Source organism: Microcebus murinus, chromosome 9 (assembly GCF_040939455.1).
Source record: "Microcebus murinus isolate Inina chromosome 9, M.murinus_Inina_mat1.0, whole genome shotgun sequence".
Classification (NCBI taxonomy): domain Eukaryota; kingdom Metazoa; phylum Chordata; class Mammalia; order Primates; family Cheirogaleidae; genus Microcebus; species Microcebus murinus.
The window spans coordinates 30,164,821-30,308,999 of record NC_134112.1 but is presented as its reverse complement, the minus strand read 5'-3'; positions in this window follow the sequence as shown (position 1 = coordinate 30,308,999).

The following is a 144,179-nucleotide window of genomic DNA, read 5'->3' as shown; positions in this document are numbered from 1 at the left end:
AAGTCTGTTAAAATAAGATTATGAACTCATATCTTTTAATCTTCAGTAACATAAAAAGAAGCTATTGAAATACTTTAAGATTATTATCAGAGATGGTGGCCTAACTAGAAGTTTTGGATCTGAATAAAAATACCAGACAAGGCTCATGCTACTTAGCTTTTGTTATTTTCTCAATAAATCAGCCAGCATTCCTCTGTACCACCTGTTTAGGAAGTTGCCATAATTTTTTCAGAGAGAAAAACAAGGCTGCTGATTGAGAGTGTCTCCCTTGTTTGTGTTTTTGCCATAACCTCCCTGGAGACCCCCGTCGCATAATTAATTTCTGTTAATAAGGGAAGACACGAAATAACATTTTTAGCAAGAAAGTGACTAATCATGAGTTTTGTTTTGTTTTGTTTTTATGACACCTCCAACCTCTCTCTTTCTCCATCCCTCCTACCTTTCTCTTAAAAAGACCCTTGTGATTATAATGAATCTACCTGGATATTCCAGGTTAATCTTCCCTTTCAAGATCCTTAATTTAATCACATTTGCACAGTTCTTTTTGCCACATAAGGTAACATATTGATAGGTCCTGGGGATTATATCTTTGGGAGGCTATTATCCTGACTACCACGACATCTATTAATAATATGGAAAAGACATAATAGAAATTCTCCCTGTCCTTCAAGGCTCCAATTAATTCCTTTGAAAGTTGGCTATCCTATGGCTTGGACCTATCTGGCTAGTTCTTCCACAAGATCCTCACCCTTCTGCCTAGAACTCGCTCTTTGCAGATCTTCCTGTGGCTTCTTGTTATTCAGGTCTCGCTGCAAATATCACCTCCTGGGAGATACCTTCCCTGAGCACCTCCCTGATGGTACCTCTTTCTTGCTATTGCCAGTCCCTGGTGTCTTCTCGGTACTCCTGTTCCAGGCATTGACTCGCGTCCTTTCCCAGCCAGACTGGAAGCTGCATGAGGGCAGGCCCTGGCCCATCTTGTTCTGCCTCTGTCCCCCAGTGCCTGAAATGGGTCTGGCACGCAGCAGGTGCTTGGTAAGTATTTGGGATGAATGAATTAGTGCAAGGTTTATAGCAGCGTTCCCCAAGTGTTTTGGCATCAGGGACCGGTTTCATGGAAGATAATTTTTCCATGATTGGACAGGGTGGAGGGGAGGCAGACCTCGGGCGGTGATATGAGCGATGGGAAGTGGCTGTAAATAACAGCTTCGCTTGACAGCTGCTGCTCATCTCCTGCTGTGCAGCCCCATCTCCCACCTCCACAGTTCATGGAAGACAATTTTTCCATGAGGGCTACCAGGCGGGGAGGGGAGAGGCGGCAGAGCTCTGCAGCCTGGTCCCTAATAGGCGGTGGACAGTGGACAGTGGACACATCCACAGCCCTGGGGTTGGGGACCGCAGGTTTATAGCATATTTGAGGTTCATTTTGAGGTTTCTTGTTTGACTGATTCTGCAGGTCAAATTTGTTAAATTATTAATAACAACACTCTTCAAACAGTATTAGCTCCTACACAGGCAGCCCCGCACTTAGAAATGGTTTCTCTTCTGAAAGGCTATCTCTAAATTAGTTGCTTACTGCTCAAAGTGAATTTTCCCATGAAATCGCTGTTTCATAGGTGGTTCTGGGGGCAGCTGGCATAGCCTTGTTGCACGGAATGTTTCCAGAATGACCACTGACCATGATCTTGAGCCCCAGGTCCCCACCTGAGTCCAGGCTGCTGAGTTTAAGTTGTATGTGAACTAAAGAGCAGGCTCTGGGGCCTGAACCCTGAGTTTTCCCACAGCGCTTTCCTTTATCAAGCTGCAAGACTGTCTGAGCTTTGGAAGGGCCAGAGAGGGCACAGCAGGGAACGGGAGGCCGGGTGGAGGCTCTGAGGCTGACCAGGCAGCAGAGGGGACAACTGGCAGCATCAGAGGAGGAAAGGGGAAGAGCAGTCTGGAACAGGCATGGGCAGAGTTAGACCTGTGGTTGCTCCCCTGGAAGGCTTGGTAATGGGACAGGAGGCCAGAGGAGGACCCTAGTACACGAAGGGCTTGCTGGTAGCAGATGACTGGAAGGAGGCCAGTATCTAGCAGGCAAGAGAGGGCTCCAAATTATGAACGATCAGGCACTAAGCATGTTCCAGGTACTTTGCATACGCTGCCTCAGTTCACCCTCAAAACAATAGTTTCAGGTAGGTATTTTCTGGCCCATTTTACAGATGAGGAAAGCTGGAGATCAGAGAAGTTAAGTAATATGCTCAAGACTGCTAAATCCATTCAGAGCTAGGTAAGCCTATTCTCTCAACACCTTGTTGTTCAGATAGTATGGAGGATGGATCTCGAGGCAAAACCAAACAGCAGTAAAACAAAGTTCTATTGATTTGGGGAACCAGTTACATGTGCTGTATCCTTTAAATTTTATTATTGTTGTCTCTCAGGTTGATCTTTTTAAAAACAATTTTTCTATTTATTTTTTTTTGTTTTCTCATTCTCTCACCCATTCGCCTCTTGTACGTGCAGGTTTGAGGAAGGTGGGATGGAACGTCCAACAGGTATGATGGGGGGAGATCAGGTGGGTGCTTTGCCTATCTCCTTTCCACTGCCCCCCTGCTCCTGTCTTTGCTTAGGCCTTGTGCTTGATGTAGGTGGTATCCTTGAGAAATTTACAAACATAGGCAAAATGATACTTATGGGCTCATTTCCATTCAATAGATAACTCCACCAAACATCCTAAAGAAACTGTGAGTGTACAGTGGTGCCTCAATCAGCTCAGGCTGTTATAACAAAGTATCAGCCTGGGTGGCTTAAACAATAGACGTTTATTTCTCACAGTTCTGTAAGCAGTGAAGTCCAACATCACTCAATGTTCTGCAATTTATTTTTTCCTTTGCTGTATTTATATGTTAAATTTCTTTTCTTGTCAGTACACATCAATCTACTTAGTTCTTTTTATTGGCTGTAAAATATTCTAATATATAGTTGCAATATAATTCGAACATTTCTCTATTGATGAGCATTTACATTGTTTCTATGTTTGCAAGTACTAGAGATGATCCAGTGAACATCCATGTACGTGCCTTTATGTACAAGTATATGTCTATGGGATAGATGTTGAAGCAAGATTGCTATGGGTAATTAAAAAGGTTTTCTGGAGACTGATGAACTGCCTTCCACAAAAGGTCAGAATAATTTAACCAGGATTAAGTCTTGTTGGGAGGATATGGATCTTGAGAGATGATTGGGATTTCTATAAGCACAATTGGGAAAGGAAGGTTGGATGAAGGGAACAGCATGAGGAAAGGAACAGAGGCAGTGAAGCCTACAACAGACACTTGGAGGATAAGGTGTGTAAAAAGGAGTAGAGAGAGATGAGCCTGGAAAGCATGTTTTGCTAACGAGTCTAAACATATGCTTCAGACTGTTGGAAAAAAAATTGTGTTTTGTTGTTGTAGTAGTTTGTTCCATAATTAGATCTACTCTTTGCCTTTTAGCCAAGAGCCATGAAGATACTACGAGCATAAGTCACTTCTCGGCTAGCTGCAACCATCATACTGATTTTGAAATGTGGCCCTTTTGTTCATTTTTATACCTTTTTGCCATCCAAAACAAAAATAAGCATTTTTCTTTTTACTACCTGGAAGGTATAGACCCAATGCACCATTTGGTACTAGTAAAAGTTAAAACAACTTTATCTTCATTTGTGTTATATTTTGTTATATTTCAAGCTTCTAAATCATACCAATTTCTCCTATGGTGATTGGTTTATTTATTTATGGAGACAAAGAAAATTTCTGAAACAATACTTTATTATTCCCACAATATTTAAGATTAAATGAGTGTACTTTTATATAGTGGAATGAAGTGGAATGGAGCAAATTCCTTCAATGTGGCAATCCCTTGTTTGTTCTTGTAGCTCTTAGATAAGGGAGAAAGGAGGTTTATACCTAGAGCTTAACATATCCACCCTGCAAGCCCTTTGCAAAGATACACTCAGACCCTGCAGTGATTTCTCTGCTATAAGGAATCCCAAGCACCCAATAGTCTTTATCTGAACATTTCAAAAGATAGGAGAATCTGGGGACATAGTTCATATCCAAATAGTTGAGACAATTTGGAGAAATCCTAAGGATGATTTCTTTAGGTTATACTTGGCTTGAGTTACATTCTTTTGCCTTTGAGAGCCTCTACAGCTGTAAACAGGGCTGGGTAGAGCTGGAAAACTCTTGCTATAACCATGAGAGATGGAGGGAGGAGAGGATTAGATTTTTTTTGCAATGATTTAACTAAACACCCACCTTCAGACAGCATTATTACATTTTTACTTAATGGTATAGTTATTTGTATAACAAAACAGTCCTCATGTTAGATGGGAAACTTTTTGAGTGCAGGCTGTGTGCAGAATTTGTCTTTGTGGCTCCCAAACACCCTGGCACTGTTAGGTTTCTTCTACATATAGAAGAAATTCAATAAATATTTGTTGAATGGATGATTGAATGAATAAGCTAATGAACGGAATTAAAACTATACTGTTATTCTCATCTATTCCATCAATCTATATGCTATCACATTCATTTCCCCTCTAAGGTAATTTCTTTCTTGGGAAATGGAAGAATCTCAGGAGTAGCTAAGAGACAAGTATAGTGCTTAAAGAGATGAGCTTTTCCACTGTTGTTGTTGTTGTTGTTTTGGTTTAACAAAGCACACTGCACCTTAATGAGGTGAGTGCCAAGGTATTTACCTCTGACGCTTTGGAAAACAATGTACCTGATACTGCACTCGCCATTTAAGTAAATGTATGCACGTAAACTTAGAAAAGTATAACTTCATTAAATTAAATCTATTTCATCACAATCAAATGATTGGGGTAATAAAGGGGCAAAGAAAGATAATCTTGAATTTTAATGGCTAAAACCTGTGGGTAGAGCATTATCTTGCTGCTGCTGTTATAAGGACCAGTAATTGCCGTAGTCTAGACACAGGAACAGATGCAAAGTAGAGCTTTATTATATCAGACATTTGCCCTACTACGATACAGTCTAATTGCCCAGAAAATACATTTCTACATGAATTATTCTTAATTTGATTCGAAATAGGCCAACTGTTGTATTTTGCGGAACTTTATCAAATGACAACATGGAGCACTAAATTTAAAAACAGTTTCTTTTCAATGCTAGCACTTTTGAAAAAGCCAATGAAATCCTCAAAGATTGAAATTATATAAACTTTTCAAGTGAGTAGGACATTTGCTTGGCAATGTCATTAGAATTATGGTCATCATTATTACTAGATTTCTAAGTTTGCAAAGTGACTACTTCTAGTCTTCGCTCTGTCTGAATATGTCTTCTTTAAAACTAAAGAGAAAATCATGTTCCTTTATGGAACTATGAGGTTCATTGAAAGCAAACTTTGTTTTTTTTTTAATAGTGGCTCTCTTTAGAGTCATTAAAAGTGGTTGATAAAGATAAACCCTTTCCCATTTCAATTCTAAAAGATTTTTTAAAACTTTCCTAAGCATTACATGTGAATGATTTTTTTTTTTTAAGGAAACGTGACCTGTATAACCAGTTCTCTTTCTCTAATTTTTTAAGGTCCATTAGAAGTGAGTGATTCTGTGTCTGTAACTTTATGCCAGTATTTTTAAGAATTTCAATTCAATTTTTTTTTCCCTGCTGGCAGTGAATTTTAAAAGTCTTAAACATGCCCAAACATCTCAGGGGATTTAAAGAAAATTATAATAGTAACTAGTTTCTCCCCCCTCCCTAAAAAAAAAAAAAAAAATAGAGCACACTACTGAAATTATTTAAATTGACTGAGCCTTTTAAGCAAGTAAACACATTTTAACTAGGTTTTTTTCCCAATCCCTCCATTCATGCCAACTATAGAAATTAGCCTTCACTCTTCCTTCACTTACACATGGATACACACACTTGCATGGACACAAGAAAAATTTCTTTTCTCCTGTCAGCATTCCTCCCCAACAATGGTTAGATTAGTGGCATGAAGGCGGCCGCAGAGAAAGGACATTCAGGCCAGAAGGCTCCCCACAGGCACAGCTGGTAGGGGTTAATGGCGGCTGAACCTCCCAGCCAGGGCCTTTTCTCTATTGTGTGTTCAACTCCTGGGAAGGAGGGACACTTGTGACAGCCTCCGGGGCGCAGCGGATCAGAGGTATAGCAACTGGGTCACAGAAGGAGTGTTCCAGGGGAAGGCGAGTTTAGGACTGCAGGAAAATCGCACTCGGAAATACAAATGGTGGCGTCTCAAACTGTCCACAACTGCTGCGGGAAGATGCAAAGCAGTTGTTTAGTGACATGGCTGATAGCCTCTTAATTCATGTCGTCATGGCGTATCCTTACAGGAACAATTGAGCAGGGCTGTTGGGAAGTTGGTTGCAATTTGAGTCAAAACCATACACGTATGGCCAATGTATGTTATTAAAATTTGTGTGCTAATGTCTGGGAGTTCTGTTTTCCACGTGGCACAAAAACTCTGGCACTCAGACACAATGGTCAGAGGGGGAAAAACTGGGGGCCTCTTGATAAATAGCAGGCTGAAATTTAAGTGGAGACTGGTTAATATGTGTACGTGTCGCAGATAAAGTAGGTGGGCTTTAACATGCACCATGGAATGGGGAAAGGCACGGAAGTAGATCTGGGCTTCTAATTTATCTTTTGATCTAAAAATCAGACAAAGCAATAACAACAATAGCAACGCCAAAACCGTTTTAGACATCTGATCTCTTTAATAGATCTTTATATTTAACTGGATAAATGGAGTTTCCTAGGCAAAAAAATATCTTTTACGGAAAGGCCAGATTTTTTGAAGAAAGAGCTATACCACTTTGAGGAACACTTATTTGTTAGTGTCATGGAGGTGAGTTTTGTTAAAAGAAATGATCCTACAGATCCTATTTATTGAGGGTCCTCAATAAATATTTATTAAATAAATAAAGACCCCACAGCCACAAAAATGGGCTCTGCTATTCATTTTTAGTGTAAAAGGTCCACTTGTTTGGAAATCAGAATAAGACCCAAAGAGGATGCTTTTTATACTAGTGAAGTGAATTTGTTTCTTTTCAAAATAGCTGAACATCTCTACCAAAGGGTATTAAAATAATTCACTTCCAAATTAACATTGGCCTAATTTCTTTTCAATGAACCCAACCTTAAGAGCTGTCTAATTGGAGACCCGGTTTGGGCCACATCGAGGCATTGAATGCTAGAGGCATCCTTATTCTAATGCTTTTGGCTTGGTTTATCTAATTTGAAATTTTAATGTCACTTGACTAAAATTTGCCCTGTGTTTGAGTTTGTTTTGACTTATTACTCTGGGAAAAGGAAGCACGGGGAGAGAGAACAAATTAGGGCCCTTGGATTTTACCTGCAGCATAAACATTTAATACTTCCTCCCTCAAGTCACAATAGTTTTTTGGGAAACAACACAGCCCAATGAGCTCATTAAAGCTGTTCTCTTTAGGTTGTAACAGGGGAGGGGAAGCAAATGAGTCCAAGCCTGGAGAGTTGCTACAGTACTTCCAGGCCAATGGAGGAGGCTCTGCTTTGCTGCACCTTGATGCGTCTTCCTGGACGGGATTTGATGATCTGAGTGCTCAATCCTCCCCTGGACTCCTAGCCGTGAACGGTAGAGGGTGACTGGCTTGTTATCAAGCATCATCATTAATGCCTGGAGCCTGCTAGAGGATATATACTCATGCACTCATTTGGAGTCGTTGGAGTTCAGTTGACAGATGGGAGTAACCCAACTATTGCAATATGCCAAAATAGGCTTCTATGGGGAGACAGTATTACAGGTCAGTGCTATTTACAAAATTCACAGGTGTAATATATAAGACATTATTTTATTCACCAATATTCATTTTATTTCTGCCATTTCATCATCAGCTTTGAGGATTATCCCAACATGTGATTTTTAAAATATACAACAATGAAAATAGAGAAGATTTTCACGTTGCACAGTAAGTCAGTGGGAAGACAAGAGAGCATCTCTGAATGCACGCATGCTCTGCTAGAAAAAGCTCCTTTTTCTCCAGAAAGCACTTCCTTTTCTTTTCTTTCATCTTCTTTTATTTGGAGGTGAGGGGTGTGGCAAGCAAAAGTGATCACAGGATGGTACACTTGTATTATTACTCTGAACACTGAGGATGGTAAAGGGTTAAAGTGCATTTTCTTTCTTTAAAACTCTAGGCTGCTTGACCCTGAACTTGAAAGTTTGTGTGTGTGTGTGTGTGTGTGTGTGTCTATACTGTTGAATTTCTTTTTAATTTGAGAAAGTAAAAACAAGTCACACCTGGACAGAGACTTTTTCATTCCTGCCAAGTTTCAACTCACATTGCGTTTTTATGACTGTGTTATTATACATCCCAGAAAATAAAGCTAACACAAGCTCCTCGCAGTGGAGCTCGCAGGTGCTGGCGTAATAAGATACATTTGCATTCCCTGCTTTTTTGAATAAAAGAGAAGGTGAGACTAGGGGAGTTTGTTGACCTTATTGCCGTGGTATGTGTATTAGGTGTACAAAGATACAAAGAAATATTAAATTAAGAACTCAGAAAGAATCGATTCAAATGACAGCCTCACACGTTACATAGTTTTTGCATTTAATAAACTCCTGATCTCCCTGGGAGCAATTGATTCGAAGCAATTGATTCGAATAGTTTGTTGTCACATTTTTTAAAATGCAGGTAATTCCATTTTCAAAAACAAATTTAACAGAAGATGTTGTTTACAAAATCACAATGCTGTTTTTAAGTGACTCGCTCCAAGATCGTGTGATACAACTAAACCACACAGGACACGCTAGGGAAAGGGTTAAGCTTTTCTGACTTTCAGATACAATGAAATTATGACAGGAAGAAAATTGTGCCATTTTAGCATGAAAATGCTTGTACAAATACTGTCGTTCCTTCCTTCTTACTTTCTTTATAATGCCTCGGCAATAGCTAAGATGACAGACATTTGACAGGTATCTGTAAGCATACGGCCCAGGCAGCTCATTAAAGTTTTTCTTTCTATGCATCAGCTTTCACAAAGGCAAAAACCCATTAGCATTGACTATTTTGCAGATTAGAAGAATTAAGGGCTTCAAACGTTGGCTTATACCAAGCAATGTCATTTGTGAAGTGATGTTTGCTTTATTATTTCTCTTTCTCTCCCTCTGAAACCAGACTGACATGACTTTAGCTCAACGTAGGGCGTAATGTGCAAACCAAAGGACTGGCTCATCGATGAAAAGAAACACATTCCCTTTTATACATGACTGGAATGGCAAAAAGGGGAGACTTTACATGTACTATTTAGGCTCATTAGAGGACTGATTATGATAGTTCTCTGGTGTAATCTTTAATCGACTTTGACACTAGATTTGCCCCGTTACAAATCCTGTCATGCAAATTAAGTCATTTGTGTTGTTTGATATGGAAAGATCTGCTATGAAATGAAAGATTAGCTCGCAGATGAGGCACAAGAGACCACTGCCCTTGTGCACTGTGCAACTGATTACAGGGATGAGAGCGTCCATTTCCACACTGCTGCTAACATTTAGGGAAGGAGATTAAATTAACGTGGCTCTAGGTTTTCCTGCATGAGGATATTCAAAATAGATGCTCATGTTTTCATGGATATTATTCTTGGACTCTACCAAACAGGTGCTCTAAAGGCAGGGCCCTAACGTCCAGTTATTTTAACTCGTTTTCCGTCGAGTGGGATTGTATTGTGTACACTCAGGGATGAAATTCTTTTTCTATACAGGTGATCAGTGTTGATTGACTAATGGGCAGCTGGGTAAACCAGGTGGGAGCTCCAGTTGCCCCAGCAAACTATAATTTAATTTGGGCTTTCTATTCCCATCTCACCTTCTATTTTAAATGTTGGATGACCACACTCTCAGGTTTTGCACTGATTGATTATTTAAAAAAAAAAAAAGTAGTGATTTGTAAGACTTAAGGAGAGTTTTCCCAAAAATATTCATGGGGAAAGCTATTTTATCTGATAATTAAAAGGATAACATTAATATTAATGCTATTTAATGACTTTGGAAATTATGATCTTGTCATTTCTATTAATATAATATAGTTATATACATATTAAGTATAATAAGTATATTTTGGAATATAATTTAGTTTTGCTTTGCTGGACATCTTGGGCCCTGAAAATGCAAGTCATTGTTAGCAGAAGATGAGGGAGAAAATACTAGATTTAATTAAAACTACTTTATCCAACCAGGACATATCAGAATATACTAGTCTGGGGCATTTTTCCTTTCACAAAGCTCTTCTGACTTATAACAAGAAGTCCACTGTTTTGTTGTTATACTGTATTTTTTAATTTATATTATTTTTTATTTTTGTGTTGTTACTTTTTATTTTTTCCCCTGAATATTTTTGATCCATGATTCGGACATAGAGCCCACAGGTCCAGAAGGTCCATTGTACTTCAGGTTACACCAGATCTTTGGGAGTAGGAAAGTAGCTATACAAAGGAGAAGTTTTTTAAAACCACTTTTTAAAATGTTAGTGGTATTTAGTATGTTGCCCCACTGTTAAAAAAAAAAAAGCCATACATTTAAAATGGAAATGAAAAGTTCCTAGGCATAATTTCGCTTCACTGAAAAAAAAATAATGATGACATGATCAAGAGGCTCAAACCAGTTGTCCTTACCTTCAGTTATTTCTTATTTATAATCTATGGCTTGCATCCTATTTCTTTTCACAAAGAGTTTGTTAAAAAAAAAAGTGACAAAATATGATTATAGACTTGCCATTAAATGAAAGGTCAAATGCAATCCAGCAGTCAGCTGGCTGGAAAGCCTGTGGGTGCTTTGCAACTCAGGAACTGGATAAATATTCCCTGTAATGCGGGGGCTGTCATAGAAGGTGCCTTTGATTGAATACTAGCGTAAATAGTCATTTAAAATCCCTTTTAAATGATCATAACACAAGTTAGAGTGGTCTCCAGCAGGCTTATCCATGTGTCTTCTTTTGGAACATTTTTAATAGGCATGCTTTGTCTTTCCAATGAGTCACACACCTCTGTTTTGATTAACTTTGATCAAATTTGAGGATTTCATTTCCCTTGTAGCTAAGGTAGAGAATTAGCCATTTAGATATCACGAAAAGGAATTTTAATGAATGAAATAACATGGAGATTTTCCTTGGCAATCCCCAGGGGAAAATTAATCTATAATAGAGTTTAACTAAAGATTTGGGAAAGTTTTCGCAATTTCCCATGCCGACCTCACCAAAGAACAGGAAAATGTCCACGAAAATTTCATTCCATCTGATATTCGTGAAAGACCTAGGTGTGTTTTCATTAATGCGAGTTTGTATGGAATTATGAAAAAATGGGGAGGACCCCAAAAATAGATAAAAGAAGAAAAATGAAAATATGAGTTTTGCAATATAAAAGAGGTTGAAAAAATTTGCCCGGTAAGAATGGATTAAACACTGTTGCTTTTGTTATTAATACTATTACACTGACATTTATGTGACTGAGAGTTCCTGCAGTTTATGTAGTATTTCATTCATAAGACATAATCCTTGCTATTAATGTAGTACTTTAAATTTAATTTTATAGCACAGCAAGCTAAATTGTTGCCATTCCTCAGCCATCCACCTGGCTTGGGGACCTAGACTAGCATATATATTGTTTCAGGCCACTGATAGGCCAGTTAACAACATATCAAAGGGCGCACTGGTACTTTCAGACTATTTTTGGTGGTTCACAAACATAAGCCCGGATTAGAATCACCTGGAGGGCTTGTTAAAACACACATTGCTGGGCCCCAACTTCAGACTCTATCCTTCACTTGTCATAGATAAGATTTTGCATTTCCAGCAAGTTGGTTGATGCTGATGATACTGGTCTAGGAGCCACCCTTGGAGAACCACCAAGATAGAGTATCATAGAGATTCCTGAGGGCTATGAGACTTCCACATAGGAAAATCTCTAAGTACTAGGAACAGAAGGGAAATAAGTCGCCAACTAACTTCTTTTTTTAAATTTTATTTTAGCGTATTATGGGGGTACAAGTGTTAAGGTTACATATATTGCCCATGCCCTCCTTCCCCCTCGAGTAAGAGCTTCAAGCGTGTCCATCCCCCAAATGTTGCACATCTTACTCATTGTGGTTGTATACACCCATCCCCTCCTCCCCTCTCCCACCCTCTTGATACCCCATAAATATTACTTCTATATGTCCACTTAGGTGTTGATCCGTTAATACCAATTTGCTGGTGAGTACATGTGGTGCTGGTTTTTCCATTCTTGGGATACTTCACTTAGTAGAATGGGTTCCAGCTGTATCCAGGAATATACAAGAGGTGCTATATCACCATTGTTTCTTAAAGCTGAGTAGTATTCCATGGTATATATATACCACATTTTATTAATCCACTCATGAATTGATGGGCACTTGGGTTGTTTCCACAGCTTTGCAATTGTGAATTGTGCTGCTATAAACATTCGAGTGCAGGTGTCTTTTTCATAAAGTGACTTTTGATCTTTTGGGTAGATGCTCAGTAGTGGAATTGCTGGATCAAATGGTAGATCTACTTGTATCACTTTGAGGTATCTCTATATTGCTTTCCACAGAGGTTGAACTAGTTTGCAGTCCCACCAGCAATGTAGGAGTGTTTCTCTCTCTCCACATCCATGCCAGCATTTATTGTTTGGAGACTTTTTGATAAAGGCCATTCTCACTGGAGTTAAGCAATATCTCATTGCGGTTTTGATTTGCATTTCCCTGATAATTAGAGATGTTGAACATTTTTTCATATGTTTGTTGGCCATTATTCTGTCTTCTTTTGAGAAGTTTCTGTTCATGTCCTTTGCCCATTTTTTGATAGGGTAGTTTGATTTTTTCTTGCTGATTTTCATGAGTTCTAAAAGGTATCAATTTACCAGACTTCAAACTATACTACAAGGCTATAGTCATTAAAACAGCTTTTTATTGGCACAAGAACAGGGACATTGACCAGTGGAACAGAACAGAGAACCCAGATATAAAACCATCCTCATATAGCCAACTAATCTTCAACAAAGCAGACAAAAACATGCACTGGGGAAAAGAATCCTTATTCAATAAATGGTGCTGGGAAAACTGGATAGTCACATGTAGAAGACTGAAACAAGACCCACACCTTTCACCTCTCACAAAAATCAACTCACGCTGGGTAACAGCCTTGAACCTTAGGTGTGAAACTATTAGAATGCTAGAGGAAAATGTTGGAAATACTCTTCTAGACATTGGCCTAGGCAAAGAATGTATGAAGAAGACCCCAAAGGCAATCACAGCAGCAACAAAAATAAACAAATGGGACCTGATGAAATTAAAAAGCTTCTGCACAGCCAAAGACACTGTCAAGAGAGCAAACAGACAACCCACAGAACAGGAGAAAATTTTTGCAAGCTACACATCTGATAAAGGGCTGATAACTAGAATCGATTTAGAACTCAGGAAAATCAGCCAACTAACTTCTTTTGATGTTCTTTCTCTTTTTCCTTTTAATGTAGGCAATATCCGACCTTAGTTCTCAGAATCTATTTTTCAATTTTGAAGTTCAAATTTTTTTTTCCATAGAAGAAGGATATAATATCTAGGACATAATAAGTTGTTAATAAATATTTGTTAACTGTATGTAGTTCTCAGGCTAAACAAAATATTTGTCACATAATGTTTCTAATACACAGGATTGTGTGCTGCTAATGGTTAAGAAGATTTTAGTTTTGACACTTAATCCCCATCATTCTGTTGCAAAATATATTCTGAACCCTGATGAGCAGTAGAACATCTGCATATTGAATAAACTCTCTGTGTGTGAGGTGAGCAAAGAGAATGGGGTTGGGGCTGGTTTATGGAGAGAAGCAGAAATTCCTAGATATTGAGAATGTCAATTTCTAATTATGAGCCTTTCAGCAATATTTTGAAAGCCCTGAGTATATGCCAGGTCCAGGGTTAAGGATTGGTTGGGGGGGATAATGAGATGAGCTCCCCAATTTCAGGGGACTACAATCTTATTTGTTCTCTGTACCTGCTTAGATTAGGCAAGAACTAGCTCCAGATGAGAAATGGATCCACGTGGGTCCCAGCCTGGTACTCAGATAATCTTGGGTTAGTGATCAAACCTCTTTGAGTCTGTTTACTCCTCTGGAATGTCTATCACATGGTATTTTCATGCTTTAGACAACGACCTATGCATTGTACCCATTTCACAGTTCCAGTGATTTTTCTAAAATAGTAATAATGAGGCCTATCCTGTACTTCACAGAATACTTCTGAGGGTCAAAGAGATGATTAATGGGTAAGAGCTTTGCAAGTTGGGAAAGTGTTATGTAAATGTGAACAATCATTCTTCACTACACATAAACACGTTTGTAAGAAGGATCTACCCTCAGATGTTCTTATGGAAGAAAAAAAAAAGCATTTGCCTCTCTCTATGAAGCTGGAGCTCCAGGACCCCTTGTCCCTTCTCTTGGTTTCTGTGTCCAGACACTTTCTAAATTGAGTGCCTCTACAACAGGGCGGCCTGAATTCTCTGCTTATGCCTGAGCTTCTGGCTGATTCACAGTGTTGTCCTGGTTGCACAATGGCCAAGCAAAGTGTTCTTCTGGCAGGTATCATCATACAACCTCGCAGACAGATAGCACGGCTGGCACAGCAGCAGGTGGAAGTGGTGGTGGACACTTAGCTTCCAGCAGGGGCTACCGAGGTATCGTGGTGAAGAGAAAAAACTCAGAGCCAGGCATACTTAGGCTGGAATATTGTCTTAGTGACATCCATTGATGTGACTTTGGGGACACAACTCTAAATTCTTTTAGCCTCAGTTTGCTCATTGGTAAGTTGGAGTAAAAACAGTACCTTTGAGTTTAGTGAAAGTCAAATAGATTATTTGAATGTGGAATGCTTAGTAATAATGTACCTGACATGGAACAAGTGCTTTATAAAAGTTGGCTTCTATTGTTATGAAGATGGGAACACTGGGAACTTGTGAGAGCACACTCATTTAGCCTATAAGTGTCCTTAAATGCTAAGCTTAAGTTCAGCAAGTTGATCCAGAACCCATTTCTGTAGAGAGAGCAGCCCTGTTGGCATTTCAGGATAGAAACTCCAGCCATGGTGCACCTGCTGTCTTGTCCCTGTTGCTACTTATAGCTTAAGCCTCTTGTCCCTCCTTTCCCTGGCCTTTGTCTCGGAGAAAGTTCATTCTCATGGCTGCCAGTGGATGCCAGCTGTCATCTGGAAGTTCAGCTTGATTGGAGCCCCCACACATGGCTTCTCTACATGGCTTGGGCTTCTCACAGAGTGGCAGCTGGACTTTGAGAGAGCTACACGGCTTCTGTGAGCTGGCTTCAAAAGCCCCAGAGTGGCCCTTCTGTTGCAATCTGCCCAGATTCAAGGAGAGAGGTGCTAGACCCTACTTCTCCATGGGAGGATTGTCAAAGTATATGTGGCCATATTTAATTTGCCACAGTCACTGTGAAAATGGAAAGTGGGCAATACCTTGAAGTACCTTGCTCATTAAATGGAGGGGAAGATAGCCATACAGGACTTGATCTAAGATCACTAAAATATATTAAGCCCAATTATCAGGGAAAAGAGGTGCTCCTATGTCACCTGCTCTTGCCTTAGCCTGACACCTACTCCATGTGTTGTAGGTGCTGTGTATTTTCCTCCGTCCACATTTATTTTCCCTGAAAGCAAAGACTGGAACTGGATTATTCTTTTTGAATCTCCAGTGCCCAACTCAGATTCTGGCATATAATAGTAATTCAAAAAATGTTAGTTGAACAAATGCATAGCCGAGTCATTATCATAAATAGGTAAGTAGAAGGAATAGCTGATTTGATAGAAAAGATCATCTTTGCCATTAGCTATATTGAGGCTTAAGAGGCCAAGGACATCTGGAAATTGCCAGCCATTTCTGAGAATATGAAACTGGAGTTCAGAAAGGTGCAAGTAATGAGATGGATTTGCAAATCATCTGTACGGAGCTGATCCTTGTCAGGCTGCATGGGTTCTCCAAGGGGGAGATGTAGAAGAGGAAGATGAAGGTTATAGACTTAGCCAGAGCTTTTATTGCAGGAATAGGAGGAAGAATAGTTAGGCATTGAATGCGAATGGTGAATTCCCACCTCCAAAGGTGAGGAGGGCCTCCTGAGCAAGGTCGTAATCCTGTGAGAAGACAATATTTGTCACCTTTGACCTTTGAATCTTGTTCATTGATTCCCCTCTACAAATACTCATACATTTCCTTGCAGAATGACCTTCAACAAAGTAATATTCTCCAGAGAAGTCAAGAAAGATAAAGAATAGGAGAAGCCAGGGAATGTAACACACAGGCAGATAAAAAGTCAAATATTTTAACTAATATTTTTATCAAAAATATTTGGATGTGGAACTTATTTCTTCCTGAAATGTTTTATTCAAAACATTGCTAAATGTCATTTTGTTAACACGGAAAGTTAACTTTGCAAAACATGTCTTTCACCTCACCCATCACTGCTTGTCTAATCCATCCTTGATTTCCAGAGTTCAAGATACAAAATAATTCTAGATCAGTGAGTAGGAATCCCCAAACTCTTGTTCCTACTTTTCCACCCTGACCTTGGGTGGGTGGGGTCCCAGAGCTTTGATGGGGCTTAAGTTTTGGGTTTTTTTTTTCCAAGACAGAGTCTTAGTCTGTCACCCTGGATAGAGTGCAGTGGCATCATCACAGCTCACTGCAACCTCAAATTCCTGTTCTCAAGCAATCCTCCTTCCTCAGCCTCTTTAGTAGCAGGACTACAGGTGCACACAGGCACACGCCATCACACCCGGCCAATTTTTTCTTTTTTTGGTAGAGAAAGGGGTGTCACTCTTGCTCAGTCTGGTCTTGAACTCCTGACCTCAGGTGATCCTCCCATCTCAGCCTCCCAGAGTGCTAGGATTACAGACGTGAGCCTCTGCACCCGGCCAGCTTTAAGTCTTATCTATAAAATGATGAGAGGTGCTAGGAATTTCTTAAGTCCTTTCTGATGCAAATTTTTTTAATTTCATGATTTTGAAGTCAACAGTTTGAAGTTTTCAATTTGATTTTTGTGTAGTCAGGAGAAGAAAAATTTTCCAGAAGTGTATTCTTGGTAGAGTCATCAGTCATGAGAGCAGGATTTGGGTTATTTTCTTTGCGGTGATTGCAAATGAAATATTCTTGGTAATAATCATTGGGTATTTTTCCAGCACCAGTTGATTAAAATCACTTTTTTCCAGTTACTTCCTCCTCAAATACTGACCACACCAGGGCAGGCCAAGACACTTTCCTCAAACATCTGGCTATGGGTCTTGATGTTCAGTAACCTAAGGCTAGTGCTCAGGGAGGACTTTGACTCCAATGAGTCATCATTTCAAATCTCCAAGGAAGGTGACATTGCAATGCCAAGAACAATGTATGAAGGTACAAGTCAAATAAAGAAGTGAAGAATAAATTAAACAATAACAGAACATGAAATATGACCAAAGATTTACTTCTCAGCTATCTAAAACTTTCTGGAACATGTTAGAGTATCTGACCATTTTAGCATCATCAGAATGTTACAAAAAAGTGATTTTACAAAAAACAGATGAGTGTCTTCAAAACCAACCGTTTACTACCCAAGTACCCTTGGATGTCTTAGGAGGTTATAATTCTGAGCCACTGTGGCAACAATACGCAAATACATATCTAGAAAGGCAAAATGCATGTTTGGAAAATTAACATATCCCAGGGTACTATAATAGCATAGACAAATAGAAGTGGCATGATTAAATTTTCCCTGGACTCTAATTTAATATAAAATCTAAGAGGAACAAAAATTGATATATAGTTTTTATTTCATTTTAGAATAATTCTATAATGATAGTGATGGTGATGATGGTATGATAAGCACATATTACAACAGATTTAGGAGGCCTAAGTGGAGAGTCCTGGCATATTGTGCCTGGAACATAGCAATGAATATTTATTATTGTATTGGCAAAAAATGATATTTGAAAGAATGAACTCTAAAGGTAATTTTGTCTACTTGGCATTCAATAAACTACATGTTGGCACACTTAGGGCAATCTAGACCTTAGAATATACTGATTGCTTTTTCTGGAAACATTTGGAAAGGATGTATTCAATTTTTAAAGTTTAATTGAATTAAAATAGCATAATTTAGTTGAAATTCAGCTTAACAAATAAAAAGTAACCTACATTAGTATATTATATATAGATAGTTTTTAAAAACCTATGAAGAATTAATTAATGAGTATCATAAATATTAAACACAAGTAACTCACAAATATAAAATACTATCAGCTAAACATTGAATGATTCTCATTATGTACTGTGTGTATGCTAAGTTCTCTATTTGCAGACATTATTTCAATCAATTCCTATAACAGTCCTTTGAGGTAGGAACTATTACTTCTATTAGAAGACTCAGTGGAATGAGAAAACTGGGTCTTACAGACTTGCTTCTAACCACAGAACTAAGGTCATCATTTGAACCCCATACCTGCCTGATCCCAAGGCTCATGATCTCAACTACCATGCCCCTAGTGTGCATAAAATAAACACTAATAAACAGATCATGGAGATAAGGACTGATAATAGCTATTTTTATTTGTGTAAGAAAATAGTATCATAAAGTATAATTGAATCATCTTTCATAAAGAAATGAATATAATCTAAAGAAAATCATGCACATAGTATGTCTCATTTGCTATGCAAAATTAGCTTTCATGGTTAGTGAATGAAGATGAATCCTCACAGTAAAAAGTTGTGCTTGATAAAAATTAAAAGTTACATTTAGTGAAAAATGCAACTAGGAAGCCAGTAGCTGCTATGCCTTTCAGTCAAATGCCTTTTTCTAAAGGACATGAGGTTTGGAAGTGGCCCTGTCTTCTCATATTGGTGCATTCTTATACGCAGTTAATTTATGCACATAAGTTATATCCCTTCCTGTCCCCCTTTCATCACTGAGATCCTGGCCCCGTCTTCCAAGCAAGAGGCAGTGGAGGGTTAGCAAGAAGCATCTTGCATCAAAGTCTCCTTTAAATCTCTCCTATAAATTTACACCTCCCTGCAAGTATGTTAAAAAGAGTATGGGAGAAGAGGGGAACGTGCCATCCCATCCAAAGCATCCCAAGAAGAAGAGCATCCAGAATTGTAAAATTATTAAAATGGCACCAGCTTGTTTGGTTCCATAAAAAAATTGCATGAAAAGAATGAAAGCCCAGAATTATTTTATGCCCCTTTAAAAAAATATAGCTTGCATTGTCTTTATCTCTTCTTTCCAGGGTATGCTTCTGCCTTGCGACTTGGGGACTATGTGACAAGAAACACAGACAGAAGGCTTTTAATATGGAGTGACTCATTTATATGGCTTGCCAGTCCTGTGACTGCCGGCCTCCCTGGCATTGCAAATCAGGCCGCTGTGGCTGCTGCCTCTGCCCACTACCTGACTCACAGGCCTGCACGTTGGCTGGCTCGACCCTCCTGGAAGCTTGTCTCCTATGTTTCCCCCTTCACTAGCCATCTTTTATAGACTCCTCCCTAGAACTGTGCCAAAAGTTTCTCAATTGGGGAAGCCCAGTGAATCTCTAGAGACTGCCCTCTAATTTGGAAAATCCAGTCCTGTAGGTACAGTGCTTTAAGCTGAGTCTCCAAGGAAACCATCAGAATTTGTGACTCTGGAACTCAAGAAGCAATGCTTACCTGCTTTAGCAAGACTGGCAGTTTCATGACAGCTTCCACAGGCTGTTGTTTCCACTACGAGAGATTCTGTAAATCGATTATTAATGAAGCACTGCCATATTTTAAGTGACTCTGTGCTTTTGAGAAAGCATGTTTATATTTAATTATTGAAATGTGAGCCATGCAATGGCACGGCAGCACAAAAGTCAGCTATTATCCCCCAAAAAACAGTTCAAAAATCAATCTTCATTCCAAAACCCATAATAAAAAAATAAAAAATAGCAATTTATCGAAAAAAAACTAAAGACATCCTGTGTCAGAAAAGCTATCATTAGTTGTGCTGAAACTAATATGTACATATTTTTAAAGAGAGATATGCGTAATTATGCAAAAGAATTTTAAGTACTTAGTGAATGGAGGACACACTGAATTGTCACTATCATTGGTAGTTTGACATTTGCCCTGCTTCTGCCTATCACACCAACTATGGAGGCAGCTGTTATTAGCGATGTGTATGAATGGTTAAAAAAATATCTATCCCAGGGTTGCCACGCCCCCACCCTTTCCGGAGTGTGATCAGTTTTTTCTAACAAAATTTTAACCTCTTCTAAATCAAGAACTTTGCCTATACAACTGCTTCTGAAATTCTATGATGATAGGGGAATATTGAGTAGAGAGTAGGAGAATAGGACAGGAAAACCTTCTGAGTTGACGGCAGTGGCCTTAGCATTCTTCTGTAAAAGGAAATGGGGCAGCAATCTGAATAGAGGATGGGTGGGGGACATAAAGTGGCATTCACATAGCATTTTACTCAAAGACAAAAAACACTGATTATCCTTGTAAAAGAAAGGATGGGCACTGTTGAAGATTATGGAGAGGCTAAAAGCCTCCAAGCCACACATCATATTGTCGCTAGTTCTTCAGTACTTAGTTCCGATGCTGTAGTAAAATGGTGGGGCCACTCAGGCCTTGTGAGTGGTGTGCGATGTGATCAGCTCTGTGTTTTATAGAGATACCTCTGAGACCAAGCAGGAGGAGACATATCACTGTTGCCCAGGAAAGAGAGCCGTTACACAAACCATTACTGATTTGGACTTGGGTACAGTGGGAAGAAGAGAGGGCAAAGTCTATAACAATAGCCAAAACTGTCACTTACTATGAGAAGCATTTTAAATGCTTTTCAGAATAACAGTGCGTGATAGTAAAATTGTGCCCATTCTACAGAATTTTAGAGATGTGCAGTTAGTAATACAGTGACGTAGCTCATTGATGGTGGGGCTGCAATTTGAACTGAGATGCACTTGAGTTTAAAGCCATGATGTTTCAAGAGTTAAGAGCAGCACTAGACAAGTAGGCAGTTGTTAGCATGAAATGGAGGAGTAATCCAGGTTGATTCTGAGGTTTCCAGCTTTGTTTATGGGTGAATAATGATATTATTTAGAGACAGAGAGAAAACAAGAGGAACAACAGATTTGGAAGGGAAGATAATGAGTTTGTTCAGTAGGTACTCACATTTAAGTAAATGTGAAAAGGGCCTCCTCGGGTCCTTCCTGAGAATGCACACAGCTCTCGCCATGCTCCTAGTCCCGTGCATGTGCATGATTTCCTAGATTCCCAGGCAATGGGAGATATTTTCATATATCCCAAGTTCATCTCATTTCCCAGATTTTCCTTTTAAGTTTTCTAGCTAGCTTGTTATCATTTTCTCAGGCCACTGTGATGTTAAACAATTACCATTGGTTGGTTTCGAGAAATGCCACCAGGGAAAAGTCAGTTTGTACTAGGTGAACTCTGAATCAAGACAAATGAAAACAAGTGGAGCTGCCAGACAGATCGGAGAATGACAGTTCTCAGGGGATGGGATGGGGGAGAGACCCACCCTATTCTTCCCCTTCCTGTGGCTGTTAGGCTGTTAGTTTTCACCATGATTGTCAGTCTTTGGTTTTTAAGGCTATCACAGTGCTAGGTGAATGGGAACAGTGCTAGTTAAAATGCCATAAAGCTCCCAGTTCTTACCAAGATTCCACTGTTTTTCTTGAACAAATGTTCCCCAGATTGAAATTAAGCCTTTGGTTAATTGTGAGGTCTGAAAATGTTTATTTTGGCATTTTTTCCAAGTATTCTAGTTGCTTTTATGGAGAAAAAGATTTTCAGAGATCTTTATGCCATCTTTTCTGCTGATGTCACTCTCTTATGACCTTGGGCAATTTGTATAACCTCTTTAAGACACAGAACTCCAAATTAAATATTTTGGAGTAAGTTAAAGATGGTAAAGTGCCTGCGACATAGGAGAAGCTTAACAAGTGATGTTTCATGAGTGAGTTGTTGAAGGGGAAGGAAAGCTGATGTTCACGTTGTAGAGAGGTCAGTGAATGTGCCTGAATCCATCTACCCCAAACTTTATTCTCCTGTATGGTCTTGGGAAAGGAGAGATGAGCCGGCCTAGCCAGGGCAAGCCAGACCCATGTTTACTGTGGAAAATCCTAGGACTTGAGATGTAAAACTGTTAAACTGATGTTAAACTGTGCCATGAAGTATTCGATTAGCAAAAAGGCTAAAATCAAGATCTCCATGCAGGTTGGGTGGGACTTATGGGAAGATTTTTGTTTTTCACCTGCTGTTTCAATCTTTCAATTAAAAAAAGGGACTTTTCATATATTCTCTGTGTATTTCAAAATAGAATGTTAAAAATAAGTGGAAGTAAATATTTTTAAAAGTTAGCATGTGATGGTTGGGGTGGCAGGTGTGTGGGTGTTTGCTATAGCATCCATTGCACATCTCAATATTCATGGCCAGCAGCCATTGCAACCAAAGGCATTAGACTAGAAGCTTGAGTCCCAAACCAGTGGTTTTGAAAGTCTATCTGAAGAGATTCTGGCCTGAGATCCTCTAAATCCAGAGTTTAAAAAGTATCCTGAGTGGATTCAGATATGCAGCCAAATTTGAAAACTCCTGGATAGGAGGATGATGAAGCCCTCCTCCTAAACATAAAGTAACAAGGTGCCCTAGAATCCACATGTAGGACTTGATTTTGACTCAGCCAAAGTTGCAATTCTCCTGGGATAGAGTGTGTGAAGTATCTGTGACCACTCTGGCCTTATTTGTTTTCCTCTCCTGCTCATGTGTGTGACTCAGCCATGACTTCGCAGCTTATTTGCACGTGGTGCACTTACTGCTCCCTTGGGACAAACGCACTATAATCCTTTCCTATTTTTCTTTCCCGATACTTTCACTATAAGGTGTGTACTGCCGGGTGACTCTCTGTAATTCATAGTTAACATTTTGATGATTAAACATTTACATTTTATGACTTAATTTACATCTGTCATTAGTAAGAAAACATGTTCTAATTCAAAAGTCTTCATTAATTTTGTAGGTTACTCTAGCAGACGATGGTTTTGAAACCTTTCACAAATCAGTTGGGTTATTCTAAAGGACTCTTGAGTTGAAGCTACTGTTTGTTTGATTTGGAATGTGGTTGCTTGGATAAGAACCTCACAGGCAGTGGGGAGGGATCAGGACCTGGACTACTCTTTACTGGAAGATGGGGCAATAACTCAGGCTTGTGCTCAGCCATTGGAGAAGTCCATAGTGCTCACATTTTATATTTCATCACCATGTCTTCCTTCTTCTTTATTGGGACTTCTCTGTCCCTTTCCCTTTTGCTTCATAAACCCAATATTTGTTCGATTTGGGCTTTCATCTGTCTACCAAGTAGATTTTGATAAGGTCTTGACCTAAGGTGATAACTGACAATGTTGAAGGCATGACTCCATCCCGAGGTATCTGCATGCTAATGGGATGCCATTTTGGCCTGCTCCCAAGATGGAGGAGGGAGAGGGAATATCTGCCTTGATTACCATGGCCGCCTTTCCTGTTTTTGCTCTGCTACTGGGATTGTAAAGGTCAGGAATGTTTGAGCCATGGTAACCTCTAAGAAGTGGCCTCTAACATCCTTACATCTATTCCTTTGATTTGAAAGTGAATACATTTATAAGAGGTATTCTTTCAGAAATGTTGAGAATGACTGAAACCACAGCATGGAATAAGAATTATATTCATTTTTCATACTGTTAACAAAAAACACAATTTTATTCAACAAGCTGCAAAAGCTATTCAGTGGGATTTCCTGTATCAGTGCTAAGGATTTAATAGAAACCCCTTAACAGTATGAGTGGGAGAATAGCTTTGGTCTAGTTCAGTCCATAATCATCTTTTATCCCATTTTTGAAATAATGCTGATCCTTTTCTGTGTGTCCAGTGCCTTTCTTGCTCCCTGACAGTCTCTTGGGATGTTATTTTTGGTCCCTGCTCCCTTATTCTTCTCAACCTTAAAAATAACTCACAGTTATTTTTCAAGTACTGCTTATACATGGTCTCATTTAACCCTTAAGCAACCCAAATGAAGTTGTTTTATACATTTAATTTATACTTGCATATATTTTATAGATGTTGATGTACAGAACATTTAAGTAATATATTCAAAGTAAGAGAAGGAGGCAAGCACTTAATCAGAGTTTTCAATATAAGAGATAAAAGCTATGATAGAGTCACAAATGGTTGGTAATAGTATTATTGTAAGAATGCTTTAACTCTCAATTCTGTAACCTGACATGTTCAATTGTTTTATTAATCTATATCATTTGTAGTGATGAACAACTGGACACAGCTATGGGAGCGGTATTAATTTCTTATTGCTGCTATAACAAATTATTAATACTATGAATTTAGTGGCGTATAGCAACACAGATTTATTGCTTTATAGGTCTAGAGGTCATAACTCCAAAATGGGTTTCACTGGGCCAAAATCAATTTGTTAGCACAGCTACAGAGGCACTAAGGTAGAATTTGTTTTCTTGCCTTTTCTAGCTTCTAGAAGTCCCCTGCATGAGACTCATGCTCATGCACCTGCCTCTATCTTCAAAGCCAGTAGCACAGCATCAGATTTGTCTCGCTGTACCTGCTTCTATTGTCACAACTCTTTCCCTGGCTCCCCTGTTGCCCTCTTTTTCTTACAATGGTCCTTGTGATTACTTTGGACCTGCCCAGTTAGTTCAGCACAATCTCACCATCTCAAAATCATTAATCAAATCTACAAAGTCCCTTTTGCCATGTACCTTATTAATAACATATTCACAGATTCTGGGAATTAGGATGTGGAGATCTTTAGGGACCATTATTTTCCCTACCACATTAGCATTTTAAAAAACCCCAAACTTAGCCTTAATTTTACAAGATTTTGTTTCAAACCCTTTCTATAACACTTATGGCATTACCTTGGGTGAGCCATTTAACATCAATCACATCCTCATTTTACCCATCTAGATGTGTGCTTATGATGAAAAGTGAGACTATCTGCAGAGACATGGAATGGATGTTTTCATCAGTACCCCTTTGTTTACTGGATGTAAACAGCCCAGAAATTCCCTTTTGCACTCCTAGTGTCATTATTCTCTTTCATTTTCTATTTCACTTTCCTCTGTTTTTCTGGATATTTGCTTGTTTTGACTTGCTTGACATGCACAACCATCAGTGGATCATAGACAATCAATGTTTCTACCTGCTGTTCTTTCCTTATCATGTTTCATTCAGTTCCAGCCATCAAGATCCAAAGTAGCAAGCTTTTTAAGTGATTAAACTTATTTTTTTTCCATTTACTATGGTGCCAGATTTCTAACTTCTTTATAAAAACAAGCTCAGTCACGTGGCAGTTTTACCTAGAGATTCCAGATACAGATCATTTTCTCTACCATAAATTTTCTCAGTCTTACTCAGAGTTTGAACCATAAAGATGGCAGAAAACTATGTTTTTGTAACTTGTCCCATTATAGTGGCCTGTAAAATAAAAAGATTGAAAAAAAAAAGCCTAGTGATTTTTATTCTTGGTATACAGGCAAATAATATAGTTTTCTTCACAAACTGCATATTTGCATAGCACTAAATAAATTTTCTATCTGCTTTTTTCTGTGTCTGTTAATCTTCAGAATCCCAGGCCAGATTTCCAAGAGGGACAATCTGTGGAACTCTTTTTCATTTTTTCTGAATGTTTTTCCTCATGTTCAAGTACTCATTTTTTTAATTTTAAAATCCAATTCTGTTTATAATTATTGGATTTTAATATACTAAGAAAAAACTGGCACTAAATGCATCTGCTTAAAGAAAAATGGCTCATTTATAAATAGGATGATAATTTGATATTTATGAAGTGCCAGCTTTACCTATTAAATGAGAATTCCATAATTATTACTTAACAGTTCTTTGAAATTTTAGAAAATAACAAAAAAGGGGGCTACTAAATTTCACAATTAAAGTTTAAGAATGAAAAATCATTTTGCATAAATAATTATTCACATACATGTTTCTCTATATTGACAAAAGTACTGGAATTATGGTCCTTCACTTTCAAACAAAATATCCTGTTCAAATATCAAACTATCAAGCAATGAATATTTTGATATAGACTACTACATACAGTAGACACTCTATTTATTGAATAAATGAAGTTGTGTAATCAGATGGAAGATACTTTGAAAAGGAAACAAAGAAATTGGATAAACATTAAGGAAGTGGTTTTACATTATCTATGTTAAGGAAAATATGAGACAATGTAGAGAAAATGACATTAATGCCTTCTCATTTGTTCTGGTTCCTACTACTGCATAATAAAGTGCCCTAAAACATAATGTTTTTAAAAAATAACCATTTATTTTGCTCACAAATTTGCAATTTGAGTGAGGAGAGCTCCTCTCTTCTCCATACAGTATAAAGTAGGTGTCTCTTCTGGGGGCTACAGGATTTACTCTCAAGAGAGCTCTCTCAGAAGGCTGACACGTTTGTGCTGGCCATTGGCTTCCACATGGGCCTCACTCTGCAGACTACCCATGGGCTCCTTGGTCTTCCTCACAACATGGTGACTTGGTTTCACAGACACAAAGTAGACATTGCAAATTTCTTAAAGCCTGAGCCCAGAAATTCACATAGCATCACTTCTACATTCTGTTGGCTACCTGTTGCAACTTCTCGACTCTGCTGTTAAAGTGAGAAAACAACCACCACAATATGTAAACAAATGGGCATGTCCGTGTTCCAATAAAATCTTATTTACCAAAGCGTGTGTCAGCCCAGACTCACCTCCCAGCCTGCAGTGTGCAACCCCTACTGTAAATGACCTGCTTCCCTCTTACTTTACTTTTCTCTCCTCTCCACTGAGTACTAAGCTCCAATCGTTGCAGCTTCCTGTCAATCCCTCCAAGATAAAAGGCTTGGTTTCTCTTGGGGCCTGTGCATACCCTATTCCTAATAGCATTTGTCTTAGCTTAAATGTCACTTCCGCAGCAAGGTCTTCACTAACTGTACTTTATAGATCTCCCCTTGCTACTCTTCACGACAATGTTCTATTTCCTTAGTAGCTCCTTGCATCTTATAATTAACACATTTCTTTGTTTTCTTCAGTATTCCACCACCGTTTGAGGGTCTACTGTGATCCAGGTGTATTTTAGACACTAGGGGGAAATTGATAATCATGCCTTACAAGACTCCTGTGCACAGACAATAAACAAGGAGGTGAAAAAACAAGAAAATATCTGATAGACATTAGCACTATCAAGAAAATAAGACAGGACTATGTGGGACAGCTCAAGGAAGGCCTCAGTGGCAAAGTAATATTTGCTGAACACTAAACTATTAATATAAGGAACCAGCCAACCAAAAATTTGTCATGCAAAAAGAGAAGCTTATGGGGCCTGTGGGCTCAGTGGAGGACTTGGCATGACGGAGGAAGCAGAGACGAGACAGTATGGCTGCAGCAAATCACGTGAAGGGAAAGATGCTAAGAGGTAAGACCAGAATGGCAAGAGTTTCAGGGTCCTTCAGACCAAAATAAGGAATTTTGATTTTATTCTGTGAGTCAGCTTGCCTTAATCTTCAGCCCATACTTACAGAGCATGTGCATTGTGCTGGGCCCTGTGTTAAGTCTTAAGACAGAAGAGTGAACACGTGTCTCCCGTTAGAGTGAACATGTGTCTCCCGTTAAACTACATGCTCCACAAGGGCAGCATTTGGTTCTGTTTTCTTCAATATTCTTAAGGCCTGGCACTTAAGAGGCACTTCATAAATATTTAGTGAAGAAAAGAATGAATGAATGAATGGCAATATTGTAGTTTACATCAGTGGTCCCCAACCTTTTTGGCACCAGGGACCCTTTCCATGGAAGATAATTTTTTATGGACCAAGGAGAGGGGGGATGGTTTGGGGGATGATTCAAGCACATTACATTTATTGTGCACTTTATTGTTATTACATTGTAATATATAATGAAATTATTATTATACAACTCACCATAGGTTGGGGACCCCTGGCCTACATGATGTCTATTTTAGGCTGGGTTCCAGAGAAGCAGATTCTGACATAATGATCCTTGTCAAAGTAATATATTAGGAATGTCTCCAAAAGTAGGAAGATGTGGAAGGGAAGAAAGTCACAGAAAGGTGCAATGTTGAGAACAATCCTAGAAAGAGTAATTTTGGTTCAACTTTACAGAGGAGACCTAGAGTCAGAGAGATTAGACCTCAGAGTTGTTTCTATCCAGAGCCAGGGAGCTGGGACATTTATACTTTCTCACTAGTCAGTCCCAAGAAAACATAATTTTCAGGAAACTCTGGTTCCCTGCCTGCCACACGAGACATAAGGACAGTCCTCCTCCATCAAAGAGTCAAGATTTCTGGCTACGAGGAGCTAGCATGTACCAAATGGCAGAGCCTGAGAACATTTCCTACAGTACCATAAGGTTTCCTGTATAAATGTTAACTATATTAATACAAGAAGTACTTCAAGAAAATGTCTTGTGTTCTCAATATGTAGGCTAGGGAGAATTCTTACAAAGAGCTTCCAGCCAACAAGCTTTGTCCTACATAAATAATATTCCCACTTATGTTCTATTTATTCTTAAAATGTATGTAGATACTATTGTGCTTGATAAAATGCAAGTGAATTTACAAAGTGTTATTGAATTAATAATAGCTTTTTGTATTATTTTAGAAACTAGCCATATAAAAGGCATAAATACTACCATTTGGAAGACCTTGACTTTTTTTTTTTTGGCATTGTAAAGCTACCTTCAAGCTCAGAAATGTGGGAGTCCTAATGTAAATCTTCATAAATTGTTTATCACTAAACTATAACTTTTTTTCACAACTGAGATGGGAAAAAAATGAAATGAAGGAAGCAATATAATATTTTTTAGAGCAAATGGTTATTCAAGTTGGACAAAGCATAGTGGGAAATTTTCTTGGGTCTTGAGACAAGAGCCCTGGCTCTGAACAAGTCACACCCTCAATTTCTATGTATTTCTTGAATAACATATTATTTTCCTGCTTTGAGCCATGGATACCAGGGAAAAGGCAGCTGTAAGACGTTTTAGTGGACATAATACACTGTCACTATAAAAAGTGTTTGCTGTTATAAAACATTGTTTCTCACTTCATTTCACATAATCATAACCCATTAGGCATCTCTGTCTTTGACCTTCAATAAATATCTGAGGACACAAAGAAAGCTACACATGATATAATGGATTTCTCCACTTCCAATTTGTTGGAGGAAAAAAAAAACTTCCCTTAGGTTCTTTGATTCTCATTTCCATTTCTTTCTTTCTCATGTGGTTACTCTTTTCAAGAACACACTATTTTTGTATCTGCAGTCTAATTATGTCAGGTCCAATGTAAATGATTATATTAATACAAGTATGGTATTTAACACATGATTTCTTAGCAACTAGCCAAATTGCCAGCATTTCATGGAACTTTTCCTTTTCCCTGTGCATGATGCTAGGGAGATCATTCCACAAACGCTTTCAACCCTCTCTAAAACACTCAGCATTCCAAAACTTATAATCTTTTACATTTGAACTGATTCATTTTTTCCTTTTTCTGCAAATAAAGGTAGGTTTGCCATCTTTAATGTCATGACTTTTATTAACATATTTCTTATGGGCTTGATCAGAAGTTTTCAGCCAAGGATGATTTTGCCTTTCAGGAGACATTTGATGATCACAACTGAGGGGTGGGGTAGGACACTAGCATCTAGAGGGTGGGGGCCAAGGATGCTGCTAAGCATCCTACAACGCACAGGACAGCCCCTCACAACAAAGAATTACCCAGCCCCAAGTGACGATAGTGCCAAGCCTGAGACATCCTGACCTACAGGAAGATGTTTGCCTCCATGTTTTTCAATCGATGGATGCTGGCAATAGCTTATAAGCTGTAGAAGCTCAGTAATTAAAATCAGCCTTTAGGTTTCCACTCAGTGAGAAGGATATAAGATCAAAACAAACCCGTAGGACTTGGCTTCCTCACCCCTCTATCATGTGGAAGTCAGATACCTGTCCTTGAGCTTATGAGAAGCAGCCTAAATACCAGGGTTCTGTATGCTTAACACCCTGTGTCACTAGTCGGGTCACAATAAGGTGACTGAGCCTCTCATCACTTCCTCCAGGAGATGATTAATTATGAAGAAAGGTCTCTGCATGAACTCAAAATTTCAGCTGTCTCCCAAAGTAAGTTATCCATGTTCAGGAAACATCTCTTTTGATTCAAGCTACCAGAAACTGATTATGCTGAAACCACATATGCTGTTTGCAGAGCAAGCCTTCCCAGGCAGATAAAAGCCATGAAATTTCATAAGCACTGTAGAGTGCTAAAAATTTGGATGGCAAATGCACGAATGCTGCCATCAATATCCTCGGGCTTAGCGCTGCTATTAACATCAGGCATACATACTATGACTTTATTTCCTCAACTACATAGATAGTGCTTAAATGTATGGATTTATTATCACATTTGGCATATTTTATTTATAGCATAAGAAAGGTGAAACATTCTGCAGCATTGCATGTTAAGATTAGGATTTATTGTCCAGGAATCCTTGAACAATTTTATCAAAAGCCCATTTCTAGGTGGTGTTTTTCTGCAATAAATCATACAGCAAGAATCTATCAGTGGACACCAGGAAGAGATAAATGAGTGTAGAGGAAAGAGGGTCATCACAGATTTTTTTCTGTATCATGACCTGTCATTGGCAGAAATCCATTTGTTATGGTTCACAGATGATTTTTTTTACCTACTTGCTGTGTTTTCCGTTCGGGGTGTTAGCTAAGATAAAATGAAAACCGGGCTAAATGTGAGCCATCGAAATCCATGAAGATAGACATGCCTTAAAGATCACGAGGCACAAAGTATATCAATTTTTTTCTCTTCCTAGTTAGCTCCAAATTTTTTTGAAATGTATTTTTTGAATGTAAATATTTTAATTTTTAAAGTAACAGTTCCACCCAGGTAGGTGAGAGGACAGTTAATAGAAAAGCAGATTCTGTTGCAGACTAGAACTTTGTCCCAGAATGTTCTTTTAGCAGAAAAGCAGAAGGAGTATCTAATAGTTGTTGAGTGGCTGTCAAGCACCCTTTCAGTAAGGTCTCTGTTCTTCTCTTACATGCTTCATCTCATTTAATCTGTAATCAGGACCCTAGAATTTGGAACAAGACCAAGTACATAAAGGAATACATGCAAAAAAAAAAAAAAAAGAAATACATGCTAAATGCCAGGCTAAATATCAGAATAATCTTTATGCACCATTACAACTGAATTTATATTTAATTGAAAGAACTCATTAAAATTTAATATTTCAAGTTTCTTCTTTATTATATTTATTTTTGTTCTACCTTTCCCCTCACAAGTTGTTTAGGCAAAGAAAAAAACTTGAGAAATGAGTTTCTGGCTTCTTAAAATGACACACTAGCAAGGGTACATTGAACGAATGCTGTATTTTCACAAGAATTTTCAAAGGTTTTTTTTTTTTTGTTTTTTTGAAGGGAAGCCTGGGGGCACCCATCTCTGCACACTCTGGGATGGAGATCCATCAACTTGAGATACTGCTTCATGACACCCTAGAGAGTCACTCTTTCTTCACTAACCTCCACAATCTTAAAGAGTCCTCAAATGCACATTTGGTTTAAACATAGTATAGATGAGCAATAGAGAAAAAAATAGCTGGACAATATTTCTTTCCTAATGTGCGATTGCATAGACTTTTTTTTTTTTGTCACAGGTAAAGGACAAGGGACTAGAGGAGGCAAGTAAGGTACTTGCCTGGGGTATAAACTTTAAGAGGGAGTGGGAGGTACCCAAAAGCTCAGTAATCTAAATAAATACTATTTTAATGACATGTTTAAAAAAATTAAAATTACTGCAGTAATTTTAACATGATGAGTGAAATATCAAAATTCTAAATAAAGACAAGATCAGTATTATTGATTTTTCTTTTCCTCCATTATGGTTCAGCTTGGTACTGCCTAGTACCCACTGAAATAAGTAGAAAGGGAAGTTAAAGAGAGGCAATTATTGTCCCTGGACCTGTAGTGGCTCCACCTGGAAAAGCTGGACTTGTTCTGGAAGCAGAATTTACCATGTGCTGTCAATGCTGTGGAAATTGTACTTGGGAGCAGCACATGGCATTTATGGGGGCATTGATTCACAGGTTCTAGTCCTGGTCCACCATGCACTAGCTGTGTGACCTTAAGGAAGTCACTTAACTTTTCTCATGTCATTTTTCTGATTCTTAAAAGGATGTTGGAGAAAAATAAAGGTTTTGAGATATTTCTGAAATCTGTCATACCAACAAGAGACTTTGGTGGATTAAAATAAATTACTTGGTCATTGAGTTTTCAAAGTTAATCTGCATTATTAATTATTTTGTTTACTTTCCTCATAATGTTTCATTAGATCAGCTTTTTAATTCCTTAATCTAGACACCAGAGAGGCCCTGAAATCAACTCTGAGGGCTGGTGTTAAATTCCATTCCACCTCTGTCAAGATTGTATCTGTTTTGAAGATCCTCAAAAGACTTCAGTTTATCGATCCTATACCTTTAATTAACATTTTGCTTGTTTTAGTTCTTAAAATGTGTGATATTACATTACTCATTCCTTTTCAGCCAAACAGTCCTTTCCTGTGGTCATCCAGATAGAACTTAAACTGGAGAATAGCTTAAGGGCATAAGAAACCCTGGTCCTTGCTAGTCAGTTTTGGAGGGAGGCCCCTGAAAAGCAGATTCATGAAGAAAGTAGTTTTTTTTGGAGACAGAGTCTTGCTCTGTTGCCCAGGCTAGAGTGCCATGGCATCAGCCTAGCTCACAGCAACCTCAAACTCCTGTACTCAAGAGATCCTTCTGCCTCAGCCTCCCGAGTAACTGGGACTACAGGCATGCACCACCAAGCCCGGCTGATTTTTTCCATATATATATATATTTGTAGATGTCCAGCTAATTTCTTTCTATTTTTAGTATAGATGAGGTCTCGCTCTTGCTCAGGCTGGTCTCAAACTCCTGAGCCCGAGCAATCCTCCCGCCTCGGCATCCCAGAGTGCCAGGATTATTGGCATGAGCCACGGGGCCGGGCCGAATGTAGTTTTGTATAGCATAATCATCTCAGCTTTTAGGCCATATTAATCATATTCCACACTGATATTAGTTACTTAAAATTTCATTTAAATCCTTTACCCAGTAATTATTTCATGTCTTCATTTAGCATACTATGATACTTTATTTATAGAATCTTAGACACTCGTTTTCTTCAGATGTTAGCTAATATCTTGAAAAAAGAACTGTGCCCATTTTTTTGGCATCAGTCAAGTATTTTTTTTTAAAGGAGTACATAATTATGAATGATAAACAATAGAAAGCAGAAATATTTCATTCTTTTTTACTTGAGCTAAGAAAACTTTAAATCAGGGGTCCTCAAACTTTTTAAACAGGGGGCCAGTTCACTGTCCCTCAGACCATTGGAGGGCCGGACTATAGTTTAAAAAAAACTATGAACAGGCCGGGCGCGGTGGCTCACGCCTGTAATCCTAGCTCTCTGGGAGGCCGAGGCGGGCGGATTGCTCAAGGTCAGGAGTTCAAAACCAGCCTGAGCAAGAGCGAGACCCCGTCTCTACTATAAATAGAAAGAAACTAATTGGCCAACTGATATATATATATAAAAATTAGCCGGGCATGGTGGCGCATGCCTGTAGTCCCAGCTACTCGGGAGGCTGAAGCAGAAGGATCACTCGAGCCCAGGAGTTTGAGGTTGCTGTGAGCTAGGCTGACGCCACGGCACTCACTCTAGCCTGGGCAACAAAGCAAGACTCTGTCTCAAAAAAAAAAAAAAACAAAAAAAAACAAAAAAAAAACTATGAACAAATTCCTAAGCACACTGCACATATCTCATTTCGAAGTATAAAAACAAATGGGCAAAAACACCCGCATGTGGCCTGAGGGCCGTAGTTTGAGGACGCCTGCTTTAAATAATAGACCAAATAATAGCACTTAAGGCATCTATTCTGCTAATACCATAGAAGAAAGAAAGAGCATGTGTGTGTGTGTGTGAGAGAGAGAGAGACAGACAGACAGAGAGAGACCACACGTGGGTGTATAGAAATCTGAACTTTGCTTTGCTTCTCCAGGGACAACTGGTCCCAGCCTACTCTGCTGTAAACCTTATTGGCAACATAGGAGTAGCCAAAGCCTTTACACTCTTAAGTCTGAAAAGCAAGTTAAGGATATCCTGGAGCTGATAATCCACGTGGGGTTTGATTGTAAGGCCAATGGGAAGAATTTAAATACTTTACCATTTAAAATAACTTAGTTCAATTGTTACAAAGAGAGTGACTGATAGAAACAGAGGAGAAGACTGACTGGACTCTTAACCCATTGCAGGGTGTAAATTAAAGGCTGTCTTTGGCCATTTTAACTTAGTCCAGACATTTTACACAATTATTGTCTCAACAGGGTAGAAGAATAAAAGGAACTTGCTTCCTTTGCCACATATTTTTTTCCTTACCGTCTCTGACATACGGGAAGGGAGGTTGGTGGGGGGGAAAGACACAGAGAGAGAGAGAGAGAGAGAGAGAGAGAGAGATGCATTTCAGTTTGTTAGTTTAGAGATATACCTGAAAAGGAATGTAATTTGCATGGTTGTTTAAAGCATCCCATATGTTAATATATCCAGAAATCTTCAGTTGGCAATAAAACATTAAGAATCTAGAGGCAAAAAAAAAAAAAAAGGTTCCTTTTGTTACCAAAGAAATGAAGTTGTGTCTGGAAAGGTGACAATAACAAAAAGAATGCTCTTTGGAAAATGATGATTTGTTCATTTTGACCTGACCTAAGAGCTGTTTTTAAGATAAACAAAATTACCAGCCACAGAGATATTGATGTATCTTGTTATATTTTCAGCCTCTTTTGCTGCCTTCTTGGGCTGCCGTTTAAAGGATTAGAATGAAGCTTACCTTCTGTGTGTTTTTGAAACTTCCCACAGATCAGCCTCTGAGAAAAATGCACTGGTGTATCATGTTTCTAACACTTAAAGATCTAATTGGGATATTGTTCTGTACATGCTGTTAGACACTGTAGTGACAAGAAGAGTCCTAGCCCACATTGGCCAGGAGCCAATACATACCTTCCCAGAACAAAGTGCAGGATAATTAAAGTGCAACTACCGAGAGAGAGCACTGCAGAGCGTGTACAAAAATAGCCATCAATAATGTGTCCGAGAGCATGCTCTTTGGGAACGTCAGGAGTTCCTTCCTGCATTCACTTTCCTTTTCAAATACGGTTCATCAGAGGTAGTTTTCCTCCCCATTTATTGGCTATTTTGTGAGAAGTTCTAAATTAAAAAAAAATTAAATGTGCCCCTCGATCATCTATGCGAAATTACCTGAAGAGCACCGTTAGGAGATCAAACATATATGATTTCATAAAATGTAAGGGAACTAAGGCATTTAGCAGCTTCATTTCCATTACAAATGGAGAACTAAGAACTAAATAAAATGCAGGGGGTATTTTTACATCAGTCACAATTCCTATTCAAACGGCCTATTTAAATGTGCACAGGCCTTTCATGCAGAGCCACTCAAATGCCCTTGCATAGCAGGTTCTGCAAGTAAATCAGGAAGGCGTTGGGATTGTATAAAACTGCAACATGACCCCAGGTAAGATCGGTTACCTTGCTAGCATAACCATTTTTAAAATCGTTTCTCCATTCTTTTTTCTAAAACCATAATTTTGTGCAAATCATGAAGCGTTGGGAACCTCTGAGTAGCTGGTTCCTACAGTGAACCCTAAAGGATTTACACCAGAACTTCCCAACACCACTAAAGGGAACAATGCATATAAATCCCTTTCGCAGTGATGGGGAAATGGGATCCTTAGAAAGCTCCTTCCCTATTCAATGAAACCTGCCAATTTTTTACTCTTAAAATATGATTCCATCCACAGGGCAACTTCAAAATGGTTTCCCCACATTTCTTTAGATCATGTGTAAATCAAGGGCTGTTCAGCAGATACCATGTATAAATCACCCATATTTTATCTCCTCTCTTTTTATAGAATGCATTTGCAAGATCAATTTCTGATTCCGCAGAGCTCCCTCGACCAGGTTAAACTAGAGATGGCTTGCTTTTTTATGTCGGTTTGCCTTTCCCTAAGTGACCCTCAGAAAACACAATGATAGTCTAAGTTCAGTGCACAATCATCTGGCAAGGTCAAATGGAGAGTTATAACAGACAGGCGTCTGTTTATACAGGTCGCGGTGCCTGCTGAGTTAGCCTCCACACATTGGAGTTTTTAAATCATAGAACTTGCTTTCCAATCAGCTTCCTCAAGACAGCTGAAGATTCAAGTCAGTAGATACTCTGATGTGTTTTTTTTTTAATTACATCTCTTTATAGGGTCACTTAATGATATTGTGAGGATGCTCGATGCAGCCCCCAGGTAGAAGACTGTCTGCAAAGCATAAAGAATGAGCTGCTCTCCTACTGCCAGCCACCGCCTCTGCTGATTTACAACCACTTTGTGTTTGATGTTGGACAGGATAATTTCATCAGTCTCCAACCCTTGTGATCACGTCCCAAAATGACTCGTCAGGTGAAGCCCCGGCGGAAGATTGCTTGTCACCTGTAGGAAGTAGCTGTCTGCTCTGAGTACTCTTTCCTCATAAATGTAATCATCTGTTAGTTATTCATTGAGCTATACTTCATGGGCTCGTTGCAGTGCTGAGGGCAAAGGACCAACTCCTCGCTGGGAAAACGTTTAGAAACAATGCTGGTGCCCGTTGGATTTTTCTTTGCGTTCACATCTCTTTCTAGTGTTGGAGGAAGGAATGTGCATCTGGGTTAGTTTTTGAAGGTTACCATGGAAAACATCCATTTCAGTACATTGAGAAATATTGAAAAGTTTTTTTAAAATTTTGCAAGGAAATGGACATGGAGATGGTAATTTGTGAAAGGTCACACAGCTTGTCAAGTTTGCCTTATTAGCTAATGAGGACTGCTGGTATTCTAGAGAAACCCATCAGCTTTTATGGTGTTACTATGTGTCGGGCTGACCTCCAGGAATTCTCACAAATTTGGGAGGAAATATCTACCCAAATGGATAACTATGCTTTATTATTGTGACCCATTTCCCAGTGGTGAAGATGCTATTCTAAAAGATTTGATTAATGGGAAATTTAGAAAGACTAAGTAGGACAAGGGTCCAGTGTTCTCTTTTTAATTATTAGTAATTCTTGGGGTGGGATGCAGAGGTCTTGTAAAAAGACCACTAGGGGTGGTGAGGGGGTGTCTGTGAAGCAACAGGAATACCAGGGGATAAAGTGTTACCAATGTGATAGATGAATTCCTGTCAAGGACATTGTAACTGTATTTGAATTGTGATACATTTCACATATTTATTTTAAGGTACCTCAACTTTTTGTAGTCTATATTTTTAAATGATATAGGCTAACTTCTGACATATTTTTTTTTCAAACCAAGAGAAAATAAGAAATACTAATTAAATCTAAGTTTCTGTGACCGCTCTGCATCCCAAATTCTGGTAGCCTTTTGTCCTCACGGACATCACTGCTATACAATGAGAAAAATATAGTGAGTCTTAATAAAATAAATCTATTACTTTTCAAGGATTAACTTAAATTTTATATTTTGAGGTTATGTCTGTCCTCTTGCCTTGTTTTTATGAATAGATAATAAAAGCAGATGTAACTATAATTTTTTTAATGTATTCACTTTGTGAACTAAGGCTTGCAACTCTGTTCGCCTACGTCTTCCAAGTCTGGCAATACCCACGTGGAGAAATGTTGTTCCAAACTCGAGCCCACAGCAATGTCTACAGCACAGCCGATTATTAAGTGATAACACCGAATATAAATGCCACTAATTTCTCTAGTAAGGAGAGAACTACTACAGACGGAATGCTTGTGTCTTTCAGTCAATGGCAGACTGTATAACCCACAGGAGCTACAGAGGTGAGACCGCAGCTCCAGCAGGTGTGGAAGGTAGGGCATTAAGCTAAAGGTGATTATTCTCGAGCTTTAAGATTTAATGTTGTTTTTCTTGTTATGCCTTAAATTTACGTGGGACCTGCCACTTTTTTCATCTTTCCTATTTCTCCTTTTCTGGAATTCAAGTGTCTATCCTATGTCCCAGTCTTGTCTTTTGGAAGCACACCGGGTGTTTGATTTCACAGGTTCACAGCTGGGGAGGCATTAGTATCAGAATGAATCGTACCTTGAATGTCACCCAAATCTGGTCTAGATGATGTTTAGATGAGGCTTTGGACTTTACATTTTTGAGTTGATAATGAAACAAGTGAAAATTTTGGGGGCGGTGGGTATGGAATGAATGCATATGAGAAGGATACAAATTGGGGGGGGGGTTGGGGGTGAAATGCTATAGACTATGTCCCTCCCCAGATTCATATGTTGAAATCATAACTCCTAATGTGAGGATATGGGGAGGTTGGGCCTTTGGAAAGTGATTAGGTTAGAGCTCTCATGAATGGGTTTAGTATCCTTATAATAGAGATGCCAGAAACCTCCTTTCTTCCCTCTGCCATGTGAGGACTCAGTGAGCAGACTGCTATCTATGAACCAGGAAGTGGGCCCTCACCAGAACCCAAATCTGCTGGCACCTAGACCTGGGACTTCCAACCTTCAGAACTTTAAGAAATAAATTTCTGGTATTTATAAACCACCCAGTCTTCAGTATTCTTTTGTAGCAGCCTGAATAGTCTAAGGCAAGGGAATTAAAAAAAGAAAATTTATTATAAGTTTTGTTTTGCTTTTTAAAGAAAAGCAAAAAAGCATTTTTTAAGTTGCATAGTAACTAAATACATGTTAATAATAATGACTATAAAGTATTTAAGATAAGCTGAGTATCCATCTTAAGCATTTTATATATATTAATATTATACCATTTAACCTTCATATCATTCTCATGAGATAAGTTCTAGTATCTCCATTTTACAGGCAAAGAAATAGACTTATAGATGGTAATTTTACAAATGTCAAATAATTCATCAAATTTGCCTGATGTTCTACTCTTTATTCCTAACCAATTAGCAGTAAATCAATATTTCAATTAAGTGACATAATTGCCTCTCTTACAATTTTAAGCTCAATCTAGAATAAAATCATTTATACTATATATTTAGGCATCATGTTTAATTTAATTCCCAATTGGCTACTTTATTCATTCATTAATTAATTCAACATCTATTAAGCTCCTACTATGTTCTGGGCCCTGGAAATACAGTGGTGAACAAAGTAAGTCCAATACTTGCCATTATGGGACTCACCCAAGTGGGCCAATCATAATATAAATTACCAAATGATTGTATGATTACTATCAGGGCATCCAAGGAGAAATCAAGGGGCAATGAGCGTGTATAGTCAGAGTGGCTGAAGAAAGCATCTAAAGGAACAGTTACTGGAGTTGGGCCATAGATGATGTCTATGTCTGCAGTTGCCACAGGGCCTCCCAGGGGCTCAACAGGGCCTCCCAGGGGCTCAGCATGCAGCAGATCTCTTCACTCAATAGCCTGATTTGTCCCAAATCACTGCACAGTTTCTTTATTTCTTTTTTTTTGTTTGTTTTTCTGTGAATGTAAGTTCTGTGAATGTAATGCCATGTACTGCTCCCAAGCACAATTTCCACATGGAAGTTTCCAGAGCTATTATCTATTCCTATGCTTAAAATAAACTTTGCCAATGCATGTAAGTTGATCCTTCTACCTTGCTGAACTTGCCCAGAATATTACTTCCATCCATTGTTTTGTATTAATAATTGAATTCCTGGAGCACAAATTTGCTTTCCAGATCAGCAAACACATCTTTATCAGGGCCCACCCTTGGCCCCCAGCACTGCAGGCCCTTTGCTGGCATTTTACTCAAACTCTTATCTATAAAAAAGTGAAAGGTGTCTGCTCCTAAGTAGTGAGGCATTTTGATATTCTCTGGGGAATGAAGACTTTGCATAAAACAGTATAAGGCAATGTCTTAGCTCATTTTCTGCTGCTATAACAGAATGCCTGCTTTTACAAACAGTAAAAGTTTATCACATTCATAGCTCTGAGGGCTGGGAAGTCCAAGAGCCTGGTACTGGAATCTGACTAGGGCCATCCTATGATGGAAGGGCAAGTAAGCACTTGAGACAGAGAGAAAAAGGTGGTGCCTAATTCCCAAGATATCTAACCCATTTCTGTGATAATGGCATTAATCCATTCACGAAAGCAAAGGCCCCATGACCTAATTATCTTTTAAAGTTTCCACCTCTTAACACAGTCACAATGGCAATTATATTACAACATGGGTTTTGGAAGGTACATTCAAACTATAGCAGGCAATAAATATAGTTAATAACTGTAACTAAGTGAAAATAGCATGTAACTGTATCAGTCAAGGTTATCCAGAGAAACAGAATTAATAGGATGTGTGTGTATGTGTGTGTGTGTTTGTGTGTGTGAGAGACAGAGAGAGACAGAGAGAGGCTTATTTTATAGAAATTTGTTAAGTTGCTCACAGAATTGTGGGGGCTGGCAAGGCCGAAATCTGCAGGATTTTTAGAAGTTTCTCTAAGACTTGAGGCTGCAGCCTTGAGTCTGAAGACTGAAAAATCAGATAGAATTTTTGTTAGAATCTGAAGGCAGAATTTCTTCCTCTTTGGGAATTTCAATCTTTTATCACTTTCAACTGATTGGATGAGGCCCACTCATATCATAGAAGCTAATTTGCTTTACTCAAAGTCTACTGATTTAAATGTTAATTATATCTAAAAAATACCTTCACTGTAACATCTAGACTGGTGTTTGAGCAAACAACTGGTCACTATAACCCAGCCAAGCAGAAAATAAAACCATCATAAAATAAACATAAAATAAACCATCACAGTAACTTAGCAAGCAAGCTCAGAATTCAACCCGACTTGGTTTTCATGTTTTAGGCATCACAGTTTAAATGACCTATGTGAATTACTGTCTCCTATTCTACTTTAATAATTGTTCTATCACATTGTCTTATGCCTATAACACCAGAATCAGAAATAATATGAACTAAGATCTTCAGAATTCTGTGTAACTGATATCAAATATCAGTTTGATAAAAAAAATTACAGAGATCATATTTAAGAATGTGACAATTATGACAAGTTACATATTTCTACAGCTGGATTTGGTTGTCCATTTAGTGGTGTGAATAGATGTATTGAAATGAGAGTATAGATAGTATGAGTTATATGAGCTGGAGTAACCTACTATATATAATATTATCTCACATATCAAGAAGGGTTCTTTCTCCTAAACAGAAGACTCAAAAAATAGCAAAGCAATGACATTTAGACATAGCAGGTTCTCAATAATTTTTGTATTGATACACAATAGGTGAACACATGTTTGGGGTATATGTGATAAATTGATGTATTCATATAATGTGTGAAGATCAAACCAGGGTAATTGGGGTATCCAGCACCTTAAATATTTACCTCAATAATATTGATTGGAAAAAAGGAATAAATGAATGGATGAAACAGAGGATCCACCTTCTCCTAAATATAATATAAAAAATAGAAGGCTGATGTTCTCTTTTCCTATAATATTCAGATTGAATAAATAGAAAGTCCCTGTGTCATGGAATTCTCATGAACATGAGAACAAATTTCTCTTTCTGCCAACTAGGATAATGCTATTATCCAGATATGCCCTCCTGGCAGAGCCTATTCAACATCTACATAGTCATTGGTCATTAAAAAAAAAAAAGGAAGTAACCCTTTATGAAGTATACCATAAAAAATAGACTGGTTGGCCATGAAGCTGCCTACAAAAGGCTACAATTATAGTGTTGGAGAAAAAACACTTTATACTATAGGGTTGGGAGTGGGGGTAAGGGTAAACAATGGGGAGAGGAGAAACAATGGAAGAAGCAAGAAAATGTCTTGTTTTATAAACTAGGGTAGTAAATGGGAAGGTGAAGCCAACAAGGGATGTGACATTTCTTCCCCAAAGGCCAATTCACTAAAAAAAATTGGTAGAGGTGTGGGAAAATAATTTTTTATTAAAATAATTGTACCTATGTTATCATAGAATGTAAAATTTATGTGAATTTTTAAGAGTAAAACATTTGTTTTCTAGAAAATTGTGACTATGCTTAGTGATATTTCAAAGTAATGAAATGGCAACAGCAGTTAGTTGAGCGCTGGATGAGGGGGTATTTCATCCAAGCCTTGTAAGGCAGCGGTCCCCAACCTTTTTTCAACAGGGACTCTTTTCACAGAAGACAATTTTTCCACAGACTAGGGACAGGGGCTGGTTTCAGGATGATTCAAGCACATTACATTTCTTGTGCACTTTATTTCTATTTTTATTACATTGAATATAATAATAAAATAATATAAAGATTAAATAATAATATCATTATACAACTCACCATAGGTTGGGGATCCCTATTGTAAAGAATCTATAAGTTTGGAGCTCCTATTGCCATTTCGAGAATGAGGCAACTGAGGCATAGAGCAGTTAATTTACTTGCCGATGCTTAAATAGCTGGTAAGTGGAGAGCACCACCCAGACTTTCTAATCCAAAACTCAAGCTCTTTTTTTAAAATTTATTTTTATTTAATTTTCTTAATTTTAGCGTATTATGGGGGTACAAGTGTTAAGGTTACTTATATTGCCCATGCCCCCCTCCCCCCTCGAGTAAGAGCTTCAAGCGTGTCCATCCCCCAAATGTTGCACATCTTACTCATTGTGGTTGTATACACCCATCCCCTCCTCCCCCCTCCCACCCTCCCGACACCCGATAAATGTTACTCCTATATGTCCACTTAGGTGTTGATCTGTTAATACCAATTTGCTGGTGAGTACACGTGGTGCTGGTTTTTCCATTCTTGAGATACTTCACTTAGTAGAATGGGTTCCAGCTGTATCCAGGAATATACAAGAGGTGCTATATCACCATTGTTTTTTAAAGCTGAGTAGTATTCCATGGTATACATATACCACGTTTTATTAATCCACTCATGAATTGATGGGCACTTGGGTTGTTTCCATAGCTTTGCAATTGTGAATTGTGCTGCTATAAACATTCGAGTGCAGGTGTCTTTTTCATAAAGCGACTTTTGTTCAACAGCAACAAAAATAAACAAATGGGACCTAATGAAATTAAAAAGCTTCTGCACAGCCAAAGAAACTGTCAAGAGAGCAAACAGACAACCACAGAATGGGAGAAAAATTTTGCAAGCTACACATCTGATAAAGGGCTGATAACTAGAATATATTTAGAACTCAGGAAAATCAGCAAGAAAAAAAATCAAACAACCCTATCAGAAAATGGGCAAAGGACATGAACAGAAACTTCTCAAAAGAAGACAGAATAATGACTAACATATGAAAAAATGAAAATGAAAAACATATGAAAAAATGTTCAACATCTCTAATCATCTCTAATCATCAGGGAAATGCAAATCAAAACCACAATGAGATATCACTTAACTCCAATGAGAATGGCCTTTATCAAAAAGTCTCCAAACAACAAATGCTGGCGTGGATGCAGAGAGAGAGGAACACTCCTACACTGCTGGTGGGACTGCGAACCAGTTCAACCTCTGTGGAATGCAATATGGAGATACCTCAAAGCGATACAAGTAGAGCTACCATTTGATCCAGCAATTCCACTACTGGGCATCTACCTAAAACTCGAGCTCTTAATGGCCATCCTATCCTATTACACTCCCAAACTCCCTTGACTGCCATTCTCATCTTCCACCACCAGGGGTGCTCTACTGGAAGAGTTAGAGGAGAACAAATTTGATCACCTAATCAGAATCTTAGTGACTGCACTAATTGGAGCTGACTAGTACAGAAACGTTATGAATCAGACACAAGCACACCATTGGGGAAAGAGACCTGCTGGTGGCTGTGGTTAGTTATTATTTTTTCCCTAAGTCTGCAAAAGAAAAACCTAAAAATATGTGACAAGGAATTGACAGTTCAAGATTGATGTGCTTTTTCTTGTTAAGGCTAAATATCAAAATTTAAAATAATGAGAAGACAATACCAGTAACCTTTTAAGTACTGTCATTCTGGAATATGAGTAGAAAAACAGAGATGTTATTTTTTGTAAGTAAGGGAGTTATGATATAATTGCACAATGTATTATAATGTAAAATTCATGAGAAAAAGAATTTTTTTGACTTACCCACCCCTGCATCTCTAAGACCTAGAATAATGCTGGGTACACAGTAGTTGCTCAATAAATACTCAGAAAATGAATGAAACATGATATAATCGGCAATTGAATAGTTGAAATAATGAGATCTGACCTGTACATAATGATTTTGTTTCTCTTGAATATTATTTCTGTAGTTATTTCTTTTTTGTTCAAGAAATAAAAACATTGTTATTTAATGCTATTATTTCAAAGTATTCTTTTAAATATTTGGCCTAACTGACTACTGTTACCTGATAATGAAGATCAGAATTACAAACCTGAAGGCAAGAAACAGCCTTAGGTGACTGGATTTAGCAAATTCAACCTATTTTTGTGACAGGGCCACACAATAAAGAAAAAAAGTCCCAGATGTGGCACATCTTCTCCAGTTTGGCTTTTTTAAAAGGTAAAAATTATACCTCATTTTAATTTATATTTATTCAAAGATTAATAAGATTGAATATGTTATCATATATGCACTAGCTTTTTTCTTTCTTTTGCTCATTTTGAATTTTACTAGGTTATCTATAAGGGACTTACTTTCCTTCTTATTAATTTGAATGATCTTTTTAATATTTTTTTGTGTAACATTTTTGTACATAAGCTTCCCCAATCTACTGCCTGCCTCTACAGCAATATCTTTTAAAATACAGAATTCTCAAAATGACAATATTAAATCCATAAAAGAAAGTACCATAGAGTACCATAAGGAATATGTAGATTATTAGCAATTCCAAGAGAAAATTTTCTTAAGAAATTTTTTTTTCACATAGCCGATTCCCAAAGTCATTTGCTCTAGTAATTCATCAGTCATAATTAGAGAGTAAATCACAAATGCAATGCATTCTGCTCTAATGAAAACATTAGTGACTGCTTATTAAAAAGGAATGTATGTTTTAGAATGAATTTAGTCATCGACATAAATCTAAATATTTTTGAATTTCTCTAATGTTCACGTCTTTCGAACAAAAGAAGTTCAGTTAACTTGTATAAAATGGTAACACCCTCCTAACTCAAGGTGGAATTGGTTTGCTAATATGCTTTAGGAATCTATGCAATGATTTGGGGAGCAAGACAGCCCATTAGCATGTCACCCCCCATAGACCTAATGCCTTCCACTTAAATTGAGGCAATGACTGCCTCCCAAGAGAGCAATGTCACCTTCTCCAATTCATTAACCTCCTAGGATTTGGTGGGCAGCTTCCAATTTACAACCATGTCCTTCCCAAACAATGAGTACAAACTTTATAGAAACTTAATCGTTTGGATTTTATTTCTCTGGTTTTAACTGCAGTGGCACTGAGGTGAAAAACAGTGGAATAAAAGAAAATTCTGTGTCCAGCGCAGTGTATCAGAATCAGGAAAGTGGACAGTAAAGATACAACTGGGAAAGGCAACACACCTGCGTATCAGACCAAGAGCCTCACCTGCCCCCTTCATGGGTTGAGATCATTCTGGTCTCAGTAGACAGGCAGTTTTACAGGGCCTCTAAATAAAAACAAGAAGAGACATTTAACTATGGAAAGAGGGATATAGGTTTTACATTGAAGACTAACTTCTAGATCACACCTCCACATCAATAGACAGTTGTGAAGCACCTACGACATGCAGGACACTGTGTCATAAAAGTCTAAAGAAAGAGTAAGCAGACTTACGGCATGGAATTACTCAGGATGTTGCAGAGTACAGAACTTACCGGAACTTTCTTCCCCATATGGACCCAAATATGCCATTGTGTGATTTGATGTTATTCACTTTGTAGTACGAGAATGCAAAATAAATTACTTTTAATTATTGGGTTCTGAGGCACCAAAGATTGGCACTTTGTCACCAAAGACATCAATGGAAATGGGGAAGAATGGCACATGGGTAAATAATTTCCACTTATTTAATGTTCATTAGCAATTGCTAAGTGGATTCATTTGTTTACTCAAAAAAGAAAGCACTCCCAAGCTGGGAGGTGTCATGTTCAGCTAAGAGGAAATATTTTTATGACCAAATTAAAGCACACAACCCTGGGAACAAGGTTTATGATGGATGTTGCGATGACTGACTCCCAACCATAATGTTCTTACTAAGCACCAGCGTGATGAGGGTTTCCTTTTAACAAGGTTGTTTCTCTTTAATGAAACCCTATCACATGAAGATAGAGATAAAGAAAAAATGTTTATTGCAATGAAGCAGGATTTTGTGGCATCACTGCCATTGGCAGGTAGAGTGTCTGGCATCGGGGAACACCTAACTGCAGCCCTAGAAGGCATAGCTTGGCCATAGCCAAACCATGGACTCCAGAATTGTCTTCTGTAGTTGTAAGAAAAGTAACTCACCTGCTTCCTCTCCATTTGGAAAGCTCACAACTCTTTGAATCATGGTACGTGCCCCAACCATCCCTGAATGAAGATGGGCTGGTCCACTGGGAAATGGTCTCCTAGTAGGCAAGTCTTAAGGGCTGCAAGACAGAGGGAAGACAGTCTTTGCAAAATAAATCAAATGTCAAGAGTTCATGGGAAATCACTTTTTAATATAAAAGCATGATCCTTTTCTAAACAATTATAACAAACGCAGAGAAGAAAGTAATTTAGAGACTCCTCCCAGCTAACACAAAAGGAGATGGAGGGCCTTCTTCACTCTTTAATAAAGCTCCATTGTTTTCTCATGGTGTTGCTTTATAGGGTTTAAATTAAAGGGAAGCTACTCTACAGTGGGGCAAATCTTTGTTTTCCAGCATGTAAATAGCACGTGTATCTGTGTACTCCCTTGTGTGCTAGAGCTTGTTCTGAGATGAATTTTGTTTTAATTGAAAATATTTCAAATCATGACCATGAAAAAACAACTACAAGGCAAGAAGTAATTACCTAAAGGCTGTCCCAAAAGTCCTAGTACAATCTCCTAATACATTCAATAAATGTCTTGAATTAATTTCTATTTTACATACCCAGGACATACTAGATATGTACCATCCTTGGGAGAAGAGAGAAATGATCACTCAAATCCTCTTGAAGCATTCTGGAAGGAGTTAGCCTATCCCAAAATCTTGAAGGCCTATTTGGCCCTCTTCTATTGAGTCTGGAATAGAGAAACCTTAAGTCAAAAGTTGCCTATTCTGGTGGGAATTGTAACCTGGTACTTTCAAAGTTATTAATATTTCACTAAGTTTACTACATAATTATAATTGAAACAAATACAGGGTTCATTTTAGAATTCATTATTACAACACCCTTCCCTTCAAAAGCTGTTATTAAAAAACAAAAAGTAGGATTTCAGCAAACAACTACCTTTGGAAAGAACCATAAACATATAGAACATACACAGGACTTCTTAACTTCCTTTGTTATAGGAAAGACAAATGAGACTTTTAGTCTTTTGAGAAATACTTCTGGGTATCTCTATTTTGATTTCCATGGAATTTCATAAGGACACTGAGAATACATGGTGGCTCTGAGCCACTATTTTAGCAATGTGTGGACTGTTTATCTTTTTCCTTTTTGCTCTTTTGTATAATAAAAAGTATATTAAATGCAAAAATAATCTATTTTATTAGTCAATTTTTTAAATGTTTAAAAGCATATATCCTTCTATTTCATTAGAATTAGTTTATCCAAAATTGTATGTGCTCTTCAGAGTAAAATTTAGTCCAAACGAAAGTGGTAAGTGCCTGTAAATACAAGATATAGGAGCTTAGAGCAAAAGCTCAAGGAAAGCCTCCTTAGAAAGGTGAATTTAAATTGAATGATAAGGAGTTATCCAAGAGAACTGGGAGATAAAATGTTCCAGGCAAGGAGAATGGCATGCTCCAGAGTCCAGAAGTGAGATTTAGCATAAAGTATTAGGAGTTTTGGAGCTATAGAGTGCTAGGAGAACAGCAAAGAAAAGGCTAGAGAGGCAAACAGTGCAGAATATGAACATTATCTCCAGGACAAGCACTAAGGGGTATTAAGCATGGGATTGGCAAGGTCAGATTTACATTTATCAAGGCCATTTCCAGAGGACAGATTGTTGTAGATCATTTGAATAACCAGGCAGGGGAAAAAAATGCAAGATATTTGATCCAAGGAAAGATTAATGTGAAAGAAAAGTTACAAAAATGTGGACAGAGTCCAGATTCTCCTGGCTTTGCTATCATACTCAGGAGTTGAATTCTTTCTATCAAAAGACAAAACAGTGAAAAGTTTCAAGCGCAGAGAAACATGATTGTTGTATTGTCACTGTGCTGTTGCTGTTATTCTTATTGCTAAGATTGGTCTGGCAGTAACTAAATTTTTTTTCCAATTATCTATTGGAACATGAGCAATCAGTTAGTATAGCTTAAAACTGCTATTCATTTTATTAAGCTCACAGTCTATAAGTCAGGAATTGGAACAAGGTTCATTGGGAGATTCTACTGCCTCCCGTGGCATCAGTTGGGATCACTTGACCACGCTGACTTGGTTGACTAGTCTTGTCTAAAGAGCCCAAAAAGGCTCCGTGCACATGTTTGATGTCTTGGCCAGGTTGGCTGTAGGGCTACATTTAGCTGGGCCTCTATCTACATATAGTTTCAGGATTTCTCCACATGGTCTCACCAGCAGGGCATACAAATTTCTTACATGGTGGCTCAGGGCTCCAGTAGTAAGTGTGCTCTTTTCATTTTGACCATTCAGTCCAAGCTGACATAATTCCTTTAAAAACTTTGTGGGATACTTGTACATCAAATTATATTTCACTGCACAAAACCTTCCAAGATAAGTCCTTCCTTGAGAAGGGCTTCCTGAGAGACTGCTGTGAGACAATGGCTCTAAGATTCTTAGAAACACATTGTTTCATCAAAAAGTATTAAACGCACATGCTTACAGTCTTTAGAAGGCCTTTTTTTTTTCTAGATGAAACTGTCTACAAATCTTATATTTCTGAGGCCTTAACAGTTTTATGATCTCATCCTTGACTTCATAACTTTACCCTGAAACAACCTCTTACTACCTTAGATTCAATCTTTGCTCTGAGGCCATTTCTTACTTTGAGAATCTTTCACTGTCTCAAGAGACTATCCTGGACTCACTACATTTCTTCTAAATTCTGCTTAAAGACAGAACAGTTCCTTTGATAGTTCATTTTTATCTGCTTATATTTTATTATTGGCGGTTAAAAGAAGCCAGTTGGAAACATCCTGCTTGGAAATCTCCCAAACCTGGTCCATAATCACAGTAGGTTCTTTCTGTCTTCCAAGTAACCACAAGCGACTGAGTAGTCAGATCTTCCACTATATGAATCAAAGTCCCCTATGAGCCAGCCTCCAATGATATTTTCCTTGCTGTCTTTCCAGCCTTCACTAACAGTTTTCCTGAGGCCTTTCCAGTGTTTACTTACAGATTCCTCAGGTCCCTGCAGCTCCTGCTAACCACCAGGTTCTAAAACCAAAGCTCCACATTTCAGCATTTTGTCACAGGAACACCCAACTTCTTGGTAACAAATACTGTAAAAGATAGGTCAGATAGAAGTGACAATAGAGATCAAGGCCTGTAAAAAGTTATTTTGTATAACAATAAGAGAGTGTTGAAGTAAACCTGTGGTGCATACAGTGTACTATTGGGATACTATACATTTTAAATTAATAACTGACATCTATTAATATATAGTATTTCTAAGTGCCGGGTGCTGCTCTAAGTATGCTTCACATAGAAAACAAATTAGTTCTTGTTGCAATAGTTGGGACTATGATTTCTTCCGGTTTACAGGTGAGGAAACTTGAGCTTTGTTGACCTGTGGAAAGGCACAGTGGTGGTTAGTGGCCGAGCTGGATTCAGACCTAGGCTGTCTGGCTCCAGAGATCATGCTCTTAACTATTACTATAGTGACTCATGAAAGGATCTTATTGCTGGGTCATTTCACAATACAAAAAGATGTTAACAATGAGTTAACTGAGTAGAGCAGGTTATAAGATAGTACTTTCATGGTTTGGAATGGTATACATCAAAATGTTAAAAGTACTTATTCTTAAGTGTTGGGGTTATGGGTGATTTTTAGGTTTTTGCTTTTTAGGGGTTTTTTTTGTATTGTCGACTATGTTTTAAATAACAAGCATGTGATACTTTTGCAATCAGATTAAACAATAAGGCTATGTACATTTTGAAAAAAAAATTTAAGAATTGTTTTTTTTTTTTTTTGGTTTTTGTAGTAACCTGGAATGAAAGATGAGGGCCTGTGCCAGTGCAGTGGCTGTGGGGAGAGAAAGGAGCAGATACATTGGGAAAATATTAAAGAGGTAGAATTTCTAGGAGTTGATTTATTGGATTAAGAGAGGGAGGGCTGGAAGGGGCAGAAGGTATTCTGGGAAGCAAAGAGGTATTATAGTTAGGAAAGATTTCTTATTTGGGAGCTTGAACAATAGGGCACTGGTCTTTTTATATACAACTTGGATTCTATTCCAACTCTTCTTATCTTCTTAGATAAGTATCTAAGAAGTATCTATTGGTATAGTATCAATTGGTATCTATGATTCCACTATAATTGCTCTTATTAAAGTCATCAATGGCCTCCCAACCACTGATTCCAATGCAGTTTTAGTCCATATCTTACTTGTGATCTCAGTAGCAATCGACAGTTTTTCGTTCCCTGCTTCTACAAAGCTGCTCCTCCCTGCGTCTTCTCCTTCCATCCTGACAATTTCTATTCCTTGTCTTTTCACTGTAACTGTTGCTGTCATCAGAGCCCATCCATCAGAGACACGTGTCCTATTCAACAGATCCATTCACCTGTGCTCTTACCTCAATGATCCTCAAATGTTTACCTCTTACTCCAATGTTTGTGTCCAACTGCCCACTAGAAAGTCCCCATTGGAACCTCTACTAGTAATCTAAAATATTTTGCTATTCCTCAAGTCAGTAAATGGCATAATCATTCATTCAGTCATTAAGTCTAAAAACCTGGGAGTCACTCTATACTGCTTCTTCCCCTTCACCACCTCTCCCATCATCCTATTCAATTATTAAATAGGATGGACTCCACCTATTCAATTATTAAATAGGATCTCATGGACTCCAGCTCCTGGCTTTATCACCCTCGTGGATTCTTACCCCTCAAGCTCACCTGCTACTGCATTTCTTCATGCTTTACCTGAGTTACTGCAATATTCTCACTCAGCCCGCTGTATTCGGATGCTCTGACAGCGCTGTATGAGAGAGCATCCTCGTGTGCAAATTTGAATTTGCACACCAAATTTGCACATTGGTCTCAACCACCAGCCAAGGTAAAAATCAATGCTCCTTTTCCTCTTTACATTATTAGCACTTTTCCCAGTGCTTAGCATGTAGTAAGCACCTCGTGGAGATTTACTGAATAAATGAGTGAATGGAAGGGGTTGAGGTTATTTTTGTAACCAGCCTTGGAAGTCAGATGCTCCTGAGTCTGAGTCTTAGTCACAGCCAAGGTTGTGTAAGTGGTCCTGCATATTCCCTTCTGCCACCAGCTAGCAAATAAACCAGCTAACTAGCTGAAGGATTAACAGCAACACCTCCATTTTACAATTGTGCAATTATCAAAGCAATGGTACTACTATGAGAGTCAAATCAACAATATCTGTAGGATATGTAAAATATGTATTCAATATGATCATTTGCATTTATATGTGATGAATAATTTTTTTAAAAATAGCTGCTCCTCTTGCTTTTAAAAACAGCAGTTTTCTTAGGATAAAAAAGATTGAAAATTTTAGTGTGGAAAAAAATTTCTTTTTCTTTTTTTTTTTTTTTTACTTTGAAAGCAAGGAAAAACAAATCAGTGCCAGGGAATCAACCTGCAATCTCAGAAGTAGGGTGTAAACAGACATTCTAGGGCAGAAACAGGCAAGGCTATAGCTGCTGGCCTCTAAGGTGGGATTGCTACTCTGGACCTGCTAAACTGTACCTGGAAAAGACAGATTTCCAAAACTCCTTTTTCTTTGTCTTGGCTGCTGTGTATACAACATATTTTTAGTGCATCTATCTTTTAAATGTGCACCCTTGGATCTTATTATCTCCTATTTTCTCTTTGTTACGATTGCATTGTCTATTTCCTCTTACTGCATTGTACAGATTTCTGTATCTCACCTCAAGTCCTTTTAGAATTGAATCTGGATACAAACAAATAAACCAATAAAATAGAAATAATTCCAGACATAAATTTATTATGACATTTAGAAACAAAAGATGTTGAGACAGAGAATTGTATTCTTGTTTATTTTCTTTCTTTTGAAATTACTGCAGTTAAAAACAATCAGCTCTAAACCAAAATACAGAGCATAGCCCTGTGAGTGCTACCCTAGGAAATATAGTATTCAGCCTTAAGTTTATGGGTTTGCACTGTGCCTCTCCAGATTGGGCTAGGATAGATTTGGAACTTTTTTTTTTGAGACAGGGTCTCACTCTGTTGCCTGGGCTACAGTACAGTGGTGTCATCATAGCTCACTGCAACCTCCAACTCCTGGGCTCAAGCGATCCTCCTGCTTCAGCCTCCTGAGTAGCTGGGACTACAGGTGCACACCACCACACCTGGCTAATTTTTCTATTTATTTATTTTTTTTTTGTAGAGACACGGTCTCGCTCTTGTTCAGGCTGTGGATTTGAAATTTGATCCCCAAATTTAAGTGGTGGCCAGAGAGGAAACATGTCTAAAACAAAAGGAAAGAAATAGGGAAAATATAATGCCATTGACTTTTTAAACTGGCTTTGAAGAAGGAGCGAAGAAGTGCCAGTCAATCAGAAAAGGGCATTGAAGGCCGGGATTCCCGCTGTATTTCTGCCATCAGAGGCTGGGTGTCCTCAGCAGTCACATAGCCTGTGATGAAGAAGTTCTTCTCCCCTGTGTAGGCCACACCCTCTAATGGTGAAGCCTTGTTCAGGACCCCTTCTCAAGCCTTCAGTGCTTCCATGTTGCATTCCTTGCAGTGCATTTACCAGTGGGGTTCCCATGGTATGTTCATGTGCCTCCTCCCTACAAGTCAGCTTTTTCTGAGTGTGAGTGTTTTTTACTCAGGTCTTTATTGCTCAAGCCCAATATAGTAGGTGCTCAATAAACACATGTTGAATAAATTAAAATCAATTGTCACTTTCTCTTTCTGGGCTTCAATCTTATTTATAAAATAAAGGAATGAACTCAGTGGGTTCTAAATTTCCTTCCTAATTGTATATTCTTTGATTCTTGTACACAAGACACATAACACCTTCTTAGACCATAAAATAAGCAGCCCTTATAGTATTTTCTTAAAGGTAGACACCATGTGACTTTTTGGGGTGCTGAGATATGTAATAAGTCATTTAGTAGCCTTGATCTGAGAGAGAGCCACCCGGGGAGAAAAAGAAAGTGGACACAGCCCTGTCGCTTCCCAGGATAGACCAATGCCGCCCATATGTTCTTATATTTCACTATGCCCTTGAAAAAATAATAATAATGGGAGGAAGCAAAACGAGAAGGCTAGCATTTTCAAAGGAACATGGGAAAGGCTGAAGATAAAGGATAAGAAACAAATGGAGACAAGGGTGGGTCTAAGAAAACAGAGGTCTGGTCAAGGACACTGCTCTGAAAATGGACAGAGGCTTTAAGAGGCTTTTGATCCACACTTTTACTCAGAAAGCAAATTCTGAAAACATCTGAGGCTTTTTGCCTTTTTGCCACCAGTACTTTATTGGCGCTGCTTCAAAATGAGAGTTTTAAGAGAAGCACTTTAAAAAAAGATTGAGACAAAAATGTAATAATTGCACACTCAGGCTTGCAATTTCAGAAATTCATGATATTAAGGGCTCCAAACATGCTACTTCAAATTTGGATTCCTTTTCACTCGTCATGAAAGACGAGCCTAGTCAGATTGAAGCTGATCGCTATTTTTTGAGTCCTACCAGTAAATGGTCGGAGTCCATTGTCAGGGTGGGAAAACTGTATTTTTTCCATAATTCAAAAATAATTGAAAGAATGTAAGCTCGCCAATTTTTGAAATAATGAATTTTTTTTAAAGATAATGGTGAAGTTCAGTTCAATCTTAGAAAATTCCAGCCCCAAAGGATTTTTCTCTTTTTGAGAAACTAAAGAGAAAGGAATCGATGAGCAAAAATGGCGTGTTCAAGCAAAAACCATCATTTTTTTAGCTGTTATCTGTCACTTGCCCTAAAGAAATACAGAATACATTTTTAAAAGATATCTCTGTTGACAAAAGTCAAGAGAAAAATGCACTCTCCTGAGTCAAAAGGACTCACCAGTGAATTGTGTTCTGTTTAATTGCTCAGGGTGGATGAGAAGTACAGGAGGGTAGAGGAGAGAGGGAGATAAATTCACTGAGGGTGCTTTGTTTTCTTGTATTTTACAAGTGTTTCTTACCAGCCTAAAACATAGTGCAGGCTCTTACCTTGTCTTCTCTGGAGGAAAAGAAGGGAAAGGGAATGCAAAAAAAAAAAATAAAAATCATCTGGATGGTAAATAGAAGAGGCACTTGTGCAGCCCTGGCCCTCTGTCATTGTCTTCATTGTACGTGGTGTCAGAGCCATCACATTAGGTTACCACCACAGGGTGCATGCAAATGGGAGAGAGAGCGAGCAGACAGCCTGCGCTGCCACCACCTGCACATTTCAGATTGTTGGCAGGTACATTGCAGTGGACTAAAACAGAATAATTACTGGAGATAGAGTTGGCAAGTATCGTGTACGGGAGAGGCATTCAATTGCGCACGAGTATGATAGGTGAACTATAAAAAAAAAAAAATGGTGGAGAGGGAGGGGGAAAAATTCGCCATTAAACACCAGACAGCTGGCAATTCAGATCTTCCATTTTGTTTTCTATGGAATAAGAAAGGCTGACCTAGGAAGTCAGATGCTAGCAGATTTGGGACCATAGATATAAGTGGGAGATGAAGACAGAACAATCTGGATCTCGAGAGGGCCCCCGTGAGCACCAAATGGCAAAAACCCTCAAGGGCCAGGGAGGCAGAGGGTAGACTATGCTTTGTAAACACTGGGATGTTTGTTTTATTTATCATAATACTGCACTTCTGGGCCAGTCACTGTTCCAAGCACTTTACATTTATTAACTCATTAAGTCTCAGACTGACCTTATCATTGCTCTTCTTATCATGGTTGTTTTACATGTAGATGAGAAAGCCAGGTCATGGCAAGTTAAATGACTTGCCTAAGACCATTGGTCTGTTAAGTGGCAGGGTTGGGACTTCAGCCCAGGTCACGGGTAGATGACCAAGTTCAAACTCTTAACTGCTACATCGAACTGTCTCCCAATGAGAATGTATAGGCTTGTTAGATAGGATGCCATCAGAGATTTACATAGAACAACAAGTGACCGTTTTCTGCAAGTTATCTAAACTATTCAAAGTGAACAGCATTATCACCCTGAATGTACAGTTATTTGCATAAAAGCTTATTTTTTCTACGTAAATCTCTGACAATAATCCCATTTATCAGAGTTTTATCAATGAAATGCCTAAAACATATTATGAGTCCACCTTTAAGAAGCTGAATATATATACATATGTATGTTACATCCTTTCCCCAAATTGCCGTTCTAAGAGGGGGTTCTCTCTCAAGATCACAGTCTACTTGGGCCAGTCATGAAAGCCTTAGTAGTCACTTAATTTCTATCATTTGAGCCATTTCTCCTAACAACAGCACTTTAATGTTGCCCACCCAGAGTCCATCCTGCCCTATTTTTCTAACAACCCTTCTCTCCCCTTTTCTTATATATCCACCCCAAATTAGTGCATGACTTTCCCCTAGTGATCATTATTAAGCTAGGAGTACGTACGTGACTTAAGTCACCCTAATTAGAATGGAGGAGAGAAATTATATCCCTTTTTTTTTTTTTTTTTTGAGACAGAGTCTCGCTTTGTTGCCCAGGCTAGAGTGAGTGCCGTGGCGTCAGCCTAGCTCACAGCAACCTCAAACTCCTGGGCTCAAGTGATCCTTCTGCCTCAGCCTCCCGGGTAGCTGGGACTACAGGCATGTGCCACCATGCCCGGCTAATTTTATATATATATATCAGTTGGCCAATTAATTTCTTTCTATTTATAGTAGAGACGGGGTCTCGCTCTTGCTCAGGCTGGTTTCGAACTCCTGACCTTGAGCAATCCGCCCACCTCGGCCTCCCAAGAGCTAGGATTACAGGCGTGAGCCACAGCGCCCGGCCTATATCCCTTTTATTTTAAGGTTCCTTCCCTATCCCCTGCCTACCTTCCTGCTACATGAAGCCAAGCAAACATTCAGTCCCAATTGCCCCGGCAGGCATCTCACTTCATCTACCAGGGAAATCAACTTAGTAGGAAGCCTGAGAAATGCAAAATAGAGAAGAAAAGAACTAGGTCCTTGATGGCATCATTGGACAGTTGATTATACTGTGCCTGGAGCCTACTCGACCTTAGAATGTCCTGTCGTGTAAGACAAATTTATGCATTGTTTTCCCGTTACTTGTGCACAAAAGCATTCTAACTGATACAAGCCCTAAGACCTGCATTCTCAAATGAAACACTTCCCTGCAAGCTCCATCTATGTTCTAAGTAGCTGGACACCAATCTCCAAATATTTCTGCATCTAGATTTTTTTTTTTAAGCTATGAGCCCCTTTGAATCTAGAAACTTCTTAGAGGCTGTCCAAATTCTTGAGCAAATCAAGCTCTGAGACTCTGTTAATGTACTCAGACAGTAGCAATGTTATAGAAAGGAGTAGGGTGCATGTAGACACGGTAGGGATCAAATTGGCAGCAGAAATTTGTTAGAGCAAAGAATCTTCATCTTCCTACTGAATGTGTTATTTTTTTTCCCCCTACAACATTGGTGTGATAGGAAAAAAGGATAATTATTTTCAATAAGAACACTAATATCAAACACCGGCTTCACCACTTACTATCTATGTGACCTTAAGCACATTATTTAGCCTCACTAAACCTCAGTTTCCCCAGTTGTAAAAATAGGAGTAATAAATCTCTTGTCTCTACAAGAGGATTATAGATAATATAGAGTAAGGATTATAGATAATATAATCCTGGTGAGGATTATAGATAATATAGAGAGAGTCTACTTGGTTAGGGAAAAGATATACTAAAGTTTTAGGATAAATAGCAAGAGCTCTATGCAGGAAGAACGAGGAAAAGTTCATCCACTTCTCCCTTGTAAAAATATGAGTTGAGGTGATCATCCTGATTCGTTGTATTAAAGTTAACTTTTATCCCAGAGTTGAGGAGCCAACTTCCTCACATGCCAGAGGGAGCCACACCAGCTGTCCTTCTGGATGTCACAGTCACTGGGCACTTCTCAGCAATTCTGGACAACTGGCATAAAAAAGTTGGCACATTCCTTTACATGCAGTAGGATCAGAAATGACCACCTAAGAAAAGAAGAATCTCTGAAGGATTCAAGAATTCCTAGGGTAGATTACAATTCCTACCCACATGGAGATCCAGCCCTCACCTTCACCAAAAAGGGCATGATTGATTGGGGGAAGAGTAGTTTATCTATGTTTGAGCTGGAGCTTTAAAGAGGGAGCAGTATTGCTGAGGCCATCCTGTTGGAGGCAATAATCATTAAAGAGAATTCCCAAGGGAATGGGGAATCTCTGAGTTTTAGGACCTTGGAATTTTTTGCCCCTCCGTTACTTGGTGATTTTTTCCCCCTCCATTGCCAGCCCTGGAATCCTCATTGTTAGTTTGTTAGAGGACCCTGTTGGTTCATGCAACCTTAACCCAGGTGGATTAGCCCACTGAATTTTCCTCATTTCCCTCCAACTGGGCGATGTTCCTTTGGAGACTCTGACGGGAACTGATGTCATCAAGAAAACTGGTGACACAAGAAGCCATCATCACCACTTCCTCTGTATCCCTAGCAAGGACAAATAATGTGTAAGCCTTGCCAACGCCTGCTCTATGAGTTAAATAACTGACCACGTGCATATCCAGTCAATTACCAGCATTGTGAAAAACAGCATACTTTGATTTTCTGTTACTATTACTCTTGTTACTCTGTTAGTATTGTTTCTGTTACTATTACTCTTCTCTTGGTCTCTGCATCCTTGCAGTTTGTTTTTCACTACCTTGGATCATCTAGTTCTTTTTAAAAAAAACTACCAAGATAAAAAAAACTCAAAAACCACAATCTTGACAAAGCTCCCATTTTACTCTAAGCTGTGGAGATTAGAAAGGAATGTAACTTGCGGTCCCTGACTCCAATTTGCATCAGAAGTAATACATAAGTCAGATAAGGTTAAATAGAAACGAAGAGGTAGGAGAGGATGGCTTTTTACACGACTGTGGAGGAACACACGTCTCGAGACCTCTGTCAGCTGGAGTGATTAAGGCTTGAGTTGTGAGAAGACCTTGAAGAAGTGGTAGGACACACAGAATGACAAATGAGAGAAGGGACATTCTAGGCAGGAAAGATGAGTATCGGTGAAGGATCCATGGTGAATGCTCAGCTTTATTGGACCAAAGGAAGTCTAGGCTGGTAAACTAGACCCAGTTAGTTTAGCTTTGAGTATAAAATTCAGGTGTTTAAATTGTGTCTTGCAAGCAGTAGGGAGACAGGCATTGGAGACTGCACAGGTGAATGTTAGGAAGAAGGTGGGATTTTATGACTATTAATCTGGCAGGTGTGGGAGGGAGGGATTAGAAGGCGGAAGACAGCAAGTACTTGCAGAGTCAAAGGGTCCTAAATCAGGATGGTAGCAGTGAAGAGAATAAGAAGGGAATAGCAAGATGGTGACTTTCAAGTATTTTCCCTGTGGAAACTCATAGATATTTTCATATTTCTTCACTGCATTTCATGGGGAAAAATTATAATATTGTCTTCAGCAAGCTCAAAATGCAGGGCATGATAAGGTTCTGATTTTTTTCAAACCTGAAGAGTAATATTAAAAGCTTATGAGTTATATATTCAGTATCATCTAGAATCCATTCTCTTCATTGCATGTAATATGGATAAATAAAATATGCATCCTGTGTATGATTTGTGTATAAGTATATCAATAATAATGTATAAAGAAAACATATCTAAAATTTAATCAGGGTTTCTGATTATAAACTGTATGAATCAGTAAGATAACATACTTGGAGTAGAATCTTCACCATCACAAATCTCAATATTCAGATGCCAGCCTTTAAATTAAATTTTAGTCATCAAATCAGGCCATAAAATGTCATAGCCTAATTCTCACCTCATGACTGAGAGGGTAACTAAGGGAAGAAAAGTGATTTCCCACCTCTCATACTTGCTTCTCTCTTTACCCATCTCTCGATTATAGCAAAAGCCATATTGTGAGTTTCTTGGTGACTGAGTGAGACTTTCTTAATCTTTTATTTATTCTCATACATAAAAATCAGAATACAGCAAAAGACATTTCAAAAGACATTACAAACTGCCAACTTTGTCCCACATACTTATTCCTCGCCCTGCTTCATGCTCTGGTTAAGATCATAAAACCCAAAGAAATATGGGGTAAACTAACAAACTTAGCAGGTGGGCTTTCCCCATCTATAGGAAAAATTATTTCAATTCTTTTAAACATTTTTTTTTTTTTACCTAGCTTCTCATTTTTAATTCTTAGGCTCAAAACTACTTTCTAGTTAAGGACATTATTAAACCATTAGCTTCTTTTAGGCAGATATCATGATTTCTTCATTGTAAAAGCCCGTTTTCTTTGCTCAGTCCCCATAATGCCGACCTCTGACCCTGGCAAACAGCAGATACTCGGTTAATAAAAATTGACTTAAGTTTTTGAATTATACTTTCTTAAAGATACAGATTGAAAACACATAAAATGAGAGAATTAATCAGGAGCCAAGATAATTTTAATGAATTAGACATTTTAGCTTTCAGGTTTATGGCCACTGTATATCCTTTCGAAAAGAGCATGAGGTCATGTGTTTTAGGCACTGGCTGATGCTGACATATCTTATATTCAGTGCAACCTGACAAATGCAACCAAGAGCGAGTCCTTTATTGAATGGCCCTCAGATGGTTAATTTTGTTTCCTGATGGCAGATATGGAAGCTACAGAAAAGCTATCCTTGGTGTTCAAAGAGCCCTTTCAATTTCTAATTTGACATGGAGAGTTACATGGTCTACAATACGTGCAGACCAACAGTTATCTCTCATCGTCAACTTCTTTGGTACATTTCAACCCATCTTGGCTGAAAGCAGCTCTATTGTAGGTACTTTTTCTGGCTCTAGCTTACACGTGTGGTTCAGTGACAAGATTCCTGATAAACTGGAACAGAGAATGAGGAAATGGGCTTTTAAATGATCAACTGATCATTCACTTCTCTGGGTTTAGTTTCTGCCTGACAGACTTATTAAAGAAAAGAGTCACACAATGAAGACTCAGAATATGTCTCCCAGGTCCTGGTCAAATGAGAATTGCAGGCTTGTCGAACCAAAAAGTACCTCAGAGGTCATCTCACGTGGCTTTGCCATTTCAAGGGAAGGGAACTGATGCTCAAAGGAGTAAATGACTCACCCAAGGTGGTGCAGCCCATGTTCGAACCAGGACCAGAATTCAGCTTGTTCAGGCTCTTTCCTTGCTGACTTTTTTGCTGACTGGTGTTAGGGAAACCAAAAAGAAAATAATAGAGATGCCCTAGTTTTTCATGACCTTTTTCCAAGAATACCGTTATGAAGGATTATTGTGAGGTTTCTTGGTTTCCTTAGCTAAGTCACCATGTTAAATGAGCAGGGTACTAAGAGGAGCTCTGGCTGTGAATTTGGACTTGGGCTTGGGTTGAGTACATAACCATTGCTGTGATTTGTTGAGCACCAATTGCATGCTAGATGTTAATGCATCCACTATTTTTCTCTTCACAATGAATCTGGAAGGAGCCCTATTATGTGAAGAAAAGGCTGAGGCTTAGGGAATTCAGGTACCTTTACCAGGGTTATGCAGGTATTCAAATCCAGGGTCTGACTGATTCTCACAGCCCCATTCTTTCTCCTAGACCACACCATACATGTGAACAGTATGTCCTTAGACAAGTTACTTAATGTCTCAAGACCACATTTTCCTCAATTGTAACATGAACACATTAATATTCTTCCTAGACTCGATGTAGGATAAAATGGGAAACCATGCATATGCACAAAGTACCTGGTTGAGACTTGACACACAAAAGACACTCAACCAAGCCAGTTCCCTTCTACCCCTCTGTCTCCCTCTGATTTGGATTTTTCAGTAGGATTTCCATTTTGAACTATATTGACTTTGTTGAAAAGAGAAAGTTGAGACACTTTGAAGGTGTCAGGAAAAGTTAGAAGTGGATTAAACATTCTAGATCAGCAATCCCCAACCTTTTTGGCACCAGAGACCAGTTTCATGGAAGACAATTTTTGGCACCACGGAACAGGGGTGGGAGGGTGGGTGTCAATGGGGTGGGGAGGGGGGTATGGAGTTCAGGCAGTGACGTGTGACCTGTTTCCTAACAGGCCACGGACTGGTACTGTGCCACGACCCAGGGGTTGGGACCACAGTTCTAGATGATAATCCCAAACTGTCCAAATAACCCAATGACACCATTTAAATTGCAGAGAGTCGGACTCCAAGCCTGTTCCCCGTGAGTGAGATCAACCACAGTCAGAGAAAGCACTACCTCTAATTCAACATCCTATATTTGAAATTGCAGGTAGGGTTGCCAGAAAAATGTGCTCAATATTCAGGTAAAATGTTACCTCTGTTAGAGAGTGGATTTTTTTTCTAAGTCTGCTTTATTGATCACACCCCGTATGGGTATACAAAGTGAAAAGATGCAGGCGTGTCTGTTTAATAATTGCAAGCAGGCATCAGAAATTACTTGACCATTTCTTGAAGCAATGTACATTCCTTTGTGCTACACTTACGAAATTATAGACTACGTATAAATGTGATTTAGTTTACAAAAATTCAATTTGCATGCAGTGTTTCAGAAGTTCATCTATTGTACTCAGCCAGGAACACTTTTTACAGTTGATAGCAATCAAAGAGTGATATATTAAGAGGATAACAATGAAATGAAAATACAAATAAAAAGAATATCATGCTTCATGCAGCCCCTGAAAAGAGAGAGCAGAATACTGGAGAAGAAAAATCACAATGGTACAAGACAAGATCAGTAAGTTTTTAGATTTAGTAATTGGCTCTAGGAAAAATCATTACACAAATTCCTGACTGAAAAAGGTATGCGTTTATGACTGAAATATGAGAAGACAGTTTCATTTAAACATTTCATCACACAAAAATTGAGAAAAAGATGAGTTCCAAGCCAAAAGCTAGAATATAAGTTGCAGGAAGGTGGGGGTCAGCATGTTTATCACTGATTGCTTTTTCAGTTACATTAGCATAGTGGTTTGCCCATAGCGAGTACTTAATAAATAATTCCTAAGTAAGTGAACATAAGAAATAAGGTCTAATCTGTGGTAGAAGAAAAGTTTGCCAGAGAGCTACTAAATAAAGATTGGTTTATTGGATCCAAATGTGTGTGGTGTAAAGTTAGAATTCCAGAAGATGCTATGTAAGTTAGTGTCATTATGCTGTTTTTTTTTTTTTTATGGGTAAAACAAGATAGAAAAGTCTGCCTAATACATTTCATGCTATAACATCATCTTCCTAAAGCATAGCGTCCTTTTCCATTGCACATTATTTCAGAGTCTACCTACTGTTCTTCCCACTGGCAGGAGATAAATGACAGCTGCACCGTGTATTTTAAAATAAATTGTCTATAAAATATTCCAAGACCCTGTCTACAAGTTTCCAACCATGGAGTAAATCTTGGACATCTTGGACAAGTCACTTGACTAATAATAGAAGGTGCTCTGGAAAAGTATGTGATGTTCCAATTTTTGCTTACACAATCCTTTTCTGACATGAAGGACTTTCAAAATCCTCAATTGAATTAATTGACATATGTTCTGCAATTGAAAATACATTTTTATTATTGTAGTGCAAGAACTGGGTTGAGTAGCTTATTACACAGGATCTGCCTTTATGAGTCCTCTCGGTTCAGGGAGTGGAGCTACCCCACCAAGCAAGCACGTAGATGCCCTTGGAATTCAGTGTCGTCTTCGCAGGGCCTGGGATAAGAATGTGATACAAAACTTGGGAACTTTAAGGTGAACCTTTTTCCTTGTATGTCCCCACTCTTCTCTTCCATCTTCACCATGTAGGAATTTTCTCCATGTTCTGAGCACTTCGTGTTATGTCTCTGAAATGTTACAATCTCCCCTGGCCTGAGAGTGGAATTCTGATCCAGTCTCAAACCTACCTTCACCAAGTGTTGGATTCACCCTCTCTAGCGACATCTGGCTCCTGGTTTCTCTGGGGGAACAGCGAGCAGACTCTTTTTTTCTGCCTGCACTTGAAATAACAGCCAGAGAGAAGGCGCAGACCCAGAATCAGAGAAGACTGGTATTGTTCAGCTTCCTTTTAGAGAGTTGCATGGCCTGGGCATAAGAAAGAGGAAAGAGGACATTATTTCCATTTTGAGTTATAAAATGGAGACATAATCTATTGCACCAACAGATATAATTTACCAAAAGTCACCCTGGTAGCTCAAATGAGTAAGTTATTTACTCCCATATGATTGCAAAATTGTCCCAGTGCTCTACAATGACTCCTTGGCTAATCCTTATGTGGACTGTTGAAAGCAGAGGGCAGGAGGATGTCTTCCAGGAAGCCATGGGAATGTTTAGTTCTGTGTCTCAATGTTTCAGAAGGGTTAGTCTTGTTTCCCCAGCTAGAATGCAAACTCTTTGAAAGAAGGATCTACACCTGCAGGGTGGTGGGCAGAATAGTAAGGTGTCCTCTGACTTCTGCTCCCTTGTGTTAGGCCCATATAATCCCCTTCCACTTGAGTGTGGGCGGGACCTGTGACTTACTTCTAGCCAATAGAACATGGCAAAGCTGATGGGGTGGAAGGGGGGCTCATTCTTCTGGCCTTAAGCAAATGGCTATGTTGTAAACTGCCCGTGAAGAGGGCCACAAAGTAGGGAACTGCAGGCTGCCTTTCGTTGCTCACAGCAGTCCCTAGCCAACAGCCAGCCAGCAAAAATATGAGTGTTCAGTCCTATAATCTCAAGGAAGTGAATCCTCCCAACCACGGGAGGGATCTTTGGAAGAGATCTTCCCTGGTCAGACCTCCAGATAAGAACACACATTGGCCAACACCTTGATTGCAGTCTGGTGAGACTGAGTGGAAAACCCCGTTAAGCAGTGCCCAGACTCCTGACCTGCAAAAACCATGAGATAATAAGCATGTGTGGTGTTACGGCACAGAATTGTGGTAATTTTTCTTGCAGCAATAGATGTGGGTAAGTCAATCTCTCTTTCCAAACGACTTGCCATTCCAACCCATGGTAGACAGTGACACTTGAGGGGGTTGCAGCCTCCATGCCAGGATGGTCTGGGTCCCTGGATGGGGGGGTGGGTGAGAGGCCTGCCCCATCAAAGGGCCTGCCAAATGCACTTGGTGGTGCCAGGTTGGAGCCGGGAACCCACCATGCCCCACCTGGAAGACTCCATGAGGTGTACACATTGATCCTCTCTGTATCCCACTCCAGCCCCCCGCAGGGAGGAGAGGGCAGGAGAAGTTGCCGGCAGCCCAGAAGATGGAGGTGAGAGAGGCCCAGAACACCAGAGTGCCTAGGAACCCATGGCAGAGAAGGCGAGAGGGGACAGGAGGTGGGACCCTGCAGGGGTCAAGGCTCCATCTTCCTCTCAGGCTTCACTGACAAAGCACAAAATCAACATAAAGTGATTTTTTTTTTTAATTTCAAAGTATCATGGGAGTACAAATATTTTTGGTTACATGGATCACTTTTGCAATGCTTGAGTCATGGTTATAAGTGTGCCCGTCCCCCAGACAGTGTTCTTTGTATCTGTTCGGTAGGTTTTTGTCCCTCCCCTCCTGCCCTCTTCCCCCTGCTTGATTTCTGTTGAGTGTCACTTCTCCCTGTGCACATGCGTACTCATTGGTTAGTTAAAATCAACATAAAAGCAATTTTAAGACAACTGTAAAGCATGAAATCCTAAGTGTAGGTGGGGCCTTTCTCAGCACAGGGCCCTGTGTGACGGCACTGGTCACAAGCCTCAGAGCTGCCTTAAGGGGAACACTAGTCAACGGGGCTCAGTGGGGACCTTCTCTGTACTGATTCTGCTCTTCACCACATAGCCCCTCTGGGTCCAATACCCTCATTTAATTTCTCTACACTCCCTCTATGCCATGATTTTTTATTTTTTTATTTTATTTTATTTTATTTGAGACAGGGTCTCACTCTGTTGCCTGGGCTACAGAGCCATGGCATCAAACTAGCTCACTGCAACCTCCAACTCCTGGGCTCAAGCGACCTTCCTGCCTCAGCCTCCTGAGTAGATGGGACTACAGGCATGTGCCACCACACCTGGCTAGTTTTTCTTTTTCTTTTTTTTTTTTTTTTTTGTAGAGAAGGGGTCTTGCTCTTGCTCAGACTGGTCTTGAACTCCTGACCTCAAGCAATCCTCCCACCTTGGCCTCCCAAAGTGTTAGGATTACAAGTATGAACCACGCCCCCGCACCCCCAGCTATCCCATGAATTTTTATATGCCCTGGGAGTTGAGCATGAAGTTGTTGGGCAGAAGTTTCTTCTAAATTTGTGCTTTGAGTCTTCTTTCTGGTGCATCAAATGACTTCTGTCTACTTTGCTGAGGTGAGACCCCTTTCCTGAGTACATGGGTTCTTCACAGTCTAGCTAAAATGGGAGAAAAACCCCAAGGACAAAAGGAAGTAGTTGTAATGGAAAGTATAACTGCTTAGCATACAAAAATTACTTCCACTTGCAGGATTCCTAATACTTTACTGTGCAAATCTGTGGGTGTGCGTGTGTATGTGTGTATGGCATGGTTGTTTGTGTATGCAAATGAGTTTTGCTGAGGAGACCAGGGAACGTGTGATAAACACACATTAAATGCAGACTTTACTGTCACACAGACTAGCCTTTATTGATAGTCACTGCTATTGGGGCAGTCTTGGGGTGAGCCCAGTGAGCCACATTCTGCTCTCTCTAATTGGCCGCAATAATGTATTTTTTTTTTTAACAAACACCTAATCTTAACAGGACTGAATCCTGGCTCTCTCCCTACTATTTCACTTCATGCAAAAAGGTTTGATACATAATCAAGGAACATGATTTGATTTTCAAAGGTCGTTAGGGAAGACAGTCCACAGAGTAATCCTGTTAATATTTCTGCTATTAAGACATCTGTTTCCTATACTTAGAATACCCAGAAAGAATGGAATCTAAATATTTAAATGTCTCACAGAAAAATATCTGACAACTGGAAGATGTCTTAAAAGCCTGTAAAGCCTGGTGCTAGATAATCAGCATCAGCTAACAGAATTCATTTTTATTAAAGCATTTCAAATGCTCAAGTCACTGATGCGTTTTAACACTATAATGGCATAATACCCTTTCCTCAACTCTTCAGAGAGGCAAAATGATCACAGATTAAGCAAGTTCAACTGCGCACCATGTTTTCATAAGCACGGGAATATTACTCCATAAGAAATACTTCTGGTATGAATGATGAGATTTTGAGAAAGTACCATTTTGGCATAAAATGTTCCGATTGCCTGTGGTTATAAATTACTTCAGGCCCAGTTCTGTTTCCCGTCTTCCCTCCATGTTCTCCTTTTCCCCGGTGACAAAGGGATTTCTGATCAGGGAAGAAATGAACCAAGTGATGAGGTGAATGAGAACCTGACCCTACCTAGTCTTTTCCTTCTTCCTACCCCACCTCCGTTTTATTGTGTGTAATAATTAAGAGTGTGGCAGGAAGTCATCAACAGAGAGGCACAGACCCTTGAGGCAAAGAGAGAGCAACATTTGCTGCCAGAAAGTAATCTTCACTTTCAGCTTTCATCCTGGCCCTAACATTCATCCTTATAGGATGAAAGAAGTGAACAGCAATGCTGTACTCTTTCCATAAGAATCAAATTGTCCAAGGAGCCAATACAATGACCCTGCAGATAAGGGAAGCTGGGGCAATGGAATTGTCATTATCCAGAACAGGCATCCGACTTCTGTGCACCCTATAGAGGGTCATAGGATAGAGTAACCTCACGTGGAACTGGTGACCCGAAGACACTCATTTGCCCAGGAAACACCAGGAGAGCTACTGTCTACACTTCGCTGGTCTATCATCCCTTTATTACAAATCCTGAATATTAGCAGGTTCTAGGAACTTTTTTCAGTCCATGGAGGACTGACTCAACACACTCCCATGGAGAAAGGCAGTACAACAGAAGTTCAAAGCACAGGTTCTAAAATAAGACACAACCTAGTTTCCAATCTTGCCGCTATCTCTTACAAATTGTAGGATATTGAGCAAATCACTTAACTCCTCTAGGATCAATCTACTGATTTATAAAATGAGTCTCCTGATGATACTTTCCTTACGGGGTGCTGTGAGATTTAAAATCGAGAGTTTATGTAAAAGACCTAACTCAGTGCCCGGCACATAGGCAGGACTCAATACATGTCAGCTCAATGTTCATGACCACAGATGATTTTTAAAATAGTTTATATGTTGCCCACAATTTTTCTTGCAAGCCCATAAACCCAGTGAGACAGGGCCCTGACCTTTTTAAATGTTTTGTAAATTGTCCTATGTATCCCTGGTGATTTATAAATAACAAAAACAACATAAATGCATGTCTAATCCCTTGCAAGTGGACATATTAAAGTTTTCATAGCCTTGGAGTCATTACAAGCTAATTGGGATCTTGATGTTATCTAAATGCTCTCCAGCTGATCCTCCCAGTTGTTGTAGGTGCTCTCCTGATTTTTTTTTTCCCCTCTGTCTTCTTTTTCACATTATTCTACCTCTAGGAACAGGAGTCAGCAGCTGGAGTCACCACAGGACCTGATTGTTGGCTGCAGGATCCAGATGGCGGAAGCCTGAAAATGTTTCTGGCAAATACCTCCACAAGCTGGAGTGTGTGTGTGTGTGTGTGTGTGTGTGTGTGTGTGTGTGTGTGCGCGCGCGCACGCACAGGCATGCACTCCTCCCTTTTATTGGCACTTGAGCTAAATGCCCAGCAGCCGCTTCTTGGCTGGATTTCATTCAAACTACAGTTGGCGCCTGTAAAAATGGCTTTGGCTTCAATATCTTATATGTGACTGTCTATCATGAAGAATTTCCCCACTGCTGCTTATTTCTATTTTTATGAATACTTGAAAATACATGTCTCGCACAAGAGTTTTGACCTCCTTTTATCTTTCCCGTGGAAATTCTTTCGTAAAGAAGTGTCATCTCTTTTATACAATTATGCTTTGTGAGGGGCTATTTATAGCGCTGTGAAAATTTGAGAACGTAGTCTTCCTTTTGACTTTCAGAAAAATTGTTAAGCATCAAATTGCATGTCAGGGGAAAAATGATCTCATGAAAAAATTAACAGGCCTGACTATTTTCCACTGTCCCCTCCTCGCTCACACTCCCCAAACACACAGAGGATGAGCAGTCATTACTGTCCAATAAAATAAAACTAGCATAAAAAATGAAATCATGCTTTATCTTGTTTGATGCAATTGATAGGCTGCTGAAAGGGGGACATTTTAAATGCACCAGGAGAATGAGAGAGTTGCTTTCCAAATAGAAAAACCCCTGGTGAATGCTTTCTGAAAGAAATGATTCCGGAGGTAACTACCCAGAACCGGATATTCATGGGTTATTAATTGGGATTTTTCTCATCCTGCCATTCCTTAAAGTTGGGGTCACCTATATAAAGGCTAGATATTATATGGCTTCAAAAGCTCTCAGGTCACCCATGAGCACTCTTTGTAGACATTTACTCCCTCTTAGCTGACATGTATGTGATTTTCAAAAACAGTCAAATTTTCATCCTGCCTGGAAATTGAAAATATACTAAAGCAAAGAAAGAACTAAATGTCTCTCTCTGGGGCCATCTATTTAAATGTCAAGAGCATACTCCATGCTATACCAAATGTGAAAAAGGAAGAAAGACAAGTTCTTGGTCTAGGAATTCTCAACTAGTGAGGAAAAAGTTTCTTTTATTAATAAAATGTAGCTAAAGCAATGAGTAAAGATTACAGACTTGTTCATGCAATGGGCTCCCCATATCCGTGGGTTCTGCATCCATGGATTCAACCAACCTTGGATCAAACATATTTGGAAAAAAACTGTTCCTGTACTGAACTTGTACTGACTTGTCATTACTCCCTAAACAATACAGTGTGACAGCCATTTATATAGTATTTATACTGTATTAGGTATTATAAATAATCTAGAGATGATTTAAAGTATGCTGGAGGATGTGTATAGGTGATGTGCAAATACTATGTGTAAATTATACCTGAATAAAAAAATTAAAAACCCATTCCATTAAAAAAAAACAAAATGATAAGTAAGCTAATGATAACAATTTTGACAAATATATTTACAAAGACCTTTTATAGATACTTTCAATATCTATAATCTATAACACACATACACACACACACACACACATATATATATATATTTTTTTTTTTTTGAGACAAGGTCTCATTCTGTTGCTCAGGCTCAAGGCAGTGGTATCATCATAGGTCTCTGAAAACTCTGGCTCTTTTTCTGGCAGATCATCTCATTCTGGTGTCACTGGTGGTAACAACTCTAGGCCTGTCACACATTGTTGGGGATTAAACCACCAAGACACTTCTTATATTCTGGGTAGTCATAGGAGCAGAATTCTTCATAAGCCCAAGAATATCTAGGCACTGTCCTGGAGACTGTGGAGGGTTCCAGAAGACTGCTGGGGTGCCCAATATTGTACATTTGAGGAGGTGACTCTGATCACTCAGGTTTGGGAGCCACTGATTCTAATCAATTATTTTAATACTAATCCTAAAATATGAGATGCCCAGATGCAAGACAACTTTCTTTTTTTTTTTTTTTTTTTTTTTTAGGTGAAACAAGGTTAAAACAAACCCCCAGGGCAGCCCCAAATAGGAAAGGAAGACACAAAGTAACATACTGTCTTTGGAGTATGTAGAAAATAGGAGATGAAGTGTTATCCAGCCACTGATGGTGTCTGGTCAAGCCTTGGGGGGGATATAGGGCTACTTATGTGCAAGTGTGATGTGTGTGCACATGCACAGATGTACATATCACAGCCGAGCCTCCTCTTAATTCCCGAGAGCTGCCTCCTTAAGCCACTGCCCTTTCTATACACAGCTATGTATGTCCCTCTCTCACAATGTGATGGGCTAAATCAATTTTCCTGACTGTCCCACGTGTTTTGGGACCCACACTGTGACTTGAACCCCCATCTTAGGCCCTTATCTCTGAAAGGCCATGCGTGTATATCCGTGTCATGGTGTAAACCCATTCCCCTTTAACCTTGTTTGGCACCTCTGGGCATCCTTCTGCCAAGTATACACACATTCAAGTAAGAGAGGTTAGTTGGTTCCAAAAGTTTCTGCAAATTGATGAAATCAGGACTCTTCCTCAGTGCATATGTGACTCAGCTTCAGCAATACAATTGGCAATAGTCACTGGCGTTTATCTTTCTAATATACCTAGCTATACAGGCCTCAACATTTTGTAAACCTCCAAAGTCTATACAACAGCAAGAACAACAAAAAGAATACATATACTTCTGAAGATCTTGCCAGTGCTTCGATGAGTAGATCAGAATAATTTGCTATTAGTTTGGTAATTTGGGGCATGTATGCAAAGTGGATGCTACTAAAGTTATCTTTAAAGCACTTGAAAAACAGTTTGCCTTTTCCCTGAAGCAGGCTGAGTAGTTTTCTCTTCAGTCCTGTTGACACTATTAATCTGCTTTGCAACCTCTTCTGCCCCTCCCTTTTTTCTTCCATCACTATTGCAAACAGGAGGAAAAGCAAGGCTTGGAGAGCCCTTATAGAGAGAGCCATTTGCTTGGTTCAAGCAAACAGCCAGGCCAATCAGTCTGAAATCTGAATTTTTCTGACACATAATAGACCCTTGGCTTATCAAAGCCTCTTATCTGATTGGAAAAAATCAAAGGTAAACTTCAGGGCTCATGGAATTAAAAGACAAATGAGATGTCATAATTATCAAAGTGGCTAATTTAGAAAATTAAGCTGTTCACATAGGTGACATAATTGCTTGTCACAATCACTCTTTTTCTCATTAGCTTCTTCCATTCAGCACCTACACACTGCAGAACAATCTTTGGCCTTGCTTAACAGTATGAGTGTTCTTTTGTGGTTCAGCACCAGGTAATTCTCTCATCTCCTATGAGTAATGCATAGATTTATTAGCAGGTTCACTCAAATATCTGTTCCAGAAAATCCCCATCTTTCATAATTCGATAGTCATATTTTACATTTGTTTGAAACTAAACATTCTTTTGAAATACTTAGTTAATTATCAAGAGAAGATTTATAGAGTTGATATAGCATATTAATATTTCTTGGAAAACATTAAGGATTTTTGTATATAGCAATATTAAAAACCCTCAGAAGTTAGATAGAATTCATTTTTGATTGTCTTTCAAAATTCTGCATGGAAGGAAAAAATATATATTTTCAAAACTGTTTTATTTGCCTAATATTTTATTATTTGATTTCTATAATCCAGTTTAATGTAAATAAATTTGCTCTAAGAGACTTTTTTGTAAGATTGGCCATAACAATGCTTATGTCAGTGAGTTCAGACATTAAGGATAATGTCCAAGAGGAGAAATGAGTCTTGTTTGCTATGTGCTTCTAAAGCATGCCATTATAAATGGGCAAGGTTAAACATTTTGGATTAAAATCATGAGTATGAGATTGACTCGAGGCCCTACTATCTTGTAAAGTTGTAGAACATGGCTGAACTGACTTATAGAGGGACTACAATGGTGTTATTCATTTGAAGGGATAGTTCATCCTGAATGCATACAATGAAACTGTCACCTGTGTCTGGAATATTATGTAAATACAATGTTTTGATTTCATTAACATTGAATTGGTGAAGCAATTGTGTTGCAAGAGCTATTATGGTCACACACTAAAAGCCAAAAGCCTAGAAAGAAAAACAGAAATCCCATCAAATCCCTAAATGCATGGCAGCTTCTATAAACTTTGCCTCTACTCATAAGTGAACTTGAAGTGGTAGTTAAACTCTAAGAACTTATTGACATAGACTTATTAATACATAGAGTTTATCCCCCCAAAGAAATAGATACAAGCCGAATTATGTCAATGTTATATTTATTACCTTGATACTCACAAGTGCAATCTTTGGCAAGAGAAATGGCACACTGGATGCTATAACCCAGCAAGGCTGAAGACTAAGACAGAAAAGAGACAGAGGATGGACAATTTGTCTAAGCTTTCTTTATCCACTACACCTGCAGTCTTCAATAATACACAGACCCTTGAAGTTAAGCTTGCTATGGGTTTTTAAATAAGAAAGACAGTTGTTGGTTTATGGCAGAGGAGATGTTAGAGTAGAATTTTCAGGGACAAAGAAAGGGACGAAAAAACCCTGAGAGAGGATTGTCTTCTGCAGGTAAATTGGCAGTAGGATGTAGTAAAGCAGAATCAATATATGGCAAAATCTGAGAGATAACTCAGTGGAGAAGGAAGAGCTAAGGGAACAACTGCCAATTATAGATGAGAACTACACTTGGCTATTTTCAGCACTTCGATCGTTTATTTGACTCATCAGCTGGACTATCCTTGGACTTCAGTAGTGATTTAGTGCAGTGGTTTCAAATTGTGTTCTGTTGAGTCCTAGGCATTTTGAGCCAGGAAGGCAAAATAGACAATACTGTAAGTCTTCCACTCCTGCTGTGTTAACTAGCATGAGTATGCTTTTGCCTGTTTTATACAGTGGGATTCCAGTGAGTAGGCCAATGTGTAGCTAGAAGATAGTATGCTTGAGATAGCAAAATAATAATGGTACTGCACAGGAAGTAACATATCATCTGTGTTTCTACCCCTGGACAAATCTGTTATCAAGTCAGGAAGTTACTCTTCCCAAGATTTATTTGACAAATATCTGTTGAGTTTGCCACTATTCATTAACCTCCCTTCAGGTCAGCCTAAATTGCTGATTTAGCTATCTGTAAATAGGCTGTGGTTAGGCAGTTTTTCCTATCTCCCAACCAGAAACCAGCTTGTGAGCTTTCCCGGGGTGAATCGTTAATAAGCCTCAGCCTTGTTAGTATCCATGATGAACTAAAATGATATCTTAACATAAATGGGAAAAACTAGAGTGTATTTGTCTTTTGATGATAATGTCAGGTGGCAGCAAGAAAGAAAGGAATATAGGGATGTCTCAGTATTTTCGCATTTACAAAATGGATCTTGTATGTAATACTAATGGTATTAGGAAATATGTGCTGATTCTGTGTTTTATCCTCTTATACATCATTATTTAAACAAGTAACTTTCTCAAGTTACACAGAGAAGTGACAAATGGGGTCTAAACATAAGTCTGTCCCAAACTCCAGTCTACCCACCACACCAGTTGATCCTCAAAGTGTGGTCTGTGGACCCTTGCTGGTCTGCAAGGCGGTGGGTCCAGGAATTGGAAGTAAAAGTTTTAAACACTTTCAGAGTCACTTGGTAGAATATTTTTACACCTCTTGAATGTAATAGTAAAAAATGGAGGCTTATAAATTGTATGTATTCCCTTTTTTATTTTGTAATTTAGTAATACATTTATATTGTATTTTATGACAGTATTGATCCATGACAGATTGGAAAACAAAATATAAGGCAAAAAAACTAGTCTGCTTGACAGATCATTTGAGGAGCATCACATTGTACCAAACTGCCCCTAAATTTTTAGTTCTCCAAATAAAATGGATGCAGAACCCCCCCCAAAAAAGTGGCACTACTCTTAACCCATACCTCCTTATCTTCTCATACAAAGGATAACATGAATTCTCAATAGCGTGGCTCAGTTTCCCTCTTGAGTCATTTTATGTCCAAGCATAGAAACTTTCCCACAACCTTCTCTCCACTAGATGGTTGAAACAGCACAGTGTTTCAGTCCTTGTCTCCAGGCTCCAAGATCTTCCAGTTTAATCGGCTTTACCTGGATGCAGGTTAAATTGGTTTCCTCTCAGATTGGGCTGAATTAAAGAGAGGCTTTTGAATGGCCAACTAGCAGGGGCACCCAATGAAGAAAGAGCAACTTTATTTGTGATGCCCCTTGGCTAGGTGTTTGATTTCCTTGACAAAACATCAGTCAAGCCTTTAAAGGCCTGAAGCCATGTTCTCTTAAATAATGATCAAAGGTGCAGACAATACAAAGTCTGCAGTAGAAAGTGTGTTCGCAGTCAAACATGGTGCTTGGTACTGCCTGTTTAGTTTTGCAGTTTTTAAAGGGTCAAGACCATGTATTGGAGACAGTTGCAAACAATTCTACTGAACTGTAATGATGTGCATTTTATGTCGTCCCTCTTGTTTTCTCTCTTGAGACTCAGAACTGCCATAACTCAAATATATTTACTCATTTATTTAAGCAACATACATTTGTGTATGGGTATGAGTTTGGGTAGCATATATATAAGATATATTGTTAAAATAAAAAGGTAGCTACATCATAATTGTATCCAAAAATTCGAAACCATAATTTGTAAGGCTGTTGTTTAATAGGGATGGTCATGGCAAAGACAGGTGTCTTAGCAACTGGAAATGTCCCTGTATTTATTGTGAAACTCTTATATTTCGGAAAAAATTGTTAAATTGTCTCTTAGGTTTCCTTTTAAGGTAATGTCACTACAAAGTCTAAAAGGATCACAACAAGTGATCGTTTTCAAAGCAGCATTGCTAAAACATATTTAGTTGCTATCAGAAGTCATATTGTTATGACCAGAAGTAGACTTACCATTTTAAAAGGATCAATCACTCCTGCAAAATTAAATCCATCCCAAAAAGCATTTTCTCAGCTGTGGCTTGTTCTTGGTGTACATTTAGTTCTGCCAAGGCAGCAGCCCCTATGTTGTTTTCAAAATAAAGTACTCAAGGTCTTGACCGAGACTGTCCTGTCATCTCTCTACCGCAAATACAGATTTTTTTTTTCTTTTTCTTTTGCCAACAGTGAATATACAAACCAATGAGAGTCGCTTGTGATATAATTTTAACCTGATAATCAGTACTGGGCCTTCCTTCTCAGGGCTTTTGATAGAATCAAGGGTGTTCCGTCGTATTCTTTAGGGCAAAATTGCACATCACTACATTGAAGGGGCCACAGTATAAGCTACCAGTTATCCAACAGATAGTTTATTATTAGATTGACTTTTGAGATTTTAAAAATTAATTAAAGGAACTATTCCTCAGGTACCAATGAAAGCAACAGCATAAAGGTAGAATTAACTCAAAAATAAACAAAAGCACTCATTGGACTATTTATTTAAATTTTTTTTTTTTACAAACTGAGATAAGAAGATTGTATTTGATGAGTCTATATGGAAATAATGCCTTGGTCCAAAGCTATTTCTTTTATGAAGTTAAAGCTCAAGAATAAATTACCTGACAATATCGAATCCAGGCAAACTTACCTGTCTAAGCACCTGATATGGAATTTGTGTCAATGAAAAAGAAAACCTAGCAAGCTAACAAAATGTGACCAGACAAAATGTGACCTAACAAAATGTGACCAGATTTCCAGTTGGATTTACACATAGTGCTGATAGATAAGGAGAAGAAGGTTTTAATTCAGGACTAGTGGTTGTTAAGTAAATGCAAGTTGACAGAGTAGTTGAGTAAGTTCACATTTATGCTAATAATATATACCTAACCTCTCTTGTAAGCCCTCTGAAACTGACCTTTTTCCCTGAATCCAAAAGTGACTGTGGTCAAAATCTCTAGTCTCTTGTGCATAGTTAGTTCTTTGGATTCTATCCTCATGTCATGGGAATAAGTGACTCCTACGGTAGTGATGTCTCTTGAACTGTGGGGGGCTGTGCTAGACTCTCACACTCACTTAAGTTCTGATTTCTACTGGACAAGACTTATCCTCTGTTCTTTGCCCCTGATGTGTGCTTGCAGGGCGTTTGCTATTATTGTCCTTCCACTTGCACTTCTCTCTCTCCCTCTGTGCTTGCACTCCCTGAGTGCTCTACAGTCCAGAGCTGAAGGACAAACACTGCTCTTTGCCTTCTTTTTAATCTCTTGTCCCCTTCCTTGTGCTTGTCTCTTGAACCCATTGCTAGCTAACCCCTTAAGCAATGGAAAGCCGAGCTGCTTATTAATATTTATTGCCCCGAAATTAGAATTCATTTCTTGAGGTCATCATTTTTCTCTAGAGTCATCTGTCTTGCCAAGATTAGGTCTCATGCATTGAGCACTGTGACAGCCAGCATAATGACCTCCTCACCCAAAGATGTCTGTGTCCTAATTCTGGGGACCTGTGACTATGCTACCTTATATGGCAAAAGACACTTTGCAGATGTGATTAAGTTAAAGGCTTTGAGATGGGGAGATCGTCCTGGGTTCTCTGAGTAAATCCAAAGTAATCGCAATAGTCCTTAAAAGTAGAAAAGGGAGACAGAAGAGATCAGGGGGTTGGCATGTGAAGGTGACTCAACTCACCCCTGTTAGCTTTATAGGTGGAGGAAGGGGACTAGGGCAAAGGCATGCTAGTGGCCTCAAGAAGGCAAGAAAATAGATCCTACTCTGAGCATCCAGTCCTCCTGATGCTTTGATTTTAGGCTGCTAAGACCTGTGCCAGACTTTGGACATAGAGAATTGTTAAGATAATGAATTTGTATTGTTTTAAGCCACTGAATTCGTGGTGATTTATTACAACAGTGATAGAAAACAAACCCTTTAACACTTTCCATCGGGGGCAGTAGCTTGCTATTGGGGCTGCACCATGGCCTCCTTGTGCAAGGGGAACCCTCAATCCCTTGGTCATTGGGCCTACTTTTTGCCCTGACCTTTTGGCTTCAGGTGGGAAAGAACCACTTCCCAGCAAGAGCCTATTTCCTTGAGTAAAATGGATCCCTTTCTATGTAGCTTTCTTTATTTTCTCCCATTAAAAACTCACCCCTTCTCTCTTTTCCAGAAATGGGAAAATGCTTGGGTTGGATCCATAAAAGAGAATTGTTAAGATAATGAATTTGTATTGTTTTAAGCCACTGAGTTCGTGGTGATTTATTATAACAGTGATAGAAAACAAACCCTTTAACACTTTCCATCGGGGGCAGTAGCTTGCTATTGGGGCTGCACCATGGCCTCCTTGTGCAAGGGGAACCCTCAACCCCTTGGTCATTGGGCCTACTTTTTGCCCTGACCTTTTGGCTTCAGGTGGGAAAGAACCACTTCCCAGCAAGAGCCTATTTCCTTGAGTAAAATGGATCCCTTTCTATGTAGCTTTCTTTATTTTCTCCCATTAAAAACTCACCCCTTCTCTCTTTTCCAGAAATGGGAAAATGCTTGGGTTGGATCCATAAAAGAGAATTGTTAAGATAATGAATTTGTATTGTTTTAAGCCACTGAGTTCGTGGTGATTTATTATAACAGTGATAGAAAACAAACCCTTTAACACTTTCCATCGGGGGCAGTAGCTTGCCAATGGGGCTGCACCGTGGCCTCCCTGTGCAAGGGGGACCCTCAACCCCTTGGTCATTGGGCCTACTTTTTGCCCTGACCTTTTGGCTTCAGGTGGGAAAGAACCACTTCCCAGCAAGAGCCTATTTCTTTGGGTAAAATGGATCCCTTTCTATGTAGCTTTCTTTATTTTCTCCCATTAAAAACTCACCCCTTCTCTCTTTTCCAGAAATGGGAAAATGCTTGGGTTGGATCCATAAAAGCTGTGGCATGTATTTGAATTGTCATTGGCCTAGCAGAAGATTTCTGTGAAGACTTTTAAATTATTTATTAATACTTCCTTCTTGCTCCCTGAAGTATATGTTATATAAGCCAAATGATTTGTTGGAAATATTAAAACATGGAATGTGTGCATTGGTGTTATTAAAAATGGAATTTAGGTAGGGCGTGGTGGCTCACACCTGTAGTCCCAGCTACTCAGGAGGCTGAGGCAGAAGGATCACTTGAGCTCAGGAGTTTGAGGTTGCTGTTAGCTAGGCAGATACTATGTCTTTAAAAAATGAGAACATGTTCACATTTGCTTAATAATTTTTTTCACTAAGAGGAATATAGGCCTGGTGCAGTGGTTCACGCCTATAATCCTAGCACCTATGATCCTAAGGAGGCTGAGGCATGAGGATTGCTTGAGCTCGGGAGTTTGAGACCAGCCTAAGCAAGAGCGAGACCTTGTCTCTACTAAAAATAGAAAAATTAGCCAGGTGCAGCAGCACACAGCTGTGGTTCTAGCTACATGGGAGGTTGAGGCAGGAGGATTGCTGGAGCCCAGGGTTTGAGGTTGCAGCTATGATGACACCACTGTATTCTATCCAGGACAACAGAGTGAGACTCTGTCTCAAAAAATAAATCATTCTTTGTGCAAATAAACTATGTTAAATTAAAACAAAAAGAATATAAAGTTTTTAATATTTATTATCATATCACACTGAGGTATATGTGTACATTTATTAAATATTTAGCAAGTATTTTAAGTACTTTGTGCAGAACTTGCTTTAAGTATGGGAATATGAAGGCATACAAGATAGGCCCTGCCACTCCCTGAGAAGTCTTATAAACCAGGACTCCTTCCTGAGATCTCAAATACAGCCAAAGTTTTTAAGTTTTCCTCTGCCATGAACCCTGTTGACAGTTTAGTGCTGTCTATGGACTGCTTTTCCAAATGGTTTTAAATGCATAAAGTAAAATACATAGGACTGTAGAGGAAAACAATAGTAAAAATATATATTGTAATATAGAAGATACATGCCTCTTTCCTAATGCATTTTATCAACATAAGATCTAAAGAGATTTTGACCAGTTACATCACAGATACTGTAAATAACCATTCTGATTCATCGCCTACATTTATTATTGAAGAAAAGGGTAAATTTCATTAGCAGGTAGTGAAAATACAGGTGTAGTTCTTTTCCCATCTATGTTTAAGGACTCCCAGCATCCCAATTTTAGTTAAGTATCCCTGGTCTAAGTTAATGTCAAAGAACAGTATCAAAAAAAGTGGATCTTAAAATGTTAGTCCTAAACCAGGACACACTTATGTTTATTGTAATTGTTAATTTTAATTTTGATGGGTCTCCCACAAATTCACCACATTTTCCTCTGGAAGGGGGGAAAAGGGAATCTTTAAAGGAAAGAAATCATATCAGCAAAAGGAACAATCTGCTGTTGTCTGTTTATTTATTTATTTACATCCCGCCTTGTTCCAGGAAGGATTTAAGGCGGCTTGTTTCTAAGTTCCTATAACTTGGTTAATTAAATCTTCTGAAAATGTAAATTAAAATGCAGTAATGTTATTTGACAAATGGGACCAAATTATTATCATCTTTTAAATAATTATGTGATTGGGAATGTCTACATCATATTTATCTAATCTGCAATTAAATCATTTATATATGCAATTAAATCATTTATATCTGCAATACATAAATTCGCATCATCAATAACAGGAAACGTGGCCAATGGCCAAGTATGTTGCAAGAACAAAATGGCCTGTGTCAGAAGGAAGGGTCACCAATGATGTTCTAATTGAAATGCTGACAAATTAAACAAGGGCATAACTCATCCTTTCAGCTAGCAAGTGACACAAAGATCCTCACACTGAACTGGCACTATTTTGTTTACCCTTTTCTACATATTCTGTATGGCACACTTGCCTTGTGGCAACATCTTTGTTGATCACTGATGTAATGGCTTTCTAGATACTTTCTGATCTCTGTTAAAGGGAGTGTCTCCTTCGTTGTGTAAACTTCAATTAGCATTGCTACCATAAATTTCCAGGTGCAATTTCACACCAGTTCAAAAAATATTTACTAAACACCTAACATGTGCAAAGTATCGTGCTAAGGCATACATAACAGTGGGACTACTAGTCTACACCAGGCGCCCTCAAACTAGGGCCCGCGGGCCACATGCTCATGTTTTGCCTGTTTGTTTTTTTACTTCAAAATAAGATATGTGCAGTGTGCATAGGAATTTGTTCATAGTTTTTTTTAAAACTATAGTCCGGCCCTCCAACGGTCTGAGGGACAGTGAACTGGCCCCCTGTTTAAAAAGTTTGAGGACCCTTGGTCTACACACTGCCGGGTCTGCAAGGCAAGCCTCTCTGTTTACATTATCTAAATAAACTCAAATCTGACACTGAATCCCTTACCTTGAAAACAAATTAGGGCTCCATCTCCATCCTTCTTTAGGTCATATAAAAAACCACAAGATTTACATCATGTGTAAAACATCAGAAACCTCTGGACTATTAAGCCACCACACATTTCTAAGTCAATGCAGTCTTCGAATTCTGGTAGCAATGTGTTTTCATGTTTTTTGTGATATACAGAAATCTTTGCAGAAGATACAAGCCCCAGTTTGATGCCTGCATCTGGTCTTCTGAAGTGCGCACCCACAGCCATTTTTTTGGAGAACTTGCCACCTCCCTGGGGTGATGACACAGAGCAGGATATGGATGGGGGGTGAGGGTGGTATGCTGTTCCTGCCACCTGTGGACCTTCTCCTTGTTCTTAGCCTGGAATTCTGTTCTCCTTTCTTCCCTTTTGCAACCTGAGAGACACCTTCCTCTCTCTTCTTGCCCTCCAAGGCAAATAGTGTCACTAACGAGTTTAGACTTGTATGAAACAGAATCACTGTCACCTCCCAGTAGCTTAGTTTTCTCTACCCAGAGCAATAACTCCTGTCCCCAAATAGTCCTCTTTTTAACCCTCCGGAAAAAGAAACACAAAACATGCTTGAAAGGGGAGGGGTATAAAAATTATAGTCACAGCAAATGCAAATCAGTATCTCAATAAATTAGTTTGCCCTCGTAGAATATATGACTTCAACATTTAAATAACCAAAAGACTAGACTTAAAAAGTCCAGACATCTCTGTCTGGTGCCTGGTGTTTATTAAATTCTCAATTAACTATGTAGGTGTTTAATAAATGTTCTTTGATGCTAATAATGAAAAATTAATAAATATAAATCTATAAAACTATAATTTTTATTACTATGGTTAATGACATTTAATGTTTAAGCCTGTGTAAGTTAATTAAAATGCTGAAGTAATTTTTATTTATCAAACTATATTTTAAAGTAATTATTTTTCTACTTTTTAATTAGGGACACATAAGAAATATCACTATATAACACCAGCAAAAGCAAAGAGTTTTTTTCCCCAGAATATTATGGAGGCACAAACATTTTGGTTACATGAATTGCTTTTGTACCGTTGGAGTCAAAGTTATAAATGTGCCCATCCCTCAGATAGTGTGCACTGTACCCATTAGGTCTGAATTTACCCATCTCCTCCTCCCCTACTACCTGCTTGATTTCCGATGAATGTCATTTCCATATGTGCACGTGAGTGTTGATCAATTAGTTCCAATTTAATCGTGAGTACATGTGGTGTTGGTTTTTCTATTCTTGTGAAACTTCACTTTGAAGAATGGTCTCCAGTTCCATCCAGGTTAATACAAGAGGTATTAGTTCACCATTTTGGGGGCTGAGTACTACTCCATGGTATACATATACCATATTTTATTAATCCACTCATGTATTAGTGGGCACTTGGGTTGTTTCCATCTCTTTGCAATTGTGAATTGTGCTATTACAAACATTCAAGCACAGGTATCTTTTTTATAGAATGTCTTTCTTCCCTTTGGGTAAATACCCAGTAGCGGGATTGTTCTTTGAGTTATCTCCATACTTCCTTCCATAGAAGTTGTACTAGTGTGCAGTTCCACCAACAGTGTTTCTATTTCTCCACATCCACAACAACATTTTTTGTTTGGGGACTTTTTTGATAAAAGTCATTCTCACTGAAGTTAAGTGATATCTCATTATAGTTTTGGTTTAGATTTCCCTGATGATTAGAGATGTGGAGCATTTTTTCATATATTTCTTGGCCAGTAATGTATCTTCTTTTGAAAAGTTTCTGTTCATGTCTTTTGCCCACTTTTTAATGGGATTGTTTGATTTTTTTTCTTCCTTATTTGGTTGAGTTCTTTGTAGATTCTGGTTGTCAACCCTTTATCGGATGTATAGTATGTAAATATTTTTTCCTATTCTACAAGTTGTCTGTTTGCTCCAATGATTGTTTCCTTGGCAGTACAGAAGGTTTTTAATTTGATCAGGTCCCATTTATTTATTTTTGTTGTTGCTGTGATTTCTTTTGGGGTCTTCTTCATAAGTTCTTTACCAAGGTCAATATCTATAAGAGTTTTTTCAACATTTTCTTCTGAAATTCTTATCATGAGTTGATTTATGTGAGAGGTGAAAAGTGCAGATCCTGTTTCAGTCTTCAACACGTGGCTATCCAATTTTTCCATCACCATTTATTGAATAGAGATTATTTTCCCCAGTGTATGTTTTTGTCTGCTTTGGCAAAGATCAGATGGCAATGTGAGGATGGTTTTATATCTGGGTTTTCTGTTCTGATCCATAAAAGCAATGAAACTTAATGTTTCAGTCTACAAAGCCTTCCTGAGAGTGAATCTGAAAATTCCAGTGATTTGTTTAAAATATTGATCATTATTTGTGAATCCTGACTATTCCCCTCTTTTTCTCCTATAAAGGGCAAACCAGATTGAATAGTGTTTGCTGAGTGTTTACTAGGGATCCTAAGTGATTTATATAATAATTTTATTCCATCCTTGCTGTAATTCCCACTTTTCAGACATGGAAACAAGGTGAAATAGGTCAGACAACTTGCCATCATTAGTGGTGAATGGGGTTGCAGAATATTGACATAGGAAGGACTTGGCCAAGGCAATTTTGTTGGAAGAGATATTGGGGATTGGTGGATGCCAAGAGAGTCATCCTAAAGCTGCACTTGCAGGCAGAAATTGTGCTTCTGCTACAGAATAGAAGCTCATTTAGGGTGGCAATGGCTGATGGAGATTCTAGGACTACAGCCACCACCCCTCCCCAAGTTACCCATTGGTACCACCATGATCCACAGTCATAATTTACATTTAAGAGAGTCTGGTTCTGGGACACATGCACTTAACCACTGGGGTGTGCCGAGGGTCAAGGCTCGTCAGAGATCGCAGGTCCAGCACATCATTTCACCTCAGCTCCATACTGCAGGGTGATAATACTTCTCTCTACTGTTCCAGGCACTGTGCTAGGCTAGGGACACAGAAATGGAGAATGTGGCTTGGGAGGTAGACCTAAAGTGAAGCCCTCTGGGAACTCCCATCTCCCTGGATGCGATTCAATCAAGTCTCGCCTGGTCCTAGATTCTGGGCCATGCCGAGATGTATTATAGCATAAGCATTTTGAATGGTTTATTTTTACTTGTTGAGGTAGGACTGTATCGTGGCTATAATAGAAACTCTGGAGCCAGGTTGTCTGGCTTCCAATTCTAGCTCATTACTGGCTCGTTGTATGACCACAGGTGGCCACAGTATTATCTATCTCACAGGGCTTTGTATGGATTGAGTAACTTAGTAGAAATAGAACCCAACTTAGTAGTAAGTGTTATATGCTTATTAAAGAGCAAGGGAAAAAAAGAAAAGAAAACCAAGCAAACACACAAACCCAAGTGCTAGATTTATCTAAGACAGATGATGTTAGAGTCTAGCATGAGGAGTACACATCTCCAAGTCTTGATCATTCACCAATCAACACATTGCAATCACCAAGTCAGAAACAACAATGGGAGACCTTTTTCTTGCTTTAGTATAGCAGCACCAAGAGCCTCTTCATACATCTGCTTTTATTCCTTTGAATAATATATTTTTCATGAAAATGTTTTAAAGCAATGTGTTTAGATCAAAGTAGTAGAAAGAGAATATAAATCAAAAGAATTCATGTATAGAAAAATATTATTTGCGATTTTTCATGCCACAAGTGTTTTGCTTAAAACATGCTTTTATCATCTTAGGGAATTTTGTTAACTTTGTGCACTAAGATATGTTTTAGTAATTTTTTCCATTTCCCAGATTTTAACAGAATTATAGAATTATCATTTATTTTTATTTAATATTCCTGATATATTTATTTGCTGGTATTTAATGAATTTTAAATTTTTTTCTCTGACAAAAATTATGTTGTCTGAATTCAACTTTTCGGAAATGATGTAACTGGTAGAAAATTTGACATAATTAATAAATCTGAATATAGCCCAATTTTTAAAAAAGAATAATATATTTTTCATAGCTCTTAGCAGTTCTATGAACAATCATATAAACCTAAGTGGCTTGAATAGTTACATATCTATACTTATTTTTACAAGTAGAAAATGACATCCTCCTCATTGACATATGTTGAAAATGTTGGCACAAACTTAGGAGGCTATGTGAGCCAAGCCACAGACCAGAGAAGAATATCTCTGGGGAAGAAAGGCATTCCTTAGCTTTCAACAAAACTAGCCCAGTGTGGAACAACAATTTGCCAACAGTCATGGGAAACCAAAAGTGAAACTGGAGCTGCAGCCAAGGCAATACCATCATTGCTAAATCCATTCATTCATTTATTCATTCTGTGCTCAGAACCTACAGCTGATTCCCACAGTCATCTTTGGTTTGGGTTCAACATTCAACATCCTAAATTCATTTTTAAAGTGGAGGTCAGGCCGGGCGCGGTGGCTGACGCCTGTAATCCTAGCACTCTGGGAGGCCGAGGCAGGCAGATTGCTCGAGGTCAGGAGTTCGAGCAAGAGCAAGACCCCATCTCTACTATACATAGAAAGAAATTAATTGGCCAACTAATATATATAGAAAAAATTAGCTGGGCATGGTGGTGCATGCCTGTAGTCCCAGCTACTCGGGAGGCTGAGGCAGGAGAATCGCTTGAGCCCAGGAGTTTGAGGTTGCTGTGACCTAGGCTGACACCACGGCACTCACTCTAGCCTGGGCAACTAAGCGAGACTCTGTCTCAAAAAAAACCCAATAAAGTGGAGGTCAACTTTTTCACTGTCTTGCTAACTATATCCAATCCCATGGGAATTTTTAAACAGGAACTGGAATATTACAAATAAAAAAGCTCATAGTTGTTACCATATTTATGTATATTTATATGTTTTAAATTTTAGAAGTAATTGCATTTAAAATAATTAAAAGAATTAATTGCATTTAAAATAGCAATTCAGGCAGGGGATTGCTGGGAAATACCTGATCTATTCTCACACACAGTGGAGTAGAGGGGAAGGTCAGATCTGGGGGGAGCATTACCCCTCATGGGGGAACCAAGGGGTCACAAAGTAATAGCTCAAAGCCACAGGGAGAACATGCAGCCAGAATATGAGTGAGAACCCATGACCAGTGTAGAGCAGTCAAGGTCAGCATAAATATATTGTCAGTTTCAAGTATCAGACAAAGGTAAGTCAGAGATAAGGAGCTGAATAAATACAGAAACTGACCAGGAGGCAAGAAGCAAAGTGGGAACAAGGAGAAAGACTACCGAACATTTTCCATAAAAGGTCAGGATTGAGCTGTGATCAAAAAGACATGGCAGGAAGAGAAAAATTATCGTCACACAGTTTTGATCATATGATTTGCAATGCTCAAAACCAGCCAATATCAGGTCTGGCCTAAGGAAGGACTGTCCCAAGAACAAAGATGAGCCTGAACACCGAGCTTCCTTCATATTCTATATAATACAGTGGTGGAAAAGATCAGAATTCATGAGCCCAGGAGGTTTCGGGTGGATGGCATTTTAAGAACGTCCTGAAGGAGGCATTGGCCCAGAATGTGAGAGTCAAGAGAGCTAAGAAAGGAAGAGGGTAGAGGGGGAGTTGTATAAATATGATAATCTAAGCATGAGTATTTGAGAACTTCCAAAGTGCTTCTAAGACACTGCTCAGGCAAGTGTAAGGTGACTAATCCATAGTGGTAAGTCCTAGAAATTGAGACCAACAAAACTCCCTGGATTAAGCAATGCTAAGACACAACATAAAAAAGTTAGCTTTCAGGAAATACTTTCTCTTGCTTTCAGGAAATACTTTCTCTTGGGAGATAATATTGTGATCTAACCAAAGCAATGTGCTAGCCAAAACTCACTTCAAGACCCTCTCCTAGCTATGTTCATCAATACAAAGCTATCATGCCATAAACTGTTGCCAATGCCACTCAGTTCCTGGCTTTGCAAGATCCACCTGGAAATCACAGGGCTCAGACCCTAAAATCTTGTAAATAGCTTTCCCTTAGCTATGCTTGATTAAAAACAAACGAGGGCTGGGTGTGGCAAGCTTTGTGTGGTTGGGTGCTCTCTCCTGGCATTGGATCATCAGTCTGAGTTAGGGGTTCAGAGAGCAGACAAAATCATGGGACTGACACCTGTCAGCATGGCCGTTGGAGGGAGGGTAATGGACTTGATGATGGAAGAACAGACAACATGGTTTTGCACTTACTGTGGAACTTGAAGATAGCTCAGGTTTTACTTTTAATTACTCAGTATTAGTATTATTGTTATTTCAGGGTATTATGAGGGTTCAAACGTTTTGGTTACATTTTATATCTTTGCCTCTCCCTAGCGGAGGTTAGAGGCTTGCCCTTTTCCTCCACAATGCTCACTGTGTCCTTTAGTTGTGAGTTCAGTCCCCCAACCCCCATCCCTGGAGAATATTACTACCATGTGAGCACCATAGTGTTAATCAGTCAGCATCAATTTGGTGGCGAATTTCTCAGTATTATTGAATGTTAGTCATAATTAATATCAGTGGATACAATGATTGATCTCCTCAGTTTTGACTTTGTATCAAAATGGCTGCATCAGAATGTCATGTGTCCTGCAGGGACAGACAGAAGTTTCTGTATGTCTGCATGTTGTTCTAGCTGCCAGTGATTTTTCTTACAAAGGGCTTATAGATTTGTCAAAACATAATCATATTCTGATAGTGGAGCCCACGATGCAGCACGTTAGATTTAAACCCTCTGTGGGGAACCCTTTGACCTTCCTACCAATGGAACTGGGAATCAAAATCCAATTAAGGGACAGGGGTCTCTACTGAACTGCAAATATACATCTCTAGCAAGTCAGCTGCTTTGGCTCAATCTTTATCTAAATTTGCCAAGAGTCATTTTTCTTTGAGTTTCTCAATAATTACTTAAATTCCCTTGATGCACCATGGGACACTGTATGCCTTAGAAAGGACAGCCTTATGGGATCACTTTCCTCTTAAGAGGTTAAAAAGAAAAGTTAACTTCCCAAGTTAAAAAGACAAAAATGGTTTGGGTAGGGAAGAAGGAAGGTGCTTTCTCAGAGTAAAATCGGGAAGCTGTGCAGAGGCCAGCGGGAAGGGAGGCATCAGGCTGTCAAGCAGGTGGCCCAGCAGGCAGGTGAGCTGTGTGCCTTGCCATGCTGATTGATAGGAATTACACCTGTTGTTTCCATAGTTTTAGGAACAGTTGATTTTAAAAAAGGTGGGAACCTGAATTCATATTAGGATAATTCAATGAGAAATTTGGAATTGAAACTCTGGCCAAATGATAACCATACTTCACTGCCTTCTGGGGCTCTTTCTCTGGAGAGCCAAGAGCATGACAAAGGCACAAACTTGAGGGCATGAGTGCTCCATTGCCCACGAAGGAAACACTGACATGATATTTTTAAAGACATGTATCAATATACAAGATAATAAGAGGCTTTTATAAAAAATTAAAAGTTACCTATATAGACAGTAACTTACATATTCGTTGAAGCAAAAGACAATGTCTGTTCTAATGCCTAGCATAATACATGGCCCATGGCAGCTATTTGGTCTATTACTGTTGAATAATACAGTTTGTACTTGCAACTTGGTCTCCTTCTAAAAATGGACTGATAAAACCTTAAGAAAAAAAATTACTGTAAAAAAATTCCCTGTGACTCAGTGGGGGTACATCTATCAGGCATGGATTGCCTGGAATGTTTTCACCTGGGCTTGTTAAGATATAACCAACAGCAACAGAAACATTCCAATTAAGGATTATTAAAAACCTGAGCACATTAACTGGTAATGTCTGGCATGACATGGGGGTGTGTAAAGGGTTTGTAGAACTGTCAGTTAATCAGAGTCAGACTTCACCTGTCATTTAACTTTAGGCAAGAGTTCTGTGACAGGTAGGCCATGGTTTACAGACAAGATCATGAATGGCAGACAAGCAAAAGGTAGGAGATACCATCTAGCCACGAACAAGTGGATTCTCCAGTGTTGAGCTCAGGATGGTGAGGGGAGGGAGGAGTCATGCTCTATCCAAACAGACAGACGGGAATGCTTGAGTGATAAATTCAATGAATTGAATATGACATATTCCCATAATTAGGACCACGGTCATCCTTTTAAGGTTCTAATTCTGTAGGATAACAGTGTTAGGCTTAATTAGGAAGAGTCTTTACTCTTTAAAATTAAAAAATCCCGGAGAGAGAAACCAAAAGAGAGAAAGAGTGAGAGTATTAATACAGATGTTGAAAGAAAGCAAAATGTTAAGAATGACAGATGTGTAAAGCTGGAAGAACTTCTAAAGATCTAGGATGGAGTCCTCTTCTTGGAGATTGACCAGCAAGCCAGCAACACGGGGAGCTGATGTGTCCAACATAATCCTGCTTAGTGATCTGCAGTTCTAAGAGGTAGGTCAGGGGCTACACAAACCAAGGGGCACTGGAAGAAATAGCCAAAAATAGAGTATTTGGATGGTAAATAGCTGTGTGAGTTTAGCTCAGTAGGGTTTTAAATTTGGGAAACTTCAACTTTTTAGAATAACTCCTTATCTTCCTGCCTATTTAAAATGTGAGTATTTTCTTTAATATAACCCTGATTCCGATGTGCCTGACAATGAACTGTTTATTTTTCAGGATAAACTCCTAGACAGTAGAGATCTATTGAGCCTTCTTTGTCATAGCCTAGTAGCATATCACCCCATACAGATCCATGCTAAAAAAAAAAAAAAACATGTTTTGACAACAAGGGTACCTGATGAAGAAGCTTAAAAGAGTACGGGCGCAGATATTTGGGGACATTTTGGTTGGTGCTTTTACTTTAAGACATTTCTATTGATGAGTTATGAAGAGATATTAATCTCTCCTGAGTACACAGGACACAATGCCCAGCACCAGAGCGCCACTTTACAAATCATTTTACCATTAGCCTGAGCAGCTCTAACACATCAACAACCAGTGCAAGTGCATTTGCTTTATTTTAAGGTAGAATATTTATTTTGGATAATGGATTATTAAATAGATATGTATCATTTATCTCCGCAAGTCGTTTTATTGAGAATGATTTATAGCACATCAACAGCCATTGCAAATGCATTTGCTCTCTTCTGAGGGCTGCTCATTTTATTATGAATGGCTTAGTGAGCAGGGAGAAGCCAATTGCAGAGACACTGCTTTCTCCAGGCTGTGATATTTTACAAGGGTGGCCTTATAAATATTTTGTAAATGACGTATAAATCTTTTCTTGACAAAATATTCTGAAGCCCAATTAATGCTCCAATTCCAAGTGGCCATTCTGGGAAAGAGGGTGCCCATGAAAAAGGATGCTGGAATCCAACTTCCTTCACATTAAATTGTAGCAGGGTACCACGACACAATTATAACAGGAAGACTTTGACTTCTCATCTGAAATGTCAGTTCAAATTAGACTATTTGTTTATTAGAATTTGAGTGACATTTAGAGAAGTCTCACCATTGAAAATGTGAAGAAAAGAACACGTCTAGCTAATCTCTAACTTTTCTGTTATTACTGCCCGAAAAAGTCTTTTTGTTTGCATTCAAGTAGATGAGGGTTCATTGTGTGTGCAAAATACAGAAATGGGTGTGAAATGCAACCTTGGTAATCATTATTTGGATTGGCCTTTCAAAAAACTTGACCGTTAAGTGTATCTTTCATACTCTAATGTAGAGGAAAAATACAGATACTTGGCTGCAGTATAATACTGTCAGATTTTTAATTTCAGAAAGGGTAAACATTGCCAAGTTTTGAAGGTCTGCATCAAGGATACTGACATAATTTTCAAAGTCACCGGTAATACCGCAGCACCTCCCCTTAACATAAAACCCAGGGGGCCGACACCAGCCCATCTCTCCCTAATCTATCCCATGCATAACAATGTTGCCAAGGAGCCTTCCTGAGTATTTGCAACGGCACAGGCAGAAGTGGGTTTTGCAAATGAGGTGGGGGTGATGTATTTTATTGCTGATACTGTTTCACCTGTATTTAGTTCCACTGACATGGCAAACCCCACGGCCAATTGTCCTTATTATAGCCCCTGCGTGTTTCTCCCCAGCACACTTGCACAGGGGGAAGACGTGGGCATGGAGTGTACTTAACTGCCAAGCTGAATGGCTCTGTAATGTAGCTTCAGTGTGGCATAAATTAAGCTGTCATTTCTTTGGCAGCAAGTGCAGAGACGCGATTTTCCTGTACTGTAACATTTGAAACAACAATTTTCTGGCTCCAGTACTGACTGACAGTTCTGTGTGATACATTCTCAACATGTGTGCTTCAGGGCTGCAGCTGGAAACAGCCTTCCGGGCAAGGTATTGTCTCTATTAGCAAATCCTGGCTGTGGTTGCCCTCGTGCAGACGTTTTCTGACTCCTGCTGCTGCCAGTCAGCCCAAGGAGGCTGCCACCAGGCCAGCAAAAAATGGCACTGGGGATCCATCAGCCTGAACAAGGTTTTTAAGCGTGTTTTTGCCTTGTACAAAATGGTCTTTTTTATCATAAAAATCAGGTTGTAGGTTCTTGGGTGCTGGTACTAACTGTGCAAAGCCTTTTGCAATTAAGGAGATTTCTCAGAGCTGGGCTGAGGTTTTGTGGGTAGGAAACACGGTTGGATGCTCTGAGGGGCTCCTGGTATAGACTGAGAGTGCTGCTGCCCCTCTGTCTCCTTGCTTAGCTACAGTGGATAGGCAGAATGCTGGTAAAGGAAATGAGGGGTGTCGGCAGGAGGGTCTCTGGAGGGAGCACAGCAAACTGTTCTTTCTTTAAATGTCCTCTACCCCTCCCCTTCCTCTCTCCTGCCCCCACAGGTGGCGACAAAGCAATATGGGCAGTATTCGCCAACTGTCTTGAATGCACATAAAGGGCAGAAAAGGTTACCTTGAAAGCAGTCAAAATAATAAAACTGTAATCACATCCGTCAGGATGCAGCAGGGAGAAATAAGTTATGTTGACCCTGCGCTTGCATCTGGAGCCGTTGCTGGTGTCCTGGGAGGGTGAGGTGGCCGAGGCTTTAAAAGATCAGAGAGAGCCAGGGCTTTAACCAGCACGTGGTTAGGCAAGACTGCACCTAAACCTACTCCAGCATGGGGCATGATCGTGTTTCAAGAGCTCTTCAAGGAGCAATCAATGACTTCCCTGAGTCTGAATAATCAAGCTATTTACTGAGTAACTTGTTCACAGCCAGCAGGCTTGCTCTTGCATAGAACTTAAGTCTTTTTCTGTGTTTGTTTCCCCTTATTCTTTTGGATACTATCATCAGGGGAAATAGACAACATGTCATAAACAGTCTTCATAAAATGACATTTAGAGGCTGTCTGTTCTCAGGTTCAAATCCCTTGGTTTCTATAATTTTTCCACATGATTTTGAGAAGCATTCATTTATTTGTCCAACCAATGCTTGCTAATGGGTTGAGTACTATCTTAGAGACACCAAGGTAAACTGACTGGAGGAAACCGCTACTACAGGTAGTTCAAAGTCTAAAAGCCCTTACATCTACAATCCTCAAAATCAAAATCCCAAAAGGTTAAAATCCCAAATGTTGAAATCCTGAAAGCCAAATTCTGGGGAAGGAATTAGTGTATTTTCAGTTGTACACAGGATAGTTGCATAATCTTAGACACAACTGTTACCTTGTTATTGTCTTTATTTGCATTTGGCAGAAAATTCAGGTGAGTGGATTGATCACTCCATAGGGCAGTGACAAAAACTTCAATTTAAAAATGCATCATTTGTCTGCATTGACATTCCTTCTAGCTGATAAAATTCCAGGAGATTTTAATGAACTAAATAAAGCCAAACTTGCCTGGAGAAGCCAGCAAAGTAACTGTTTCTAAAAGAATTATGTGCAAAGTAGGATAAGAAGGCACTTACGCAACAGTGCTGCTGTTTGATCACCAGTATTGTTTCCCCTAAATTCATAGTCTGTATATTAAGGCATGCAAAATAGATTTTCTGAGTACTACAAACAACATAGAAACATGGCACAGATGATGGGAAAACTTTATAGGGAATGCTAAGATTAGTGTACATCGAATCATAGAAGAATTTCAAAAAGAGCAGTATTTTCTGAGAACAGCCATGCCCTAAATGGAAAAAAAGTAGATATTCATCATGATGCAGGACCTCAAAATACAGTTGACCCTTAAAGAACACAGAGTTAAACTGCAAAGGCCCACTTATACATGGATTTTTACATAAATATATTAGAACATTTTTTGGAGATTTGCGACAATTTGAACACAGACAAACTGCGTAGCCTAGAAATAACAAAAAAATTAAGAAAAAGGTAAGTCATGAATGCATAAAATACATGTAGATACTAGTCTATATCATTTACCATCATAAAATCTACACAAAATTATAAAAAGTTAAAATTTATCAAAATTTACACAAACACAGACTTTACATGGCACCACTCAAAGTCAAGAGAAATGTAAACAAATGTAGAAAATGCAAGTTACGGTGTAAATCTTAACTGCCTAAAATTAACTGCAGTACATACTGTACTACTGTGATATTTCATAGCCATCTCCTGTTGCTATTGCGGTGAGCTCAAGTGGTGTGAGTATCCACTTAAAACACCTTGTGATGCTAATTATCTCTGCACGAGCAGTTCCTCTCGCCGATAAATTGTGTGTCACAGTAAAAAGTGACCTCTTGAGATTCCCATATTTTTCTTGTGCTTAGTGTCATATCATAAAGCTTGAATAGCACCATGGGACCCCTACAAAGTGTCACTAGTGATGCTGGAAGTGCTTTCAAGATGCAGAGAAAAGTCATGACATGGAAAGAAAAAGTTGAATTGCTTGATATGTATCACAGATTGAGGTCTGCAGCTGCGGTTGCCCACCATTTTGCAATAAATAAATCCAGTGTAAGGACCATTGTAAAAATAAATAAATAAATAAAAGGAAATTTGTGAAGCTGTCACTGCAGCTATGCCAGCTGTTGGGAAAACATGGCATGTTTTTTGAAATACCTTTTTATCTCATATTGAAAATGTAGTTTTTATGTGGGTGCAGGATTGCTATGATAAAGGCATACTATGACTCTAATATATATAATTCAAGAAAAAGCAAAGTACAACATCTTAAAGCAAAAAAGGAAAGTGAAAGATCTGAAGGTGGAGAATTTAATGCCAGCAAAGGATGGTTTGATAATACTAGAAAGAGATGTCAAGATAACAGAAGAAGCAGGTTCTGCCACCAAAGAGGCAGCAGAGCAGTCCCTGGTGTCTCTGTCACCCATGATGTGTCACACCAGCCTCTAATGGCATAAAGCCAGGCTATCTTATTTCTTGAGTCCCAAAAGACATGTATGGAGATTGCTTCTCTATCACGTATTTTCAGATATTTTGACACTTTTTCATACCTTTTTAAAAATTTTCTTTTTAGGTAAAACATTTATTGGGAGGCTACTATGTGCCAGCTAGGTTCTGAGAATATGTTTAACAAGCTAGATGTGTTCTCTGCTCTCAAAGAGCTTACAGTCTAGTAGAGGATCTAGGAGAAATTTAAGATGGTTGTGAGACTGTTTTTCTCTTATCCTTTAACTATGGCCAATAACTTGGCAAAAATTTTCTAGCACTTCTGAAATCTCTCTTCGATTCTTTCCATTCTCTTATTGGCCCCCAACTCCCTTATCGGCCGAAAATCTTCACCTTGACTATTCCTCTGGTTTATTAGATAGACTTTATTGCATCATGAACTTTTTTATAATTTGGTAAAACATGCATGTGCACATACTATATTGTGTAAACAGTATCTTGGGTCATTGGCAGTCCCTTCATCTCATACCTTTATTGCTTGCTAACTGAACTACTGCAATTACCTTATAACTGGTCCTCTGCAAACTTCTATCAGCAGGTTTTACTGTATTCAATTTGCTACTGCCAATCAGACAGCAGCATCTATTCCAATGGCACTCAAATCACCCTCTTGGAAAGATATTGGCTTTGATTTAGGACTGGTATTGATTTTTGACCAATGGAAGATACAATTAAGACTCCATACTATTGAGGGATGTCTTCCTGCTTTGCCGTTTGTATGGAAGACTTCATGTCATGGATCAGGAATCTGGGAGGCATTCTTCCTTCTTATTTGCTTTTAAAGAAAACTCAAAATACATGGTTATTTGGTGACTGTCCATGTTACTCACAGGTTTCCAGGCTGCAATAGGGTATTTTATGAACTAGCTCTGCACTTTTATTATATCCACACTGAATAGCATAATTATAATTAAGTGCCTGTCACAATTTCCATTACACACCTTTGTTTTAAGGGACCTAACTCACAGCCATAAAATTTACTTTTGACTGAAACTTGGCATGCCCGAATCTAGTGCCTAATCACTACTTTTCATAAACAGCATAGAATTATATTATGCTACCCAAATGCTAGTCTACTCAAAAGACTTTTATGATCCGAAGAACAAAGATGCTACTTCTCCACCTCAAAATATTTGTTCATGTTTTTCTAAACTTCAAGTATGGATATGATAAACTTGAACAAAATTGTACTATAGGTTATAAGAAATTGCATAACATATGATTGACTTATAAACCTGATATTATATATTCAAGAATTAGTAGCAATGATTACATTAAATGTTATTAATCACATACTCATGTAATTATATGTAAATAACCTAAAGATTAATGTAATACATTTTGAGGCAACTAGGTCCAGTGCCCTATCATATTTATGACTTTTTCTTAGTTTCACTTTGGGTGAGGTGGAGTTGGAGAGAGAGAGGTAACACGAACATATCACATTTATAACTGAATTTCCCAATAGGTAAATATATTATAACAAAAGTCAAATGTGGGAAAAAAGCCACCAAAACCCCATATATAATGAGAAATATTCCTCAGGATAAAATACTGCGGTGGATTGAATAATGGCCTCCAATGATGTTCGTGTCTTAATATCTGGAACCTCTCTCTATATTACCTACTTACATGGCTAAAGGGGCTTTGCAGATATGATTAAATTAAGGATCCTGAGATGGGGAGATTATCCTGCATTATCCAATGGACCCAATGTAATTACAAGGGTCCTTATTGGAGCAAAGCAGGAGGGTCAGAGCCAGAGCAGGACATGAGATAGCAGAAGCAGAGGTCCAAGAGTCGTGGGTCAAGGAATCATCAGCTTCTAGAAGGTGGAAAGTCACATAAACAGGTTCTCCTAGAGCCTCTAGAAGGGAGGCAGCCCCACTCACACTGTGATTTTAGAGCTTCTGGCCTCCAGAACTGTTCAAGAACAAATCTGTGTTGCTTTACACCACTAAATTGGTGGTAATTTGTTATAGCAGCAATGGGTAACGAATACAAATGCTTTTAGAAATTAAAAATACCAGGAAGAAAAACACAGCTGAGTCCATCATTTTTAAACACTTAGGAACTGCTATTGTCTTGCAGATATTTAAAAAAAAAAAAGAAATGCTTTGGGAAAGCTATTTCTTAAAAATATTTGAACTGTTTTTATTTATCAATGTTTAACCTTTTAAATATTCCATTATCATTACTGTTAATTAAACCTTTTTGAATTGCTCTGGTTCAGGAATTGGGTAACAGTTCTATCAAGTACCTGAGATCTTCACCCAAAAGTAGCAGATGCTGGTTTGCCCATCATAATGAAAGGCTATTCAGGTTGACTCATGGCTAAGTACAGAAACCTTTATTGATTGGGAAGGTGTTGGAAGCATTTTTTAAAGTAATCAGTAGGAAGGTTTGATCTTTACACTCGTGTGAAACCAGGGTATTAGCTCTCATACACTTTTTAAGTAAGCTGCTTCTAGAAATGCATGTAGGGCTAAGCACATATATTAACTCTACCCTCCTACCAGGTGTATATTAGATCTAGAAGCCCAAACCCTGTAACTATCTCTTTTAGCCAAGAAAAAATTCCCAATCCTCTGCTCACCTGCAAAAGAAGAAGAATGGATGCATCAGCTCCTTTACAGAACACTAGCGCATAGATCATCCTGGGTATAAGACCTTGGCATGTTCACTTTCTCTATCAAATAGTGTTCACAAATAATAGAGATGTTCAGTTACACTAGATCCTGAAACTGATGAGTCTGCAAATTAACTTAACTTGCCTTAGATCCCCAGCACTCTTTCCTCTACTTTGCATTTCGCACTGGCAATAATACCATATGGGTAGCAGCAAACTGTATCCCTGTACATCCTGTACCCTTGTGCCCCAGCTGCAGCAGGGAGGCATGCGGCCAGAACCGCTGCTCCTCTGAAGGGGGCCAGTGCCTCTGGAGGGAGGGAGCAATTGTCCTGCAGGCTGCTCCCTGAAGCCCGCATCCTGAGCCACGTGCCGTGATGGAGATCCAGATGACAGCCCACGTGCAGGTAAATAAATGACCGAGCAAGAGCACAACCCTGGCCCCCAAATAAAAAACGCCAGGCACTCAAAAATCAGATCTACTGCTTTATGGCTTTAAATTCTGTAAGTGTTTTTAAATTCTGTAAGTGACCAAATGGGATTCAACAATTCTTTCAAACCATAATGGGGCCATTAGATTATTTTTACCTGGCTTTATACTAAATGGATCCCTAGGTAGCTGAAAAAGAGCTGAAAATTGACCTGAATGCACATGGGGACCTTGTATTTGAAAACCGTTGGCACAGTTTAGACATTATGTATGGCTCTTATTCCATTTGACCTTGTAATAGTGTTACTTATGCACATGTCTACTCTCTACTATAGACTGGAAGCCTCTAGAATCTAGGTTCAAGTAGATACCTAATCACTGTACTATAAATATTTATTGGAAGAGAGAGAGAAAGGGGAAAGAAGAGGGAGTGAAGAAGGTTAGCCTCTTCCTTTTGTCTTGTATATTTCCAAAGGTAAAAATAGGAAATACACTTTATAATTGGCTGCAGGGGCCAGTACACCTGGCTTTTCTGTCACTGGCTTCCTAGGATATTGGCACCAAGAGCACTAGAAAAAGAAGCCTGGGCAGTGGTGAGTTTGTGGTTTCACTGACCATCCTGATGGATGTGTTGTACCCTCCACTGCACACATTCACACACACACACACACACACACACACACACACACACACACACACACACACACAGGTTCAGAAGAATCTCCAAGGAGCGTTGCTCCTGAAGGTGGAAGCGGGTGGAGAACACAGGCTGGTTTGCCTGTTTGCATCCACCACTGCTTTCTGTGTGGCTTCTCCTATGAGTAATTGTTATTTAATGTAATTAACCTGAAAGCCCGAATTTCAAGCTTCTTACCTCCCCAGGGGTAACTGCAGGACTTCAGCCCTCCATCTTTCAGGGTAACTGTCCCCAATCAAAAAGCTCTGGGGCTGACTTCCATGTTTATGAATCAGAGGAAACCAATGCTCCTTTGAGCCAAGACCTCCCATTTCTAGGGAATTTGAGCCCCTCTGGAGGGCAGAGGGGATCAGGTGTCTGCACCCTCAGCTCCTCTCTGGTCACGGTTTGATGCTCCAAGGTGACCATTGTCCTGGGCAAAGTTTCTGCTGGTTCCAGGGAAGTTCCTTCATAACTCTGGGTAACCTGGTTTTGCGAAGGTCAGAGACTGACCTTCTGGGCAAAAGGGGCAAGCTAATTCCACCGCCCTTATCTCCAGCTTCTTCTTCTTAGTCTGTCAATGAGTTTCATGGCTGGGCCTCCACACAGCCAGAGATGGTGGCTCCTGTGCTCATTTGGAACATCCCCTCTCCCTATTCCTTATAGTGGGAACCAGGTTGTTGAGATAAAATTTCAAATCAGGTCTTGTTTTAGGTGATAGGTTATGGCGGTTGCCTGTGTAGTTGGTCCCACTCTTTCTCCTCCTTTTGTTCCATGGTTGTCTTGCATACTTTAGACTCTCCTTCAAGAAGTTTTTTTCCAGAGTTACCTGAACCATTTGGGAGGGAAGGTAGTCCATGCTGCAGTTCTGCATTCTTCACCCCTGCCAGGGAGCCCCTAAAGCTGATTTTTGGCAATGCTACGCTCTTTGATGCAATGAAAACAAAATGGCAGCAGGCCTGTCCACTGGGTCTCAACACTTTTTGCCTTTGAGGGCTAGGAGGTGCCTCCTCCAAGTGCAGTGGCCTCCAGTCCCTGGACCATGTCCTGAAGGGCAGAACGGCTATTCCTTGTAAACACTGAAGGACTGGAAGAGACTTTGGAGCCTCTTTCAGATGGCTTATGGTTTTCTTTTAAGCCACTGAAGGTGGCCTCCTTTTCCTCTAAAATACTGAAAACCTGATCCCAGGAAGTTTACTGAAGATAGACTAAGCAGGCCTTAGTCAAGGCTGGCACAGTCTGCCCTGCATTTTGTTGCAGGGCTCTTTCTGAAACAGGCTCCTTAACCATGATACATGCGGCCACTTGCTCCCCTGCCTGCTGCTAAGTCTGAGGAGAGCACTTACTAAGCTGTCCTTACTTCTAAACACCTGCCTAATCTTTCCCTTCTTGTACCAGTCTGCCTGGCACACCTGCATAGGCACTAGGCAGTCCTACCACCTCCTTGCCCCCCCCCCCACAGGCCTAACATGCTAGCCCCTCTGTGTGGCCTGTGACAGCCAGTGTCATAGTTCCTGTTTCATCTTCAGTTTGTGGAATATTCTTCCTCATTGCCTTGACCCCCAGGGGTGGGCACACTCCAGCTTGGGTGAGAGAGGGACTGTCATGATGGACATGGGTCCTGGCCACTCCTCCCACCTGCCATCTTATCTTTCTCTAGAAAAAAGTCACTCATTTGGAAATTCTCTAACTAATGTAGGGGAATCCAAAATCACTTTTCTAGGGACCATCCTCTGTCCTTGTATCTTTCTAGGGATAGAAGAGCAATTGACATTCTGTACAAGCTCTCAAAGGCTACATTCATGTTTTCTTCTCTCCTGAACATTCTGATAAGCATTCTCTGTGCCTGAGCAAGAGTTTTAAGAAACAAATCAATTGGCTTCAATCCCCGGGGCAGTAGTTAATCCCTGGTGCAGAAATGCACAATCTAGGATTCGAATAACCCAGAGAACCCCTGCAACAAGTATCTCAAACACCCCCTGGGCCTTACAGTGGGTGGTTCCCGTGTGCTCTGTTGTCATTGAATCACAAATTTAAGTAGATCTTTAGCCTACATCTGTGTTGTTTTAAAACCTTGACCCAACCCCTTGCCCTCTGAGTTTCCTCCCCCACTGCTGCATTTTTTTTTTTTTTTTTGGACACTACAAAGAAAATCTTGCTTGCGTTTATGACACCACTGCCATCTCTCATCCCCTTATCCCCTGCCCCCTGCCACCACTATTCCAAGCTCTAAGTGTGGGGGCCACAGCCAGGCCACAAGTGGGCCATTGCACTGTATTGCCACCACCACTGCCATTAGAAATCCACCCAGGATGCCCTCTACTTAGTGAGTTCAGGACAGTGCTGCCACCCAACCATGCTGTGATTACTTCAATCCCAAGTAGTGAGTGCATAAGCAGCCTGGTCTCAGTGACCTGATAACAAGGGCACTCACTGTGTGTGTGTGTGTGTGTGTGTGTGTGTGTAATGGTCTGCCAGAAGGGGCCACAGCAGGAAGGCTCAGCACCCTGAAGTGTTAGGAAGTGTGAGTTGGCTTCGACCCCTTTACCTACAACCATATTAGTAATAACTCCAGGGTGGTCATACTGATTGCTAACATTCATTGAAAGTTTACCTTCACAAAGGTCTTGTGAGGTAACATCTCTTACTACCATGCCCATTTTATAGGAGAGGAAACTGAGGCACAGATCAGTGAAGCATAGAGGGTACAGAGCTAGCAAGGAGCAAAGCCAGCTTGGAACCCAGGCGGTCTGGCTGTAGAATGTGTGTCCCTAACAGCACACTATTCTGCCATCCACATGCATGTGCCGACTGGTTGAGTCATGGAAAGTTTCAGTGAAATCTTTCATGCTCTCTTCTAGAACCAGGTTCTTCTCTGAGCAGTATGACTAAAAGTTGGGTTCTAGTCATCGTTCCTGTCCCTTTTTCCTTTGAATTCATTCTTAAGCACCCCAGAGACCCCCTTGCACGCTGGTCTATGCTTCCCCTCCCCAGCCTCTACCTCACCCTTTGTCGTAAGACACACCTGCATTGTGGAACATCAAACACAGGCACAGCTTGAGGATATTTCAGAGAAGCTCCTTGTTCTCTTGGTAAATTAGTGGATACATAAAAGTGGGGGGAGGAAACAGTTGCCTGCCCCTCCCAGCCAGGTGTACTTGAATTTCCACTCCAGCCAACCAGTACCTCTCTCATAAAAACATGCATCATTTCATCACTTTTCCCCATGAGCAGAAGGCAAATCTTTAAAATTGAATTTCGGATAAGCCTTTGTCGCAGTGATCATTTTTCTTCTCCTACGAGCAGGTTTTTTTTATTGGGGAAGGAAGTGAAAGAAGTTAAAGAGAAATCCAGAACTTTTAGGAGAAGTTGGCCAACGCAACCCATTTTCCCACTTTTGCACTCTTCTCATCAAACAGAGTAAAAAGATCAAGTAACTATAAAGGACTTGGCAGCACCATGGTCCAGTGCAGCTGTTCACACAGAACTGCTCTAAAATTGAAATGGCTCTCCTATTGTTTGCTTATTACTCACTTCAGATAGAGAATACAAGAGCAAATGACATTCTCCTTGTCTGTAAGTGATTTTACTTCCAGCAGCTTCCCCACAGAGCCTCCTCCCGCCTCCACAGACACCCCCACCGCTGTCTCGTTTTGCCTTTACCCTCATACCGTTTTGCATTCAAGCACATTAAATGCAGCCCATGCTATAAAGCCATTATTTATTCTCACATCGGTACACTGTAGGTCACTCACCACATGTTAAAGAGAGAAAACCCATCAACAAATAGGCCCTGTCCAGGCAGCCAATTGACATTGCCATTGTCTTTAACTGAGGTCTCTGCTTAACAGTGTACACAAGGGGGGACATGGCAAGAGCACCCATTGGCTGCTGCCTGGCCTCGCTTCTGTAACTGAGCTCAGTTAGACCAATGCCGAGGGGCTTTCTGGGCGTGTTTCCCTCCTTTGTCAATGTTAATGCAATGCCGAATGATAAAGATGCCCTTTGGCATTCAACACTCTTAGCCTTTAATAATAAACACTTTCTGCATCTCAAATTGCTGCTATACATGAACAGGTTTTAGTCAACCCCTGAAGCGAACATGTACCTTCTCATTACAGGGCAACAGTAGTGAGAAAGCAATTCACTAAGCCATAGGGTTGGCAATCACCCATATTTTCTGCTATGAGTAAATAACTTCAATTGATTTAATCATAAAAGAATAACAGGAAAACTACATTGATTTCCAAATCCCTAATGTGAACATCAGACTCTATTGACTAGGCTGCGTACAAGGAGGTTGTAGCCATTTGTATGAACTCAAGAAACATCAATACTTGATCATTACTCGAACAAAAAAAAATGACAATTTGGACCTATTTCAAAATGGATTGAAGTAATATTATGCAGGGTGATTGGGCAATCTAGAGTAATATAAGTGATAATATGCTGCAGTGCTCATTAGGTTAAAAAGAACAAAATCCATAAATTCTGGTGAACAGTTTTCTTGTTAATTGTAATAAGTCATTCACCTTCTATAGTAACAGTAATAACACACTAGACCTCTATTTCTATTAAAGTAACCAAATGGGGTTGTCGAAAATTCATCTATTGCTCATGTAAATTTCGTTGCTAAGAAGATCTTTACACACAGAAAATCTCTTTATAAATGGAAAAACTGCAGATTTTGTCTCAAATCACTTTTAAAGTAGCATTTGTTTCCCTGACAATGACTGGTCCATTGGAGTTTAAAAATAAAGTCAAAAATCTTTAAGAAGAATATTTAATATAAAAAATGCAAAAAAGAAATAAATGTACTCTTCGTTTCAATGAAGGAGAAAGAATGTTGGACAGAGGAGTTAAGTAGGTGAGTGTGTTTTATGTAAGTGGCGATCACTCAAACCAGGAGACTTGTCAGAGTTAGGAGAGGAATTATTAAGACGTGGCTAGAACAACAGGCATAAACTAGGACTATTCCAGGGATCACTGAGGAGTTGGGGAGACTGACTATAAACTCTGCCTCTAAATCGCTTTGAAACTCCAAGCCACTCATCTACTAGTTTTGGGTTTCTTCTTTGCCTGCAAAATGAGATAATCTGTAATCTCAAAGATCTCTTCCAGCTATAAAAATCTGACTGTCACAGAAAATAGAACGGTGGTGGCCAGGGACTGGGAAAGAGGGTGTTAGGGAGTTAACTGTTTAATGGGTATAGAGTTTCAATTCTGCAAGATGAAAAGAGTTCTGGAGATGGATGGTAGTGACAGTTGCAAAACAAAGTGAATGTACTTAATACTACTGAACTTAAAAATGTACTTAATGCTACTGTATTTAAAAATGGTTAAGATAACAAATTTTAAGTTACATGTATTTTACAATTAAAAAATTATGATTCTAAACCAAATTATTTGAGAGTGATTGTAATGCCATCCTTCTTTTACTAGTTATATTTTACTGTGAATGCTTCATAACTATTGATTATCTCAGTACAATAGTTTCTTCTTTACCAAGATTTACCAGGGCAAACAATGATTATTTTAATATAAGTTATTCTCTATAGTAGAAAATACAACATGTAGGCTCTCGCCAATTCAAAAGATGCAAAAGCTCTGATAATGTTTAAATATGCAAAATATTGGTGAGCCCCACATGGAGCACTCACCACCTGCTAAGACTCCTAAGCAACTCTGTGGTAGTAAGTAAACTGGTGTTGCATTTTGTGTGTGCCTGGCACAAAACTAGGTCTACTGGGACGTGAAACTCATATAAAAAAGAATATCTGTCCTCAAGTAGCTTACATTGTTATTAGGGAAATGAAATTAGCACACAAAATAATTACTGAGTCATACACAAGAGTGGGTAATTGACTCCAAAGTTGAGTTTGAAGAATATGCTGGGAATTTAGAAAAGGCTGAAATCAATGTGGATTGGGTGATTCAGAAGTGATTATGGAGTTTGTAAATGGAATGTGGACTAGGCTTTGAAAACTGGATGAAGTTTGGCCAGATGGGAAGGGGTCAGCAAGGTCTTCCGGGCAAGAGAATCAGTATGAGGATGAACAGACCAAAAGGAGAATGCGTTTTTGACATAGAGACATATGTTCACAGAGACTCAGGGAATACATGGATGGGAGAGATCAGATGTAAAGAGCATCAGAAAATAAAATAGTTTAGGGGTTAGATAGAAGGAAATACTATGAAATTGCTGTGTTTTTCTAAGCACAAGAAGCTTATAGAATGTGGTATGGAAGATAATTTTAGTCATACATGGACACAGTATTCAGAAACATTGAATCATTTTATGTGAAAGTTATTCTCCTTTTAATTATTTTAATTCTACTAGTAAAACTTTGCCATCTCTCTATTATTTGTTAATTTCTCTTTGTAGAAAAAGAAAACAAACCTTAGGAATAGAATCCTTGGCTGGCAAAGCTATCCACCTATAAATTAATAACATTGTGTTTCTCTGCAGAAACTGACACAGGGAAAAAATAATAACATTGTGTTTCCATTGTATTAATTTTAAAATTATCTTCTAATGCCATTCAGTGATAATGGATTTCTTTTTCTGACTGTGATATAACATTTACTTTCACATTTTTAAGCAGAAAAATGAACAATTCATGAAATAGAAAGTGATCTAAGCAGCATGCAGATATGGCAAAAATCCTGAAGGCAGTCTGAGAATGGAGCTTGGGAAACACTGTGAGAGTAGAAAGAGAGCTGGTGCTCTGGCAAAAGCCTGGCTTGGAATCCCACTTCTGGGATTTATTAACACTGACCTTGAGTAAAACACTCTCACTGTGCCTCAGTTTCCTCATCTGTAAAATGAGGGGTTGGATGAGATGAACTCCAGAGTCTCCTTCCACTCACAGGTGTATGATTAAAGGGCTATTGAGCAGACAGTGACAAGATGAAAGTGGTGTTTAAAGAAGATTAGTCAGGCAGTGGCAGGAAGGTGAGATTGGAGAGGAGAAAGTTGGGGTCAGGGAGGCCAGTTAGGTGGCTGCTTTTGTAATCCAGGAATGAGCTGATAAGAGCCGTGGCTAGGATGATGGTCAGGAGAATTCAAGAGATCAAGAGACATCGAAGACATTTCAAAGGAATATTTGATAGGATTTGAGAACTAAAGAGTAAAAGGAATTATAAAAATGACTTGGGGATTTTGAACTTGGTGAAGTCAAAAAGGGAACCTTTTGACAAAATCCATATGTTGGAAAGAAGAGCTTGTTTGATTTTAGAAATCCTGAGTTTGTGCTGATCTCAAGGCACTGATACTGAAATGCTCTTGTCACAGATGAAATACAGGACTGCCACCCAGATAAAAGAATGAAGTGGAAATATAGATTGAAGGGTCTTCTGCTTGGAAATGATGAACAAGCTGCTTAAGAAACCCCAGAACAAGAACAGTAGAAAGCCCAAAAATTGAATTTCAGAGCACAATGCCTATTGTTAAGGAGGCAAGAGAAGGAAGGACCAAGAAAAGAAACAAAAACAGAATGCTCAGAGTATCAGCAAAATCAGAAAATAGAATGCTGAGAGTGTGAAAGAAACCAGAATGATGTGGGGTTCTGCAAACTAAGAAAGGGGCCAGTTTTCAAAAGATGAGTGGCACCAAAGTGCAGAAAATCATGTAAGGAGTCGGACCTCTGAAGCCCAGGCAAAGGCTTGACTAATGTCATTAATGCCCTTCATTTGAACAGAAAGCATGAGTGGTAGCATCCGATTAAGATTAAGAAGAGATTAAGAAGCTAGTTGAGATAGAAAAGCTGAAGTACAAGAATCATACTATCACTTCGTAGCCCATAAATATATACAACTACAATTGGTCAATATATAATTTTTAAAAATTAAAATTTTTTTTAAAGTCAAGGTAAAAATACAGAAATTTTATAGGAAGAAAAAAGAAAAAAATAAGATACTGGCAAGAGAAAAACTGCAGATTCAAGGACAATTGATTTTAAAAATATATGAGGCACTGTAATTTTGATAATAAAGGGTGATCAAAGACTCATGGGAAGAGAAAGATGGATGGTTCTAGAAAGTGAAATGAGATAGATTGTGGATTCTACATAGTGAGGTCCAAATTATGAACATGGCCCACCCTTGAGTTATCAAGGGGCCATGTAACTGTCTCCAAAGAAAGAGGCCTCGTGTTTATTTCGTTTTCCACCCAGTTTAGGTGCAAAAGACACCCCAACACCTGGTGTTGAAGGTCAGAGTTTTCTGGGGTAGACTTTCATTGTAGATTCACCCCTCCAAGACCTTCCAATCTCAGTTGGCCTCTGGGGTCGGGATGGATATGCCCTTTTGTTACAGCAAATCTGGGACATCTTGGCTTCCTTGTTCTGGCAACTTAAGTGTGATATTGGGTCAGTCCTATTGGCAAGCCATGAATACACTTACCACATTGGGCAGATTTAAAAATGTTTGATTGGATTAAGATGGTATCTCATTGTGGTTTTAATTTGCATTTCTCTGATGATTAGTGATGCTGAGGATTTTTTTCACATGTTTATTGTCCATTAGTCTATCTTCTTTTGAAAAATGTGTGTTAATGTTATTTTCCCACTTTTTAATGTTTTGGTTTTTTTCCTTGCTGGGTTTGTTTGAGTTCCTTATAGATTCTGGATATTAGTCCTTTATTGACTGCATAGTTTGCAAATATTTTCTCCCATTCAGTAGGCTGTTGATTTACTCTGTTGAATATTTCTTTTGCTATGCAAAAGCTTTTTAGTTTAATTAAGTCCTATCTGTTTATTTTTGGTTTTGTTACATTTGCTTTTGGGCTCTTAGTCACAAATTCTTTGCCTAGGTCAGTGTCCACAGAGGTTTTCTTTTAGAATTTTTATGGTTTCAAGTCTTACATTTAAGTTTTTCATTGATCTTGAGTTAATTTTTTGTATATGGTAAGAGAACAGGATATAGTTTCATTCTTCTGCATATGGCTATACAATTTTTCCAGCACCATTTATCAAATAGGGTGCCCTTTCCCCAGTGTATGTTTTTGTCTGCTTCATTGAAGATCAGTTGGTTGTAGGTATATGGCTTTATTTCTGGGTTCTCTATTCTATTCCATTGATCTTTGCGTCTACTTTCATGTAGTGCCATGATGTTTTGGTAGCTATAGCTTTATAGTATAATTTGAAGTCAGATAATGCAATGGCTCCAGTTTTGTTCTTTTTGAATAGGATTGCTTTGGCTATTCATGCTCTTTTTCGATTCTATATATTTAGAATTGTTTTTTATAATTCTCTGGAAAATGATGTTGGTATTTTGATAGGAATTGCATTGAATCTGTAGATTGCTTTGGGCAGCAGTATGGTCATTTTAATGATATTGATTCTTCCAGTCTAGGAGCTTACAATGATTTTTCATTTGTTTGTGTCATCTATGATTTCTTTTATCAGTGTTTCATGGTTCTACTTATAGAGATCTTTCACCTCCTTGGTTAAATATGTTTCTAAGTTTTTTTGTTTTGTTTTGTTTTGTTTTGTTTGCAGCTATTGTAATGGGATTCTGTTCTTGATTTGGTTCTCAGGTTGGTTGCTATTGGTGTATAGAAATGCTACTAATTTGTGTATGTTAATTTTGTAACCTGCGACTTTACTGAATTCATTTATCAAATCTAGGAGTATTTTGGAAGAGTCTTCAGGGTTTTCTATGTATAAGATCATGTATCAGCAAACAGATAATTTGACTTCCTGATTTCTAATTTAGATGCCCTTTATTTCTTTCTCTTGACTGATTGCTCTGGCTAGGACTTCTAGTACTTAATAGAAGTGGTGAAAGTGGGAATCCTTGTCTTGTTGCAGTTCTTAGAAGGAATGCTTTCAACTTTTCCCCATTCAATACAATATTGGCTGTGGGTTTGTCAGATATAGCTTCTATAATTTTGATGTATGTTCCTTCTATGCCTAGTTTGTTGAGGGTTTTAATATGAAGGGGTGCTGGATTTTATCAAATGTTTTCTATGCACCTATTGAGATGATCATATGATTTTTTATTTTAATTCTGTTTATGTGGTGAATTACATTTACTGATTTGCCTATGTTGAACCATTTTTGTATCCCTGGGATAAAACTCACTTAATCATGATACATTATCTTTTTGATGTGCTTTGGATTTGGTTTGCTAGTATTTTGTTGAGGATTTTTGCATCTATATTCATCAAAGATATTGCCTGTAGTTTTCTCTTTTGTTATTGCATTCTATCCTGGCTTTGGTATCAGGATGATACTTTCTTCATAGAATGAGTTAAGGAGTCCCTCCTTCTCAACCTTTTTGGAATAGTTTTAGGAGTATTAAGACCAGTTCTTCTTTGTATATCTAGTATAATTTGGCTATGAATCTGTCTAGTCCTGGGCTTTTAATTATTGGGAGTTTTTTTATTACTCATTCAATTTCATACTCATTATTGTTCTGTTTGGGATTTCTACTTTTTTCCTGATTCAATCTTGGGAGGTTGTATATTCCCAGGAAGTTATCCATTTCCTCTAGATTTGCTAGTTTATAGTTGTAGAGGTGTTCATACTAGTCTCAGATGATCTTTTGTATTTCGATGTAATGTCTCCTTTTTCATTTCTGATAGGGCTTATTTGGATCTTCTCCCTTCTTTTCTTGGTTAATCTAGCTAGTGGTCTATCAATTTTGTTTATCTTTAAAAAGTAAAAAAAAAAAAACAATAGATGTTGGCACAGATGCAGTGAAAAGGGAACACTTATACACTGGGAATATAAATTAGTACAACCTCTATGGAAATCAGTATGGAGATTTCTGAAAGAACTAAAAGTAGATCTACCATTTGGGCCAACAAACCTACTACTGGGTATATGCCCAAAGGAAAAGAAGTCTTTATAGCAAGAAAATATTTGTATTCAAATATTTATCACAAGGCAATTCACAACCATGAATATATGGAATCAACCTAAATGCCCATCAACCGATTAGTGGATAAAAAAATATTGATAAATACACACTATGGAATACTACTCAGTCACAAAAAATAATTAAATTATGTCTTTTTCGGCAACTTAGATTGAAATGGAGGCCATTATCCTAGGAGAAGTATCTCAGGAGCAGAAAAACAAATACTGTATGTTTTCACTCATTAATGGGAGGTAAGCTATGGGTACACGTAGTCATATGGAGTGGTATAATGGACATTGGAGACTCAGAATGGGGGAGAAAGATGAGAGATGAAAAAAATACCTATTCAGTACAAGGCACACTATTCGGATGATGGGTACAATAAAAGCCTAGACTTCACCACTATACAATATATCCATGTAACAAAACTCCACTTGTACTCCCTAAATATATTGTAATAAAAAAAGAAAAGAAAATTCTCTTTGAGTATGTCACACATGCTCCTTGGTTATAGCAATTGTCTTTTATTATGTTGTGGTACTTTCCAGAAGGCTAGAAAACATTATGAATCAGGATCTCAACTTATGTCAGAAAATAAATCAGGTTACTCTAGGATAGAAGTTTCCCCCAGCTATAGAAGGATCTAAAAATATAGGGGCCAGATTGTTAAATATGTAACTCTAGTGGAATTCCCTGTATAAAAGCTGTGTAATTCATTAACCTGAACAAGAAATTCCACTAGACATTGTGCCCAGATGCTCTGAAGCTTATAGGAAGGTTTTTGGTTTTGACTCATATTATCCCTGAAAACATGAGAGAATAGGAGAATGAATTGATTTTTCTTATATCAATTAAAGTTGTAATTATGAAAATATGATCTAAATTCAGTGTTAGGCAATATATCATATTAAGAACACAGAGTATCTGCATCATAAAAGCCTGGCTCCTCTACTTATTAGCGCCTAACCTTGAACAGGTTATTTAACTCTCTTTGCCCTGGTTCATTCACCTGGAATATGGGAAACCTCATTGGTTTGTTGGGAGGTTTCAGCAAGTTGACATATATAAAGGCTTAGAACCGTGTTGACACATGGTAAGTTCCATGTAGCCATGTTAGCTACTTCTGACCTGATGGTGGCTATAAACCCCACAGTGAAGTTGAAGTTGAGTCAAAAACAAAAATACATTTTTTTTTTCCTGGTGATTGGTCTTCATGTTACTCCAAAACCCATTTTACTGATTTTGCCTTCTTTCACCTATGCAGCATTTGCTATCACTTATTCATTCCTTGCAGTCCTGTCTGTCAAGTATGGCAATCATTTTAAGCTAGGTAGAGCTTTTTTTTTTTTTTTTTTTTTTTTTTTTTTTTTTTTTTTTTTTTTTGAGACAGAGTCTCGCTTTCTTGCCTAGGCTAGAGTGAGTGCCGTGGCGTCAGCCTAGCTCACAGCAACCTCAAACTCCTGGGCTCAAGCGATCCTGCTGCCTCAGCCTCCCGAGTAGCTGGGACTACAGGCACGAGCCACCATGCCCGGCTGATTTTTATATTATATATATTAGTTGGCCAATTAATTTCTTTCTATTTTTATGGTAGAGACGGGGTCTCGCTCAGGCTGGTTTTGAACTCCTGACCTTGAGCAATCCGCCCGCCTCGGCCTCCCAGAGTGCTAGGATTACAGGCGTGAGCCACCGCGCCCGGCCTAGGTAGAGCTTTTTATCATTTTCGTGCACGTGTGTAATCAAAGATAAGAATGGAGAAATGTTTCCAAATTTCTGTCAGATACTAATCTTTGGAATATAAGACCAAGAAGTAAGAACTCCCAGTAATTTGGGGGGAATTCTCCAAAGCATGTCATTCTAAAATAGTCCAACATTGATCATACTCTTTGTTCATTATTACTGATATTTTAAAATATCTGTTTAATAAATAAGAAATATTAAGATTAAGAATAGTGCTGTTTGTAACTATCAAAGTATAAAAACTGTGTGAATAGGATTTACAAAGAACTGCATCCTATACAGGATATTCAAACACTGGAAAACACCACCACGACCATTATTAGGTAGGACGTGCATAACGTAACGTTCAGATCTCCTGGCGAGGTTAACAGCACTGCATAGAATCACATTGTCAATGTAAGATCTTAGTTTGCTTCCAAACTTGTTATTTCTTAGATTTCTTATTTCATAGGCTCTGTAAAAAGTATGCTGCTCCTATAAATTTTTTTTAAAAACTTAGTAGCAGACAGGGTCAGCATCACAGACATATAACAGCTAGAAGTAAGGCTGACGGATTATGTCATGCTGCTTATTTTCATTGATCTCTTGTCCCAGTTTCCAGAAATAGCCATCATGACCTAGTGTTCCCTCTGCCAGTGTTTCAAGGTCTAGTTTTTGACTTGAAGCCAATGGATTCCTTCAACCCGGTTACATATGTTGATTATTGCACTGTAATTCTTAAAGGAAGAGTTATAATACTTTTATCCATTTTCCCAATTTCTCAATTGATTTTTCTCAAGATTCAACATTTGGAAAAATAAATATTTCCCAAAAATATCTAGAAATTAATTTCCACACGGAAACTGTAGAATGAACTTAATTTGGAAGGACAAAGTATAACTCAGCTCATAGATGAAGGGTATCCACAAAATGTGACTTACTAGAAAGTTAATTAAATCTGAAGCTACAGGCCACTGGCTTGCCCCAACCTTTTCTGAGGACTTGGGGAGGAACCCTACACTGTGTACATGTTCAAAATTTTTTATACCAAAAATATGTACAACTATATCAAGATTTTTTTTTTTTTTTGAGACAGAGTTTTGCTCTGTTGCCAGGGCTAAAATGCCATGGCAGCAGCCTAGTTCACAATCACCTCAAACTTCTGGGCTCAAGCAATCTTCCTGCCTCAACCTCCTAAGTAACTGGGACTACAGGCACGCACAACTGCCGGCCATGCCGGGCTAATTTCTAATTTTTCTTTTTATCTTTTTTCTTTTAGTAGAGACAGGGTCTTGCTTTTGCTCAGGCTGGTCTTGAACTCCTGACCTCAAGCAATCCTCCCACCTTGATCTCCCAGAGTCCTAAGATTATGGGCATGAGTCACCGCACCCAGGCCAATAAAATTTTTTTAAAATAATTTTTTGTGTTATTTCAAAAGTAAAAAAAATTTTGGTATTCTTTTGTTAAAGATGGCCCCCTAATTGTATAACTTTCAACTCTATGATAATCTGAATCCATTTCTGGATGCCATGGGAAGGCAGCTATAATACCAATATCAAGAAGAGTAACCCAGTTAATTGGAGCCTGTTGAAATATGGTGGTATAGCCCATGATTTACAAACTCAATTGCCTACAAGAATGAGGACGTTAAGGTAACTGACTAAATCAAGTCGACTATAAAGCAGTAGGGAGAGGTAGGGCCTGCAGTGAACTACACAGGGCAGGAACTACCTTCTGAGGTGGGCAGCCAGCTACTCCCCTCAAACCATTTGATACCACATGGCAATGAGGCCCCAGTGAAGTCAGACTTTGCTTTCTTCAGGAGAATCCAGAAATCTTGATTTTTACATAAGTCTCTTAATTTTTAAAATCTTGGCAACTAATTAAAAAGTTTGAAATATTGCACTGGTCAAACAAAACATGTCAGCGAGACACAGTATTCTACAAACTGGCTACCAGTTCACTGTGAACCCTCTGAGATCTCAGAACTCCAAGAATAAGTCCATTTACCCCAACTAGCTACTCTGAGCCCCATCCTGAGGCTTTGCCCTTCCACAGGGGCTCCTGAGAGCCAAAGCCACCCTCCATTTCCTGTCTATAACCCATCAAAATCTGCTTTCATCAGTAGTCCCGATCTCCCCAAAATGATAGGACAGATGCTATCTAACAAAAATGTGGGTTGCAGATGGCAGTGCTTTCTAGAAGGATCTGTGTCTTAAAAGAGAACACTTGTGATTCACATCCACTTTTAAGTGGTCCAAGAGAGTAAAATAAAATGTACCGCACAGCTTTCCAGAATATGTATTGGGGAAGTCAGGAATATTCTTGGATCCCCTAAATTCCATCAGAGTCAAATATATGCTAAGGAGCGAGGCTGTCTCCACCTCATTCATTCATTATTTTATTCATTCAGAAAATGTTTGTTCAGCTTACACCATGTGCTAGGCAGAGCTGGGTTATAGGGGTAAAGGGAAAACAAGCCTGGCAAGAACTTTGTCCTTGAGATTAGCACCAGTCTGTTGAAGAAGACAGATGATAGGCTATTATACTGCCTCAAAGTCCCAGCATTGAGGCTCTTCCGAGGGGGCTGTAGACCCCCGTCCTGCCTTTTGTAGTTTTCTCTTCTTCCTTTCCACTATCCGAGAGGTCTTCACTCACTCCAAGCCCTGCCTCCCCTGTTCTCAGCTCTTAGGGATAATATTTTCCTGTCCCCATGACTGGGATCTCTAAGCAATCTGATTTCCACCAGGCTGGTGGACATAGAAGCTGGGTACCGTTGCTCACTCTTGGCTCCAACTGCCTTTGGCTTTCTTACCTGCAAACTTTGAGCCATGCTGCTCATCCTTTGCCAGGCAGCCTTTTCTGATCACCTCAGACTCAGAGGATGACCTCTTCTTGCTCAGAACATCTAGAGTTTAAAGTTTGAACCACTCTCATTGCCCTCCTCATGCAGGGCTTGGTAGCATAAGCATGGTGGATAAGTCTCTTCTCTACTAGGCTGTCATTTTTCTGAGGGCAGATGGAGTTTCTTCTGAATCTTCCCACCCTCCACAGTAAATAGCACATGGCAGCTCCCATAGTTGGATTTAAACAAGTGTATACGGAATTAGCGTGCTTGAACAAATGAATGAATTGAATAAATAACTAAGGCAGGATTTGAGGAAGTAGTCAGAGCATAATTCCACCCATTTACACTTAGATTTCAGACTTTGATACATTTTTACATGGGTGTTTTAATGTCTCACAGCTGTCTTTTAAAATAATGATTGTCATTAATTTAATTTCCCAAATAAATAAGAACCACAAATCCTTTTGTGTCAAATCCTTATTGAAGAAAATCTTTATGATAAAAGGTAGAGGGGGTTCAGTGTGATGTCTAGATCGTTATACAGACTATAAAACATTAACTCTTCAAGGACTATGAAGGTGTTTAAAACTGTTTACTTTTACTGAGTTTAAAACAAGTAGCTGTACTTTATTTATGTCTTTTAACTTTTTCTCTTTTCTCTTACATCTTGCTATTACTATTGCTAGTGCTAGTTCCAGCAGCCTTCTCCCCCACTCCCTACTCACCTCAATTTACTTTACTTAATCAACAATTATTTATTGACCATCTATTATGTGGCTCTAAATCTGCTACAGAACTGAAAAGCAGACATCCCAGCCTGTTAGGGTTGCATTTTTTTTAAAAAAAAGAGAAAATACATTTGAGCGAGGAATCATTTATTAGTAAAACAAACACACTTCAGCATGTGGATTTTAGAAACTATTTTGGATTCAGAGTGAGCAAGTAGACATTTTGCTCTCAGCTGCATCCCAGAGAAGAGAGTTGGGTTGAATAATTGAGTAGGGGTGAGTATGACATGACGGGACCCATAGCCTCTGGAAGGGAATTAATAGCCAAAGAGATGAAGGGATCTACTCTATTCTGTAGTGCAACCAAGTTGCAGTTTGACGTCCTGACTTCTCTCTTTTTGCCATTAAAGCACATTATCTTTTCATAGTAAATCACTAGAGAAATCACTAGAATAATGGAGGAAAACAAGGTAGAGTGGAATCGGGGAAAGAACAAGGAAACCATAAAACCATACTTTGCAAAGATTAATAACATAATATAGTCAAGAAATTAACAAAGTTTTTTTTTTTTTTCATTCCTTTATGGCAAGGAAAAAAAAAGAGAGAGTGGCCAGTTACACATTTCTCATAAATATTTTCATAGCCACAGAATAGACAATACCTTTAACAGTAATGGATTGGAGATCTATCTAAAAATGTAACAATAGCTCACATGTCAGTGTTTAGAGGAATAAATAACTATATCATTAATTTCCACCTCAGAATCATGAGTGATTACACTTTATATCTGTAAAAGCCCACAGACTATTAGAAATGAAAATCATATGCCATTGATTCAAGCAGCCTTTCAGAATATAGCAAAAATGATCTGAGGGATTTTTAATTATCTAAACTCCAGTAAGAGAGTTTTTCAAAAAAAAAAAAAAAAAAGAACATGACCCCATATATAAAAGGTGCTTTGGAAAATAAGCTGTGCTTTGGGCAGATGTAGATTCTATAGCAAAGAGGCCATCATGAATGCTAAGAATTGAGTCCCTGCTGCTTTAGAAGATGCTGGGCAGGAAACTTTCAAGAAAGGCAGATGAACACTTCTTACAGGAAATTTTATACAGGAGTAAATAGTATGCAGCCTTCTTCGTGGTTACAATTTTATTATCTGCATATGTCTGAGGACTGTTGGAAGTCATAAACACACACACCAAATGACACCAGAGACAAGCCTGTGCATTGGCTGCCTTTTCACCTTGTATCCATTTGTGTGTTAAATAGCTGATATGATGGGCTTTCCCCCCCCTCATACCTATAAGGCAAAGTCATCGTCCTGTCAGTGTATAGTGATTTTAGTATTTTGGAGTGCTAGCCACGGGCTTTTTCCTTTGTGTGATGGGTGGGCAGCCATATCCCTAGTCAGACTTAATGTGTAAGGGAAGGGGGAAAGGAAGGAAATCAGGTTGAAGACAAAGGAGAGAAAAGAGGAAATTTCTCTATTTGGAATGCTGGACTTGAGCCCCTCTCAGTAAAGAGCTTCTTAGGCTGCCCTGGGTGAGCTATTTGGTTTCTCCTCCGATGCTTTCAGAGCCCCCAAGGCTCATCAGAATGGCAAATAATTTTCAGAGGGCCTCTCACCCCTCAGATTTCTCAGAGCCGAGCCCTGCAGGAAACTGATACGACGTACACCTACCTTTAGACTCCGCTCGCAGTGTTTCCTAAGCCCACTTTTGTCTGGTTTCTAATCCACTGAGTATTAATGTTAATCTGATATTTCTGAAGTGCTTAACGGGGTTTGTCTATGAAAGGGCTGTGGAAAAGCAGGCTGATGGATTGGCTGCGGGCTTGACAGGAATTCACATTTTGAAAAACAAACCTACTTATCTGAAGGTGCCAAATAACCATCATATGTTACCCTAAAATAAGAGCGATATATAAAGAATCTGCTAAGACGGTGACACTAATTTCCATGTTTGCTACACCATTTTAGCACTCCCATAAACCTGTAGTGGCTTTAACAGAAATATGGCTGGATGAGGCATATTTTATTCTCGAGCATGCAAGCCTAACGAATAGAAACTTTAACACGGTCTTAAACAGTCCCTGCATCCAAACTTGAAGTATTTAAAAGACATACAATTCTCACTCTACCTTTAATATTTGGGGGGGACAACCTAGTACCTGGTTATGTTTTATAGGATCAGGACTCATGTAAGAAGACAAAATGCAATTCTTAAAATGAAAGTTTCTGCCTAAATTGCAACCCAACCTTATGGATTTAAAAGAGTGTCAATCAAAGCAGTATAGCTCCATATTTTACCAAACATGGTTATTTTCCCAAAGCAACTTTTTCTGTCTCCCCCACCCCCATGAACTTGCAGAGCATGACTCTCACTCTAACTGTGCCTTTGATAAAGCTGTCCCATGAGTACTCCACGGGGACCGTGTTAAAGGTGAGTTCTCGAGTTCTCAAGTTCTTATCCTTCTCAGAAATGAGACTTGTGCATTGAACTCCAAGATGTTCTACATTAAGCTAAATTCTGTGCAAGCAAGAGTTCAAATATATACATTAAAGTATATTGAAGAAAATGCATATTTTATCCTGCTGAATTTTAAAAATAAGCTGATTCCAATATGAAAGTAATATATCCCGTACAAAAAAAAGTAGGATATTCAAACAAGCAAAAGTCAGAAATGTAAAGATAATCACATTTAACCTTTGGTGTCTATCTTTTTGAGATTTATAATTATATAATACAGTCATTTCTCAGTATCTTCAGGGGATTTGATCTAGGGCCCCTGCAGATACCAAAATCTGCAAATGTTCAACTCCCTAAGATAAAATGATGTAGTATTTGCATACATCCTATGCACATCTTTCTGTGTACTTTAAATAACCTTTAAATTAGTCATAATGGCTAATACTATGTAAATGTTATATAAATAGTTGTTATGCTATGCTTTTTATTTTTTTTATTGTTGTGTTGTTCTTTATACTGTTTTCTTTTTTCTCAAATGTTTTCAATCTACTGTTGGTTGAATCTTCAGATGCAGAACCCAGAATACAGAGATCTGACTGTACATAATTATACAGAACTGATTTTTAGATATATGTATTGAGTATAAAGAAATATACTTAAATCTTATTAAAATATATTTTTATGGTGGTGCTAACTGTACAACAATGTGAAGGTACTTAATGCCACTGAACTATACCCTTCAAAATGGCTAATATGGTAACTTTTATGTCTGTTTTACCACAATTTTTAAAATATGCATTTTTAAATGGAATGAGATTCTAAAGAACATGCAACTTTACTTCTTTTTTGACCTAATATATTGCAACTACTCTACCTTCTCCATGTCAATCAATACAAGAGCATCATCTTCAATTCCTATAAAATATTCTACTTTGTGGATATGTACTTTAGATTATATAAAACAGGGATTGTCTCCAAGAATGGATTAATAAAATGTGGTATATGTATACCATGGAGTACTATTCAGCTCTAAGAAACAACAGTGATAGAGTACACCTTATGTTTTCCTGGTTAGAGCTGGAACCCATACTACTAAGTGAAGTATCCCAAGAATGGAAAAACAAGCACCAAATATACTCACCAGCAAACTGGTATTAACTGAGCAGTACCTAAGTGGACACATAGGTACTACAGTAATAGGGGATTGGGCAGGTGGGAGGGGTGAGGGGGCGGGTATATACATACATAATGAGTGAGTTGTACACCATCTAGGGGATGGTCATGCTGAAAACTCAGACTTTGGGGGGAGGAGGGCATTTTTTGAAACCTTAAAATTTGTACCCCCATAATATGCCAAAATAAAATTTAAAAAAATAAAAATAAAAAAGTAAAACAGGGATTGTCACTCTGCCTGCATGTTATAACCACCTGGAAAACTTATGAAATAAGTTCATAACCAGTCCTACCTCATGAAAGTCTGATTTAATTGGTGTAGGGAGGGACTTGGGCATCAGTACTTTTTTTTTTTAAAGCTTCCCAGGTGATTCTAATATTCAGTCAATGATGGCAAACACTGACTTAAATTATCTTTTCTTAAGTCATTTCCTGTTTTTTTTTTACAATTAGATATTTAACTCTTAAAAGATTAAGTTTAAAAGGAATTTGTAGCACACATCCATAATTACTTACCTATTGCTGAGTATGACAACCATATGCTTTGTCTTCCAAATCAGGACACCTCTGAGCATGAAAGGGGTACTATTATTCATTATAACCGGACAACAGATGTGTAAACCAGGCTTATCTCTGGCAAATTGGGTCATAGATGGTTGCACTATCTAAAACGTATATAAACTTTTAATACATTTGGTAGCTTTTACCTAAATGCCATCTAAAAACACCATACCAATTACATCAACAGTTTTATAAAGTACTTGTATTCTGAAATCCACAACATTGAAAAGTATATTCATTTTACAAAATATTTATTGAATAACTACTACATGCCAGCTTTTGCTAGGTATGAGGGATGACTGTGAAGAACAGGCAACACAGTTTTCAATTCATAAATCTGTCAGGAATTGTAGACATTTGAAAGTGCATGATGCCACAAGTATCATTTTATTTAATTTGCATAAATTTGTTAGGCAACAGTGGTTTTGGTTGTTTTAATTTGTATTCATTTGATTACTGGTGAAATTGAATATATCGTTTATTATTTGTATTTCTTCTTTCATAAATTATCCATTCCCTTCTTTGCCCATTTTGCTATCACATGTGCTTACAGTATTTTTTCAGGTTATTATTTGCTTTTGAAGTTTGTTTATGGTGGGTTTTGATAGAAGATTAAAACTTTTGAGTAGTCATACCTGTCCATCTTTTATTTAATAATTTCTGACTTTGGAACCATAATTTTTCTTTAATTCATAATTCATAATTTGGTGTAAAAAGAGATAAGGATCTTATATTGATGATGATTCCAAGTAATTAAACAATCAATTACCCATTAGCATTTACTGAAAAACAAAACAAATTATTATTTCTTCCTCTTTAGCATGCAATACGATCTCATACACATGGAGATCTGTTTCAGGGATTCCTCTTACATTCCTTTGTCCTATTTATTTGTTCTCATGATAGTATCTTGCTAATTTAATTATCTGATATTATACTATGTTTTACTATCTGACTATGCAAGTCTTCCTACCATAGTCTTCTTTTGAAACATTTTACTGGTTTCTCTTGCCTTTTCAATTAATTTCCAGGTAGGTTTCAGGGGCATGTTGTAAAGTTCCCACAAAAATCCAATCAGAATTTAAGTATTACTTTATAAAAGATACACAGATTAATTTAAGGAGGATTAAAAACTTTACAAAATCGATGTCCATCCAGGAACTTGGTATGTCTCTCCAATTATTCACATATTCTTATATATCGTTTATTTTTCTGATTTTGTAGGGGTTTATTATTTTTTCACAGATCTTGCATATATCTTATTAGATTTATTTCTAAGTATTTCTTTGTTTGCTTTGCTTTGCATATGTTGGTATGTAGGTGTTTGCATGTAAAGAGGATTTTTAAAACCCATTTATATTTTCAAAATGGTTATTTCATCCTACTGATTTTTTTCCAGACCTATCTGATAGTATATTACCATGCTATTTAAGACAACAACATACATCAACAACTTGCATAAATATATTTTTATAATTTGAGTTACTTTGCCGTATTTTCATTAAAAATATTATATAGCAATGGTCTGGCTTCAGGCTCAGGCCATGATAATTTGCATTACCCATTCTTTAGTTCACCAGAATTTATTTAAGACCCCTCTGTGGCCACACATGGAGCTGGGTGAGAAGATAGGATGGTAACAAGTGGGACAGAAGTTAGGAACAAACAATACACAGGCGATCTAACTTAGCTGCAGTCCAGTCAGGCAAGGCTCCTCTGAAAGAAATATTCAAGCTCGGGCTTAGAGGATGCACAGGACTTAACCAGGCAAAGAGAGGGAGGAAGGACATTTGGAGCACAGGGAACAGCATGAAAGAGCTCTGAGCATGACCAGTCCAGGGAGCGGGCAGGAGAGTAGCTCTGAGTGTGGCGTGTATTTGTCAGCAGGGACCAATGGTGCAGGGCAGTGAGGGCACGCTAAGGCTTTTATATTTTATCTTAGGGGCAGTGGAAAGCAATGAAGGCTCTAAATAAGGAAATAACTTAAACATGTCTCCATTTTAAAAAGATAACCTGGATGCAGTGTAGAGAACGAATTCAAGGAAAGCAAGAGAGTTTGTGGGGTGAATAACAACCAGGTTTTTGAAGTAGTACACCCAGAATAGCCAGGTCTACCTGAAACATAACATTATTAAACCAGAAAGGCTGAAGGCAGAAACCAAGTTATGAATTATGGAAGCAAGAAGACAAGAGCAACCAGATTTGGACGCTAATTTGATGTGAAAAATGAGGGTAAGAGAGAAGTCCAGAATAACTTCCAGGCATAAGCCCCAAGGTACTCACAGGTGCCATTCAGTTACCAGGAAACAGTAGAGGGCAGATCTGGGGGCCAGGGGCGATTCTAAGTTCCCATTTTGGAAGTCTGAAGGTTAAGGTAGCATGAGACATCTAAGCAGACACAGCAAGTAGGCAGCTGATCTATAAACATGGGACTCATGAGAGAGGTTTGAGTGGAAAATATAAATTTAGGAATCACTAGCACATGGTGGTTGGGATTATACAGGTGAATAAAATTGCCTTGAATTGAAAATAAGGATTAAAAAGGCCTAGATCCTGAAGAATTTCAATATGGAACAGTCAGGCTTCAGTTGGGTTAGACAGGAAAGAAACTGACATGTCAACTATTTAAAAATAGTTAATGATATTTGAGAACATGAACAAAGAGGGAGATGAAGCTTTATAGAATTTAATTTGGTGATCCCTAACCACTGGAAAACTCTTCACCATTTTATTGCGTTTCTAATGTATTCAACTGAAAAGAGCAATTTCTCAATGTACTGCTTTAATTCCAATTAGTGGAACACAATTTCCCATCCTAAAATGGTGATAGAGGCCCTTGCTGAATTCGATGTATAAGCTCCCCTGTGGGGCTTAGTTAACTGCTCAGAGACCCTTGGACCAAGTGGCCCTTCTTGATTTGAAAGCAGCCTTGATCAGTCAGAGTCTTCTTCTCCAAGGGAGCGTGGGGATGAACGTGCTCCACAGTCACTACCACTAGCAGAATTTAGCCACCTGGTGCCAGGTGGGCACTTCATTCTAAGTCAATAAGGCACATCACTAAAGTTTAGGGATTAACGCCATTACTTGGAAATTCTTGTTTAGTGCAATGTGTTAGATTGGTGCAAAATAATGCTGCTTTGGGGTAGTTTGCAAAAGAATTGTGGGAAGTAAATAGTGTTAGACTAGCAAAAAAGATGCATAGTTACCCTGAGTTATGGGCCGCTCACAGTCTCCCTGTGTCGTGAGCCTCCCTACGACCGACAACACACAGAGGGACAAGAAGAGATGGCAAATGCCACAGCAGCTCTGAACCAGCCATTCTGGTGATTGTGGTTTCCTGGGTCTATTTGGTCATCTGTGTCTTCAACAAATAGTGATTGAGTGGTTACCGTGTGCCTGGCTAAGTTCTGGGCACCGAGAGTACAGAAGATATCAAGTTTATTATACTGTAGAGATGGACAGACAAGAAACACGGAACGACAGACAAGTCAGCTAAGAGGAAAGTAAAATCAAGTGATGGGATTGCAAATGACTAGGATTACTTCCATTTGGGTCAAGCAAGTTTCATAAAAATGTGATTTACTTGATAAAAGCATTTACCAGGAGAAGATGCCTTAGTGGCAGAGCCTCACCCATCATACAGGGGGTTTGAATTCCAGCCTGGCCACTTGCTAGACATATGATCTTGGATAAATCATTTAAAAATCTCTGAGTTCGGTCAAGTTGTAGCTTCTTCAGCTGGAAAGCAGAGCTAGGTCACCTCACTTGCAGGGGTTCTGTGACAATCAATTAAATCTCAAGTGCCTATTAAATTATCTCTTCCATTTCCTTCCCCACATGAAGGCTTAGCTAACTCTGATATTCTGGGTTTAGAGCTAACTGACACTCTGCCTCTGACCTCTCTTTCTCACATAGCACACCTTCATAACTTCTAAAATCACAGTCCCAGACACATGACAGTTTCTTTGAGTAAAAAAAAAAAAAAAATGATCTTGCAGATATATTTTGAGATAGAAAGTTAGAGAGTTCTGTTTGAGTGAAAGGCTAATGGTGGCCTCTGAGAGTACCCAGTCTGGCAGGAGAAGCAGACAGGGTGGTTCAAGCAGCTTGCTCTCTTACAAAGATGCCGCCACCCCACCCTCATTAAAATAAATCCTTTTCATTGGATTTCTGGTAGAGCTAATAATTGTCTGAGCATTTCACACATTCTTGTTCAATCCACTACTATTTATTAGGAAAGGTGGAGATTCAAGTTGCTGTAACAGAGACCCCAGGTACAGGGACAAAAACAAATTAGAAGTTGACTCCTTCCTTATGAAACTGTCTCAGAATTAAGTTCCACGGTTTTGGACTCAGGCTTCTTCTGTAGTGTCACTCTCATCCTTAGATTGTCACCCTCATCTGCACAGTACAAGATGGTAGCCATAGTGTGTATGCTGAACTAGCCATAGTGTGTTCTATTGGCAGCCATAGTGTGTATGCTGAACTAGCCATAGTGTGTACTAATGGCAGCCATAGTGTGTATGCTGAACTTGACCTCACCTGCAACATACCATAACTGCCAAATACCCGGGACACCTTCATCACCAGGTTCCTTCTTGTGACTTCCTCCAATATGTATTGTTACATTGTTTTCCAAACAGTTTGGATTCTTTCATGTTTTGGGGACTTTGTTTCAGATAAACATGATCCCTTTCTTGGTCAGGTAAACTCTTACTTCTTATTAAACCTTTTGTTCCAAATCACCTCCTCTGAGAAGTCATCACTAACTCCCTCCTATTAGGCCTGATTGCTCATTTCCCTACACTCCTGTACCACTTTGTGCACTGCAAACTGTTAGTGCTTAATGTAGCACATGCTAATAATTCATTTACCTATAATCTCTACATGTGCACATGTGTATGCACATGCACCCACACCCACCCCTTCTAAAAAGGGAGCATCTTGGGCCTCATTCAAACCCCCCTGTTCCCCCTTGCATGCCCCCTAGTGCCTTCTAGATAGTGGCATTCAGCACTGTTGGAGGAATTTATTGAACAGGCAAACAAATGAAAACCATTCCATAGGAAAAAAAATCACTTTATATCTCTGACCCTCAATTTTTCCTTCTTATTTATAGTTCACCTATAAAACCTGGAGAGTAACTTAAGTGTTCTCTGAAATCTTATGATTCTATGCAATATTGGGCCAAGATTGTGATTTTAATGGAGGAGAGACTGACAAGGCCTAGGTAGAAAGTGTGCTCAAAGAAGCAGGGGCAAGTGCTGTGACTTCTCAAGATAGCATGTTTGTTAGAAGCTTTGCACTAGATCCTCTGTTCCATTTTGTAAATGCTGTCTCTAAACACCAACAGTACTTCCATTTCAACAGTGAGGGGCAAGGTAAAGAAAACAGAGGACGGGAGCTTTAATCCTACTTGGGCTGGAAGCACAGTCAAAAAAGGATTATCCCCTTCCCAGGAAACTGTAAGTTCTGGACTGCAGTGCCTATTAAGATTACTGAGAATGAGAAAAGTTTTCACTTGCCAAGCCCTTGAAACTGTCAAACAAAAATAGAAATGACCAGAGAAAAGCTTTAATTCTAAACTATTAGTTTACAATCTAATTTGACGACATAAAGAAAGTTATCACAAATACATATGGAAAATAAGAAAATTGTTTTAAGAACTCTCACCAAATAAAATCATTTGATGCAATTTTTAAATTTCATCAAGATGCCAGCCATATCACAACAGAAATGTCCTGGAATACTTTTGTTGTAAGGAAGTTATTTATGCAGTCAAGTTGGAAGAACAAAAAAAAAAAGAAACCTCATATGACATATTTTTCTAGAAAAACAAGACTAAGTGAACAAAGGCTTGGCAATCAACAAAATATTTTTTTTTCCATAGGAAACATTGCTTAAAATATCTCCAGCAACTTTCTTAGCTATCTTGACTATCCTTAGAATGTAATATATACCAAAGTTTTCTTGATGGAAAAGATATTTCATTATCTAAGCGCAATTTGTTCATTACAATCTTTCCTCTAGAGAGGAAGAATGGCCACTAGGCAAGGGGGGGGGAAGGGGGGAAGCAAAAGGGGAAATATTGTTAGGGCCTTTCTTCATTGCCCATTTCTTCTTTAGTTGTTGGTGAATATCAATGAAGTGTTACAAGGCTCAACCGTAGGAGAACCGACTTGGAATCACCCTGACTGAGCCTTGCATCCTTTGAGCGCAAGGAGATCAAGGGGTTTCATTTGTTGTTTACTCATTTGAGCTTCTCCCCCTATACACCACCTTTTGCAAGTTGTTAAAAAAAAAAAAAAAAAAAACAACTATGCACAGCAGGGAGCTGGAAGGCTTTACCTGTCTTTAATGTATGCAGCATTTTCCAATTGTGCCATCCCGGCAGGTGTGACTACGCTTTTGCGGAGCCTCAGTGCTATTTTACCTGCTTGAATCTGTCAAAAAGCCATTTGTATGCGGCCGGCTAATGTGCTAGAAATAAAAGCCCCAACCTGTCAAGCAAACTCCCCGCACCTGTACGGAGCAGTTGAATTGTTCCATCTGCCATTAGCCCCGAAGATCAAAGGCCATCCCCGGGGAGGAGGGGCGCCCGGGGACCCGAGCGAGGGCTGCAGCGACTCCTCTGGGAGTCTGAGAAGAAGAGGAGGCCGAGGAGGCGAGCTGCGAGAGGGGTTAACCCCCTGGCCGGCGGGGACGCCTCGGAGCCCGCCCGGCCCTGCTACCTGGAGGAGCTTTTGTTTGACCCAGGCGCGCCGGGAAGCACATTCTTGCACATTTAAGAACCGCAGGGGAAGACATTCATTCCCTCCTCTTTTCTGGTGACGTAGCCGGGGCATTCATGTGTTTTTAACCTTGAATAATTTTTGTCTCTAAGCTCCAAACAAGTTTCATCCTGTCCACAGGTCAGTTTTGTTACAGAGGCCAATTAGCAGTGCTACCTTCGCCTGCGGCAGAAAGCCAAGTAATGGCGGGGCGAGCCCCACCGAGGGGCGATGAATAACTCCGGAGAGCTGTAATTTGAAAGGGGGGCCTTTGAAGCATTTACCTTACATGGGACGCCATTGTCCCTGCAGGGTGTTTGATCTTAAAATAATTTACTTAATGATCTCACCATGGGAGCAATTGGCAGAGCGAGATTAGGCTGTAAGGCCTAATGGACATGGGAAAAGTTAAAATTGCTCCGAGAAAGGTATGTACAGCGCTGAGATCCGTCCGTGTTGTGTGTTCATTGCTTCCAGGGGGTGAAAAGCCCGGCTGAGTGCCATCAGCTCTGCAGAGCTCATCAGAGAAAACCCTCCGATGCAGGCCCCTCTCCTGCGAGGTGGGCTGCGCCCGTTCCCTCTTTCCTGCATTACTGCGTTTGCAGGAATTAAGGATCTTATGCTGCTTTTACAGTCAATGATTTTTTTTTTTTGTTTTTTTTACTTTTTCTTTTTTGCAGCCGCGGGGCCACTGTCTTGGAAGTGCACACAGGAACAGAGTGGCATCCCCAAGGGCCGGTTTCTGAGTTGGAATCCGAGGTGGATGAAATGTGAAAGAATGACATGTTATGCCCCCTTTCAGTTGGCAAACAGGACATCAAGTAAACGCAGGGCGATTGTGTGACATCATTATCCTAGGCCTACCTAAATATGGCTTTGCCCTCTAGAAAAAAAAGGTTTTTTTTTTAAATGTTAGCCTCCATGTGACGTATTTATAACTCATATCTACTTGTGTTTTCTTACCTCACATCCATTACATTTATATAGCAATTGGAAGAATTTTTATCTCAAGGTTGGATTCTACCTGCTTTGCATCAAAAAGGATAGCACTTCATTCAAGTTGAAATCTCTTCATAATTCTGCTCTTTCAACTGTTTGGAATTTCCTTATTGCCAACAGCCCCTTGTTTAAAAAGCATCTTATTTTTCCCAATTATTTATGGAATTGGAATAGATACCTTAAGTGAGTATCCAACAGGAAAAATGGCAACCTAAGAGTTGCTGTTTAGTATTGGATGCTGTAACTGAGGAATTGTGAAGCAAGAACATGAATAATCAATAAGTAAACAAATTTTTTCACTAATGCAAATTCTACCTAAGTGAATCATAGCAACCTACCCATGAAGCCAAATATCTTGATATGTGTTCCTCCCTGGAGGAAAAATACAACCCAGGGAATATATCTAAATATGTCATCACAAAGATTTAAATACACGTTACTTGTGTAAAATACAAAAGCTCAACTTTGAGCTCAAAGTATGCCAGTCTGATTCCTCAAGATTTCCAACTTTTGCCTAAATCTGGTAGGACAGTGCAATGAAACATCTTCAGTTCACTGCAAATCCAGTAATCGGGAGCATGAGTACCAGTTTGCATGTGCAAATGAGGCAGTACAAATGTTCCCTACAGGCTTTTGTGAAACTTAGCCTTTGGAGTCCATTTCTGGTTATCTATTGAGATGAACCTGAGAATCTCTACCTACCAAAATACAGACGACCTCTTTTAAACATTACATGTCTTTTTATCTCTTACCTGTACTGGGAAATTAAAAATTATTAATGTGCTTCAATAATTTCTGCTCTGACACATGGAATTAACTGAAGCTATATAATGCTGTGTTCATATATTCTACTCAAGTTACTTGATAAGTGAGCATGGAGCTCACATACATGGTAGGGCAAAGAACGCAGCAGATCAGGATATGCATCTGTGCCTTAACCTTTTTCAATTAGCTAAAATGAGATGCCCTTTGCAAAATGAGATACCAGGCACACACGGTTGATGTGGGGACGAAGGTGACACCATGTATGTGAAACACACAGGACTGACACAGAGAAATAGAAGCTGCTCAATAAAAGTTCTCTCCCACCTTGTGCTCTGGAAACGACTCTCAATCTCCATAGCCCTCCTCCATAATTAGCCTTTTGCCCCCATTTTCACTTGTGATCCAGTAGGTGTTACAAGTGAAGCTGTATTCAGCAGCTAAATCTGAATGCCGTGATTGTTTACACACATCTAAGCTTTCAGGGAGGAATCAGATGAGTCCAGGGGCCCAGCTTCCTGAGTACTGGGTGGCCAATGAGATTTCCTTTCCTTCACCTTTCCTTCTTTTCTCTTTCCATTTTTTCCCCAATGCTACCTTTTCAAAAAAAATGAATCTTAATGTAATTCCAGTTATGTTTGTTGTCATAAGTGGTTATTGTAACTTAGAAGTGAAGAAGAGAATTGTTATCCTCACCAAGAGACAAACTAACACTGATTAGGAAAGAAAAAGAAAGGATGGGAAGGAAAGAAAGGACATTATGAGCGTTTTTAATGGGAAAGTCAGCATTTTGAATAACAACAGAATATGCCCTACTTGAGCCCCTCTTTGTCTCTCTGCCTCTTCTTTCTCCTCTGCCAGGTTCTCCCTCCTTCTCCCTTTCTGATGTCTCTCCCTGTCCCCCTCTGTCTCCCCAGCTCTCCCGCGTGCTCCCCCTCTCTCTGCATGTCTCCATTTCTCTCTCTCTCCTTCCTCTCACCCTGGGAATGTTTCCGTTTCGTCTCCATCTCAGTCTCTCCCACTGCGTGTGCTTCCCCATGTCTGTGGGCTCTTTGTCTCCACTTCTCTCTCTGAAAATCCAGGATGTAAATTAGAAGATCAAAGCTGAGTATGTGAATAATTGCCTTTTTTTTTTTTTTGATCACCAATCTGTGATAAATTTGCTTTTCCAAGTGAAAGCCGTGCATTGGCAAGCTCGCTCTCGCATCCCGCAGTCTGCCAGGGACCTGGATGTCAAGGAGCACTTGACTATCACGCAAGGCAAATGCTGAGCCATCTCCCGGGCGGGCAGGCGGCAAGGAGGCCACTGCGCTGCCTGCCGAGTGTCAGCATTCGGGCTGAAGGACGAGGCAGAGGAGAGGGGTGAAAAAGAACAAGGTCAAGGTCAAGCCACTCACCCTGCTTGCTCCACCCGCCCAGCTCTCCTCCCTCTGCCTCGTGCTGATTGCTGTGCGGCGTGTCAGAGGTACTCCCACTGGCCTAGAACCATCATCTCATCCAGGAGACACATAAATTCCACCCAGGTAGTTCTAAAATCACCCAGCTGATCATTCAATTTATATACAGTATCGAGTGTTCATTTCATAGCTGCTATTTCAGTCCCACTGACCTACGGGTCCTTGACATGTGCTTTGCCGGGGCCCTCAGAGATGGGAGAGTAACTTTTTAGAGCTCGCAGAAAAAGCAATTGAAGTTCATTTCTCGCAGATTACCAGGCCCCATCAGAAATGAAGATGTCGTAAAGCAGGCACCGAACAATTTTCCAATGTCCATTGCTGTCACTGGAAAGAGCCTGCTGTAGGGACCAGTGGGTCCAGCCAGTCCCTGCAGGACTCGTTCCCGTTTCTCACTACACCGTGCTGCCTTGTGTTAGGGTCTGGAAGAGTGCGTGGATGTCACCAGGAGGCGAAGACACCTGGCTGTGTCTCTATAACATGCCCGTTTCATTTTTCTCATTTCTGAGACTTCTGGTTTGATTTTGACACAATCCAAGAGTGGCAGTGCTGGCTTCAGAGGGGAACTGTTGGTGGCCTAGCAACAGCTTGCTCATGGGGTTTCCAGAGGAATGGAAGTGGGCTATATCTATACTCGCCTGTGTTTGGAGCACCTCTCTCTAATCTGGATGCAGCAGAGGAGACCTGCTGGGTAAAATGGGACAATTGAGCTCTCAGGAACCTGCTCTTAAGATCATCTCAGATCCTTGCCCCTTCTGAGCTGTGCTCGTTCCTCTTTCCCCATTCCTTGGAGGATATTCCCACAAATCCTATTTCCTAATTCCCCACCCCTGGTCTCTGCTCTATCCCTTCTACTTACTTCCCCTTCCCATAACCTGCTCTCTATCTGAATGGAGTTCATACGAAGTGAGTTTCTGCTTGGGAACCTGGGAGATGGATACTCTGGCCAGTAGTCCAATTTTAAGATACTTAGCATGACATTGTTGAAATGCTTGGACCAGTATTTTTATAAATTTCTTTCCAAGACAATAAAAATTTCCAGGACAGTAATTTTGCCCAAAAGTCCAGGACAAGGAGCTCCACAGACTCAAAGATTGCTATAAATTTAAAGATACGAAAATGACACATTTTTATTTCCAATGCTTTTTAACTGTTAGAAATAAAAAGCCCCAGTTCTTAAAGATCACTGGAAATTTGGTTGGCTTTTAAATTTTTTTTTTTCTTAAGCAAAATGGCTGCCAAGGACAACATCAAAAATTTCCAACTTCTGAAATTCTTACCCTTCCAATCTTCCAATCTTCCAATCACATGAACTTTGAATAATCTTAAATCTTTCCATTAATTGTCATTTTTCTCATGGACAAACATCAGTAACAATTTAGCCTTAAAATGGAAACAAAAAAAAGCTATTTGTTCCAAGTAGATGTTTTCAGTAGATATTTTTCTTAGACGTAGTGTGGGAAGTGGATGACATACGAGACTTTCTGAAAAGTGTATACCAATAAGACTCCCGTTGTTAGGTCACGTATGTAACTCCCAGAGAAGCAGATTTGGGTGTTACAGGAAGAAGGGAACTAGTATGTGATTAGTACCAGAGCAACAGTCATGTGGAAGACCTGGAATTTGTAAGCCTGGTGCCTCTGATGGACACTAGTGGTTGTAATGCTTTCATCCTCCCCCATATAAAATGTTTATTAGCGGTGGTAATCATAATTCCTTCCTGTAGTGGATACTGTCCTGCTCTGCCCAGAGCTCCCGCCTTGCTCTAGGCCCTGACGTGCATTTCCCCAGCTGCTGCATGTACTGTCTGCTGACGGCTCTCAGCTGACTCCCTCTCTAGGAATGTGTGTCCCCCCTTTAATAGAACGACCTCTGTTTCAGGTTAAGCCTCCTCCATGGGGGAGCAGCCTGCCTCCAAAATTTGGTTGATCTGAGGAGTATAAAAACTGCCCTGCACTTAACTTGGAGGTGGCTATTTTTCTAATGAGGAGGGAGTGTGGTTTCTGTCTCTTTCTCTCCTATTCCTCCACCCCTGGGGCATGTAAGAGAAATGAAGGAGGACTTTATTTCTATGGGGAGATAAAGACCCACCCGAGGAGGGGGATACAGGAGAGGAAGTGATGCAGTGGAAGGCAGAGAACCAAGTTTGAACTTGAACTTTGGCTGGTAGTGCTTGGGAAGCGATGGGAGAGGTTAGGTTGGCCCCACCTATGAAGGGCAAAGGGTTAGGGTTAATCTCATCAACATGGTGCAGTCATTATGTCCCCAGACATCTGCTCCTTCCTGCCCCCCTCCCATGAGGCTCAGCCCCCTTGCCTCAGGGTGGGGGTACATAAAGGGGCACCCAGTTCCTGCTGGCAGAAGTCTGTCTTATTCCTACATTGCAGTTCAACTCTTCCCTTTGAGCAATCCTGTTATCTTCCCTCCCAGAAGGTATTTATCCCGAGAAATTTTCCCATAAACTTCCTGCTTGTAAACGTCCATCTCAAAGTCTTTCCCAGAACTGGCCCTAAGACTCTTATGTTCGTAAAATGTCATTGTTTTAAAATGTTGCTACATGTTCCTATTTATGGTGCTTACAACAAACAGGCTCAGGAAAGTATAGTGCTTTCTCACGGTCACACGTCAGGAAGGTGCTGGACCTAAGGCAGAATCTAAGCTCTCTGACTTCTGGTCTAGGGCTCTTATAAGTGCGGTAAGCAGAGGCTATAAAGATTTCCATACATTACTATTCCTAAAAATGTTTGCCCAAGACTGTTCCTCTTTAAGATTTCACCTTTCACCATCCATTTCAATTTCCTTGGTTGTTTACCTCTCCTCCTCTTCAAAACTTGCTTTCCTGAGTCCCACCGCTCCCCATTTGCAATGCTCTCATCACAACAGTGAGGGAAGGAGCAGGAAGAACATAGGTTTCTGGAGACATCAGTACTTTGGCACTTGAGACCTCCTTGCCCTCAGTTTTGTTTCCCTGTGGAGCAACGCAAAAGGAATGCCTCATGGACCATCTACTCCAGACACCTAGGTCTATCTAATGATCACGCCTGGCTCAAAGCAGAATTTCTTGGGAGCTGATAGTCTGATCATCTTGTTTGCAGAGAGTAAGTTTTTTTCAAGGGAATAACCCTGCAGGCACAGGGGCAATTGGGACATCCAACAACTCCAATCAACTGTTGGAATGTTCTCGGGTCCTTTCACCTGATTGATAATACCCCGGCATATCCCCAGGGACCCTCAGTCCCTTGGTCAGCCCAGCTTGGAAAATGTTCTTCTTTACAGTCAATGAAAAGCCTCTGGGGAATTCTATTCATTGCCCTGAAGTTCTGGAGCTTCCAAGGCCCCAGGGGACTTCCACCTCACCCTGTAAATCCTCTCTGACTGATTGGCAAGAGCTGCTCGCTCCAATTAGTTTCTTTGCATAGCCCCAGGACAGGTGTTTGGGGAACCAAAGGTTCATAGGTACTGTATTGTGGCTTTGATCCTTTCTTTTGCTATTTTCTGTTTTTCTTTTTTCTGTGTATCTTTCTTTTCTTCTGTTTTGTTTTTTTTTTGTTGTTTGTTTGGACAATATTTTGGAATATAGTTAAGTCTATTCTAATTCATCTATTTGGGGATGAGTTTATCCTACGCATGTACCGCCTCCCGCAAAAGCTGTGCCGCCTCCTGCAAAAGCTGTGTCCTCAGGGTGTGCACTCAGATTGGAAAGGTGTGAAAAGAGCAGGTGAACTTAGTGCCCTGTGGTCCCCTTACTGTCCCTCACTTTCTTCACTAAATACTGACACTCACACACTAGTCTTATATCTTCTCCTGGGCCCCTATGTCATATTATAATCTTGTAAAAAGCCCTAGTCTGACCCAGGGTACAGTATACAGGTGTGTTTAAATTAAATCTCATGTATTCTGAGCTTGACTTTAAATGGCCTTTAAAATGGGGTGAGGGAGGCTTAAACTTTTCATTTGCTTCTTGAATTGGTCATTTGTATTTTTTCCCCAAAAACTCACACGTCATGGTGTTTGTTTTAGAAGTGTCTTTTATGTGTCAAACCAGGCCCCAAGATGATTCAGATCATCTCCCATCCTGAGAGGTAGGGGTTAAAAGTGTGTGCTCTGGAGCCAGAATTCTTTCCTTTACCAGTCATTAGCTGTGTGGCCTTGGGCAAGTTACTTAACCTCTCTGCTCCTTGGTTTCCTCGCCTGTAAAACAAAGGGTTCTAGGAGTAGAGTTAATATGAAGATTAAAGCAAGGAAGTTAATGTTGAAGCGCTCACCATAGAGCTTGGCATATTAAATGGACTTTTGTGTTATTTTCTTAATATTTTTATTATCTCTCCTCAGTAAGTTACAGGCAAGAGATTTTAAACAACTGTCCATTGTACTGCCTGACTACATTTGCAACAGTGAGCAAAAAGAGAGATCCTTTTTAACATTTAAATATCATCCATTTCACAAGAAAATCTTTCTGTATATGAAGGAAGGATATTGGAAGGTTTTTCGATTTCGATTTCCATCGGAAGGCCCACTGTTTTTAAACTTGTAATGAAGTATTTTTTAACAGTTTTCGATGTACTTAAGAGTATTAACACAGCTAATATTAGTCGGAACTGAATGTCTGAGAAAGGGGTTAGTCTTCTGCATAAACCCTGCTTTTAAAAAGCTCCCAGGAAGGGTCAAAGACCAGGAAATGCTCTCACTATAATTCTCATTTTCAGCTGAATTGGACATGGCAACAAGAATGCAGGCCTGAATCACATTATGTTCCAGAAACCTTTAACTTTGCATCATAATGACCTGCGGCCTAACAGAAGCAAATTGCAAGTGGTTTCAAAAGGATAAACTCTAATTTATATTAAGCTAGTATTATAACTTAAGCAGCTCGTTTTGAAAGCAAAACTATTATAAAAACCTCATCATTCCTTTGACGGCTCCTAAATGCATCCCTTTACATTTTACCTGTAAAATGCTCTGTGTTTGCTGACAGGTTAAATGTATACTATACACCGAGAGCCAACATTTGTCTTTGTAACACTGCAGCAATCTTACTGGTTTTAGCAGCATTCTTATTATTTTAAACTGTCTCCATTGTCTTCTAAACACCATAATTAGAAGCTGAAAAGCTTACAACAACCAAACCCAATAAGGTCTCAGTATGAACAAAATATTCTACCACCTTGGCTCAACAAGTGACCCTTTGGAGTCCAACAAGAGGAATGCTTCATCCTTCCTGTCCACTCTTGCTTCAGGTATGTATTAATATAAAGTTTTCCCTTTAAGTGTGACTTAGCAACCTATTCAAATTTTGGTTTCTTGGTCATAATTCTTTTCTCACTGTTCTCTTTGTTTCATTCTGTGCAGCTTTCATTTTCCTATGGCAAGAGTTCTGGTATCTCTGGTGGGTGCAGTGGTATCTTGTAGGTGAGTTGAATGAGAGAGTGAGAAGAGAGCTGGAATAATTAAACTGTTTGACTCAAGAAAGAAGGGGGGTGATTTTAGGGTCAAAGAAATAATTTTCCCCATCAGTTTACTGTCTTTCCAATTTGATGCTTAGTGTCTTTTTCCATTTGACTCATCTTCTTGGACTCCATCCAAATGTGAAGTCCTGTGGGAGATACATTAAACATTTTCAGTCATTTACACCTGAGTATAAATGAGCAGGGTTTTCTCTCTCTCTCTCTCTCTCTCTCTCTCTCTCTCTCTCTCTCTCTCTCTCTCTCTCTCTCATCATTTACACCTAAGTATAAATGAGCAGGGTTTTCTCTCTCTCTCTCTCTCTCTCTCTCTCTCTCTCTCTCTCTCTCTCTCTCTCGTAGCAGAAGAAAGCAAAGGGTTGGGGGAGAAAATTCAAAGGAAAACTAAGTTAGAAACATTAGAAAGTAAATCTCTTCTATTTTCATGTTTTTACCTCAGATTGTTGTTAATTTTAATCCCTTACTTCAGCAAATTATCATGTCTTTTCATGTTGACTCTAAGCTTGGAAATATTGGGTAGGAGAGAAAGGAAATGTGTTCTGATGTCCTATTGCTATTTCAGGAAATGCTTTCCTATGACCAAGTAGACACAAGGCTGCTTGGTTATGAAGTATTCTCATTTAAAACAAGCGTGTGAAATGTGGAAATAAATCTTGGAGTTTTTTTCCTTTACATTCTGCTGGTGAAACACTGAACTCTTAAAAATGGGCATGTCATGATTGCTTCTAATAAATCTACTTACCTGTCATAAGTTTTCAAGGTTTCCTGACTGTTTGCTAATTACCAAGTTGTATTTCTTTCATTTCTCTAAACTTTAGAATACAATGGAGCATACCAATCTGCATAAACCTCAGGGAAGTTGCTGATCTCATAAATCCCATCACCTGCTAGATGCTGTGTCTCCCAAGCCATGATAGTCCCGCTTTGTAATGTTCCTTTTCCTTTCCTCACTTTTAGACTGAGCCTAGATTCAGAGTCTCTTTCTCCTTTTCTCTTCTTTGCCACCCTCTCTCCCAAACACACATGCTCCAAGCAAAGGCTGAGCTTGCTCATGAAACCTGAGGGTCGATACTCACCAAAGCAAAGAGAAAGTGACTTTCAGAGCCACTCTCCCCTCTATGGCAGGGTCAGTGTGGTTCAGAATTCCATTCGAGAAGTGTCCCTGTGTCTGGATCAAGTCAGTAGGTGGGAAAAATGACTCACTGACTTCAAAATCTCTGGACAGAGCCTGGAATCTGCCTTCATAGCAGACCCGCCAAGTGCTTTGTAAGCAGTTTAAACCATAGCCCCACTGCCCTGGGGATCCTGCTCTCTAAAGACAGGAACGCTTACCCTAAAATAATTAATCCTAAATTCTCTCCCTGAAGTTGGACATTTTATTCCTCAAGTGCCTGAGTCCTGCACAGGGTCAGAGAAAGAGCAGGTAGAAAGAGGAGGAGACTTTGCCTCTACTGTTTTGTCTTGTCCACACACTCTTCCAGGCAGAGATCAGCTCAGTGCCTTGGAGGATTCAGGGACTGGGGGGGGGGGGGGACACAACACTCAGTGAACCCAGCTGCCCCAGTGGTTGTTGTCAGGCACTGGCTTATGGTTCATTGTGACCGCCAGGAGGAGGCCCTTCACCTCCCTATATTTCTACCCTGCTTGGGCTCAGGGCTCAGTTTTTGGGACATTCAGATTCCCTGCAGAAGTCCCCAAGCATGACGTTCTTCCTGATTTAAAAAAAAAAAAAAAATCAGAACTGCTATATCCTAATTAGCTTTTTTTAAAAAATAAAAGATAAATGTTTGCTACAATCAAAGGGTTTTCCTTTTCCTTTTTATGTATCCACATATTAATTACATCTTGATGCCTGCTTCAAGTTATCCTTAGCTCCTTAGCAACAAAGGCTGTGTCTACAGAGACTTTTTTTTTATCTCCCTTTAACTGGATAGAGCCTATGCTCTGAAGTTCCAGGGCTGAAAATTCATGTCATGATTTAGCAGAAGGTGAAACTGAAAAGATTCTTCTTGCAGTAATGACTTCTAAAAATTATACCCTGCACAACATATGGAGACCCCCTTCTCTACAAAAAATAGAAAAATTAGCCAGGCATGGTGGTGTAAGCCTGTAGTTCTAGCTACTCGGGAGGCTGAGGCAGGACAACCACTTGAGCCCAGGAGTTGGAGGTTGCAGTGAGCTATGATGATGCCACTCACTCTAGCCCGGACAACAGATAGAGACACTATCTCAGAATAAATGAATAGAAATCCATCAAAAAGCCGAGGATATACTCCTAGAGATCTCAGAGTTACTCCAGTTCATGTTGCCTGATTTAATTTGCCTTGTTTAGCAGGAACTCTTGAAGTACTGAAGACTTCTTCCTCTCTGGAGGGAAGGACAGAGAGGAAGAAATTTTTAAAGAAAAACTGAAAAACTAGATAAAGAAATTTAAAGATGTAGCTAAATGTGAATAGCAACGAACTGATATGACAAATTAATGGTTTTGACATTGTACACTACTAAAAACCTTATATCTTATTTTTAAAAAATTTTATTAAAAAGAACCAAACTATGTTGGAGGCTTCTGCTTCTGCAATGTTGGAGTAGATATACTTTTCTTTATTCTTTCCTCTAAGTGCAATTTTAAAACCAAGACATTAAGATACAAAATAACCCTGAGAAGAACTGAAAGGTGAGGAGAACGGGTGGACCAGATACCTGGAGACCTGGGGGGCAACCCGGTGATGCATTACCTGCACTCTCTTTTAGCCCCGCATATCCCAGACACACAGCAGAAGAATCTGGCAACCTGGAAACACCAATGAGCACAGACTGTTCTTTCTAACCAAAGGACCAGGAAAGGGGTAGCTTATCAAGACAGAAAACTTTCAAACAATAACTACTCCAGCTAAACACCGTAGAAAAAAATGTGGCCCCAGCTCCACCCCCACACCAGTAAAAGCCTAGACTTCCACCCAAGGTGCCCCAACAACCTCACTGGAGTGGTATCAGAGAAGGCCAAGTAGGAAGTCAGAATTCACTCCTCCTGGCCCATAATAATAAGCGTTCCCATTCCCCTGTCATCTAAGCAGAGATCACATGGAGAGCATGGACTTCCACTCAATAGGAGTGGAATAGCAATAGGAGGCAACCCTGCCCATCCCCGATGGGCTGGTGTCAGGAGCCTTTAGCGGAACAAAAGGTCTAACATTGCCCAGCGGTAATGATGCCAACATCCTGCAAACACACACGGCCCTTGTGGCAGTGGAACTCTCTGTGTCTTGATTGTATGGACAGCAATATCCTGGTTGTGATATTATACCGTAGTCTTGCAAGATGTTATCACCAGGGGAAACTGGGTAAAGGGTACAAAAGACCTCTTTGTATTACTTCTTATAGTGGCAAGTGAATCTACAATTATCTCAAAATTAAAAGAGAGATTTAAAAAAACACATTTAAATCACTCATTTTTTTCCCCCATCTTTAGTCAAAAACTTATTTAAGCACCTGCATTCGGAGTACCATGAGATGATCAGGCTTTACAAAAGTCATAAAATGCCAGGGGAAAAGGGCATTTAATTTAGCCAGTGCTGACTTATCAGGATAAACATACAATTTTATTAGCCTTTTAAAATACCAAGAATATTCCATGGCGTGCTCTGTTAACGTTATGCATGCGTGGGGCGTCCGGACGCCCCTCTCAGTCAGGAGCAGGTGAACCTCAAGCAGGCACCTGGAGGAGGGGATGTGAGTGTTACCGTAGGAAACACAGATAGTGAGGAGATCAAAGGTAAGGCTGGGAGAAGCGGGCAGCTGGCGTCAGCCAAATGTGAGAGCCAGAAGCGTTCTAGCTGGGTATGGAAGTGCCAAGAGGAGCGAGCGGGTCCTTAGAGAGGTCTGAGTAGGGACTTAGCTGCTAGAACAGAGCAATGGAGCAAACGCGTAGAACATGGTCCAAGAGTGGGCCAGGGGAAAAGGAAGAGGAAAAGGCATCCATTTTTTTGTGTCAGAGGCATCATCTCAGGTGCGATCAAGGCAAATGTGCTGACGTGAGCAGTAATGCTTGAGCTGATGCTAGAAGGCTGTGCCCAAGACGTCACAGAACAGGGAAGATGGGGCTTAAAGAACCCAGTTTGGTCTGACCATGGAAAGGATTGGATTGTGACCACTGTGGACAGAACATGCCCTGCCCCCCCAAATTCTTATGTTGAAACCTAATCTCAGTGGAATAGTATTTGGGGTGGGATTAGGAGCCCTCGTGAATGGGATTAGTGCTCTTATAAAAGACACCCCAGAGAGCTCCTGCACCCCTTCTACTGTGTGGGGTTACAGCAAGAAGATGGCCGCGTCTATGAGCCAGGAATCAAGCCCTCACCAGACACCAAATCTTCTAGGGTCTCCATCTTGGACTTCCGGCCTCCAGAACTAGAGAAGTAAATTTCTGTTGTCTAAAAGCTGCCCAGTTTGCAGTGTTCTCTTACAGCAGCCTGCATGGACGAAGACAGTGGCCAAAGGGAAGTGAGGCTTGGCGGTCCCCTGGCAGGGGTGACCAAGGGAGCTGACTGAGGGGGCTCCATCCTGCAAAACCTCCAGTTGTATCCCGGGTCAAAATCTGAGAGGATTTGCAGTAGTTAATAACTGCCAACTGCCTCTCCCTCCCTCTTTCCATTTCTCTTACAAACCACATCCAGTCATTCACAAAGCCCAGTCTTCCTCCAAGAGTTCTCATCTGTGTCCTGTCCCTACCTACCTGACCCCACTGTAGTTGTTTTAAGATCATCATTTGTTACTTCTGACTTGGCCTTTTTCTGTCACAAGTCTTAACATAAATCAGATCATGACACTCCTTGAGTTTAAAATCTTTTGTGCTTCCATGATAAAATCCCCTCTTTCCACGTTGCTTCTAAGGTCCTTAGAATTTGGGCACAACCTACCTGTCTGGTCTCACGGCTCACCAACCCCACACCTATAGGCCTGCTTGCCTCAGTAGTTTCTAGAACACGACATGCTCTCCGAGACCTCGTCTTTGAACCTGCTGACCTTCCCTCGGAAGATTTTCCCTCTCTGCACTCCTCCGGCAATTACTTCTCTTGACCCCATTTTGAATGAATGAATACGTTAATGAATGATCAAGTGAGAGATAGCAAAGGGCTGTGTCAAGAAAAACTAGCTAGTTTTACCCCTGGAGCAAGATTGCATAAATAATAGGTTTGCCTAGAAATAGATTACCTAAAAATAGAGAAACATCAGTAATATTTACCTATAAATGATATGTCCCCCAGATTTACCTCATTGCTGTTGCACTAAAAAGTGTAGGATGAGAACTAACACAACAAACAGAGATGGTGAAGCAGAAGCTAGTAACCCAGGCTCAGACTTTAAGAAAGCACCCTTCCAAACCTTTGTGTCTTTTCTGCAGTGTTAAGGAAATGGAGTGCTGGTCAGTGAATAAAGATGAAAGGCCCTGATTTTTATTCAAGGAGCCACGTGAAACAATAGGCAATTACAAGACTAGAGGTTTGTATTGATTTTAAAATACCTCTTCAAATTTGAAGCTAGACTGGTCCCCTCCTTTTTGTTAGTAGGGCTTGGAGCCAAGAGATCTCCCAGATTTTTTTGCAGGCTTGACATCGTGTGATTCTGAAATCCACTCTAATTCAAAGGCTCAAAGTGCATTTTAAAAATTTTAATACAGGGTTCAGCTGCCAAAGCCACCCTTGCCTCCAAGGGTTGCTATTTTGTGAAGAAGGTTGGGGTGGTTCTGAAGCATTGTTCCCTCCACTCCACTGAAGCTGCTTCTATGGAAGTTTCAAAGCCCCCATATTGCCAAACTCAACGACCACTTGTAAGTCCTCGTCTTACAGGCCCATCAGTACCATCAGTAGCTTTTGACTGGTGGCCACTCCCTCCTTCCTGAAACCCTTTCTTGGTCTCCTCTTTTTTGGGTGGGGGGTCCTCATTATCTTCCCAACTCTTAACATTGGCGCCTAGGGCTTTGTTTTAAAACATCTTCTCTTTATCTTCACTGTTGAAGGGCATCCTCCAGTTTCATGGCTTTAAGAAACCATTCTGCTGCCTCTCAAATCTGTCTCTTTCTCAGTGATATACCTGAGCCAGCTCCTTGGGCTCACAAGAGTAGATTGTACCCATTTCTTCCCAACTCTGTGTTTAATGACAGTAACCTCAGTGTAGGGGACTGACATATATTTTCCTAGTTTAAGAATTAAAGTTAGTGAGTAATGTATGTGTTCTGCCCAGAGTGTTTGAAAGTAATGTGTTCCAGACAGGCTCCCTGTGATAAACAAAGGTGTTGCCTAGAGGCATAACAAAGGACCTGAGTTGCAAATAAGCAAGCTGAGCTGCCCCGCCCATGGCATTGGGGGTCTGGAGGCCACATGATAAACACCCTATAAGATGGCCGGTTAGTCAATGATGGGAAAGACCCTTCAAGGGAGGGGTGACCTAAGCCAGGCACAGCTGCCGGGGTTCAACCGAAGATCTTAGGGGGTCACCCTAAGAGAAGCTGGGGATTAGAAATGCCCCCTGTGGCTTGCCTTGCCCATCCTTGCTAATCTTGGTCTGTGATCTATGCCTGGTGCCTAGAGCAACCACCTGGTGATTCTGAGTCAGGGGACATCTGCTTCCATAAGGCTATTCTGGAATTTATGGCCATTGCTGCAATGCCTGGGCGGTTAAGTACAAGGAACTAACTTTAATCTTTTAGAGTATAAAAATAAAATGGACCTGGTGTATTATTACTCAAGTCAACCGTTTGTACGTGTGTACATGTTTTTCTTTGTGTTCTGCGTTTGTGTTTTGTGTTCTGTGTTCATCCTCCATCCTGTAAATGGGCCGAGACACCTCAGGTTGGTAATTAGAATTCAGCTATGGTGAAGAATTTACACCAAAGAAATTGGCAAACACTACACGTTGGGCCTCTTCCTCCCACCCCCACCTCCAGAGAACCAGTTGTTAAGCACTTACAAGCATGCCACTTTTCTCTACCTACCCCACTAACTCCAGATTTGTGTATCCACATGCCTACTTGATAACATCCTTGGGAGATCTAACTTCACATGTCTAAAACTGAACTCCTCTTCACCCCAGCCCAGCCATGCTTTTCCCTAGCTTTCCCTTCTCAGAAAACAGCAACTCCATCTTTCTAGCCACTCAGATCAAAAATAGGAGTCATCTTTGACTCTTCTTCCTCTCATACCACATGTTCAATCCATTAGCAAGTCCTATTAGTTTTGCTTCAAAATATATCCAAGATATGACATTTACTCAAAGTGCTCTTCAGGACACGCAGATTGAAATGCACGTTACACAGACCCTCCTGAAATCCAACAAGGAAAAGAGAAGCCAGTTTTCCTGACAGATCTCACTAATCTAGTCAGAACTTCTTGCTGCTCTCTGCCCCTCCGTTGCCTCCATCCCAAAGGACAGACTGAACACTAAGGGTAAACTAGAGTCCCATCTAATTCACTTTATATCAGAGTCTATTCACATACCCTCTTCTGGGGCTTGTATCAAAAAGAAATCAACAGCTTGGATAATCTTTATTAGTCCCGTTCCCTCCCACATACCTCCAACCACATGGGAGGGTATATATGAACTCTGCCTTTTTACCATTATTCAAAGTTCATGCATCATAACAAGAGCAAGTCAAATAGGAACTTCCCATGAAGCTAATGAGATCTAAGCTTCAAGGCCCCTCATTTGCCCAGGCTTGAGTGGGTACAGGGTGGCTGGAAGTCCTAGAGTGCTCAACGTGGGGAGGAGAAGTCAAGTTGCCCTCTCCGAGTCAAGGCCCCACTTATTAAAATTGAATTTGCTAATTATAAGATCTATGGAAAGAAAGTTGCCATATGTCCTATCTAAATATTTTTGAAATATTTATGAGAGATGTTTTAAAGACACTCAAGCCGTCTTCCTGATATTTGATCCAATGTGTTTAATCCTGATTTTATTTGGACTTTTCAAAGAGTTCACACCATATTATTACATGTCCTGCATATTTAACTGGTACTTTGATAACTTCCCATAAGACTTAACTTAAAGCAATAATAAAGCAACCATCATCCCAGAATATATTGATGACATCAACTGGAATTTCAGAAACATCAATCATTAACATTGTCTCAGCAATATCATCTCAAATGACCACTTTTTCTGCCTTGACACTAACATTTTGGAGGGTCGTACTGTCCTCCATCCACCCACAAAAAGACAGAGCAGGGTCCTTCAAAGAGAACACAGAAAAACCAAACAAATAGCCTGAGAGAATAATGTTCAAAAAAAAATTCCAGTTGTTCGTTTTTTTACAATTCTAGTTGGCTAGCCTTTGAAGAGTTGAAGTGCAGATGGGTCAACTCTCTTAAATATTCCCACTATCCTGTCAATAGCTAAGGACAAAACAAACAGATGGGTAAAGAATGGGGTGGGGGAGGAGGGCAGATGGGGAGGGAAGCTGGAGATAATTCAAGGTTTAGCAAGTTGTATGTGCAGAACTCTGCTGGAAAACTTCACAGGAGTTATAGTTTCAGAAAGACTGTAAGGTTGGATTACATCTTTGAAATAATTGTTCAAATAAATGGACTAGCACAGAGGAGACGCTTATATTGACTCTCTGTTTATCCAGAAGGGGGAGAAAAGTACAAAACAAGCCTTTCTTTAACTACAATGGCAATCTTCTAATAGCAGCACTAACTCGCTCCAAAATACAGGACTCAGAGGTTGATAATCATCTTTCGGCTGAGGTTATTGCATGCAATTTTTCACATTCATTCAGCTTTCTTCATGTAGCTCTTAGTAAAGTAACTCCCTTAACAATAAAAGCTTTTATGGGGCCCATTACACTGGAGAGCTAACCACTCCCTTTTTCTTTTCTTTTTCTTCTTCTTCATCTTCTTTTTATTGGCTCCTTGGAATATTTATAGCTGTCTTTGTTCTCACTGCAAACTTCTACATCTGGCTGTGTGTGGCCATTTTTGTTGTTGTTGTTGTTGTTATTGGGCATGAAATGGATAAGTGTGTGTATATTTGTTTGGGTAGCTTCGTTTTTGCACATGTGATTCTATTTTCATCATCTCGTCCCTGAGGCTTCTTCATTGTTTAACCCCTGGACGTTCACTCTTTCGACTGTGAGCTGCATGACATATGTAAAACTTTCTGCGCTGCCATGCTACTTCCTGATAAACAGGTTCCTGGTAGAGGGTTTCTTGAGAGTGACTGAGCTGCAGGAACAAAAGCTTGGCTCACCGGGCATGGAATGAATAGATTAAATTCCCCGGTAAGGAGTTTCACAGGAATAGATTTATATAATCAGAGTGAGTCCACTTTGGCCTGGATCAAGGTAGAACAAGTGAGCTTATTTTACATCTGGGGCTGCAGACAAGGAATAGCATGTGTGAGGAGTCCATTTTTACTGCTATATTAAAGAACTGCATTTAGGCATTACAACATTGGCACCGAAGTCTCCAACTCGAAACTCCAAACTCACTCAGCCTTGCCACCATAATCCCTCACGTTGGGAAACCCATTCTCTTATCTGAAAGATGAGAAAGTGGTTGGCATTGCTGGTTCTGAAGCCAAGGTGCTTGGGCAAATTATCCAACTCACTGAGCCTTAGTTTCTGCACCTGTAAAATTGGAACAATAGTGTTTACATTATAGGGTTGTGGTGAGGTGAGGACTGAAATAATACGAGCAAAGGACTTAAAACAATACCTGGCCCATTGTAAGAGCTCAAAACATTGGATCTTATTATTCCCCTACTAGAAGGTAAGTTCCTGGGGGTAAAAATTTGGCTTGTTTTGTTCACTGCTGTATCTCCAACACCCAGAATTTAGCAGGTGCCAATAAATACTTGCTGAAGGAATTCCTCACCAGATCAACCAAAGAATTTGTTCCTTAAAGGAATCAGGAAGAGGAGTTTTTCCATATCAAGCATAAAGAAGCCATGGGTCTCCATGGGTACCTTGTTCCTGTTAAAGCCCCCATTCATAGAGGATTTAGTTGAAAGGATTTTGCAAGTGTTTCAGCTCCCAATATTGCTTCAACTCTCAACACCGCCCAAAAAGACAACATAGTTGATTCCCAAACTCACACAAATCCACTCCTCTTTTCTGCCTTCCTCACTGAAAAATTAGCCCCCTCCTTCCTCATCCCCAACACATCTCCTATTTGTTAAGTTCTAGTTCACCCACAGGGGTCATTTGCCATGGCTACTCTCTGCTGGGGGGTTCACACTGTATTCTTTTTGCATAGAAGGCTATAAACAATTAAGAGTCCTTTGTTTCCAATGTGCTGAAGCCAATCTGAATATAGAACTGGTTTTTTGTTGTTGTTGTTGTTTTATGGGAGGAATTTTCCCAAAGAAATTTGGGGATCATAGATCTCTTGCCTTTGAATGCTGGAGTTTGCAAAGAAGTTTTAATACCAAGTTGTTCCTTATTGTACGAATGTGGCAATGTGTTAATATGACATTCTTTCAGAATCAGTTTCAGCTGAAACCCTGAAAGGAGAACTCAATAGGTGGCAGCCATTTTTTTTATTAACCTACAGTTTCACTTCCCTAGTGATCCATGCTTAGCCTCATGGTTACTTTAGACAAATGGATGAGTTAACAAAAAACTTGACCCTTTGGGTTCTTCTGTGTAGCCAGTCCACAAGATGGAGTCCATGGGGGAACCACAGTGGCTTTGATGTTGGCTGAGTGGGACAGAAGTGCTTCAGTGTTGACTTAGTCTGCCTTGGGGCTTGCTCTATCACCTGATTCCTTCAGGAGCTCCCTCAGATATATGTTGAGCAGGGTCCAATGCACCGGGTCAGTTGTGCTCAGCATTATGGAACAGGCCACTTCCCATGAAGGCCATCCCTGAAGAACATGGGCATTATGGCAGAGATCA